At 36.6% G+C, this 107,424-nt stretch overlaps 19 protein-coding genes, 1 long non-coding RNA gene, 5 other non-coding genes and 1 pseudogene across 33 annotated transcripts; 10 read left to right on the top strand and 16 right to left on the bottom strand.

Annotated features, from left to right (window-relative positions):
* The first annotated feature begins 5,961 nt into the window (after positions 1–5,961).
* LOC147279616 (IAA-amino acid hydrolase ILR1-like 4) lies at positions 5,962–9,386 on the top strand. Its single transcript, XM_086249633.1, has 5 exons — positions 5,962–6,520; positions 6,729–6,854; positions 8,031–8,345; positions 8,629–8,757; positions 8,867–9,386. Exons 1-5 carry the CDS (start codon positions 6,161–6,163, stop codon positions 9,266–9,268), a joined length of 1,332 nt encoding a protein of 443 aa, XP_086105759.1. The 5' UTR covers positions 5,962–6,160; the 3' UTR covers positions 9,269–9,386.
* Positions 9,387–9,628: 242 nt separating this feature from the next.
* LOC147279615 (vacuolar protein sorting-associated protein 32 homolog 1-like) lies at positions 9,629–10,800 on the bottom strand. The gene is made up of 4 exons (XM_086252700.1): positions 10,703–10,800; positions 10,486–10,585; positions 10,103–10,188; positions 9,629–9,823 (listed from the first exon to the last, which is right to left on the bottom strand). Exons 1-4 carry the CDS (start codon positions 10,766–10,768, stop codon positions 9,791–9,793), a joined length of 285 nt encoding a protein of 94 aa, XP_086108826.1. The 5' UTR covers positions 10,769–10,800; the 3' UTR covers positions 9,629–9,790.
* Positions 10,801–12,988: 2,188 nt separating this feature from the next.
* LOC147279614 (IAA-amino acid hydrolase ILR1-like 4) lies at positions 12,989–16,621 on the top strand. Its single transcript, XM_086250492.1, has 5 exons — positions 12,989–13,632; positions 13,855–13,980; positions 15,241–15,555; positions 15,841–15,969; positions 16,079–16,621. Exons 1-5 carry the CDS (start codon positions 13,273–13,275, stop codon positions 16,478–16,480), a joined length of 1,332 nt encoding a protein of 443 aa, XP_086106618.1. The 5' UTR covers positions 12,989–13,272; the 3' UTR covers positions 16,481–16,621.
* A 6,718-nt stretch (positions 16,622–23,339) lies between these two features.
* Positions 23,340–26,186, top strand: LOC147279613 (histone-lysine N-methyltransferase). The gene is made up of 7 exons (XM_086251220.1): positions 23,340–23,491; positions 23,593–23,654; positions 23,747–23,830; positions 24,372–24,426; positions 24,853–24,988; positions 25,469–25,519; positions 25,611–26,186. Exons 1-7 carry the CDS (start codon positions 23,386–23,388, stop codon positions 25,708–25,710), a joined length of 594 nt encoding a protein of 197 aa, XP_086107346.1. The 5' UTR covers positions 23,340–23,385; the 3' UTR covers positions 25,711–26,186.
* Positions 26,187–27,723: 1,537 nt separating this feature from the next.
* Positions 27,724–28,707, top strand: LOC147279612 (peroxidase 65-like). Its single transcript, XM_086250955.1, has one exon. It carries the CDS (start codon positions 27,724–27,726, stop codon positions 28,705–28,707), a length of 984 nt encoding a protein of 327 aa, XP_086107081.1.
* A 598-nt stretch (positions 28,708–29,305) lies between these two features.
* LOC147279611 (pre-mRNA-splicing factor ATP-dependent RNA helicase DEAH1 pseudogene) lies at positions 29,306–31,186 on the top strand (annotated as a pseudogene).
* Positions 31,187–33,708: 2,522 nt separating this feature from the next.
* LOC147279610 (large ribosomal subunit protein eL31) lies at positions 33,709–35,461 on the bottom strand. The gene is made up of 3 exons (XM_086251221.1): positions 35,402–35,461; positions 35,094–35,203; positions 33,709–34,172 (listed from the first exon to the last, which is right to left on the bottom strand). The coding sequence occupies exons 2-3, from the start codon at positions 35,174–35,176 to the stop codon at positions 33,893–33,895; spliced, it is 363 nt and encodes a 120-aa protein (XP_086107347.1). The 5' UTR covers positions 35,177–35,203; positions 35,402–35,461; the 3' UTR covers positions 33,709–33,892.
* A 7,750-nt stretch (positions 35,462–43,211) lies between these two features.
* LOC147279609 (Insulinase (Peptidase family M16) protein) lies at positions 43,212–51,612 on the bottom strand. The gene is made up of 21 exons (XM_086250558.1): positions 51,214–51,612; positions 50,406–50,652; positions 50,202–50,327; positions 49,673–49,810; positions 49,406–49,540; positions 49,031–49,288; positions 48,810–48,947; positions 48,649–48,718; positions 48,348–48,561; positions 47,961–48,066; positions 46,966–47,199; positions 46,311–46,475; positions 46,075–46,224; positions 45,878–45,969; positions 45,048–45,129; positions 44,848–44,931; positions 44,648–44,764; positions 44,449–44,559; positions 44,133–44,213; positions 43,649–43,843; positions 43,212–43,566 (listed from the first exon to the last, which is right to left on the bottom strand). Exons 1-21 carry the CDS (start codon positions 51,420–51,422, stop codon positions 43,489–43,491), a joined length of 3,030 nt encoding a protein of 1,009 aa, XP_086106684.1. The 5' UTR covers positions 51,423–51,612; the 3' UTR covers positions 43,212–43,488.
* A 173-nt stretch (positions 51,613–51,785) lies between these two features.
* LOC147279608 (oxidoreductase/transition metal ion-binding protein (DUF3531)) lies at positions 51,786–54,804 on the top strand. Its single transcript, XM_086250559.1, has 7 exons — positions 51,786–52,307; positions 52,534–52,619; positions 53,222–53,300; positions 53,381–53,440; positions 53,611–53,732; positions 53,886–53,957; positions 54,398–54,804. Exons 1-7 carry the CDS (start codon positions 51,936–51,938, stop codon positions 54,498–54,500), a joined length of 894 nt encoding a protein of 297 aa, XP_086106685.1. The 5' UTR covers positions 51,786–51,935; the 3' UTR covers positions 54,501–54,804.
* Positions 54,805–55,286: 482 nt separating this feature from the next.
* HAG2 (histone acetyltransferase of the GNAT family 2) lies at positions 55,287–58,908 on the bottom strand. 2 transcript variants are annotated; one of them, XM_086250942.1, is made up of 11 exons: positions 58,779–58,908; positions 58,609–58,650; positions 57,623–57,732; positions 57,427–57,495; positions 57,277–57,315; positions 57,118–57,194; positions 56,910–57,009; positions 56,701–56,782; positions 56,401–56,561; positions 56,018–56,146; positions 55,287–55,933 (listed from the first exon to the last, which is right to left on the bottom strand). In XM_086250942.1, the coding sequence occupies exons 1-11, from the start codon at positions 58,858–58,860 to the stop codon at positions 55,484–55,486; spliced, it is 1,341 nt and encodes a 446-aa protein (XP_086107068.1). In that variant the 5' UTR covers positions 58,861–58,908; the 3' UTR covers positions 55,287–55,483. The 2 variants fall into 2 exon arrangements, with proteins under 2 accessions (XP_086107068.1, XP_086107067.1); XM_086250941.1 differs by having other exon boundaries at positions 55,287–56,146.
* A 10,956-nt stretch (positions 58,909–69,864) lies between these two features.
* LOC147279606 (uncharacterized) lies at positions 69,865–70,446 on the top strand. The gene is made up of 2 exons (XR_015123628.1): positions 69,865–70,122; positions 70,219–70,446. It is a non-coding gene; the product is annotated as an uncharacterized LOC147279606 (long non-coding RNA).
* A 799-nt stretch (positions 70,447–71,245) lies between these two features.
* LOC147279605 (uncharacterized) lies at positions 71,246–72,463 on the bottom strand. The gene is made up of 3 exons (XM_086252048.1): positions 71,681–72,463; positions 71,515–71,580; positions 71,246–71,428 (listed from the first exon to the last, which is right to left on the bottom strand). Exons 1-3 carry the CDS (start codon positions 72,461–72,463, stop codon positions 71,246–71,248), a joined length of 1,032 nt encoding a protein of 343 aa, XP_086108174.1.
* A 3,610-nt stretch (positions 72,464–76,073) lies between these two features.
* Positions 76,074–79,390, top strand: LOC147279604 (putative caffeoyl-CoA O-methyltransferase At4g26220). 5 transcript variants are annotated; one of them, XM_086251052.1, is made up of 8 exons: positions 76,074–76,233; positions 76,376–76,483; positions 76,984–77,078; positions 77,953–78,062; positions 78,153–78,232; positions 78,388–78,532; positions 78,708–78,839; positions 78,941–79,390. In XM_086251052.1, exons 4-8 carry the CDS (start codon positions 77,988–77,990, stop codon positions 79,229–79,231), a joined length of 723 nt encoding a protein of 240 aa, XP_086107178.1. In that variant the 5' UTR covers positions 76,074–76,233; positions 76,376–76,483; positions 76,984–77,078; positions 77,953–77,987; the 3' UTR covers positions 79,232–79,390. The 5 variants fall into 5 exon arrangements, with proteins under 5 accessions (XP_086107178.1, XP_086107175.1, XP_086107176.1 ...); XM_086251049.1 differs by lacking the exon at positions 76,984–77,078; XM_086251050.1 differs by lacking the exon at positions 76,984–77,078 and having other exon boundaries at positions 77,881–78,062.
* Positions 79,391–80,268: 878 nt separating this feature from the next.
* Positions 80,269–82,530, bottom strand: LOC147279599 (large ribosomal subunit protein eL28z-like). Its single transcript, XM_086250746.1, has 4 exons — positions 82,426–82,530; positions 82,101–82,258; positions 81,829–81,992; positions 80,269–80,629 (listed from the first exon to the last, which is right to left on the bottom strand). The coding sequence occupies exons 2-4, from the start codon at positions 82,246–82,248 to the stop codon at positions 80,489–80,491; spliced, it is 453 nt and encodes a 150-aa protein (XP_086106872.1). The 5' UTR covers positions 82,249–82,258; positions 82,426–82,530; the 3' UTR covers positions 80,269–80,488.
* LOC147279603 (small nucleolar RNA R24) lies at positions 80,768–80,859 on the bottom strand. Its single transcript, XR_015123709.1, has one exon. It is a non-coding gene; the product is annotated as a small nucleolar RNA R24 (small nucleolar RNA).
* LOC147279602 (small nucleolar RNA R24) lies at positions 80,961–81,052 on the bottom strand. Its single transcript, XR_015123711.1, has one exon. It is a non-coding gene; the product is annotated as a small nucleolar RNA R24 (small nucleolar RNA).
* On the bottom strand, positions 81,155–81,246 carry LOC147279601 (small nucleolar RNA R24). Its single transcript, XR_015123713.1, has one exon. It is a non-coding gene; the product is annotated as a small nucleolar RNA R24 (small nucleolar RNA).
* On the bottom strand, positions 81,346–81,437 carry LOC147279600 (small nucleolar RNA R24). The gene has a single exon (XR_015123712.1). It is a non-coding gene; the product is annotated as a small nucleolar RNA R24 (small nucleolar RNA).
* Positions 82,531–82,635: 105 nt separating the features above from the next.
* TRNAP-UGG (transfer RNA proline (anticodon UGG)) lies at positions 82,636–82,707 on the top strand. The gene has a single exon. It is a non-coding gene; the product is annotated as a tRNA-Pro (tRNA).
* Positions 82,708–83,151: 444 nt separating this feature from the next.
* Positions 83,152–85,185, top strand: LOC147279597 (deoxyhypusine synthase-like). Its single transcript, XM_086250905.1, has 6 exons — positions 83,152–83,361; positions 83,436–83,821; positions 83,944–84,030; positions 84,360–84,465; positions 84,550–84,785; positions 84,882–85,185. The coding sequence occupies exons 2-6, from the start codon at positions 83,519–83,521 to the stop codon at positions 85,164–85,166; spliced, it is 1,017 nt and encodes a 338-aa protein (XP_086107031.1). The 5' UTR covers positions 83,152–83,361; positions 83,436–83,518; the 3' UTR covers positions 85,167–85,185.
* Positions 85,186–85,452: 267 nt separating this feature from the next.
* On the bottom strand, positions 85,453–87,123 carry LOC147279596 (S-adenosyl-L-methionine-dependent methyltransferases superfamily protein). 3 transcript variants are annotated; one of them, XM_086249444.1, is made up of 6 exons: positions 87,088–87,123; positions 86,700–86,827; positions 86,528–86,607; positions 86,170–86,314; positions 85,942–86,076; positions 85,453–85,833 (listed from the first exon to the last, which is right to left on the bottom strand). In XM_086249444.1, exons 2-6 carry the CDS (start codon positions 86,769–86,771, stop codon positions 85,543–85,545), a joined length of 723 nt encoding a protein of 240 aa, XP_086105570.1. In that variant the 5' UTR covers positions 86,772–86,827; positions 87,088–87,123; the 3' UTR covers positions 85,453–85,542. The 3 variants fall into 3 exon arrangements, with proteins under 3 accessions (XP_086105570.1, XP_086105571.1, XP_086105572.1); XM_086249445.1 differs by having other exon boundaries at positions 86,700–86,810; XM_086249446.1 differs by lacking the exon at positions 87,088–87,123 and having other exon boundaries at positions 86,170–86,342; positions 86,700–87,074.
* Positions 87,124–88,513: 1,390 nt separating this feature from the next.
* Positions 88,514–90,510, bottom strand: LOC147279595 (putative caffeoyl-CoA O-methyltransferase At4g26220). Of its 2 annotated transcripts, XM_086249503.1 has the most exons (6): positions 90,324–90,510; positions 89,792–89,866; positions 89,621–89,700; positions 89,257–89,401; positions 89,042–89,173; positions 88,519–88,890 (listed from the first exon to the last, which is right to left on the bottom strand). In XM_086249503.1, the coding sequence occupies exons 2-6, from the start codon at positions 89,858–89,860 to the stop codon at positions 88,600–88,602; spliced, it is 717 nt and encodes a 238-aa protein (XP_086105629.1). In that variant the 5' UTR covers positions 89,861–89,866; positions 90,324–90,510; the 3' UTR covers positions 88,519–88,599. The 2 variants fall into 2 exon arrangements, with proteins under 2 accessions (XP_086105630.1, XP_086105629.1); XM_086249504.1 differs by lacking the exon at positions 90,324–90,510 and having other exon boundaries at positions 88,514–88,890.
* A 237-nt stretch (positions 90,511–90,747) lies between these two features.
* LOC147279594 (putative caffeoyl-CoA O-methyltransferase At4g26220) lies at positions 90,748–92,107 on the bottom strand. The gene is made up of 5 exons (XM_086249553.1): positions 91,966–92,107; positions 91,796–91,875; positions 91,496–91,640; positions 91,217–91,348; positions 90,748–91,115 (listed from the first exon to the last, which is right to left on the bottom strand). Exons 1-5 carry the CDS (start codon positions 92,038–92,040, stop codon positions 90,825–90,827), a joined length of 723 nt encoding a protein of 240 aa, XP_086105679.1. The 5' UTR covers positions 92,041–92,107; the 3' UTR covers positions 90,748–90,824.
* A 4,632-nt stretch (positions 92,108–96,739) lies between these two features.
* On the bottom strand, positions 96,740–98,919 carry LOC147279593 (putative caffeoyl-CoA O-methyltransferase At4g26220). Its single transcript, XM_086250818.1, has 6 exons — positions 98,733–98,919; positions 98,201–98,275; positions 98,030–98,109; positions 97,666–97,810; positions 97,451–97,582; positions 96,740–97,325 (listed from the first exon to the last, which is right to left on the bottom strand). Exons 2-6 carry the CDS (start codon positions 98,267–98,269, stop codon positions 97,035–97,037), a joined length of 717 nt encoding a protein of 238 aa, XP_086106944.1. The 5' UTR covers positions 98,270–98,275; positions 98,733–98,919; the 3' UTR covers positions 96,740–97,034.
* A 237-nt stretch (positions 98,920–99,156) lies between these two features.
* On the bottom strand, positions 99,157–100,515 carry LOC147279592 (putative caffeoyl-CoA O-methyltransferase At4g26220). The gene is made up of 5 exons (XM_086250817.1): positions 100,406–100,515; positions 100,236–100,315; positions 99,936–100,080; positions 99,626–99,757; positions 99,157–99,524 (listed from the first exon to the last, which is right to left on the bottom strand). The coding sequence occupies exons 1-5, from the start codon at positions 100,478–100,480 to the stop codon at positions 99,234–99,236; spliced, it is 723 nt and encodes a 240-aa protein (XP_086106943.1). The 5' UTR covers positions 100,481–100,515; the 3' UTR covers positions 99,157–99,233.
* Positions 100,516–101,746: 1,231 nt separating this feature from the next.
* Positions 101,747–107,190, bottom strand: LOC147279591 (uncharacterized). The gene is made up of 7 exons (XM_086250816.1): positions 107,000–107,190; positions 106,658–106,790; positions 106,265–106,368; positions 105,489–105,660; positions 105,207–105,347; positions 104,802–105,060; positions 101,747–104,694 (listed from the first exon to the last, which is right to left on the bottom strand). The coding sequence occupies exons 1-7, from the start codon at positions 107,029–107,031 to the stop codon at positions 102,020–102,022; spliced, it is 3,516 nt and encodes a 1,171-aa protein (XP_086106942.1). The 5' UTR covers positions 107,032–107,190; the 3' UTR covers positions 101,747–102,019.
* Positions 107,191–107,424: the final 234 nt, after the last annotated feature.

Raw genomic sequence — 107,424 nt, 5'->3', positions numbered from 1 at the left:
ATCTTTGAGGGCAAAATGGTCTATTCCATTAAAATCTTACCATTTTTTCCTCTTTCATTTCCCGCTAAATTTTGGTTAATCATCCCTTCATAAACGGAGCTTTGGATGAAAAATGTGTAAATTGACGGAATAACCTCAATTTGCAAAATTGAAAAAGTCAGGGTCTTTAATTTTCCAAATTAGAAGTCTGGGAAGCAAACTGATACATGTGTAATAGTCTAGGGAGAAAAATGGCATTAATCCCTGATTTTTATTGAGAGTTGATATTTGCACACTTTTTTTTGTCTTTTTGCACACCCCTATAATTTAATTTGTGAATTTAACTAATTAACCCAAAGGGAAAAGACATTAAAGGGCAACTCTTACACACACATCAACTAGACAAAAAAAACACACACACCTCTACCCGACCCACACCTTCCTCCCTCCTCATCCTTCATCGGACCACTTTCCTCCCTCCCCCCGTTTCACCCGACCCACACAGCCCCTCTCCCCTTCACTGGACCATCTCTCTCCCTCCATCCCCTTTCTTTCTCTCTCTCCTCCCCGCATGTAGCACCACTTCCCTCCCTCCCCCCATTTCACCCGACCCACCCAGCCCATCCCCTCCTCACCCGACCACCTCCATCTCTCCCGCACCACCCTCTCTCTCTCTCTCTCTTCTCCCCCGCAGCACCACCTCTTTTTCACAGGCCATTTGACAATGGTTCGCCGAAACGATTAGTTTCGTTTGGAAGACAGCCACCAAACAACTAGGAAATGTTCGGTGGATGACTACCGAATCGAAACTAACCATTTCGACCGACCAATGTCGAATGGCCTGTGATGGGGAGGTGGTACTACGAGGGATAAGAGAGAAGGGAGGGTGGTGAGGGGAGGGTGCGGGAGGGAAGAAGGTGGTCGAGTGAAAGGGAGAGGGGCTGGGTGGGTAGGGTGAAATGGGGGGAGGGAGAGAGGGAGAGAGGTGGTGCTGCATGGGGGATGAGAGAGAGGGATGAAGGTGGTGCTACATGCGAGGAGGAGAGAGAGAGAGAGAGGGAGAGAGAGAGATAGAGAGAGAGAGAGAGAGATGAGGGTGGTGTTGCATGCAGGGAGGAGAGAAAGGGAGGAAGGTAGTGCTACAGCATGCCGGGGAGGGAGGGGGTGTTTTTATTTTTTTGGTCTAAAGTTGTCCGATGAAGGAGAGAGAGGGAGCTGGGTGGGTTGGTGAAGGGGTGTGTTTTTTTTTTTTTTTTTGTCTAAGTTCATAGGGTGTGTTGGGTGATGAGTTGTGGTGAGAAATTTTGAGAAAATGGATAAAATATAGATATTATGGTAATTAGGAGGAGTGTGTATATGAGAAACTTTAATTATGGGAAGAGTGTGGGAGTGTGAAATGAGAAAAAGAAAGAAAAAAGTGTGCAAATAGCAACACTCTTTTTATTTTAGGTCATCTCTCTTTCTCTCTTTCTCTCTTTCTCTCTTTCTCTCTTTGTCTATGGAGAAATATCTAACGCTACACATTTATGTCATTACAAATTAAGGAAGGCAAAGCGGGTAAAAAGCTTTCAGGAAGCTAATATTACCCAATGATCTTTTTCGTCATTTCCGGCTTTATAATGTTATCCCTTTTTTTTTCATAGGTTGTTCATTTGTCTTTAAGGATTCAGTTGGCCTGTTTCTTCTAGGGGTGGGCATTTACTACCGAAACCGAATCCGTACCATACCGTACCATGTCAATTTTATACCGAAAAACAATATCGATTACATACCGTACCGATACTTTACCATACCAATTCTAAATTGGTATGGTATATATATGAAACTTTCAATATCGTAATATACCGTACCGTACCAAATTATATTTAATTTAATTATTTAATATTTTTTTAATTAGGTGTTGCCATATTAGTGGCTATTTGGGCAAAGAGAAAGGAAAAATAGTGTAGACTGTTTGGTGATGTTGCAGCCTGCAAGTACTAACTAAGTAGTGTTTATTGTTTGTAATAACTACTATTGTGTATTTGTCTTGGTTGTTTGTAATAAGCCATAAGGCTAAAGTACTAACTACCATTGTGTATTTGTGTTGACTGCTTGTAATAACTAATAAGCCATAAGGCTTAAGTACTATTATTGTTTTTGACTGTTTGTACTTTGTAATAAGCCATAAGGCTTAGCTATTTTGGCTTTGAGGACTGTCAGGTTGGATTTTGTTATATCTTTTGGTTGGGAAAAAATATTTCTTGTTTGTAAGTTGTAACTGAATAACTCAGTGCACACTGCATTCTATTATATGTTGTTATTATTTGTGATTTCTAATTCTATACAACCAAATATTTACAATGTAAAGTTAGACAATTACTAGTAAAGGATTGACAATTAATATGTAATAATAAAAGTGCAAGGGATTGAGAGTATGTCTTTTTGGTCATTAAATGTTGTTTTTTGAAAAAAAAAAAAAAAAAGAAGTTTAAAATATTGGCACATACCAAAAACCATACCGAACCATACCGAATTCATAGAACACTGGTATGATATGGTACCAGTTTTAAAAATGTCAATACCGTACCGAATAAAAATTTCGGTATGGTATCGGTATGGGGCTCATACCGTCTCATACCGTACCGTGCCCACCCCTAATTTCTTTCATCCATCTCCTTGAGCTGGGTTACAAATGGTCAAAACAACACATCACTAACAATAATCAACATTCAAACCTCTCAAAAAAGTCTACAAGTCTGTTGGTCTTAGGTACCAAATTTTAATAATTTTTTAATTTAGATGTCAAAATTTAATAGCATTTTAGATTATGTACTAATTGAAAAGTCAAATATAATAATATAGTAAAGGGTACTATAATTCACAAATATTACATCACATGCCACTACAATAAAAAAAATTGTCAATTACAAATAAATTAATAAAAAAAAATTCGATTTAGCTCCTGGGTTTTGGACAGAGACCTAAACCCTAAGCCATAAGTTCTAAAACTCTAATTCTAAACCATAAACCTCATTTGTATACCTTGCACCTCATTTTTATTCCCTACATCATATTTCTATACCCTAAACTAAATTAAGGGCAACGTTGTAATTTTATACTCACAAGTACAATTAGACTACACTAGCCAATTTCCAAAACAATATAAAAGTCTCAAGGACAAAAATGTCAAATGGAAAAACCCAAAACAAAAGGGTCAACATGTTTGTAACCTAATCTAAAAAATTACATTTAAATTTGATATTCCAATTGAAATATTATATAGTCTTCATGCTATTTTAAAAAATTAAAAAATTATTAAGATTTGGTATTTAACCCTAATTTTCTATAAGTTTACCTACTAAAATCATATAAAATTATAAAGACAAAATTGCAATAAAATCATATATAATTATAAAGACATAATCATCCAATCAAAATATCCACACACACACACACAGTAAGCTCACAGTTCTCAGTTTCAGTATATAAGGCCAACATGACGGTGATAATAAATTCTATGAGTTTCCGTCTAAAGAAAAGGGATTTGAATTTCCTAATTATGGATGATAGAAATGAGCAAGTACAAGACATTGTCAATATTACAAATAGATACCATTGGGCATCGAAGCCGACTGGAAGGGCGAGTGAAAAAAAATAAACTCAAACCCTCCAGACAGGAAAGAATCCAGGATTTCAAAATGGGGTGAGTTAAACTTAACTTATGAGTAAAACTCAACCGTATGAATGAATTTCATTAGCAAAAAAAAAAAGTTATACCTAGTTAGGGGGAACATAATGAGCCTTACCTTAAAAATGCATATCTAAACAAAGAAAAAAAATCGCACAAAAAAAAAAGATAGTAATACAACAATTAAACATGCAATGCAAATACAATATAACACTATCTAAGTTAGGCCCTACATATAGATATATAATACCTTTTAAAATTGCAAAAATTGCAAAAATTTCTAATTTTAATAGATAGTTGAGCAAAAAAAAAAAAGAGTATAGATATTGGGTGCAAATACATATATAATACATTGGCGGCTTGGCACCCCCTGAAGATTGGAGGGCTGAGCTATTTGTGTGGGGTTGGGGAGATGAGTTTTGGAGCTGCAGAGGAAAGAAGTTGGAGCAAGTGGGGATCTATAGGCTGTTTTCGGGGGGGAATGGAAGTAAAAGTAATTTTTTTTCATTAAATAAAGAGACAGTAGCAGCATGTGAGAAGTTGCTCCTCAGTAGAAAAAAAAAATACTTAAATTGTGGGCAGTGGCTACTGGGCTTGGGATGGAAATTGGGTGGGCTAAGCTACCTAAGTAAGCTAAAAAACAAAAAAAGAGCATGGGCTGCAGCCCATGCATCCCACAACGTGCATTTGTCCATGCCTCCAGATGTTAGTTAAAAAAAAAAAAATTAAACCTATTTGTCTAAAATAAAAAATTTAATGTGAAAGAGAGGTATAAAAACATAATTTCTATGATTAATATGAGATTAGTAGAGGATTCGGATTCAAATATATGAAAAGTTTTAACTAATTGTCCCTGCCACTCAACATGATGATGTGGTAGGGCACTCCTCATTGAAGTTTTTCTATAACATACAAATAGTCTCAATGATCAAAAAGTTTCCACTATCCTCCACCCTTTTGGCTAATAGGCTGAGTCTGGGTTGTAAGGGATATTCTCTATGTCTCCTACAACTCCAGAGTTGGTCTTTTACCTAAAGTCTAAAGGGTGGTGAACTTTTCTCGAATTTTTCATACGCCAAATCAATAGCTATCTTCAAAATTGCTTGTGTGTTTCTCTCTTTGAAGAGAGAAGCAGGGAGGGCAAAAGTGGCTGTTGTGGGTTTTAAATGATGTAAAATTTAGTTTTGTATGATTGAAAGGGAGAGGGTCAAAAGTATGATTGAAAGGAAAATGATCATAAAGTATGATCGAAGAGAAAAACTTGTGTGTAACAGTTACATTCTCACAAAGTCAGCTCATATGCTGGTCACGCGACTATTTATTGTGACTGTAAGGGAATTTATCTCCGTTACACACAAATTTTTTTTCATTATCGAAAGGTTTGTTTTGGACTTGGGGTAGGTGTTGGTGAATCAGGGAGTTTGTGCTGAGGGCTGGGCTTATGGGGTGGGAATTAGGAAAGGTTGTGCTGTGGTTAGGGGCTTCTGTGGGCTTTTGAGTAGGGCTGGGCTATAGACTAACCAGATGTACAGGTACAACACGAATGACGAATGTTTTTTCAAAAAGAGAGGGACTATTCAGACCACCCAAAACCACTTAGTTGACCACTCCCTCAATTTTTTGCCCATTTTTTCCTATTTTACCCCTGCATTAAAAAAAAAAACTCATTTTTCCAATTTTGGCCGGCCACCCCTCCCCGCCGCTGGCGCAACCCTACCTCTTCCCCATAGCCGGCGCGACCCCACCCTTTCCCTTCGCCGGTCGACCCCACCCGCCCCATCGCCGGCATAACCCACCCACCCCGATCTCCCTTCTCTCTCTCTTCCCTCTCTCTGCCTCCTTCCCTCTCTCTCCCCTCTCTCTGCCTCCCTCCCTCACTAGACCACCATAGGTGGCCGGCGCGACCCCCGATCTGGAGGTCTATGGGGTCGCGCCGGCCACCTATGGTGGTCCGGTGAGGGAGGGAGGCAGAGAGAAGGAAGAGAGAGAGAAGGGAGATCGGGGTGGGTGGGTCGCACCGGCGATGGGGAAGGGTGGGGTTGCGTCGACGGTGGGGATGGATGGCCGGCCAAAATTGGCAAAATGTGTTTTTTTTTTAATATAGTGGTAAAATTAAAAAAAAATGGGCAAAAAAATAAAGAAATGGTCAACTCAGTGATTTTGGGTAGTCTGAATAGTGCCCTTTCAGAAACGACACGTTGTTTTCATAAGAACCACGTGTGTAAAACAGACGATATGATGTGATGTGCTACCATTGGCGTGGCACAATAGACCAACAAGTCTACGGCTCTACACGCCATCAGAAACTTTTAGTAGCTGAAACCATTGCTTTCTCACCCCGCACATGATGAGGTGACCGACTTAGGATTTTGTTGGTTTTTGTATACCTTTCTGACAGACTCCCATAGTCCCATGCCTCTTCTGCTTTCAGTTCCACCTAACGCAATTACTTAACCCCTCTAAAGGTTTTCCAATTCAACCATCAAGCTCACAACCTCAGTCTTACAATCAATGGCTCTCTGCAAATGGGTCTCTTTGATTCTCATAGTCATGGTGATTATGCCATTTCCCACTTCTTCAAACCATTCTTTGAGCCCGGAAGAGCTGGCTCAGATCCCAGTCAAGTTTCTTGAGTATGCTAAAAAGAAGGAGCTTTTTGATCGTATGGTGGGTATTAGGAGGAAAATACATGAAAACCCAGAACTTGGTTATGAGGAATTTGAGACAAGTAAGCTTATCAGAGTTGAGCTTGACCAGATGGGCATCCCTTACAAATACCCATTGGCTGAAACCGGTGTTGTTGGCTTTGTTGGGACTGGTGGACCACCTTTTGTTGCAATTAGAGCGGATATGGATGCTCTGCCTATGCAGGTTCAGTAGAATTCTCGAGCTTTCAGTAGAATTCTCGGATTGGTGTTTACTTTTGTCATTTGGGTTAATGCTTATTGGGATTATGTGTAGGAGTTTTAGTGGTGGACTTGTGAGTTGTGAGTGTTGCAAATTGACCATTATTGACTATTGTTTTGAATTAAAGCTAGAGGGGAATTGATGACAAGTATTGGCTTTTTGTTCGTTCCAGGAGAGTGTGGAGTGGGAACACAAGAGTAAAGTTCCAGGGAAGATGCATGGATGTGGACATGATGCTCATGTTGCCATGCTTCTTGGTGCTGCAAAGATACTTCAAGATCATCGCCATGAATTAAAGGTTCCCCTCTTCTTATTCTTCTTCTTCTTCTTCTTCTCATATTTTGGATTCCTTATTTTCCTCTCTTTGGGATGACCTTCAAATGAATTTATACATTATCTTAGAACATTAATTTCATGGTAAAGTTGGTTTTAGATTGCTTTGAATATTTTTGTTCTTTCTTTTTACTGGTTAATTTTAGGGGTTGAATTAGTTACTGTTGATATGGACTTTTTGCAATTATACATTCAAAATGTATCTCAGGTAATTACACAAAACATCAGGGATTCAAAAAAAGAAAAAACTATTATACATATAAATGGCCCCTTATGTCTGTTAAATTTCTTGGTTTGAGAGTATATGTTTACACATTAACAGTTTGACTTAGCTGTCTTAAAGTTTACTTATAAAGAAAATGAATGCTTAACCTTAGACCCCTCAATGGTAATTGTCAATATGTCATCAATTTAAAGATCCAGTGACTAGACCACCAAAGTGTATCCTGACTAATTATATCAGTATCTTTAATTAAAGCCAAGCTTTCAAGATGGGGGACATCAACTTCATTAATGAGAGAGAAAAATGAAGGAAATATATGTTTATTTCTATGTTCTGAAGGTTTCAAGTCAGCATCCCTTGTTAATCACCTCACATGGTGATATTATTAGACTTTTGGAGTGCCCTTGCTTGCCGAGGTAGCCAGCCACCAAGTGTTGAGAGTGCATTCTCTAAGTAGGCTTATTGGCATAATAAGTGTGACACTTGGCATCGATGATACATTCACTATAAGTTCTTTTGTCGCTTAATTTTGCCTTTTTCTTTTCTTAGGTGAGATATTTTTCCTTTTTTCTTTACTTCCCTATTGCACTGTTGTACAAGAGTTGCATACTTGAGAGTGAAGTATCAATTATATGAAAAATCTACCTTGAATGTAGCCATTTCTCAGATGTAACTTTTTGCATTATGGATGGAGGAAGTTGTTTGATGATTAATGTTTATACAAAAAGAGCTCTATCTTTCTTTATTTGCAATTCCATAATGCAGGTTATAATTGGAGATTTTATTTATCATGCATAGAGTTGCAGTATGGCCATTGTTTGGGTTACTATTTCTGATTAGCAGTGTCATGGAATATATATATATATTTTTTTTTTCTCCAGAAGAATTTTTTTTAGTTATTTCTTGTGTTTCTTATAGGGAACAGTTGTTCTTATTTTCCAACCAGCTGAGGAAGGAGGTGGAGGAGCAAAGAAAATGTTAGATGCAGGGGCACTGGAGCATGTTAGTGCCATCTTTGGGTTGCACGTCGCTGCTGATCACCCCATTGGTTCAGTGGCCTCTAGGTCTGGCCCAATTTTGGCTGCGAGTGGCTTTTTTGAGGCAGTAATAAATGGGAAGGGGGGTCATGCTGCCATTCCGCAGCACACAATAGACCCAATCTTGGCTGCTTCGAATGTTATTGTTAGTCTGCAACATCTTGTTTCGCGTGAAGCTGATCCCTTGGATTCACAGGTTCTTTCTCTCTGCTTGTGTCAGTTCATATGTTTTAGGTAACCCAATCAAATAAAAAATACCCCAAGTAGTGCTCCTGTGCAAAAGTCAAAATTTATTGTTCATGTAATCTCCTGTTAAGTCTTTTGTGCCCACCAATTACAGTTTGATGTTGATGCCTGTCTTTGTCTAGTGAGTTAAATATTAACCTCTTGGTCATATGCTTGTTAGACTTAGACCCGTTTGCAAAGAATAGTGCCTTAGTCACCGTATCCATTCAGCTACATGAAAACATATTTTGCAGGTTGTTACTGTTGGAAAGTTCCAAGGAGGTGGTGCATTCAATGTTATTCCAGATTCTGTTACAATTGGTGGCACGTTCAGGGCATTTTCAAAGGAAAGCTTCATCCAACTTAAACAAAGAATTAAAGAGGTATGCTTTACTTTAATATCTTAAAATTGAAAATATTTTATGCTGATTTATTACTCTGTTTTACAATGTCCCATCATAAATGTTCATTCTATAAAAATGTGAGTTGCAGGTTATCATTAGACAGGCTAGTGTCCAGAGGTGCAATGCAACTGTCATGTTCAATGAAGATGCTAAGCCCTCTTACCCTGCAACTGTAAATGACAAAGATCTGCATGAGTACTTCCGAAATGTTGCAGGAGATCTGCTTGGCCATCAAAACATATTGGAGATGCAACCATTGATGGGGGCAGAAGATTTCTCATTCTATCAAGAAGTAATTCCGGGATACTTCTGCTTTCTTGGCATGAAATCTCAAGGAAAGTTAGAACCGGGGCATTCACCATACTTCACAGTAAACGAAGAAGTGCTTCCATATGGAGCAGCACTTCATGCATCATTGGCCACAAGGTACATCCTGGAAAATCAACCAAAAACTACTTCGCCAAAAGGGAACTCTCACGATGAATTGTGAAGTGCTAGGACTGATAGTGAGGGCTTTACTCATTTAAACTACTTTGCCGTTTTGAACTGCATGTGGATTTGGCGCTAGACTCTTCCTCTTGTAAAGCTGACTTGGTATATATAGATAATTTCAGCTAACCTGTTGATGTTAAAAGTGATTATGACATGTTATAACTTTAACCCATTTTCACTGAAAAATATCAAAATAGTCTGGTTAACTAAACGTTTTCCCTGAGTTATTAATCGTTAATCATTACAATTCTTTACTAAAGACTGGACCACATATAAATCGACCGAGTCCAATGGCGATGGAAACAAGGCAATATCTTCATAATATAGGGCCAAAGATAATTTAACATTGTTGGTTCGTAATAGAACAAGCTATTGATTAAAGCTTGACAGAACATTGAACAGATGTTCACATTTGAAAGGGGACGGTTTGATTCATATTTGCCACCTTTATATACACTGTTTAATGAAGCCACACAGAAAATGGGGATGCGTGCTTGGAGCAAAATGCTGCATTATAAAATCAGACCACTTCTTTACATAGCCTCGTTTCATCCTGCAGCACAAGAATACAAAATCAACTCTCAATTCCAATACAAAAAAGAACACAGAAAGTGCATATTAGTGAAATTTTGTTGTCAATTCATTCTACAAAAGTCCTCAAGAAGCCTCAAATTTGTAAACCAGCAAACTGCATTTTAATAAATTCATTGACAATAGTATTATACTCATACTACATACAGTACTGACCAATGGATGCGCAAAAATGAAGTTCTTGACAATTTTGAAACACTATCAAAAGCATCAGAAATTTAATCCCAAATTTCAAAGTCACCTGGTCATGGATGCGCAATTGGAAATTTCCAAGCTGCTTTATTGGTTGTTCATATAGCCTCTTCCTCTTCAAACATTGTATGGCCGCTGCAAAAGAGTAGCATAAGTTATTACTCAACCAGACAAAAACTAGAATTTTGAAAATCATGGACTAAACAGCGTTGGTTTTAGATCCAAATCAGCATTAAATGGCAATAATACAACAGAAATACTTGTGTCCACAGAAAAATATTTGATTAACGGATGTGTATATAAGACCTTTCTAAATGAAAAAAAAAAAAAAAAAAAAAAATTTGCTAAAATTCCTTTAAAAAAAGATTCAAGAATTAAATAATCCCCATTCAAATTCTCCATAAGAAAAATGGAAACACTTTGAAACCATACCCCTTTTGTTCTTTGTTCTGGTGAACTCCTTGGTCCTTTCAACTTCTGCAGCAGCCTTCTTTTGTAGTACTTTCTCCTTTTTCTCAAGCATTTCAAGTGTCTGCACGACACAGAATAAGAATTTGATTAAGAAAATAAGAAACTACTAAGGAGTATGGAGGAATAACAATTAATAGGTGTAAACACATCCAAAAACAAAGTTCATCAAGATAATTACCAAGTCTATCAACTTAATAGGTGTTATCATCCGTACTGCGATTAATGGCCTTTGCTTCCCAAACATGCCAAGAAATCAAGTAAAATATTCAATATTTTACTTCATAGTATGAGTCATTTTGCTTCATGAGTTTTATTTTGAGTCATTCACCATCAAATATATATTAAACATCATGGGCGGATCCGTGACATTCTATTTTTGACACAAGTTTTCAATATGACTCACTTTATATAGAATTTCAACGATCTCAATAATCTATTTTTTATATTTCTATTAAAAGATCATTCTTGCAAAAAATTAAGAAAATCGGAAATCATTTACCTACAAAGATTAAATGGTCAACAAAATAAACACTTGAAAATATTGACAATTTAATCTTATATAGTAAATAATTTCTGATTTATCTAATTTTTTGTAAGAATGATCCCTTAATAGAGACCCAAAATATAAACGTTCGGATCATTGAAATCTTATATGAAGTGGACCCCATTGAAAACTTATGTCAAAATTTGTGTCAAAAATATGATATATGGATCCTTCTCCAAACATCATATCTTTTGTTCATAAGCTTTCTTTAAATGGCAACTTATATATTCAAATAATAATATTATTCATTTTCAAGTGAAATATATAAGCAAGTAAACGTGTATCTTTATTAATTCAAAGGACTGGAAGTACAAAAATTGAACTCTTGCAGTTGGTAGGGTCAAAATTTACCATCAAAACTAGAATTCTCCACTCCCATGTACGGGGATGAGAAAGCAACGGCTATGCTAAAAGCTATATATAGTGGAATTGATAAAAAATCCATTACAATGGCATAATCACCATGACTGAGAATCAAAAAGACCCATTTGCAGAGAGCCATTGATGGTAAGACTGAGGTTGTGAACCTGATGATTGAATTGGAGATCTTTATAGGGGTTACTGCCATACTGGTTTTTTAATTAAACAAGATTTTTATTTGTTTACCCATATTTAGCCTTCTGCATGCACTTTATAAAAGGGCTTTTGGGAAGACTCACATATGCTTATTGTCACACAAATATATATATTCTCATCAGTGTTGCACAATAATATAATTTGTTTTAAGTGACACAGAGTTTCTGGTGCAAACATTCGCATGTTGCTGATTGCTCAATAAGAGGTGTCGAACGTTTTGTGTTGTTGTTATCATTTTTTTTTTTCTTCTAATTGTTGATTCTTTCTTATAGCGATTGGCACTACTTCCTCTATCATTGTTGACACCATTTCTGAATAGGTAACCTTATAAGATATAGAATGGTTTATAAAAGCCTAAAATTTCAAAGTTAAACCTAACATAAAAATCAATAAACCAAATGGTAAGTGCTCAGCGACAAGCAAAAATTTTCACATGTGAAGCGGGCTTCTTAAATTACGTCGTACGTATATAGAATTATAGATAGCTAGTGCAACCTTTATTACTTGTCTTCTTTGGTGAGAAGCCTTATTACTTGTTTGTGTTGAGCTTTCATAGATAAGGCAACCCTCAAAAATATGATTTTCTAATGCTAATTTTATTTCTAATGATAACTGTATCGATGTTATTACTATTTTAGAAATAATTAGCTATTGTAGAGTGCAATTAAGCATAAAATAATGGCTACTTTAGTTCATTTGCGTATTTAGGGACACTCTTCATATTGGATAACAAAAAATAAAGGGTCTTTTTCAATTTTAGTATCTAAACTTTGAGTTTTGTCCTAACTAAGTACTTAAATTATTATTTATCCTAATTTCATACCTAAACTTTTATTTTGTCCCAATTTAGTATATAAGGTGACTTTTTTCAAATAATACATCAAAATTAGGGGCATTTTACTCAGCCTAGGATTGTGAATAGGCTAAATTGATCCTAGGTATAAGATATGTGTAACACACATGACCAAATTTTGTTAGTATTTTTTAATAAAGTTACATTGTATACTAATTTGGGATAAAATAAAAGTTTAGATATAAAATTTAGACAAATAATAGTTTAAGTACCTAATTGAAACAACGCTCAAAGTCGAGATACCAACATTGAAAAAAACCAAAAAATAAAAGACCTCGAAGGAGCGGTGGAAATTGAATTTGAAAATATGTTTTCTTTCCGAAAAATTTGAAAAGGGCAAGAAAATTGGCATGCCGGGGGCGGCTGCTGGCACTTGCTGAGATATTATGAGCCAGACAAAATGACAAATAGGGATTAGGCGTTGTCACAAACTCACAATAACCAACCATACGCATTGCCATCACCAGCCTTAGGCCACAGCAGTACAGCACAACACAGCACAGCAGCACCACCCCTCTCCCCTCTCTCTCTCTCCCTCTCCCCTCCAGATACATTAATTTAATGGCAGATAATAGCACAGCGTAGAATTATAGCCATAGCACTATTGCAATAAATATCATATCCACAACAGGAGGTAACAGTAATTGCGTGAGTTGGAACTGAAAGGAGAGAGGCGTGGGACTCTTCTGCTTTCAGTTCCACCTCACGCAATTACTTAACCCCTATAAAGATCTCCAATTCAATCATCAGGTTCACAATCTCAGTCTTACAATCAATGGCTCTCTGCAAATGGGTCTCTTTGATTCTCATAGTCATGGTGATTATGCCACTCCCCACTTCTTCAAACCATTCTTTGATCCCGGAAGAGCTGGCTCAAATCCCAGTCAAGTTTCTTGAGTATGCTAAAAAGAAGGAGCTTTTTGATCATATGGTAGGTATTAGGAGGAAAATACATGAAAACCCAGAACTTGGTTATGAGGAATTTGAGACAAGTAAGCTTATCAGAGCCGAGCTTGACCAGATAGGCATCCCTTACAAATACCCATTGGCTGAAACCGGTGTTGTTGGCTTTGTTGGGACTGGTGGACCGCCTTTTGTTGCAATTAGAGCAGATATGGATGCTCTGCCTATGCAGGTTCAGTAAAATTCTCAAGCTATAAATATCTATAGTTTTTGTTTCCTATTTTATTGGTGTTTGCTTTTGTCATTTGGGTCAATGCTTTAATGGGATTATGTGTACAGTTTTAGTGGTGGACTTGTGAGTTGTGGGTGTTGGAAATTGGCCATTATTGACTATTATTTTGAATTAAAGCTAGAGGGGAATTGATGACAAGTATTGGCTTTTTGTTTGTTACAGGAGAGTGTGGAGTGGGAACACAAGAGTAAAGTTCCAGGGAAGATGCATGCATGTGGACATGATGCTCATGTTGCCATGCTTCTTGGTGCTGCAAAGATACTTCAAGATCATCGCCATGAATTAAAGGTTCCCCTCTCTTCTTGGTTCTCATATATTGGATTCCTGATTTTCCTCTCTTTGGGATGACCTTCAAATGAATTTATACATTATCTTAGAACATTAATTTCATGGTAAAAGTTGGTTTTAGATTGGTTTGAATATTTTTGTTCTTTCTTTTTACTGGTTAATTTTAGGGGTTGAATTAGTTACTGTTGATATGGACTTTTTGCAATTATACATTCAAAATGTATCCCAGGTAATTAAACAAAACATCAGGGATTCAAAAAAAGAAAAAACTATTATACATATAAATGGCCCCTTATGTCTGTTAAATTTCTTGGTTTGAGAGTATATGTTTACACATTAACAGGTTGACTTAGGTGTCTTAAAGTTTACTTATAAAGAAAATGAATGCTCATTCTTAGTATATCCTGACTAATTATATCAGTATCTTTAATTAAAGCCAAGCTTTGAAGAAAATGAATACTCAACGGTAATTGCCAATTTGTCATCAATTTAAAGATCAGTGACTAGACTACCAAAGTATATCCTGACTAATTATATCAGTATCTTTAATTAAAGCCAGCTTTGAAGATGGGAACATCAACTTCATTAATGAGAGAGAAAATTGAAGGAAATCTATGTTTATTTCTATGTTCTGAAGGTTTAAAGTCAGCATCCCTTGTTAATCACCTCACATGGTGATATTATTAGACTTTTGGAGTGCCCTTTAGAACTGCATGCTAAGGTAGCCAGTCACCAAGTGTTGAGAGTGCATTCTCTAAGTAGGCTTATTGGCATAATAAGTGTGACACTTGGCATCGATGATACATTCACTATAAGTTCTTTTGTCGCTTAATTTTTCCTTTTTCATTTCTTTCTTTGGTTAGGTATTTTTCCTATTTTCTTTACTTCCCTATTGCATTGTAGTACAAGAGTTGCATACTTGAGAGTGAAGTGTCAACTATATGAAAAATCTACTTTGAATGTAGCCATTTCTCAGATGTAACTTTTTGCATTATGCATGGAGGAAGTTGCTTGATGATTAATGTTTATAGGAAAAGAGCTCTATCTTTAACAGGTTGCTTGATGATTAATGTTGATGATTATAGAAATTTCTTTATTTGAAATTCCATAATGCAGGTTATAATTGGAGATTTTATTTATCTTACATCGAGTTGCATTATGGCCATTGTTTGGGTTACTCTTTTTGATTAGCAGTGTCATGGAATATATTTTTTATCTCCAGAACAAAGTTTTTTTAGTTATTTCTTATGTTTCTTATAGGGGACAGTTGTTCTTGTTTTCCAACCAGCTGAGGAAGGAGGTGGAGGAGCAAAGAAAATGTTAGATGCAGGGGCACTGGACCATGTTAGTGCCATCTTTGGGTTGCATGTTGCTTTTGATCGCCCCATTGGTTCAGTGGCCTCCAGGTCTGGCCCTATTATGGCTGCGAGTGGCTTTTTTGAGGCAGTAATAAATGGGAAGGGGGGTCATGCTGCCATTCCGCAGCACACAATAGACCCAATCTTGGCTACTTCGACTGTTATTGTTAGTCTGCAACATCTTGTTTCGCGTGAAGCTGATCCCTTGGATTCACAGGTTCTTTCTCTCTGCTTGTGTCAGTTCATATGTTTTAGGTAACCCAATCAAATAAAAAATATCCCAAGCAGTGCTGCTGTGCAAAAGTCAAAACTTATTGTTCTTGTAATCTCCTGTTAAGTCTTTTGTGCCCACCAATTACAGTTTGATGTTGATGCCTGTCTCTGTCTAGTGAGTTAAATATTATCCTCTTGGTCATATGCTTGTTAGACTTAGGCCCGTTTGCAAGGAATAGCGCCGTAGTCACTCCGTATCCATTCAGTTACATGAAAGCATATTTTGCAGGTTGTTACTGTTGGAAAGTTCCAAGGAGGTGGTGCATTCAATGTTATTCCAGATTCTGTTACAATTGGTGGCACGTTCAGGGCATTTTCAAAGGAAAGCTTCATCCAACTTAAACAAAGAATTAAAGAGGTATGCTTTATTTAACATTCTTAAGATTGAAAATATTCTATGCTGATTTATTACTTTGTTTTACAGTGTCCCATCATAAATGTTAATTCTATAAAAATGCGAGTTGCAGGTTATCATTAGACAAGCTAGTGTTCAGAGGTGCAATGCAACTGTCATGTTCCAAGAAGATGCTAAGCCCTCTTGCCCTGCAACTGTAAATGACAAAGATCTGCATGAGTACTTCCGAAATGTTGCAGGAGATCTGCTTGGCCATCGAAACATTTTGGAGATGCAACCAGTGATGGGGTCAGAAGATTTCTCATTCTATCAAGAAGTAATTCCAGGATACTTCTTCTTTCTTGGCATGAAATCTCAAGGAAATTTAGAACCGTGGCATTCACCATACTTCACAGTAAACGAAGAAGTGCTTCCATATGGAGCAGCATTTCATGCATCATTAGCCACAAGGTACCTCCTGGAAAATCAACCCAAAACTACTTCGCCAAAAGGGAACTCTCAGGATGAATTGTGAAGTGCTAGGAGTAATAGTGAGGGCTATACTCATGTAAATGACTTTGCTGTTTTGAAGTGCATGTGGATTTGGCGCTAGACTCTTCCTCATGTAAAGCTGATTTGCTAATAAATAATTTCAGCTAACCTGTTGATGTTAAAAGTGATTATGACATGTTCATAGGTTCAAATGGAATGACCCCTTTTAGGCGAAAATACAAAAATGATTAGTTTACCTTTCTATCAAAATTTATAACTTTAACCCATTTTCACTGAAAAATATCAAAATAGTCTGGTTAACTAAACATTTTCCCTGAGTTATTAATCGTTACTCATTACAATTCCTTACAAATTACTGCCAATGTAGTATCTTTTTTGTTTTTTAAATATAGGGGATGGGTATTTGAACTTGAATTGTGGATGGCCAAGGGCCCAGAAAACCTAATGGGAGCCAACCACCTCCAATCATAGTAGGCTACACGTCATTAGCTAATGTTTCCTAATTAAAAACATTAATATTTATCTCTTGAAGAATGAATGTCCTTCACAAAATAAATATTCTCTCCTTCACTTTCCTTGTTTGTGGTTATAGCATTTCATATGAAGCTCTTAAGAATTTGTCAGAAACACAAAATGGAAACAAAATCACATCATATCGAATTATCAATCAATCTAAATAAGGGTCTCATCCAGCCCATGAATCAAAGAAGTTGTTTCCAAATTAAGTCAATTGCAAATAACCAAAACTAGCTCTTCCCTCTCCATGTTAATTTAAAAGTCCCTCCCCAATCAGCGTAGCAGATTAGAGAAGGTGATCAATTAATTGATTCAGTTGTGATTTTGTACCAGTTTTAGGAACTCTCTGAGAAGTCCAGATTAGTAAATAGACAAATCCATAATGGAAAAGAAAAAAACTACAGCCATAATTACCATAAGGTTTGTGCCTGCTGTACCTTGCATATATATAAACCTCTCAGTTGGGTTCTCTGCCTTCATTGAAAAGTTGAAACACTGAGAGGGTAAAATTAACATTCCTCTTCTTGATAGAGAAAGAGATGCAGTGTTTTTACCACAATGGAGGCTGTAGGGTTGGAGTATGATAGTAAAAGTGATTGCTGGGTTTTGGATCCGAGTGTAGCCTTCAAACGAAAAGCCTCTAATCCAACCTCTAATCACAGATCCTCCAGGGCCTCCATTGACACTGTTTCATCACCATTGGCAGTGATACCCTCACCAAATTGCTGTTCTTCATTACCACCACCTCTTTCACTTTCAAAACCAAACAGCTGCTTGCCTTCTCCCACTTACCACAATGTCAATGAGTTAAAAAGAAAGCGTAATCATGGAAGGTTTTTGAAGTTCTTGACTTGCTGGTGGACATGCTTCAAGCCAAGAGATCATTCAAGGCCTGCAAAAAAGGAGAAACAAAGGAGGGGCCCTTGTGGTGATGCCTCAACCATGCAGTCCCCACAGCCACAACATTCTGACTATTATTCTGCAATGGATACTGAGGAACGCGACGAACATCTAAAAGCGGTTATCATCTACTGCAGAAAGTCTACAGATATGGTAAGAACATATTGCAACTTCATAGCTCTTGTTAATTGTGTTTTCCTAGTTGACATACAGAAAATGTGATATATCATATATGTTATTGATCTGATATTCTTTGTATTTTTGGCAGAAGGTGGAAGAAGATTATGTATAAACCTAATGGCAGGAGTACATTGGATTTTTTTTAGTGAATAATTGATCTGCATGAGTCTGATTAAAGGTTGCTTATGTCAAACACATAAATTATGAATAAGCTTTGTAGATTTTGAGTCTTGTTATTATATATCTGGATTCTACATATCAAGGGGCAGTGCAAAGGAGATCTGTTTTTCTTCATTTTGTCTAATTAGAATGAATAATGAATGTCAACCCCATCAAGATTTCAGTATGATTGCTATAAGTTATCATTGTGATCAATTGCCACATCTATTGATAATTGTTAATCTTTTATTCCCTGATGAATGCTTTGCCGCATCCTTAAGAAAGATTAACCATATTTGCTAAATTTTTTATTATATCTTTAACTAGTGGACAATTTAGCTTTCAAAGATCAGTAATAAGAGTACTGTGATAAAGTGTCCTCCAAATTACTATCCTATCATGCTTTGTTTTTTCTGCTGTCATTGAAGACTCCACACAAACTATCAGTTACTGGTTTCTGTTTTGAATGTCAATTGAATCCCAATCTGTGCAAGACCTACTTTTGCAGACACCAGATGGCATTCCTTTCCCTTGAATTTAAGAGCCTCTATTGATATGTATATTTGGACCACTCCCCAAACAGGAGAAAAAAACCACCCTCAGACAACTTTTCTTTTCACTCTACATTTCTGCAAGTCTTTTGTGGTCCAATATCAAACAGTGGAATTGCTAATGCAAAGTTTACATTGTACTTGTAACCAATCATCCATGCATAGAAGCTTAGACTTTAAGGTTCATAAACTGCAACTTAATTGATTGCATTGATACAGTTACAGCTCATTGGTAACAAATCACCTATGCCAATATGCTTTAGACTGTACGACATCTAATTAGCGAAGTTGCATTAGTGTCATTATCAAGATGCAATTGGTTTTGTCATGGTACCCTCTCTGCTTTGTCCTTTTATGTAGGCATCACTGATAAATTGATCACTTTTGTCATTTAATTTCATAATGGTCAAATGTAACAATATTTGTCTTATTCGTGAGGGCCTTTTTGAATGGAACAGAGATACAAGAATGTTAGGCTCAATAATTTCTGTAGATGATTTTAATAAAGCATTAGAGAAATTTCGCGTTGATCATTTTTTAGTTAAAGGCTTACTTTGGGAATTGTTTGATGCATAAGATTGGATGTAATAGTGCTTTGACACAAAAATGCTCGGCCACATGGAGGGCCGAGCGTTTAGTCAAAACACGCCTTGCTGTGAGTGATGAGAGGTTTCCGACCTTTGGTGTGAATGCAAGCGTGCTACTATTTGGCTTGGAATAGGCGATTAGAAAAAAATAATATTTAGTGCGAAAATAAGAATAAAATTTAATGCGCCAAATTAAATATCTAATTTCTAACCAATGATTGTGTGATAGAAAAGAAACGAGAAAAGCATATTTAGATTATTTTCTTCCTTAGATCAAGTAGGACTTTGAACAACCAAAATGTAAATAAAAGAACAACATGAATTTAAAATAAAGCTTAAGGGAAAATAACACTAAAATAAATTCAAAGAAGCAAAATGCGTTCTTGAAAAATCCAAAATACAAGTAAATTGCATAAGCATAAGGAAATACAATTAAAATGACCTTAAAAAGCTTTGCAAATGAAAATAAAGAGAGGTTTGAGAAACAAAAGTCACTGGGCTGAATTGAGAGCAAAAAGCTTCCTGGGAAATTCACATTGTTGTGAGTTTTTTGGATTGTGTGTGTTGGAGAGAAATTGATCCTTTTTTTATCCTTGTAACTCTCTTTTATAATAAATCATTTACTTAGTTCTCAAGTTTTGTAGCCACGTATGTGGTTTAGAATAATTTGCTTTTGGAGTAAATAAACAGTTGTAGATGAACTATTGAGTGATAGACAACTATAAATAAGTTGAGACTGAGATAAGAACGATGAGTCACTCTTGGGTTACTTTATGACCAGCCGAGAGACATCAAAACATGCCCAGCCTAGAGGCTTTGGTCGAGCAAACGTTACTACTGTGTTGAGAACTTCATCACCCATTCCCATTTTTTGTCTTTTTCTCCTACTAAAATCCCTTTTTAAGGGACCCAAAAATGATGATGTATAAGCCCACCAAAAGAAAAGTAAAAGGTGCTATCTTCCAATATATATATTTCGACCTTAGGACCTCAATCCCATTAGCAACGCCTCACCCACCAAGCCAACAAGTTCTTGTAATCATAATCTTCCAATGCATATACATTTTAGAAAATAAAATTAATATTAACCTAGAAATATTTTATATCCTAAAATATATTTTATATAACCCTAAACCCTATAGTCTATTATTATTTATTAATTACTCTATAATGTTATATATACTTAACATTGTTTATGTATATATAGTTATATATAAACCTATATAAAGTTATAAACTAGTTAGTAGTTATATAAAGTGATAAGCTTTAATGGTTAATACCCTAATCCTACCAAACCCCAATTGCCCAAAGGCCTCAAACCTCAATCACCTAAATCCCAATCAAACCTAAACCATTTTTTTATTTTTTTTATTCTTTCCAATTGCCTAAAGGATCCAAACCCCAATCGCCCAAACCCCAATAAACCTTTTGAATTTATTTTTTTCCAATTGCCCAAAGGCCTTAAACCCCAATCAACTATAAACTTTTTTTTTTTTCTTTCCATTGCCCTAGGGGTCGGCAATGGGTCGGGCCGGGTTCGGGCTTGAATTAGAGGAGCCTAATAGGGCTTTTGCTCCGGGCCGGGCTGGGCTTGGGCTTTAATACACAAGCCCAAGGCCTGTCCATCGGGCTTAGGGCTTGCAGGCTTGGAGGGCCGGGCCGAGCTAGGCTCGAACGGGCGGCCCATAATGGGCCCAAAGCCTGTTTACACACATATATATTTTCAATAAAATAATATAGGATTTTAGATATGTTGTGATTTGAACATGAGACCTCACATAACAAGCTTCAACTCTCAACCAACTGAGCTGACTAGTTTGTGAATCATAACATATTTAATAACTCTTTCGTTTGTTTACTTCAATAAATTATTAATATGCTTATTAAGTTATTATATAATACTATTATGTTAGTGTAGTACCATAAATAATAAACTTTTAAAATTATATATAACATTACAACTATAATAATACATAAATGTGCATGTGTATATACAACTATAATTAAAGTTATTAAACCATGATCGTTCATTAATTCGACCACAGTTATCTCACTTTTACATCTCTGATTGAGTTAATTTTTTTCATGGATTATCTTTGAGTGAGAAATTAAAACATGAACGGTTCGGATCGTTAAAAACACGATTGAGATGTGAGCTTTTACATATAAATACACTTGAAAAGTATAATTCTAATAACTTTCCCGTTGAAACCTTGTCGTTTCCATAATTGTGAAGACCACAACGTAATTTCAACAATCTAAGCCATTCATTTTCTATGTTTATAGTGAAAGATCATCCTTACAAAAAATCGGTCAAATCAGAATTCATTTACCCGTTCGATTATCATTAGAAAAATCATGATCGTTCATAAGTTGGACCACCGTTACTTAACTTTTACATCTCTGATTGAGCTAATTTTTTGCAGGGATAATATTTGAGTGGAGAACTAAAAAATGAACGGTTCAGATCGTTGAAAATACAATTGCATCGTATGTTTATAAAACATATGTAATAAAAACTATAAACCCCAAATAATCCATTTAAATATTTAATACAAAACTTGAGATTCCTTATATATTAAATTATTAATACATTATATTAATTATATAAAACCTAATTTATTGGAGTAAACAAACGAAAAACCTATTAAATATGTTATGTTTCACAAACTAGACAAATAAACTAGTTGGTTGAGAGTTGAAGCTAATTCTGTGAAGTCTCATGTTTGAATCAAAACATAGTCAAAATCTTATAACTTTTTTTATTGAAGATATATTTGTGTGTAAACGGGCTTTGAGCCAAGCTTTGAACTAGGCTTCGGGCAGGCCTAATCGGGCCGAGCTTCAGGTAGGCCATGGGCTTCAAGGAGATGGCCCAGCCCAAGGGACTTTCGGGCCAGGCAGGCTTCGGGCCTTAGGCTTTTTGGTGAGGCCTACATTGCCCAAAGGCCCCAAAGACCAATCAATCCTAAACTCTTTTTTTTTTCTTTCCAAATTCCAAATTTTCAATTGCCCAAAGGCCCAAAGGCCCCAAACCCCAATCAACCATAAACCCTTTTTTCTCTTTTTTTTTTTTTTGTTCTTTTTTTTCTTTCCTTCCTTTTTCCCCTAGGGACTCTCTCTTCCCTCTCATTTCTCACTTTCTCTTTCTCTCTCCCAGAACTCTTCTCTCAATTCTCAATTCTTTCTCCTCCCTCCCGCGACACCATCCTCCTCCTCAATCTAGCGTGATGTCGGTGAGACACCAGCAATCGCCTCCTCCTCCTCTTCCTCATTTCTCTCCTTCTAGTCTCTACCTCCCCGATCGCCTCTTTCTCCCTTCTCTCATTTCTCTCTTTTCTCTCATCCCTCCCTAATCTATCTCTCTTTGATCTGCTACCTTCTGGCAACAATTGGCAACAATTGGCAACAAGGCCAAGCTCATCCTCCTCCCCTTTCTTCCTTTGGTCTCCGTCTTGCCAAATCGAGCTCAAATTGGAAACCCAGTAGCGAGCCTCTTTGTCTCACCGCCTCTTTATCCCGCCGCCTCACTTGCGAGCTCACTTGAAAACCGGAAAAGAAAACCGAACTGGATCGAAACCCTATAAGTCTTGTTTGGTTTGGTTTTCTTCCATTTTTTTTTGGTGTTCAGAATTGAACCAAATCGGTGAGCCACGTTCAGCGTAGCGCACGATTCCGGGGGAGAACCGGGCCAAACCGAACGTGCCCCTACAATTCATCTACTTAAAATACATGGCTAATATTTATTAAATTTGTCTTTGAATTATTAAAATATATAACAAAAAAAAGTAATGAATTTGATAATTTAATAAACAAAAATACTAACTTCTCAATTTGTCATTGAATCAATTGGTAAAGTATAAAACTAAAATCAAAACAATTACAATTATAGAGACGAAAGTGAAATTTGGCCCAAACTATAAGGACCAAGAATGAAATTTGACCAATTTTTCTTCTCTTTCCCTTTCACTTTCTCGGAGGCCAAACAGAGAAGCAGAGGAAAGAAAAAAACTCACTGAGAGAAATTTTTACCGATGAAGACGCTGACGAGAAAATTGAGAAAGTCACAGGACGACGAGTTCTCTCTCCCAACACGGGAAGACCCCGCTCTCAACGATTCTCGTCCCATGGACATCCAAGGTCTCTCTCAGTTCCATCTACGATTGGCTACTTGCATATGATACCCAGATAAAGTTTTGAATTTCATTCCATTTTTGTTTAATGGGTTGTCTTATTTACAGAACAAGAGGAGTTAATTCGTTCATTTGAAAGGAGCCAAGCTCAACAGAGTCATTTTTGGAGGGTATACTTGGTTCTCTCCAACTAAACAATTTCACTTGATTTTTGTTATCTCACAACTATGAACTAATTTCTTGCTGATTTTTCTTTTTGTAGGTTCTGTTTGCATCACTTCTCTTTTGTTTCGCTGCGTTTCTTTTGTACTCAATCTTTCAGCAGGTTTTGTCTCCATGGGAACTGGTATGTATAATTTTACTTCTTATTTAAGCCAGCTCAAGCATTTTGCTTTCTCTTAGCGGTCAGTAAATTACCATTTTTCAGATTGCATTTCCTTAATTGCTTTGAAACTTATTGGGTTCAAGTTGGGATGGCTATTTATTATGAACAATGTGATTGGATACTAGTAGTGAATATGTAATATCTTCAATTACTAAGTTGAACATATACTGTAAGGATGTCCCTTTTGAGACTAAGTTGGAAAATTCCTACGGTAGAACTCATTATAAATTGGTGAAAAAGTTAGAAATAAGTTGTGGGTTGAGTGCATTTTTGTTGTTTATGGAATTTCAGACATTTGGGACGAGTAGAATTTTCTTGACTTTCGTAGAGGATGAGTCTTTTTTCTTAATTTTTTGTCGCTCTAACATTGATTATGGAATTGTTTCACCGCCATGAAGGTCAGATGGGCAACTACTTGTTATAGGTTGGATTTCATGGCTTTGTTTTTCTGAAACATATATATTAGCTCAATGAACTGTCATATTTTGTTCTTGATCAACAGCGATATCATGCTTACTTCATGGAGGAGGTGAACTCATGGATGATCATATCTGCAGGTGCTTTCTCACTACTTATCATCAATTGATAGCAAGTCATGTGTCTTCGCTTATAAGATAGTCGTAGCATTAGATTTAAGACTATTAAAAAAGAAAGCATTAAAATTTAAGTGTTCAACCAGCTTATAGCAATATATTGCCAATCGTTGGCCCCTTTGGTATTCTTCATGTGGTACCTTCACTTGTCTGATTTTAAACTGTATTCTGTCAGAGACGTACCTGTTTGTACTAGATTCATGTGGGAACAGGCAGTTACAGTATATGTATGCCACTCAATGTATATTATGTTAGTTTTTAAACCTATTCTGTAATTACTCACGGTTGAGGGAAGTAAGCTTAGCATGATGTTTCTATGTATATTGTTTAGATGGTCTCTCTTGTTACATTATTTTGAGATGAGATAATTAACTATTAAAACATTAACAGATTGGCTAGCTATTGTAGCATGCTCATCAGCAATCATAGGATTACTCCATGATTCAAGGAATCACAGGCGATGGATTTGGTACTCATTCTTTACTGGCATTATACTCGCACTTTTCTGGTTGTATTACATGTTGAGGTATGTTTACTTCTCAAACACAGTCACACCCAAATGTGAATTAATTTTTTATATTTTTTATATTCAGTATTCTAGATTATTTTCTTAATCACAATAACCAGTCTTTTATACCAATCAACACAACTTAGAAAAACTTTAACAATAAAATATGATAATTTCACTGGGAGGTTGCTAATTGGAAAGAAAGAGAAATAATGTATTAAAATAAAATTTCATTTTGTCATTTGTCGTTCATTCGTTTCATGAACCTGTGGCCCTTCTTTCATTTGTCTTCTCTAAAAGCTGAACATAATGTGCAATTCAACTTTCAGACCTGGATCCGTTTGTGTAGTAACATGGGTACACAGGCAGTCTTATCTTCTGATTTGCGTATTCATTTTTTTTGCCGTCTTGCTTTGCTCTTTGGTTTCCCTGCCCTTGTTTAGTGTGCTGCATATTTAAGGCACCAGGTAGTTCTAAACACATACGATACTTTTGTAGATTGCCAAGGTTCCGCTGGGATGTAATCTGGCTTCCATTTGGACCACTAAGGTATGTTAAAATGATGTGATTTGTATCCACAAGTTGTCCATGTAACTTTTAAATTTATTCACGGATGCATATGTATAAATTGGAATTGTAGCGGCGCTGGACTCAGTCTGTACGTGGATCATCTGCTAATTCAGTCATCAGAAGAGATAAGAAAACTTCGAGGCTATATGTATGCTTACAAAGCTAGCTGAACCTTAGTTTTCATTTATCATTGACGTTGATCCGAGATAGATAGTACATGGAGTAGACTTCAAGTTTGACTCTGGTGCTGGAACTAGAAGCAAATATGGATGTGCTATCATTAGGGAGGAAATGGTCACCCTCAAAATAACCTCCTACATTGCTCTGCACCCAGCATGCATGTACAAGAGAGGAACGCACCATTTAAATGGTTTATCTGCTCATGCTTACACCATTTACATATGGATGTGCTATCACTATCTCCTGTTAAATGGTTTACCTTGTCAAGTGCATGTACGTAAAAAATAGAGGAAACAACGATTTAAATGGTTTCTCAGTGTCCTTGTGAAACGACTATCTTGGCAGGGCATTCCCCCATTACTTGATTTGTTAATTCAGTTATAGTTTCAGAAACATCCCCTGCATGCCTGGCACAATGCAAAGCACTGTATGTAATAAATCCCAATTCTGTTGAGTACTTTTTCTTGGGTTCTAAACTTCTATTAAGGTTCCTAATTCCGGCCAAAAAAAAAAAGGTAGTTTCCCAATTTTAAAACACACCTGACAATTAAAAAAATTATGCCCGTTGGGTTCTATGTACTTTCCTAATTTGGTTTAGGAATCCTAGTTCCTAACTGATGAAATACTGCTGCGAGAGTTCTTTGATGAACCAGATTTGGCAAGCTACAGTGTGTTAATACTTGTAGGGTTTTGTAGGATATAATATTAATAACATCTATTCATATCATAACACGTAAATAAGTTAAATCACATGACAATATATCAGTAATATAGTATAATTTCTCGGTGGACGGGGCCCATGAGAGAATGCTCTCAATGATCATGATCATGGTATTCTATTTGGGTTACCGAAGGAGATTGTGCGACTTAGAATAGATCTTAAACTGCTAAACATCTCAAACTCAATTGGTAATGCTTATAAGTTCAGTCATTATTTTGATAATGCCACAATTTACGGGCAAGTGAATACAAGAGGTGGTAAATTTTGATACGACACGATAATACGACTCGAATTCGACACGAAGTTAGCGGGTTTGGGTTGGTCATTTCTTGATACAAACATGAATATGACACGACCTGTTAAACACGAATAATAAATTAGTCAGGTTAGTATTAAACAGTGTAACACGATTGTGATTCGTTAAATACGTTTAACTAGTATTATATGAAGAGAATGAATAATTTTTCTCATTCTTTTAATATATATGAGCTATTATATAGTTATGACTTATTTATATATGGTTTAATACTAAGATTTTTTTTTCCAAAGTAATGCATAAGTAACTATTTTAGTTTAAAAATAAAAAAAATTATATTTAGTTTTTGTTCACCAGATATATAATTGAACTTGAATACGACACGATTTTTTTGGTCGAAATTAACATCATTATATTAAAGGAGCCCGGCCCAAAGGCAAAAATACAAACAAAGATGGTCCAAAAGCCAACCAAACAAAAGACAACAGCAAAGCTCAAACAAACAAAGCCCAAAATACTATTTCAAATTCCCCAAATGTTTTTTACAAAATTAAACCCTAAACAAAATCCCAAACAATCAACTTTTTGCCTAAACCACATTGCAACCGATCTAACGGATTAAGTTAGAGTTGAGTCATTCGATATGATTAATTAAATAGGTCATAACGAGTTGTTCCACTAATATTTAACGTGAACGAACAAGAAATTATACACTAGAGGAACTCAACACGACCCATCCGTTGCCAACCTTATGCAAAGTTAAGGCAAGTGCAAGGTCAGCCTGCAGCCTGTCAAAGAACCAAGCCATAGAAAGGGCAGTTCTGACAGCTAGATCAGTTAGGAGTCCAGCTCACGGCTGTTATATATTCAGTTGTACAAATGATATAGAGCAGTTTTACTTTTATATATAAATTCACAGGTTGATGTATCATTATTGATTCATTTGGTAATTAAAAGAAAAGTTTCTGATCGATCTCAGTTGCATGTTTAGAATTCTGATCGAGGAAGATCATCTGAGAGGAAACCATGGGTGGTCCTATAGTACTTGTCCTTATCTTCTTCCTCTCCATTCCCTTGATTGAATCGAAGCTCACTGTGGACTACTACAAGCAAACATGCCCGGACTTTGCGAAAATTGTGAGGGATACGGTGACCCTAAAGCAAGTCAGCCAACCCACCACCGCCGCCGGCACTCTCCGCCTCTTCTTCCACGACTGCATGGTGGACGGCTGTGATGCATCCGTACTCATCTCCTCCAACCATGTCAACGTGGCAGAGCGCGAGGCGGATATAAACCAGTCCCTCGCCGGCGATGCTTTTGATGTGGTGATCCGTGCCAAGACAGCCCTTGAGCTCACCTGCCCTGGCATTGTCTCATGTGCTGACATTCTTGCAGAAGCCACACGCGACCTTGTGACCATGGTGGGTGGTCCATTTTACAAAGTACGCTTGGGACGCAAAGATGGGTATGTTTCTAAAGCTTCAATGGTGGAGGGGAATCTACCCCGAGCGAACCAAACTATGGATGACGTCATCAAACTCTTTGCTGCTAAAGGTTTTACAGTCGATGAAATGGTGGCTTTGACTGGTGGCCACACAATCGGCTTCTCTCACTGCAAGGAATTCGCCGACCGGCTTTTCCATTACAGCAAAACTTCACCAACCGACCCAGAAATGCACCCCAAATTCGTACAAGGGTTGAAGAAGACTTGTGCCAATTACACACGTGACACGGCCATGTCCGCATTCAATGATGTGATGACACCTGGCAAGTTTGATAACATGTACTATCAGAATCTTAAGAGGGGGTTGGGGCTCTTGGCTTCAGACCATGCACTCGTTAAGGACCCAAGAACATGGCCTTTGGTGGAGTTGTACTCTACGGACCAGACTGCCTTTTTCAAAGCTTTTGCTCATGCCATGGAGAAGCTTAGCCATGTTGGAATCAAGACTGGGCGTAAGGGAGAGGTCAGGCGCAGGTGCGATCTCTTTAACTCCATTAAGGCTTAGGAAAGGAACAAGAAGAAGAAGAAGAAGAAGAAGAAGAAGAAGAAGATCGTTATGTTGTTCATGACAAGAGCACACAAAAGATATATTTTTTATTTTCGATCATTTTTAGTCATCATTTTATAATTGCTTCAATATATCAAAATGATGGTGATATATTCATAATTATATAATATTTGAGTGTGTATATATATATATATATAATGTAAAACACAAGCCATCACCATCTCCTGTTAATTATAATAAAAACACAAGCCACCTATATATCATCCATTTCACAAGTGTTAAAGCCATTGCAGAGAGTAAATTTTGTTTCATTTTTTTAATAAATTTATCTGAGCCATATCAAGCAAACCAAATAGTATGGGAATATATGCCTTAATTTCCCGAAGCCCAATATTTCAAGATATTAAAATTTGACATTCCCATCAATATTTGGCCAATCAAATGAAGCATGTTAACTTGCAATTTTATGAGCGAACCATCTGTATCAAAATTCAATCATTTTTTGAAGAGCGAAAAATATCAGATTGGTCAGCATTACTTGATTTGTTATTCAAAACAGTTTTAGTTTCAGAAATATCCCCTGCATGCCTGGGCCATGGGCCGTAATTCATCTACAGGCTCGTCTGAAAGGCCCAATGCAAAGCACAATTCTGTTCATTACTTTCCTAATTGGTTATTTAATAAAGGGCTATTTACAAAACAATCAATAAAATATTTCAAAATTATAAATAGATTAATAAATATTTTCTAAATCTCAAAATAGTCATCATTAACTAAAATAAATAAAATAAAATTATGCATTATACAAAAGAAGACATAATAAATAAACTACAATCACTGCCATTATTATGAAAATTTAAAAAATAAAGACTATTGATCAAAACGTAATTACTAAAATAAAAACAATGGACTGAGACAAAAGGGTAAAACGAACTCAAAGAAAAATCGGTAATGCACCGGGCCCATTGAGCTATTGATCAAAATGTAATTTATGAAATGATATGATTGACTAAAATGAGATAGAAAATTTGATATTGACATTTTTGTAATTTTAAAATATTTTATTAATTTATTTGTAATTATCTATTTAATAAAATAAGTAAATTGACGAATTTTTGTTTTCCTTTTTTTTTTTGTCGTTTCATTTATTTGATTAAATGTAATCATCAGCTGGTCTGGTGGACAAGCTTGTAGAATTTGGGTTGTCCTTGTCAATTGAAACGGGTGCTTTTGCTGAAGATATATTCGCAAGAGTGCCTCGCAAGGCATCTGATTTGAACCCATATCAGAAACAAGAGATGGAAGCTGCAATGTTGGTGAAGAAGTTGAACAAAACGTATGCTCTATTGGATGTTGCAGAGGATGATGATGGTAGTGATGGATGTTCTGTCCAGGTTGTTCCTGAGTCGGTGAAAGGAGATTCCCATAAGAAACGGTAGAAGATGATGATGATGATGATGAGGCTATTACACACGAGGAAGATCGAGAGAGACGGGCTAATGTAGAGGGCAGGGAGATCTGGTCGAACGGGCCCTGGTAAGTGCTTTCGGTTATATAATTACCATGTCTTGGATGATAACACAGTGCCAGAAATACAGCGGACTAACCTTGCAAATGTTGTTCTTACACTTAAGAGCCTTGGTATTAATGACTTGGTACATTTTGATTTTATGGATCCTCCTGCGGAGGAAGCATTAGTAAAAGCTTTGGAACTGTTATTTGCACTAGGTGCGTTGAATAAATTGGGTAAACTGACTAAAATTGGTAGACAGATGGCTGAGTTTCCTCTCGATCCTATGCTATCTAAGTTGATCATTGCTTCTGCCAAGTACAAGTGCTCGGAAGAGATTATCTCCATTGCTGCCATGCTTTCAGTTGGAAATTCAATCTTTCATCATCCCAAGGGCAAACAGGTCGATGCAGACAATGCACGAATGAATTTCTACACGGGGAATGTGGGAGATCACATTGCATTGCTTTATGTGTTCAATGCAGCGAAAGAGACTAATTACTCACCAGAATGGTGTTACCAAAACTATGTGCAGGTTAGGAGTATAAAGAAAGCTAGAGATATCAGGGATCAACTTGAAAGGCTCTTGATGAGGGTTGAGATTGAACCAACCTCAAATCTTCTTGATTTGGACTCTATAAAGAAGGCCATTGCATCTGGGTTCTTCCCTCATTTTGCAAGATTTCAGAAGGATGGATCTTATGGAAGAGTCAAACATCCAATGACTGCCTATATACACCCCACAGCTCAGGACTATTCCAGGTGTTTCCAAGATGGGTTTTGTACCATGAGTTGGTACTAACAAGCAAAGAATATATGAGATATGTAACAGAGGTAAAGCCAGAGTGGTTGCTAGAAATAGCACCACATTACTACAAGCTCAAGGATGTTGAGGATTTGGCTTCAAAGAAAATGCCTCGCACGTGTGGAAGGGCCTATGCCAAAGAATTTACAACTCTTTTGTAGCAAAGAAGCCTATGCATGCATTTCTGTATACTCAAACTGCTTTGTTCTCAAATTTGTAAGCATAACACTGTCTTTTGCAAGAGAATGCTGTGCGTTTTCTTATTTTCTAGGTTAGAGTTTAGTTCATGCATAGATCAGAATATCTGATACTTAATATGTCCCGGTTTTTTTTGTTTCTATATATGTTCAGAATATATAGACACAAAAAAGGTAACAAAAGTTCTCATTAACCTTTTACATATCTTTTGTGAAGGCCTACAAATGAGAGCATATATGTTGGTTGAGCCAGCGAGGCATAGTGGATAAGATGATTGGCAATTTTATCTTTGGGGCTTCAATTCATGAGGGGCATACCTCTGAAGTTTTTAAGTTTTTGTTTTTATGATCAGCACAAATTTTGAGACTTCAAAGCTGCTGAAGTATCAAAATTCCCAAATATATATGGCCTAACGGGTTTCTTCTTCAATACATTTTTCTTCTTAAAGCCCAATGTGTTGTAACACACTTACACAGAATCAATGAACAGAGGTGAATCCTTGAAGCTGTACTGGAACACTATCGATCCCAATGATGAATTCTATGTCTACAAGCATTTTTCTCGTGCATGTAGACATAGAATTCATCATTGGGATTAGCAGTTTTCCAGTACAGCTCCAAGGGTTCACTTGTGTTATTGGTTGTTGCAGCTGTCTTGATTACTTCATATGGAACTCCATATATGTTCTCATATGAAGTAATTGGTAAAGATGTGCTTACCATGATCCCAAGAATGAGACATGTATCCGGACCAGATAGGGTCATACATGTCTTCTTCATATCGACCTGCACCCCTAGTTGTTCCTTTGCTATTATTTTGTGGAGTGCAAGGGTGGCAGACCTTCCATACTCAGTATTGCAGATTGAGTTGTTAAGAGGTCTCAATTCCAATACTGAGATAAAAGGAGTTCCCAAACCTTTGTTTTGAAGGTTTATGACATATATCAGATTGTAAGTTGATCACATCAACAACTGGGAGATCAAATTCTGGTGAATTGTTCTCTTTTGCTTAATTATTACTTTTGCTAACTGCTTCTTCATCCTAGCTCATTTCTCAGCTAATTAAGGTGCATATAGGTGTTCCTGACATGATTGAAATTATCGGGGGTCTTTTTATTTACAGGATACTGCTTTTACTTTGTGAGCTCCACCAATCTGTAGTACTGCTGCTGCCTGTTAGTGAAAGATGCTCAGATATCACATATCAAAGACCAATAGTCCATGAAAAAGGAAGGCCAGCCTTGTCCAGCTAAACCTAATCAGAGTCAAACTACTAGTCAGTAATTAGTTAGTAGCTAAACTACAGCTGTTAGGTTGTTAATATGTTGCTCTGTGTTCTGTTAGAAGTTTAGCTAATCTAACTATGTAATATATAAACAGTGTAAGTGTTATTGTTTAATTAATGAGAATCAGATTTTCCAGTCCAAGAAACAATATTAGTGCAGCACAGCACTCTCATTTTGAGTACAAAGACCCTTGCCATCTGAAGGCTTTTAAGTCAAGTCAATGTAATCTAGTCTCCCTAACTCCAATTGCAGTTAAAAGCTATTTAAGGAGTCCAAGAATATGTTGATTACACTTGTCAGTATTCAGTCAAGTGTTAACTGCTAAACTGGGTTAGCTGTGATTAAGCTTCTTTGGCAAGCTTCTGTAATATATAAACCTACTGTAAGCTTACTGTTGAAGTTAATGAGGTTAGACATTTTGTTGTTGCAGAATGAAGTGGAAGCACAACTTTTGTATTCTGAATATGTTTGTCCTCGATGAATTTATTAAAATGCAGTTTGTTGGTTTGCAAAGTTGTGGCTTCCTTTATCATTTGAATGGAATGATTGAAGTTGATAATTACAAATGGAATGCTTTTATAGATTTGACATTCTCCCTTGGGTTTGGTGAAATAATTATGCATCGAATGCTTTTATAAATTTGACAGTCACCTCGGCATCTAATTTTGTTTGGGTTGCTCATGGCATGGCATGGGGTCTTTATTTGGAACAATTTGTTTACTGTGATTATATGGGAGTTGGCTTGTTAATTAGGACCTTTTGAGCCTAGCCTCCTGTATTAAGGTTTAATTGTTTTGCTGATTGCGGTATGGTCTTCTCTTTCTGAATCATTTATCCATTTACCCAAAAGCAGAATAAAAAAATTAGACCTTGCGCCTACCATGGTGAGCAGGAGTACCGCTTTGTCAACCTCACCAAGAATTCGCTCTCTTTGATGATTTATGCATGATATATCATATATGTATACAAAAACATTAAACATTACACGCCAAGCAGGAAAAGGGTAGACAAAGCCCAGACTAACCAACTGAATTAAGGAGCGGTATATAGACAATCAATTAAAGGGGCAGTCAGTCCTGCATGTACCAGATTATTATCCTTTATTCAATGAATTAGAAAACCATTGAATTTCCTGATCCTCTCTATCATTGTGGGGGAAAGATAGAGTAGAGTAGAGGAGAGAGAGAGAGAGATTAGAAATAACCAGAAAAAACACATCACATAAAACCAAAAAAGTACATCACTGATGGTGAATATTTAGACAAACAAAATACACCAAACTACTGAAACAAGTCTTTTGTCTCGCAACACTCTGAAAGTTTTCCAAAAAGCTTATATAACTCTTTTTCTGCCTATCAATGGTAGCTTAACAGACATTAATAAACTAATCATCCTCTTCAATGAGCTTGGTGCCCAACCCCCTCAGTCCCTCAGCTGGGATCTCTGCAACAGTAACAAGAGAGTAGAGCTCTTCCTTTGCATCTTCATCATCATTCCTCTTGCGAGCAATACGAACCCTGATCCTTCTTGGGACGCTCCTAATCCCTCTGCTCCAGATGTGCTTGTTCAGCTTCACATCCACTCTTACGTCATTTGTCCCCATGGCCTTCTGAGCGAACTTCCTGATCTCCTTTATGGCGTTAGGAGCCTTCTTCTTGAATGTGCTGTTATTTAGAATGGCAATATAGAAAAAATTACTTGCAATCCATATAATAGTTCACGATCACGGATGAAACTAAATGCTGTGAAAATTTTACAAACTCCAAAACAAACATAAAAACACTGCTCAAATCTGCACAAACATGTTACTATGTTACTAGGCGCAAAGACAGCAGTAACATTGAAGATCTTCTGTGGTAACCTATATCTGGTTTAATTACCATGGCACAGGCTAGTTCACAATGCAGCCTTCACAAATGAAAGCAAAAACACATAGGTTAGAATAACTTTCTGTCTGCCCAGAATTTCAATAGCCATCCAGGTCTGAGACAGTGAGACCCCTATGCCCACAATTCCATGCCCAACTCACCATGTCCAATCCCTCCCTGTTCAATCAGCACCTCTGCAACATCTCCACGCCACAACCCCATAACTTATACTAGCTCCACAGTACAGTCCCAAAAACCATACTTTTAACACACCCTGTCCACCTACTTTTAACACACCCTGAACTAAGATCACTATTATATCATTCTTTTAAATTATATCTTCATAGTTGAATAACTAAATAGAATGGAAATTACATACATGGGTACCTATAAGAAATGCTTCAAAAATTTAAAACAGATAAACACCATTTAGGTGTAATTACTGGTTACTATTTTTTTAATTTAAAAATAAAAGGTGTTCTCTAGCAATCCACCCTCCCCTCGTATAAAAAACAGATAAACACATGAAGCTAAAATCCCAAATAAACCTCAGGAATAGAGCAATATGAAGGTAGACAAACAATATGATAAATAAAGCAATCATTTGTAATTCAATATTTTAAAAACAACTATTAGGTGCAACTGATAAACCAAAAATGAGCAAAATGCATAATATAACAAAACATGAAAAAAGAAAAAGAAGAAGTAATATATTACCAGCCATGGAGGCGCTTGTGGAGGTTGATGGTGTACTCTCTGGTCACCACCTCCTCCTTCCTTCCCTTTGTCTTCTCCACCATTTTCACACTCTCCCTCTTCAACTGTACCTGCAGTTCACTCACCCTCCCATCATATTAAAATATCCACAACTTAAAAATGCAATATTAAAAAAAAAACAAAAACAAAAACAAAAAACGAAAATATCCTAGCTATGAAGATTAGGGCACCAAAAAAAAAAAAGCATAAATCCAATTGGAAAGGTAAACGGAGAGAACCACTTAAGCGAGAGAGAGAGAGAGAGAGACCTTAGGGTTTGAAGTGATGCAGAAAGAGTGGAAGAGAGAAGAGAGAGGCGCTGGGAGATCAACTAATAGAAGCACAAAACCCTAGCTGAGTACGTGTCATAGTCCTTGGGCCTATTGTTGTGCCCCATTCTTGATATTGGGCCTAACTTTCGGCCCAATCGAGTTACTATAATATTTAAGGCTGTAAATGGGCCGGCCCGAAGTTTAAGTAGTTGGTCTGGAAGCCTTACTATAGAAACCCTATTCCAATTCAGCATCATGTATTCATGTTAGTCTGTTGAAAGATTGACAATGAATGGCTTGTTAAAGAAAGTCACCTAGCAATCACATTAATTTAGGGCAAACAACTATTTTGGTCTCTACAGTTTGGTGGTTGTTTCAATTTCATTCCTATTATTTTAATATATTTAATCAAGTCCTCGTACTTTTTAAATTATTTCAAGAGTTAAATGCATCATTGGTCCACAAACTATATCATTTTTCCCAAATTGATCCACTAATTAATTTTCGTATCACATTGACCCATTAATTTTATTTCGCAGCCCAACTTGGTCCATTCCGTCACATTTAACCCATTTGGCCGTTAAAATCCATCAGGTGCGTCCCATGTGCGCTTTTGTGAGGACAAATTAGTATTTTCATCCCCCAAGACAAGCCTTTCCTTTTGTCCTAAATGAAAATCTTGAAAAGAAATACAAACAATTATCTCTTCAAATAAATTAATATTAAAAATATATATATTAATATCAAATTAAAATTTGTGCAAAAAAAATCAAATAAAAATTATTATATATTTTTTAAAATTTATATTGAACTTTAAATCAATAAAAAATAAAAAACCATCTCCTTAGTCCTTCCTCCCTCCCCTCCTTCACCGGTGCACCCCTACCCCAGCAAACCACCACCACCATCTCCTTCCTCCCTTTCCCCCATCACCCCACCCCACCAAGGGGTGACCTCCGGCGACTTTCCCAGCCACCGACTTCCCCAACCTTCAGTTGCTAGCTACATTCCCAAAATCTCATCTCTTTCTTCCCTCCCACCCCCACCTCAAACCACCGCCACCATCTCCTTCCTCCCTCCATTTCTCCCACCCCAGTCGCCGCCGACTTTGCCCACCCCAATCGCTACTATCTCCTTCCTCCTTTTCCCCCACCTACTGCCGCTGACTTCGCCAACCCGCGTCGCAGCCGATTTCGGCCACCCCAGTTTCTGCTGACTTCGCCCACTCAAGTCGCCACCGACTTCTCCACCTGAAAATTTGAATGGGTTGGTGGGTTTGATTGTGAAGAACAAGAGAAAGAAAGAGGGATGGAGGAGAGGCAGTGAGAAAGAAAGGCAAAGAGAGAGTAGATAGGAAGTGAGAGAAAGAGAGGGAGAAGGGTTGCCGGTGATGAGAAGGGATGCCGGCATGTTGAAGATGGGAAGGGGGAAGGGTGTTCCATTTGTCCTCACAAAAATCCCAATTTTTTTTTTCACTTTTATTTTAATTTATTTTTTAAATACCAATCCTCACAAAAATCCCACGTGTGAGTCACATGGCCAGAATTAACGGAAGTTGGCACAAAATAGACGGAATGGACCAAGTTGGGCCGCAAAATAAAATTAATGGGTCAATGTGATACAGAAATTAATTAGTGGACTAATTTGGAAAAAATGATATAGTTCGTGGACCATTTGTGCATTTTTCTTTTATTTCAATTAAGTTCAAAATTATCTTTTCATTATGTTTTAAGATGTTGAATCATTAAGGGCAAATTACACAAAAGTACCTCAACTAACCACCCTATATCAACTGAGTACCCCAATTACAAAAAGTTGCTCTCAGGTACCTCAATTACTGATTTTGTACGCCCAGGTACCTCCGTCAGTTTTTCCGTCTGGGAGCCGTTAATTGCCTACGTGGACTCTGACCTGGGCCACGCGGGACGCAAACCTGGCACTGACGCGGCGACCCCAGATTGGTTCCCGCCCAAATTAGCCCAGTCAGCATCTTCCCTCCAAAATCTGAGCTGCCACGTCACTTAAAATAATAATAAAATAATAAAACAATTAAAAACAAAACTTTAAAAATCAAATAACATATAAACAAAACAAATAAACGTTTCAGATTTCAGAAATTAACAGAGTCTTATCCCTGACCTTCGATCTCCCACCAGGCCACCACCATTGTTGTCCTCCTGAGATCAGAACACCAGAAAAGCGAGATCGAAACACCAGAAAAGCCATACCCTCCCGACACTAGAACAAGACATTGAAGAAAAGCGATGGGTTGGAAGTTTCGCCCGCACGATGTGTTGGAAATGCCCATCTATGGTAAGTTGCTCATTTGAATCTCTTGAATTCCTAGTTTTTCCGTCTTTAAGGCTTTATATTTCTTTGTTTAGGCCTTTATATAAGCTATAGGCGCGTAGATTCTTTGTCTTGCTTTTAGGGTTTTCGGTGGGTACGGTGGGTTTGGACTTTGTGTAGATTCTTCTCTGGGCATGTGGGAATTGTCGCGTGCTTTGTCTGGTAGTGTGTTATTTTATAGGGAAGTGCTTTGTTGAGTCATAAAGCAAGTAGTGTTATTTGTCCTCTGTTGCTTTACTGGTAGGTGGTCCAAATGAATAAAGCAAGTAGTGTTATTTTAACAATTGACTGGTAGGTGGTCTAAATGAATAACAGTTGCATTCGACTGTGGTATTTGTCCTCTGTTGCTTTACTTTATGCATTTAAATAGTGACTTAAAAATTCAGAATGCATTCGTCAGTCAATTGTTGATTGCATATTGCCTTTTTCTTTTGCACAGACAATCCTGCAAAGTTCTCCATTCGACTGCACCATGGTGGGGAATTCACACACGCAGAGTATAAGGGTGGCAAAATACAATGGGTTGATAACTGCAATAAACAATACATGTGCTTCAAATATATAGATAAAATGGCAGAAAAGTTGGGTTATGGAAAAAGTTTCATCTTCTACTACTACAAGTTCCCTGAATGGGAATATGATGAGGGTTTGCTGTTGTTGGAGTCCGAAGATGATGTGAGATACATGGTTAGTGTAGTGCCAGAGGATCTGCCAATATTAGACATGTATTTTGAGCATCTCACACCAGAAGAAGCTTACAAGAGGCACAAGGAGTATGTAGATGACATATACACTATGCCATCTACAGTGGTTATTGAAGATCCCGAGGAGGAAAATGATGATGAACCTGAACATGTTGGTGATGATGATGAACCTGAAGAAACCCTGAATGGTAATGATGTACCAATGAGGGATCAAAGTGATGAAGAAAATAGAGATCCAGCTGGTGAGGGAGTTCATATTACTGAGGGGCAATCTGATGAGTTTATGGATCCTGACTTCCCACCTGATGATGATCAGACTAGGTTTACAAGGTTTGTGGAGGAAGAATGTGAGATGGAAGGCAATCCTTCTCAACCTACAGAGCCACAACCTACAGAGCCACAACCTAATGCTGCTCCAGGATCCACAGATCATGCTTCCACCAGTCAGGCTCCTTCAAGTTCAGTACCAAATTTAGATTTGGATGTAGGAGAGATTGATGATCCTGAGGAGGGATACAGGACAGAGGAGCTAGAGAGTATCCATGGTAGTGATGATGAGGATGCACCAACCAGAAGGTATCCTGCATTCAATCCTGACACTGACCTAGCTGACCCTCAGTTCATTTGTGGCCAAACCTATAGAGATGCTGTGTTGTTTAGGGCAGCCATCAAGCAATATTCAATCAAGAATGGTTTTGGCAAAATTCACTTCACTCGAAATTCAACATTGAAGCTTAATGTCAGGTGTGCAAAAGGTTGTCCTTGGAAGATCCATGTGGGGAAGATGTACAAACAGCCTACTTTGCAAATCAAGAAGATCTACAAGCATCATGAGTGCCAGAGGATCCATGAGAACAGGAATATTCTTGCTGAATGGATATGTGACAAGTACTTAGATAGGATCAGGAACACCCCAGAATGGTCCACTGACTCATTCCAGCAGACTGTTTCATCTGAGTGGAATGTCAAGGTGACAAGAATGCTAGCTTACAGGGCATTGAGGAGGGCAAAAAATATCATTGAAGGCACACATGCTGAGCAGTACAGGAGACTATGGGATTACTGTGCAGAGGTTAGGAGGACAAACCCTGGGACCACTACACAGGTTGAAATGGATGAAGGGAGGTTTCTGAGATGTTATATGTGCTTAGGTGCATGTAAGGAGGGTTTTAAGAAAGCTTGCAGACCAATAGTGGGGCTTGATGGTTGCCACTTAAAAGGTCCATATGGAGGGCAACTGCTTGTGGCTGTTGGTGTGGATGCTAATGAAGAAACCTGGGTCATAGCTTACGCAGCTGTGGAAATAGAGAACAAGGACAGCTGGTCTTGGTTTGTTGAGTTACTTGCTAATGATCTAGACATTGTCAACTCCCACCACTGGACTTTTATCACTGACCAGCAAAAGGGTTTGTTGCCAGCCATACAGGACATATTACCCAATAGTCAACAAAGATTTTGTGTTAGGCACTTGTACACAAATTTCAACAAAGAGCATAAGGGTCAGGCCCTGAAGGATGCTTTGTGGAAAAGTGCCAGGGCCACTTGCATTCCACATTTCGAGACTGCTATGGATGAAGTAAGACAACTTTCTCATGCTGCATATGTCTGGTTAAAGCAAAGGCCTGCTGAGCACTGGAGCAGATCACACTTTCAATGTGGGCCACACTGTGATATGCTGCTTAACAACATATGTGAGTCTTTCAATTCTGTGATATTGAAAGCAAGAGGGAAGCCAATCCTCACCATGTTCGAGATGGTAAGAACTATGCTAATGAAGAGGATCCAAGTTAGGAGGGACAAAATGCTCCGATGGCACAAACCTATTTGTCCCAAGGTTGTGAAAAAAGTGGAGGACAACAAGGATGCATGCAGGGGATGTGTGATAACATGGAATGGAGATAGGAGCTACCAAGTGGATGCTGGGAGGGGTCAGATCTTTGTTGTGAATTTGGAAGATCGGACATGTGCATGTAGAAAATTCCAACTGACTGGGATCCCTTGTTTGCATGCAGTGGCAGTCATGAATCATATGCATTTGAATCATTATGACTATGTGGCCTCATGCTACAGCAAGGAGAAATACTTGGAGGCTTACACATGCCTCATCAATCCAGTCAATGGTATGAGTTTGTGGGAGCGAACAAGGAAGACTCCACCAGAACCTCCCCAATACAATAGACAACCTGGAAGACCAAAAATGAAGAGGAAGAGGGGTGCAAATGAGCCACTGCAGCCTCTGGCTGACATGACTGCACTAGGCAGGGAAGAGCAAATCACAGTCAAATGCTCCATTTGCCATCAAACTGGCCATAATGCCAGGACTTGTCACAGGCATTTGCCAAGGAGAAGAGGTGCAGCACCAACCACTGTTAGAGGAGGGCGCTCTCAAGCTAGACAAAATGGAGGGGCAAGTACATCTACAACGAGCCAGAGGAGAGGAGGAAGAGCACATGTAATATTCAAAATGATCATGGTGTGAATTTTATAGAACATTTGCATACCTATAGACTGATTTGTTTTGTACTTTGCAGACCAACAGAGGTGCTAGGGGAAGAAGAGGTTCTCATGCTGCTCAACTATCTCAGTCATCTCAGTCCAACACTCAAGGAGCACCCCCAGCCTCCCAAAACACTCAGTGAAGCAGGTTGCCTTTATGGCAAGAATGAACAATGGGTTGTATTGACATTTTGCTTTCTTTTTTTGTGGAAAATATGGTTTGTTTTGTGTTTTGGAATTACAGATGAAGCTAGGCTATTTAAGTGATTTTGTAATACATGTGAAGTTAGGGACTTTGGAGCCTTTCAACAGATTTTGTGCAGGTGGGAATATCTTTTTTGGACATAATGGTGAACAAGTAGACAAGGTTATTGAAGTTAGTATTGCACAGATTGACACATGCAGGGTTTTTTGTGTAACAAGTAGACAAGGTTTTTTGTATTGCACAGTGAACAAGTAGACAAGGTTTTTGTGTAATTGACATTATCTAAGCGAATGCAGGGTTTTTTGTGGTATTCCTTATGAGCCTCTTTTTGTTTTTTGCCATGACTTGTGAGCCTTATTTACATTTTAAAGTCCAATTTTACATGGTATTATCAAACCATACACCCACCCTGGGAGAAGGCGTGAGAATTCTAATAGGGGATTTTTGAAACCATGTTATGTATAATAGTGTGTTTGCCATCACCACAATGAAGCTATAAAAGGAACCTCAAAATAAACCATTTAAATTGCAATTGCATTGCATTGCATTAAAGCCATAAACCATTTCATAAAAGGCATAAACCATTTCAAAATAAACCATTTGCATTGCATAAAGGCAGAAACAAGTCCAAAAAAACCACAAAATATCTGGCCATGGTTAACCTACAAACCTAAACACCCACCCTAAACCCTTAACTGCTGGCATATACCCACAACATCATAACGCCTGAAGCCAACAACAAAGTGAAAAACAGCTTGTTCTTCCTTCCCAGTATCTTTAGGCATAAACGAGTCCAAAAAAACCACAAAATTTCTGGCCATGGTTAACTCAAAAAACCTAAACACCCACCCTAACCCATAACATCAAAACACCTGAAGCCAACAGCAAAGTGAAAAGCAATTTGTTCTTCCTTCTCACTATCTTAAGCTCGTCCTCAGCCATCGTCGCCTTCCTAAGCAACCCTGGTATAATCACCCTCGAGCGTTCACACATCGGGGGGTCCACCCATTCCCAGAATTGGCAGCCTCCTCGCTGTACATTGCAAAAAATTGTCAAGTTTCAAAAAACAAAATTACCTATTATCTTTATTCAAGAACAAGACAGGCATACCCCATAACTGGCACACCGGACAAATCTCCTCCCAGGGTTTAGATCAGTCCAAGAAGTGAAGAGTACAGCTCTTCGCCCACAATTGCAAGATACCGAATCCATTGGAGAGAAGGGTGAACTGGAACAGAGCATACCCAGAGAAGATTCCTCGGATCTAGAAGATGAAGCCCAATAATGCAAGGTTTTTCTCTTCAATAGTTCTCTCCAATAACCCTAAGTCCTAAATAATCTTCGCGTTTTTCCAAGAACTGATCAGGAACAACTGAAGAAGAGAAAATCAGACAATACCGGTTTAATTGTTTTGTTTTTAATTGTTTTATTATTTTATTATTATTTTAAGTGACGTGGCAGCTCAGATTTTGGAGGGAAGATGCTGACTGGGCTAATTTGGGCGGGAACCAATCTGGGGTCGCCGCGTCAGTGCCAGGTTTGCGTCCCGCGTGGCCCAGGTCAGAGTCCACGTAGGCAATTAACGGCTCCCAGACGGAAAAACTGACGGAGGTACCTGGGCGTACAAAATCAGTAATTGAGGTACCTGAGAGCAACTTTTTGTAATTGGGGTACTCAGTTGATATAGGGTGGTTAGTTGAGGTACTTTTGTGTAATTTGCCCAATCATTAAAGTATAAGTATAATTGTTAAAGAACAAAAAGATTATTACCATCGGCTTTTGATTGAGACAATTATACGCTTACTTTAACGGTTTTACCATTTAAAAACTTGACAAAAATTTAGTTTTGAAATTTGATTGAAACAATTTTGAAACTACGAGAAATTGATTGAAAAAATTTAAAAAATAGGACAAAATTAAAACAATTACCAAACTACAAGAACCAAAATCGTCGTTTGCACTTGATTTATTATGCAATATCAAAAATGAATATTTTGTGTCATTTTAAACTTGTCTACAAAAAAAGGGTTTTTTCATTGACTTTTAAGTCATATTGCAATAGGATAAAATTGTCATTAAAAAATTAAAAAGTAATGGTGCTCAGACTACATGCCTGCAATGGGGCCAAATAAATTTGTGTTTGATTCCATCTTACCCTCCTGTATTAATTCTGGTTCTACAAATTCAGCTATTATTGAGCTTATAAAATTGATTCCATCTTACCCTCCTGTACCTCTCATAAAATTGAGCTGAAAAAAAATTTCATCCTAATTTGTAACAGGAACCTTCACACTTCCCATGTATCTAGAGCTCTGCTATGTAAATGTCACCTAGGATTTTGGGGTTCTTCTTGAATTTCTCCACAAGCTAAGAGCCAAAACTGAGAGACCAGCAAGACCAGCTAAAATCTGCAATAACCAGCAAAACCAATTCTAAACTTAGATATGATTTGAGATAATTAATTCAAGAACAAGCTTGACTAGAACTCACCTTAGCATGTCTTCCATAACTGGTCTGAGTAGATCGAAATAATGATTTTAGTGACTTAAAGTGTGATGTACTGGGCATTAAAATCACAACAGTGTACTGTTTCTTGCAAGGGAAAGGTAGTATCCTTTGTAACGCTGACTGTGCGGTTAATGGGGTCAGAGATAACCTAACTTTGGACCGACCTTCATCTTGAATCTGCAACAGAGATAATGGCAGTTTAATAATCATTTTGAAACATTTGAATATACTTCCTCAGACTTTTTCTGTCAATAAATAGCGTCACTAAAATGGATGCTCGGAAATGCTTCTGTTTCAGTTAACAGAAGACAAGTACCAGATAGAACATGAAGTCAATATGAGTGCATCAGACTCCCAATCAAGCTGGAACCATAACCCATTCACCAGGAATTTGACCAATTTAGAGACAAATCTAAGCTTAACAACAACACAGGGGTAGTAGACAAGCATATTTACAGCAACCAACCTCAAAAGAAGTGCCAACATCACCAGAGTAGACCCTTGACTGGTAGCTGTGTAAAATCCTGTCCAGCCAGTAATAATTCTCCTGAAAGAGCATAGGGAAATCAGCAACAGAAATGGAGTGCTTCATAATTATATCCATTTCATTCATCTCTCACATCCTGGAAAACTTATGCACTAGGTGACTGTCATGAAAAATTGAGTTGAAAATTTGGTGTCCTACAATTTTGGGTTAAATGGTGTTTTACAGACCAAATGGACCCTTTTTGTTTAGAAAATAAACAAGACCAAATGGACCCTATTGTAACAAGAAATCTTACTTGAAGCCCATTTTCATGGGCTCTTTGCTCAATTTCAAGGATGGTTGAGACATCCTCATCCGAAGGCCCTTCCTCTTGAAGACGTAATATTTCATCCAAAGTAAGATCGACCTGTTATATGGTATTGAACAGCTAGTTAGCAGACCATTCAATTAATAGAGCAAAAGATAGGAACATGTAAAGCTATAAAAGCACCAACCAGCTTTGAGGAGATTTCTGGATCACAAGAAAAATTTATGCTTATATCACCGCGAACATTTGCAGTTCTGGAAGGCTTATTACCACCAAGAAATACAGAAACACCTACAGTGTAGATCTACAGCATAGAGCTAATTAAAAAAGAATTGAACCAAAGATGAAGATGATTATAGCAATAAAAAAATTATGACATATACATACCTGTCCATGCTTAAATCGGAGAACCTGCATGATTTTTGTTTCAAGAAGTTTGCTCAAGAATCCAACAATGTGAATATCTTCTACCTGCCATTTAATCATTTTTCCCCAGCTATAAATCATCAGTAAAATTGAACTCGTGAAAGGCCACATCGTGATCCATCACATGCTTTATAATGATATAGAAAAAGAGAGCCACACACCATGGTTCCATTTTTCAGTTCCACAGGGAAGCACAGCTGGACCGAACATTGTGCTTCCACCATAGGGCTGCGAACCACTTCTCTACAAACACATCCAGTCCATTGTGTTAGAAGGGATTGGATCCAAGAAAGGAAGTAGGTGCTCAGACATGCACTAACATGTCGAAGTGATACTGTGAGAAAATTCAATGACATCTTAAACTTTTTTTTTTTTTAGAAGAAACGAGAACTTTTATTAAAAAGACAAAGTAAAATAAAAAACACAGAGTGGATCAGGAATCCACAAACTTATAAGAAGAATAAAAGTAAAAAACAAAACTGATCTTAGATAAGAAAAACCCATAACATCGCCCCAGAACTAGTCTCACTGCACAACAGCTAACACGTTCAGCATAATAGAGGATATAGAGTGTGCCCAAAAATCAGCCGTAACTGATGCCCATAAAGCAGCCCAAAATTTCGCTCGCTCCCAAAGAACTTCCACTTCAACCCCCTTATAATCATCGAAAATTCTTCTATTGCTCCCAAGGAACTTCCACTTTAAGATGAATGACATCTTAAACTTTAGGCAAGGATAGAAATCAACAATACTCAAACAGCCAACATAGGGAATTGGGTGGCCGATGCAATGGATGTTGGTTAACTGAACCACTATTAAATAATGGTTGTTTTCTTTAAGGGAGAAAAAAGGTCCAGGTTGAACAGCTGGTACAACTGAAACCACCCAACCCTTCCTCTAATACACTGATAATGTTTCATATTTGAAACACCTCCTACTACTAACATAAATACAATATGTTAAAGCTGTATAGGTGAGTGCTCTATTCTACCTTGTTATTTTTCTAGGCAAAGTGAATGGCAGTCCCTTAAGGTCATCACGGTTATGTTGCATGAGAGGTTCAGGAGGCTTTGGTATTCCACCCTGCACGGAAAATTACAATTATGTGAACACACACACACACACATACATATATATATATGTATATAATTATTCCAGGTGTAGGTAGACTAAGACATTTTTACTTACCAAATACTGCAATATTAGAGGAAGTGCTATCGAGGGATCAATATTCCCAACAATCACAATGGAGAAAGTTGATGGATCCTTGAAACATTTGTTGAAATATTCACAAGCTTTCAATGGATCAACTTTCCGAAGATCACTTATTCTAATAGGCTGCAAAATATATGATTAAGCCAAAGTTATAACCAGAGAAAACCACATTAATGAAAGCTACAACGAACTTAGAATGGGTATCATACCCTAAAGAAATAGGAGTTTCCATAGTTGAGCTCCTTCACACGGTTTGCAAATGCTGTGTAAGGATCCCTGTCTTGAGCACGGACCACTTCTTCTGCCATTTGCATTACTATTTTGACATCTTCTTCTCCTGGTGTTACATTTGTCGTAAATAGTTGATAGACAAGCTGCCAGAAAAAATATTGCAAAACCTTTGCAGCTTGAGACAACCTTGCAAAAAATAACAAAATAAAGAGAACATAGACTCCAGGACTAAAGAAAAACTCTCATCCATGAACATAGATCCTACATCAGCAAGGCTGATATATGTTTCAGAAAAGGAGAAAGAGAAATGTAATGCTCCCTCCTGCCCCCACCCCCTTTTTTCTAGGTATATTAATTCTCAACCTTAGTACAGAAGAGTTATCTGCCCCAGATGACACAGATAAGTCATTAGCTTAAAGACTAGTAAAAACATTAACATTCAAATTTCTCTTTTTGACCATGAATAACATTCCAATTTCTTTTTTGGCCAGATTAACATTCCAATTTCAATTATACAGAAACATACATATAGGCTGAAAACGAGTTATAATGGAATATTGCTGCACAATGCACCATAGCTGAAACCCTTAAAAGAAATCAGGAAAAAAGAAAAGAGAGAAAAATGAAGCATACCTGCAAGGCAGTTTCCAAGTCTGAGGGTGAACAATCACCAGCAAAGGTTCTCATGTATGCTCCAAGCTTTGTGCTGACTTCAGCTCTCTTACCAGCAAGCATATCCATAAGAACTGAAGGTCTATAACCATATACACCAATTTCTCCTGCAATAGTTGTCCCCATTGAGCAAGAAAAGTACTCACTTTCAGGAAGTTCGGATAAACCCCCATATGAGAACCCTGTAAAGATAACCTATCAAAACAAAGTGTTGATAAGATATAAGCCTACACGCATGGTGTTCCCATACATGAGAACAGAATGCCATTATCAGATGGAACTTTCTATTCAAATGTTGGAAACGAGAATATTAGATATAATAGCTCTTTTAATCTAACTCATACCAAGCTCATTATTGAACTGCCATATGGATAATCATAAAATTTGTCTATAGTGGAACTGGCATAAATTGCAAAATCACATTAAACTTTGAAAAACGAATTTTGTGACAGATTTATATCAAGTTAAGGGCCAACAAATCTAAAGGTTGAGAAACGATTTGTGTTTGCTAGCTCACTCTTCCCCATACAATTCGTATCATTTTATAATCAACCAGGTTAAGTCCCACTAATACTCCTAATCCATATCAAATTTATTTAAGAGTTAAAACAACTAGAGCATACCATTTGTTTCATCCACCTCATCAATGAAAAATATTCATCAATTACCTCTAGAATCAACCTGTTCATTTCATGCATTGTAAATAGAATTTTTTTTTTTTCCCTTTCCCTAGCTGTACAGACTATAGACCAATTAGACTGATGAGCGTTGTCTTATGTTTGTAACTTCAACTACAAAAAAAAAAAAAAAAAAAAAAAAAAAAAAAAAAAAAAAAAAAACATATAAGTGACAAATCAACAGCGTTTTAGAGCTAAACTACAATAATGAGATTCACACAGTATTTTGTTAAATAGATCTTGAACTACAGATATTGCATCGCTTTCACAGAGTTGCACCTGGTCATCAAGAAAGTTTGTACGCTTATAGCAAACTCTCATGCCATTTGATAGAATTAGCTCAGTAGCTCCAATATTTGAAAATTCAAACTGCTGCACAATAGTCCTGAAACAAATAATTTGAAGAGGCTAAGAATACTGAGATCTCGAAGAGCTCACAGAGCTGATAATGAGTGTAGAATATAAAAGAATCTAAACTCTGAACGGACAATTTAATAAATTATTTCCTTATAAAACACTCAAGAAGCAGGCAACCAAACGCACAAATTTAAACAGAGAAGTGAGTCTCATGAAAACTTGAAAAGGATGAACACACAAGAAGGAAAAAAGCAGAAATAAAACAGATAAGATGGTGTGCAGTTCTGAGAAGTTAAGGTCCACCATTACCCTGGATTAGGTTTTGTATTAACAATTTCTTCTGGAATCTGTTCGTCATCCCAAGGAGCAATGATTATGTCTTCCTCAAGAGAATTGATCTTTGATACAACATTTTTTAGATCATCTACTGCTGCAGAAGCTCGTGGCTCGATTGTCTTAATGACACAGCTGCATGATGTTCGTAACTTCACTGCATACTTGGATATCTCTGCTGCAGTTATATCTACAGGTATAAAAGCCATGATGAGTGCACCTATACATTTGTTACTTGATATGTGAAATCATTACATTTGGATATGCAATGACTCACGAGGTAGAAGAGTCTTCTGGAGTTGAGCCTCATACTCAATACCAATAACAGGTTCATTGCGGAGAAAATGCTGCCCAAAGAAACATAAACGCAAACCAAATAAATACAAAACGTCATATTAAATATTGGAAGATTACAAGAAAACTACAATTTCGAAATACTTGTAAGTATTCATCTCGCAAGCTAGTTGACTGCATTTGGTCGCGCTCCAAATAGGCAGATTCAATCTCTGACATCAGCAAAGCTCGAACAATAGACACTTCCCGTTCTGAAAACCCATGTAGTCGTACCCTTGCAACCTGAATCATAAGGTGTTATTAAAATTAGTTCAAAAATTAAAAACAAAATCAAGTAGGGTTCTTGTATTGGATGAAAAACTTGCCTCAATCAGCATTGATTTTAGGGCCTCAATAGTCCCCTTTTCTTTACAAGATGAAGTCATTATATAAGCCTTCAATGGATGAACCAGAACATCTGCACTAGCTGAGCATGAGAAATAGGGTGGATCCTTTCTCCGAGATATTTTAAAGAACCTCTGGTTTAGAGCATAAAGGAACATGGATTCTGCCAGTAGATCCCTATAGTCCCTCACTGTTTTCAGCTCACCAGCTGGCATCTTATAGCTAATTATCACTGCAGACTGTTACAATTTCAATATTACAACTGACAAGTCCCATGTAATCAATATTATTTGTATGTTTTGTGAAAGTGCAGATCAAATGGTACAGACAAGACTGAGATTTATTTCTGTACTAACCCCAGTAGCTTCAGATTCAATAAAACACGAAAAACGTGGATCTTCATGAGATGGAACTGGATATACTGGTATAACCGGAGGCTCAGATGCTGACCTTTTATGTCTGAATTGATTCTTTATCAACTCAACTACACTCTGTGAGAGAGAAAGGGAGAGAGAGAGAGAGAGAGAGAGAGAGAGAGAGAGAGTGAGATTGTTAAGACATCTTGAATATGAAACTACTCTTATAATTCCAATACAAAAATTAACATGTCAACAAAATCAAACCTGTGTATCAGAAAAATCTCCAACAGCTATCACTGCCATATTGCTTAAATGGTACCACTTCTGATAGAATTGCTTCACAGTCTCAGGAGAAACATTTCGAATCACCTTCTCTAATCCAATCGGTAAACGCTCAGCATACTGCAATCAAAAGAGGGTTCTAAGAACAACATACAATTGATAGAAATTGTCAAAACTAGGACTAAAAAGTTCACCTAAACTCTTAGGCTTCAGCTCACATAACAGAGAAAAAGTAAACTTCACTCAGCTATTATCAGCTTAGCAACATACTTCTACTTTATATAAAATTCAAAAACTGGTGTCAAAACTAGTTCCAAGTTCCAAACTTCTGTCACTATATGTGTGCATGGAACAATGTGCCATCACATACTAAGGTACATGATGCAAAATCTTATACTTAATTGTATAGTCAGAATGTGGTAGGAGGCACATAAAAACATTACAAGTGATGGCTTATCATAGATTAACAAATCAAGGTAGTTGGGGATCAGAAGTTTCATAGTAGCAGCACCTTTGAACCTTCCATCATCAAGACCCAGTGTGCATCCTGCATCCTTCCTGTAGCATTCCGATTCCCCCTGTGCTCTTCCACAACAGCACCCCTTTCTCTTTCTAAATCATCTTTGGAGACACGAACCTGCATGTTACAGGTAATTAAACCAGAGAAAGTAAACAAATGTTGAGGATTACTGAACAAGGTGAAATTTGTTGATACCTCAGAACTGAATTCGGCCAAGACTGAAATGGCCTGAGATAACAGTTCAAGCTTATCAACAGGAACAAACAACTCATAAACAGTGTCATCAGCAGATGTCGCTGCATTCTGACAAGCGCCAAATTCGGCTCCAATACTTTCAAGAAATCTGACTATATCATGATTTGTGTATTTCTTAGTAGCACTGAAAGCAAGATGCTCAACTATGTGAGCAACTCCTCGTTCGTCCTCCTCTTCCAAAACTGATCTGCCATAAATCCAATAATCTAACCAGTCCTTTTCTAAATTCAGGCATATATACATATATAAAAGGTTTGAACATGTTTAACTAGTTAGTGAGGTATTTTTCTAACTCAACCAATGATACACCTTCAATTTTCAAACTCATGCAAATAACCTGCTGTGGGTAAACGCCATTAGTTTTGTTATTTGAGGCGTGTCATTATGTTTACTTCAACCCCATGTTATTTGATTTCAGTCTTATTTTCTTATCCTAAAAGGGGAGAGAAAAATCTTCCTCTTTCTTTACTCAATACATTGCTCAGTTTTAGCATGTATAATTGAAATCTCAATTAACTGTCTTGTGGCTAAATCACATTATCCACAATTCCAACAGTATAATAGAAAATGACAGTTGACCACATACCCATTAGGCCATTACCATGCAAATTCAAATAACCACCAAATTGACCAAATCCCAAAGTAAAAAAACCACTAAATTAAGCACACAAACACAACAGAGAAAGCAAATAAAAAAAAAAACCCAATTAAAAATATAAAGAAAAAAGTAATAGGGAAAGCAAAGTACCCCACTTTGACAGCAAGAGCGAGGGCTGCTCTCATTCTGGGCTTAGAATTGCAACGAACATAGTAGCACAGACCATTGTCGAGCCTGCCATAGTCGACTCCAACAGGTTGGTCTCCAAGAACTTGGTCCATGTCGACGGTCACAAGCTTCAGTGACCTGAAGCCATGTTTCTTCACCAGTTTTGAGTTCTCAGCCGGAAGCAAATCCATCTCTGAGTGTCTCCGAGGGAGCTAAAATTGGGAATTGGGACTCTCACTGTATGTTTCAGATTTCAGTTATTTGTCGGCATTTCGCAAAAGAATCCAAATAGTTCCAATATTTTTTTTTTTTGGCCAGGAAAATAGTTCCAATATTAATTTGTCGAAAACTCAAAAGCTACGAACTCGTACTTCTACGTCCTCTTGCAACTTGAGCTATCAGTTTTGACTGAGATGCCATAAGAGCTTGCACCACCCACCCTGATCTTGCCACGTCAGCGTTCATGTCTTGGGCCTATGCCCCACTAATGGCGAACTTAGGCCCTTTTTTATTGGGCCCAAACCCGGTAAACCAGCGATGCACCGTCACTCTCAGTCTTTCACTCTTCAGCTCCGTTCAACTGTTCAAGACAGAAGCAAATCGAACACTAATTCCACTCTTTCATCACCGCAGAGGCGCACGTTAAGGTCCTCAACACTCAAGAGAGACCATTTTTACTAAAACACGCTGGTATTTCCGAAACCATGACTATCCTACACACCTGCGCACCTTTCCTTCAAAGTCCCAACATTCCCTTATCCATATTTTCGCGCCACACGAACTGCATCCCGCCAGTTTGGACCGTTAGGCTTCCATTTCAGAGCTTTTATGGTCACCCCAAGGCATCTATATTTGTTGCTAAAGCGAGTCGAGGCCTAAAGCTGAAGACTGAGAAAATGAGTGATGGAGAAGAAGATGGCTTTGATGATATAGAAGTTGAAGCTGAAGCTGAAGATAGATTCCCGGGTCGTGGTGGGTTCACAGGGAGAGGTGAAGAAAAGGACTATGATCGAGACCCTGAGTTTGCTGAAATTATGGGTGCTTGTCTTGATGACCCACAAAAGGCTAGGTCCAAGGTAAGCTCTTTTGCAGTCTGGGTTTTATGATTAATGGGTGATTAGTTATGTGGGTGTTATTATAATTTGGTGCTTGTGTTGTTGAATATTGTCGATAAATGGTTAAGAGTGCTTGTGTTGTTGAATATTGTCGATGAATGGTTAAGGGGTATTTTTTTTTCCCCTTTGTTTTTGGAGTCTTGAGGAGTTTTTATGTGTGAGTTGAAAGGGGTTTAACCAATTGCAGATGGAAGAGAGGTTGAGGAAGAAAAGGAACAGGATATTGCACACAAAGTCTGGTTCAGGGGTACCGATGAATGTGACATTCAACAAGTAAGTTCAGATGATGTAGGAACACAAAGCAATTTGTTAGTGTTATTTTTAATCCATTTTCTAGCTTGTGCTTACTGTGATGCTTAACAAAAACAAATGATTTTATGCTAAATTTTTGCAGAGGTTGTATGCATATTGTGAACTCACATAATGGCTTGCCATTTTTTGAATTGTTGTTTAGTATAATTGTGAATTTATGCATAAAAGATAACTGTCTTATTGGAAGTTTACTCGATGAAATGTGATCTTTATCTTTTGTTAATGTGTGTGTTCTCTGTATCTTTTGGTATGGCTTGTGTAGCTTTTCAAAATGACTGCTCTTAGGTTGAGGAGCTCAGGGCTCAAAAAACCTAATTGCTTTCACTGTCCTTATGCAATATGTGTCTTCCATGCTTAACAAGGATACCCTATTCTCATTCCTAGAACAAACCTCTACTAGCAGCTTTTGACTGGTCAGGCTATATGCGTTAGGTCTGGTCACTACTTCTTTGTCATTTATTATTTGTTAAGCTATTTACTCTTGTTTGTTCAATCTATGCCATAACAATGTATCATCAGTACATCTTTTTTATTAACTTGCTCTTGGATCCTGGCACTTCCAGATTTAGTTTCTCAAACTCATATATATGGTTTGAATTCTACAACACTCCATTGGAACAAGATATTACCTTAATCTCTGATGTAAGTAACTTATCTTACTTTGATAATGCATCTCTTTGTAAATAACATGAAGTAACTTAGTTGTTCTGGCTTGTTTACAGACCATTCGATCATGGCACATCCTTGGACGCATGGGTGGATGCAATTCCATGAATATGCAAGTAAATTTTCAATTACTCTTTAAACTTCAGTTCAGAACTTCTCATTTTAGCTGATGGCTCATAGAAATATCATACATTCATACATGACTTTATAGCAAGTTATTGCTTGCAAAATAAAATGCGAGTTTATGGGCTATATGTGGTCACCCACTTTCATCTCATTCATGCAGTTGTCACAGTCTCCTATGGATAAAAGACCAAGTTATGATGCCATTCAGGGAGCAAATGTGACACCAACTACATTTTACAATATTGGTGATCTTGAGGTTCAAGACAACTTGGCACGTGTCTGGTATGGAGCTCAACTTGAACCTCTAGAAATGTTATGATTCTTTTATGATTTCAGGCTTTATGGAGATGCTTAGTTAAATGTTGATGCTTTTATGCAATTGGGAATGAAACTATAGATGGTTCTTGCTCACCAATCTGATAAAACTTTTGACAGGGTGGATATTGGCACCAGTGAACCATTGCTACTGGATGTTCTAATAAATGCATTGACTCAGATAAGCTCCGAGTATGCCCCTCAAATCCCTATATCTTCTATATATCTTTGTTCACTTATTTTTACCGGCAATTAAAATCTATTTGAGCTTAAGTGAATATTTCCATGCACGACCTTTCGAAACTACAAATATAGTCATTTTGTATCTTCAATGGGGCATTTCCAGAGACTAATAGTTGCAGATTGCTGATTCCTTGGCATAATTAAACTGTGTATGGGACAAGTAGGAATGTAGTGAGATATAGACATAAGCAGTGACATATGGGATTTGTTTTCTTCTATCCTGCTTTCAGCTAACTGTTTTCTTTTCTTTTCTATTCTTTTTTTCCCTTTTACTTTTTGTTTCTGGTGTTTCTTGTTTTTGATGCCTTGCCCTAAACTGAAATGCTTTTGAAGCTTCTTGTTTTGTATATTTATTCAAACTTCTACCCCTTCATTTTTTGTTAAAACAGCTTTGTTGGAATCAAGCAAGTGGTGTTTGGTGGGTCTGAATTTGAAAACTGGAAGGAGAACTTGACATCAGAGGATGCAGGTTACGATATTCGCAAGATTTAGCCAATTTTCTGTGCATCCAAGATTTCTTTATAGTGCCATTCGATGCTTTATATGCTTAACATCTGAGGATTGAAGATCTGAGACTGGGTACGAAAAACAGTCTCGAATGCAGATGCTGGAGTAAAGCCAAATTGATGTTAATTTAGGGTTGTGTACATCATTTTGATTGTCAGAGATGTATATGGACTATTGCTCAAGAGGAAATGTTAGGGAACTAAAACGGGATGCCATTTTCAATCAAGTAAATTAGCATGTAAAGGATCTTTTTTTGGCATTAATAATATTGTGCAAGTTTATGTTCTGACTTCTAAGACATCACCTTTTCGTCCATTTCCAGCCTAGCAGGTCCAGGGTAGTACCTGGTACATACTCGCGTTTCCTATATTCAAGCCCTTGCACCGTCCTGTTTTTTTCTTCTAAACAGATGTTGCCTAATGCAGAGGATTGAGATTTATAAAGAGGAAGAGAATAAAAAGTAGGTGATTTGTTTTTTTCAAAGGGTCCTTCGAAGTAGAGTTAAAATTGGTGATAATCTCCATAGGGAAGTGCAAAACTGCAAATCCTGGCTACTGTGGCACTTTCACACATTTTTCACTCATCCAATATCTGAACTGTGAGTGGTAAGCCATCACTTACAAGTTACAATGAACTTTGATGTCTGCAATCACCCATTTCACGGAAAGATAATCAACCGGATGAAACCAACACTAGGTATTATAACATTAATTTTAGGAAAAAAAAAAAAAAAAGCTTGAAAAAATATAGAGAAAGAAAACAATACTACCATGTTAAAAGCGTTAGCTGCTCAATTTCATTTTAGTAATAGGGTTCTCCAAATATTCAAATAACATAAGCTAGAAGTGCAATCATAGAGCTCAGTCATTTACAGATACGCCTCTCATATCCCAACCTACCAACCACTTATCACCTTACAAATTGCATCAGTTGGTAAAATGCAAGGGCATCACAAGAATCAGAGTCCATTATGATGCCTCAGCAGTGCTTGAGTGATGCAAAGATACTTTCTCTGCTATTAATTTTATCTCTTTCACTCTCTCATCAACTAACTGTTGGAGTTGCTCTTCTTGATTTGGTTGATTTTCATCTATCTGAACACTACTAGTAGCTTCACCAGCCTGTGACCTGAACATGACAAATGACATCTCTGGATCAAAATCAGTTGGAACTTCAATTACTTGCTTCCCACCACTCCCAGAATCTTTTCCTATGAGATCTTCCTTCATGCGATTAGAAATAATTCCCACAAAATCCTCCATATACTTGTCCACAGGATCAAGGCCAAGATAGATGAAAACCTCCCAACACTGAAGAAACTGTTTCTTGTTAATTTTCAAACTTTTCCGTACATCCTCAATGACTCTTGTATCAGGCATGAGACGAGGGGTGTGTGTCTTCTTCGACAACTTTCCTTGCTTCAGATGTGACACAGCTGAGTTAACTACATGCTGGATTGAATCGAAATTCTGAAGGCGTAGTATGTCAATACAAGTGCGTACATGTTGGAAGTAGTCCAGTGGTTCTTCAACTGTGAGGTCGTAGACGTTTTCAGATACTGCAACATCATTGACAACCTCAAGAAGGTATCGCCCATAACCCTTATGCTGATAAGGAGGCAATACCAGTATCTGCCATAAACAAGAAGTCTCATGAAAATTTGACAGAACCCATATTTCAGAAACAATGAAATTTATTTAAACCACTGTGGAAGCACCAAACAGGTTCTCTAAAGCCTTGCAGTTAGCCCAAGTGGTGAGGGAGGGTGGGGAAATGGTTTCGGTTTAGGATAGGTCAATGGTGCAATCCTTCCAATGTAACCAAAGAAAAAGGCTGGTACTCTAGAGCATGCATAACTAGTAACTGATATTGACGAGGAACAAACCTGACCGAGCCGCAAACGAGAACTGTCAGGATAATGGTAAAAACGATACAGAGCTGTAAAACCAAGCAATATATTGTAGATGTCCCCCCGGTGATCTGTTTTCCTCTGGATCAGGAGATACAACTCCCATTTTGGATCCACAACATCAATCGGACTGCTACCTAATTCAGAAAATAGCACTTGATGTTACATTCTTACACTGCAGCAAACCACCCCCCACCCCCAAAAAAAAAAAAAACTAAAAGAAAACAGCAGACTTTTCTTGAATCTTGAATACAGCAAGGTATGAGAAAAAATTACCATCAACAAGAAGAAGAACAAGAGGAATCAAGTGACTGTAAAGGTGTCCAGCAGCTGTCTTGCCCACAACCATACGAACAACCTGAACTTATATGCCCATTAAATTTTTTGCATAATAACAACTTTTATTATAATACGAACTGGATGACAAACTTCTAACAACTTTTTTATATAATACAAAAAAACAAAGCTTAGCACGTCAAAAGCACCTCTACATCAGAAGTGGTTGTTTCTACATGACCATTAGAATCACTTATTTGTCTGCCAGAGACCTTGTGCTGCAACACCTCCCCATTTGAGACAATGGATCTGCACATTTTAAAGGTAGAATTCATGGACTTACAACATAAATCCAAAAATCATGGACATAAACTAATTTTAATATTTGATCTGCAAAAGGAATCCACGAATCATTACCTAATAAAATTACTCTGTGTTGAAAATTTTTGAAGGAACTCCTCTTCACTCTCAACAAGGGTCTCAGCAAAAATTTTCTGGCGAGCACTACTATCTAATCAGCAGAACTAACAACATACTAAACTGAAGCAAAGGTTTGAAATTGGAATCAATCCATACCTGAAGAGAGGATTTCAAATCTGTGATCCCTTTGCCTCCCTTGTAACATTTAATAATTGCAATCAGTAAGATATGCTTGATAGACAAATCTAGGAGCATAAAAACAAATCAATGCACAGAGAGAGAGAGCAACAGAATGTCAGTACTTACATCAGCTGTGCTCTCATATGCAATATCAGCATATGCATGAAATGATATACTGCTAATCCATATGGTAATCTGCATACGATGAAAGTTTATAAAGAAGCCATTCTAAATCATTCCATTCAAACTATTAAAATAAGTTTTAACATTATTTGCACATGTGATATGGAAGTAAACTTCGATTGAAATGTATAAAGATTACCTTCAATCCTTTGTAACCATATATCTTCCCATCTTCATCAAAAAAGCTATTCAAGTCAACAGGATCTATACAAAAGCTGTTTGAAGCACCCACTTCCTCTTTGCTAGAAACTAAGAGAATAGCAATTGAATAAGCATGCATGTAAAAATAAAGATTAAGGTATTGCAAAGAAAAATGGACAAAATTTAAAGCAGAGAAAATTCAATGTAACAAAAACAACTATCAGATACAAAGCCATAAACACCAAAAATTTACATGTTTACTTTTTAAGAACCATACCCAAGTGCAAAATCACGTTTCTTTCTAAAGCAAGCATGAACCATCCAAGGGTGACCCAGTTTGGCTCCAAAGCATATAACATGGGATTAACACAATTAGATGAGTAACAAGGCAACTGTATGCACGTACCCACACTCACACTCATAAACAAACACACAGATGCAAAAACAGACACGGATAAAGTCACATTCATTGATTGGCTGCCATCCCTTTGAAACCGGAAAAGCAATTTTGTGAATTTCCAATTGACAAGAATAGAAATACCATTAAAACTTAAGTTCACTATCACATTCAGCAATTAAGTTTTCCAACCAATCTGAAAATCTATAAAGCAAACAACTGCATCTATTCTGACAATCCTCCATCAAAATTATTAAGCTTTCAAGGAATCTCAACTTAGAGATGTAATTACACAATTTCCACTCAGCCGAAATCATCACTGTTTTGGTTGCTGACAGAATGCCAACCTCAAGTACAATATAATCAAACGAACAACCAAGACCACCAATTTTCCTTCTCCACATTTTCACATTAAGCAAACAGCTCATATGGGTGAGTTCACCACAACAAGTACCAAACAGCTCATTAAGTTACTGTTCGGGTAGAATACGCATATATCAGTAAGCGAAAACCTAAATGTTAGCATGAACAAAATTAAACACATCAACCCGATATTCTCAGTAAATACGCATATAAACTCATCATACCCAGGTAAATCTTAATGCAATCTTTGGCCTCTACTCCAGCATCTGCTCCCAAATCCACAGAAACAAAGAAGTTAGCTCCGAAACAAAACAAAAAACACGATAAAAACAAATGGAAGTACTTTTAGAAGAAACGGAATCATAACTCGGAGATTGAAGTTGAGACGACTCACCGACGTTGGAGAAGCCGACGCGACGTCGTTTCTTAGGTTCGGTGGCGACAGGATCGGCGGTGGGTGCTTTCTTCTGGCCCATTTTTCTGGTTAGGGTTTTGGGAGCAGAAAATGAGAAGGAGAGGCGGGAAAATTACACTGTTAGAAATGGAGGCAATCGGGAATATTCGCATTTATAGGGAAGTTGGTAAAGGATAACTATCACGTGCATCGTACGTGATATCTACTCCAAATTAATTGATTTAAGGGAGACTTTATATAGTTTAGTTCATTTGATGAGTTTTTCTTAAAACTAAGACCGGTAGTAATTTAGAATTTTTAATTAAATTTTTTTATTTTTACAGTTTTATGTTAGAGTCTTTGGAGTTAAAACCTAATATGCAGCATCTGCAAAGGCTCACTCTACATCTTAAAAAAAGAAATACTCTTCAAATAGAGATAAATACACTTCAAATCGGAGAAGAATTTTATTATAAATTAAAAAGATTTTCTTATAAATTTTAAAATATTTGCAGTCTCCATATAAAAACTATTTTTCTAAAAACTTTAAGTCTAATTATCTTTGATTTAATTTTAAATGTAACTGTCTATTAATTTGGGCCATCACATTCACAGGCCTATTTGTGTTAGATACTTAGATCAGATGGGTAATTCTATGCATACCCACAAAAGCCTTGAAACAAAATTTTGTCCTTTCAGTAAAATATATATATATATATATATATACAAGAATGCTCTAAAACTAACTAGTTAGTAAGTTAATACAAAACTAACCACCCTGTTGGGCCCACTGCACAATGTAATTTCAAAATCCAAACCGTTTATTTTGTAGGCCATACTTTAAAGATCATTCATGTAAAAAATCTTCAACATCGGAAGTCATTTAGCCATTTGATTATAATAACAACTATTTCTATGCTTTTATCGAAAATACTGATCGTCTATTTATTTGATCTCAATTAGATGACTACATGATTTTCGATTTAGTTGATTTTTTACAATGATGATCTTTGAAGTATGGCCTAAATAATTGATGGTTCGGATTATGAAATTACTGATGTGGTGGGCCCAAAAGCATGGTTAGCTTCGTATTAACTTGTTAACTGGTTAGCTTTAGAGCACTCCTCTATATATATATATATATATATATATATAAAACTTAAAAATAAAGAACATGAATTTTTGGGTAATCTCTCTCCTCCCTCACTCTGCCGTCGAGCCGACCGGTGACTGCCCTCCCGGTCGAGATCAATCCTAACGTTCCTCCCTTCTTTATCATCCTACCATGAGTCTTTTTTTATCATGAGATTGTCTTCATGACGTAAGAGACACACACTAAATATATATATTTTTGTGGTACGCACATGACACCTCTAATCCAAAAATAAACCCTATTAACATCAATAAGCCAAATTACGTCTATATCACATGTAATATCGTTTAACTCGTAAAGTGATGGACTCAAACAATTGAGTTTGACATCCCCTTTTACCAAATTAGGTGAAAATACTTGAATAAAATAGCAACCATCAACCATCAAACATTCAACCTTTCTAGTAGACAAGCAGGCTTAAGATCTTGTACGAAATATCTTTCAAACTATTTGTATATACCAAACTGACAAGTGATCTTCAGAAAACATAAAGAAAAACCAATAAATTGAAGAATGTATTGGAGCGTTTTATTCTTGGACAATTTTATAAAATAACCCTTTTTTATGACAGAATTACTTTTTTAACCTTGGCAAGAAAAATGTAATATTTCATAACTATTTGGCTATTTTTGGACAAAAAAACAAGCTCATGATCAACAGAAAAGTGTTCCAGCATCATCTAATGTGGCTACAACCAGATCATCTTTTGATAAACAAACTCAGATATGTCGTAAGAACAAAAAAAAGACTAGATATGCAACACATCATTTTCTTTGAAATTGATTTAACTTTCAAATAAAATTTAAAAAAATTAATGTTAATAGTCAAGTTTCAATAAAAAATCTAACTTTTATTACTTCAATGAGTGTAAATTACATTAACCCAAATTATAAATCAATTCAATACAAGCAAGTTCTACAAAAAAAAAAAAAAAAAAAATTCTACCACATTTGCATATAAAACCTGGAAAGTAAAAAAAGGGCAGATAAGATGAACAAAACATCACTGTTTTTTTCATTGATCTGGATTCTAGTGTTGACCCACCTCAACACTTGATTAATACATTTGTAATCCTATTTACAATAATTACAAAAGTAAGAAAAAGGAAAAAACATTGCAAATCATATGACTATGGCTATCCATGTAATCCAATTAAGAATGTGGCAAATCTGCAAGAACATGATGCACAACAATAGACCCACCACCACTAATCTATGAACACAGCGAAAGACCTACCATCTCCACTTTGAGATCGACACCGTCAAAGAGAGCTCATCAAACACAGCAAAAGACCCACCATCTCCGCTAAACCCAACAACTCATATCTTCACTGAAGCTCGTCAAAGAGAGCTCGCCAATCTATACATCTTCCTCCTTGGCACCATCTTTTCATCTTCCTCTTTGGACCTTATATGTGCAGCGATTTGTAGTCTCTAATGTCGGTGTGGGCATCAGTTTCGGTGTGTCGGTTTGGGACCCAAACCATCGGCCGCCCCAAGGGCCTCCATTAGCGGTGTCGCCAGCCCGTAACCGACATGTTTCTTTTCGGTCAGCTCGGTTTGGATTGTTGTCGGGTTATGCGGGTCGGTGTCGGTTTGAAATTTCTTGTGAGGTTGCGATGGTGGCAAGCGGAGATCGGAGATGAGGAATGGAGATTGGCTTGAGGAGACAGTGACGGCGGCGTCTCGCGTAAAGTGAGTGAGAGACATAAAGAATATGAGATGGGTTTAGTGGGAGGAAAGAGAAGAGATGGTGATAGCCGAGATGGTGAGAGAGGAGATGGTGACGATGGAAGGAGATTGTGATTGGTGAGAGAAGAAGATGATGATGGAAGAAGATGAGCAGCATATGAGAAAACACAGGAGGGAGGAGAGGCTGTGAGTGTTACCGGGTTAGGTTAGAAAAAAATTAGGAATTTAGGAAAAAAAATTAGTATATATTAATATTATTATAATTAAAATATAAATTCAATTTAGACACATAACTATATATGTCATTTCAACGGAGTCCACGAACTTTAAAATATTTCAAATATACACCCGATCTACTATCTAAATTAAAAAATGGACTTCCGTCCATTGATTCGTTGAGAGATCAGTTAAATGCCAACTTGACTTTTGCTGACCGGGATTACTTGGCGACGTGGCGCCATCTCAGCAAACCTTTCCCTCCAAATGAGCGACACGGCGACACATGTCCACCTCACCCCTAACACGGGCCCACAAACTCATCATCTCTTTCTCACTCGTCGAACACAGGTAAGGAATTTAAATTTGAATTTGGGAGAAAACGTGATGTTTTTGGGAGACTAAATAGTCAGGAAAGCGTTCGACGAACGGGAAATAGGTGATGGGTGTATGGGCCCGTGTCAGGTGGACATGTATCACTCATTTGGTGGGAAAGGTATGTTGAGTTGGCGCCACATCGTCAATTAATCCCCATCAACAAAAGCCAAGCTCGCATTTAACTGATCTCTCAACAAATCAATAGACGGAAGTCCATTTTTCAATTTAGATAGTAAATCGGTTGTATATTTGAAATATTTTAGAGTTTGTGGACCTCGTTGAAATGATATATATAGTTATGTGTCTAAATTGAATTTATGCTTATAATTAATAAATATAATCGAGCGAGCCGGTTTGGTATTGGGCGATAGAAAGCCTAAACTGAAACCTACTCAATAATTGTCGGGCCCAACAGAAATAATGGGCCGGTTTCTTTCATGCTAATGTGGGCCCGAGCCAAACCTACCCGCAATGGTTTGGGCCGCCAATTTTGCGGGCCAGTCGGTTTTGTGCCCAAGCCTATCTGATGACATCATTGCAAAAATTGTAAGAGCACAAAAGTAGGAGGGTGTGTTTCCATGTTCTTAGGTTGATGTTCTTAAATCTGGAACTAAGATCTATAACTCAACTCTGATGTAAGGTGGGAGAGAGAGAGAGAGAGTTGGGGTGGGAGTAGGGCTGCCCATCGGTCGGATCGAATCGGTAAATGGCCTTGCCGATTCGATTACCGAAAATTTCGGTAATTCAATTTTGATGCCGATTTCCGAATTGATTTTTTCGGTATTCGGTATTTTTCGGATCCTTCAATTTTCGGCATTTTTCGGTATTTTCGGTATTCATCACAAAATACAATCAGTCCTACAGTGCCAAATCTACACAAGTAGATAACAGAAAAACCATTAATCAAAACAAAATTTACCTGCAATTCCAGATTGGCAACCGAGTTGGGTGAGGACTGTGAGGTAGATCGAGAGTTAGAGAGATGAGAGATGGAAGAGTGAGACTCTGAGAGAGGCAGAGAGAGAGAAAGAGAGAAGGAGCCTCCGACATCTCTAGCTTCGATCCGCCGCCGTGGTTGATCGATGGAGAATCCGAGTACACCATCGTGCTCAGGACGTCGAGAGGAAGAAGTCTTGGGTGGTGGGAAGCCTCGACACCGCTTGGAAGGGAAGTCAACGCCGGCAACAGTGCCGGACTATGGGTTCGGGTTCTGGGTTTTCGGCTGGATTCTGGGCAATCAACGCTCATGCGAAGAGAGAGAAGGGAGAGAGGAAGCTTTTGGGACTGGTCTTGTCGCCATAGACTGCTGAACGAGAGAGTTCTCGTCGGAGAAGGTGATCGGCGCAAGAAGAGGGAAGAGAGAGAAGAAAAAAATTAAAAGAAAAACTGAGAAAGTGAGGAAGAGAGAGTCACGGGGGGGGGGGAATAGGGGTGGGTGGGCGCAAAAAAAAAAGAAAGGAAAGAAAAAAATGAAAAAAAAGAAAGGAAAGAAGAAAAAAGATTGGGGTTTGGGCAATTGGGGTTTCGATTGGGATTTTGTTTGAGGTTTTTTAGTTGTTTTAATTTATGTAATACATTTCTATATAAATAAATAATTAAAAATATCCTAAACCCTAATATAAACTATAGGATAAGACTATAATACCATAATACTAAACCCTAATATAAGACTATAATACTATATGTTACAGGCTCCTTCTATTCAGGTATACATTAACTTATTTATGTTGAGGTATACCCTATTGAGGCCTACACGAGTTGTTTTGTGTCGATCCGAACCATTCAATTTTTACATCTCCATTGATAGATCATCCTTGCAAAAAATTAGCTAAATCGGAAATCATTTGCCTATCTAACTTTGATCAAATAAATGGACGAACAAAATATTTTCGATAAAACCGTTCATTTGTTTGATCAAAGTTAGATAGGCAAATGATTTCCAATTTGGTTAATTTTTTGCAAGGATGATCTATCAATGAAGATGATCCTTGCGAACGGTTCGGATCGACACAAACGACTCGTGTAGGCCCCAACAAGGTCATACCTCAACATAATTAAGTTGAGGTATACCTCAATAGAAGGAGCCTGCTATCTGTTATATGTTATATATGTTAGATATATAAATTATAGTATTATAAACTACAGGATCCTTCTATTAAGGTATACCTCAACTTATTTATGTTGAGGTATACCCTGTTGGGGCCCACACGAGTCGTTATGTGTCGATCCAAACCGTTTATTTTTTACATCTCTATAGATAGATCATCCTTGCAAAAAATTAGCCAAATCGAAAATCATTTGCCTATCTAAGTTTGATCAAATAAATGGACGAACCAAATATTTTCGATGAAACCGTCCATTTGTTTTATCAAAGTTAGATAGACAAATGATTTCCGATTTGGCTAATTTTTTACAAGGATGATCTATCAATGAAGATGATCTTTGCGAACAGTTCGGATCGACACAAACGACTCGTGTGGGTCCCAACAAGGTCATACCTCAACATAAATAAGTTGAGGTATACCTCAATAGAAGGAGCATATTATAAACTATGTAGTATATACTATCAAATATATAAACTATAGTTTTATAGTATTATAAACTATATACTATAAATTATATAAACTATATATATACTATCAAATATATAAACTATAGTCTTATAGTATTATAAACTATATACTATAAATTATATAAAGGGTAAATTACAATTTAATATCTCAACTTTACCTCGGATTTCAAGTTAGTACCTCAAGTTCAAAAAGTTGCAATTTCATGCCTCAACTTTCATTTTGTTTCAAGTTAATACCTCTGTTAGTCTTGCTGTCAAAAAGGCCGTTATCTGATGACGTGGTACATCACTAAAAGACTTTATTTCAATTTAGTACCTCAACTTTATCATATTTTTCAAGTTCATACCTCAAGTTCAAAAACTTGCAAATAAATAAATATTTTCTAGTTTTTATCTCAACTTTACCCCAGTTTTTTACCCATCAAATCTCTACCAAAATTATCAATCTTATATTCATTTTGAAGCTATGAATCTCCTCTTTACAACCATATAAAAATCATGAAAAAAGAAGTTATAAAACCCAAGATAATTGGTCATAAAGTAGGCTACCCGAAAGTGCCAAATTTTCCAAACAAATTGACAATTTCGGGTAGCCTAATTTGTGACTACTTCTTTCGCGTTTCATAGCTCCTTTTTGAATTATTTCTATATGGTTATGAAGAGGAGATTCATAGCTTCAAAATGAGTATAAAATTGTTGATTTTGGTGAAGATTTGATGGGTCAAAAGTTTAGGTGAAGTTGAGATAAAAACTGGAAAAAATTTATTTATTTGCAAGTTTTTTAACTAGAGGTATGAACTTGAAAAATATGGTAAAGTTGAGGTACTAAATTGAAGTAAAGCATTTTAGTAGGGGTGGGCGCGGTGCGGTTCGACTCACTTTTCCCCCGGAACCGTGCACCGCGCCAGACATTAATAAACGGCGCGATTCGGTGCTTAAAACCGTGAAAGAAATAAAAAAAACCAAACCAAACCAAACTAAATCATTCAAGATGCGGTGCTGTGCGGTTCTCCACCGCGGTTCTGGGCCTAATGGGCTATTATTCAGATTGACACTTTTGGGCCTCACACTTGTTTTTTTAAACCTAAGCCCAATTATTTAATGATGCAAACTCATCCTAATTAACAAGTTTTGGCAACAAAAAAACAAATTTACAAGTTAATTTAATGAACTTAACCAAAAAGACTCACACATTATATATCTAGAAAATAGATCATAGGGTTATATAAAATATATTTTAGGGTCTAAACCCTAAAATATAGTTAGGTTAATATTAATTTTAATATTTTATTAAGGTTTAGGGTTTAAGGTCTAAAGTGTATAAAAATGTGTACAAAAAATGTATAAAAAGTATATAAATATGGTATAAATATATATAAAAAAATATATAAAATGGTGTATATGTGTATAAAAATATAAAAAAAAAAATATTTTTTGCAAGTATGCGGTGCGGTTAAATAAAGTGTAGAACCGGAATCGAAACCGGAGAGAAGCGGTGCGGTTCGGTTTTTTTGGCGGTGTTGACTTTTTTTGGTCAACGCGGTTTTTTGGCGGTGCGGTTCGGCCGGTTTTGGCGGTCCGCGGTTAAAATGCCCACCCCTACATTTTAGTGTGTGCCACGTCATCAGATAACGGCCTTTTTGATGACAAGACTAATAGAGGTATTAACTTGAAACAAAATGAAAGTTGAGGCATGAAATTGCAACTTTTTGAACTTGAAATACTAACTAAAAATCCGAGGTAAAGTTGAGGTATTAAATTGTAATTTACCCTTATATAAACTATATACTATCAAATATATAAATTATAGTCTTACAGTATTATAAACTATATACTATATTATATACTATTAATTATATAAACTTTAGTCTTATAGTATTCTAAACTATATACTATCAAATTATACTAACTACTAAGTACTAAATAGTTTATTACTTTATATATAACTATATATTATATACATAAACAATGTTAGGTATATATAAGATTATAGAGTAATTAATAAATAATAATAGACTTAGTGTATAGAGTTTAGTGTTTAGAAATTAAAATTGTATGCTTAATTGGGTTTTAAGTTTTAACTTTTAACTTTTAATTATAGTGTATAGGATATTAATAGAGTTTAGTGTATTTAACTTTTAAGTTTTCAGTTTAGGATATAAGATAAAGTGTATAGTCTGTATAGACTATAGAGAATATATAATATATAAGGTAAAATATCTAAAACTATAAGTTATAACTAAAAGTCTAAAACTATATACTAATTAGTAATTTTATTATATAGGGTATAAGTATAACTAAAATTATATATTAGAACATTATTATATAAGTAGTTTATACTTTGTACTATATACTATATAGAGTTATAAATTATATATTATATAAAGTTAGTAAAGTTATAAACTATATCTATATATATAAAGCAAACACCTCCACTAGGTGAAATTTTTCGGAATTCCAAAGATACCCTTTATCAACTAAAATAGTTAAATACAACAATTTAGTATATTGAGGGTAAAAAAGTATAAGAAACCCAAAATAAATAACAAATAAAGAGGAAAAAGAAAACGAACGTGGGATAAATCAATGAAAGGAGTCCAACTTAGAAAGAGCGTCTTTTCAACTGTCTTTTACTCCTCCTAAGCTACCACTACACAGAATTGTAGTTACCCATAAATTTCCATTGTTTGAGATTACACAAACAGAAAATACATATTATTTCCAAAAAGAAGACTCCCAGTGCAAAAAGGTAAAAGAATGCAGTATCAGTAGCAGTGACTTTGCAGAACCACCAAAAGCATCAAAGTGCGAAGTTCAGTTGTGTCGAGCATCAGTTTGCCTCTTTTCTCTATCTCTGCATTTCACTTTTGTAACCATCTTATTTTTCAGTTTAATTGCTTTCTACATCTCTGATTACCACTCCTATAAATATATGCTGATTAAATTTCTTTTTTATGTTTCTTTTTTCTATTCTGCTACAGGACTTTGTAGAAGACTAAGAGAACACCTCCATTTGAGGCTTGAGCATTGGTGTTACGAGTTCTTACTTTTTTTCTTTTGAGTTTTTGTGAATTGGATGTTCACTTTGTTTTATTTGGGCAATTTCAGGGGTTTTTTTTTTCCTGCAAATTTTTTCATTGTGATTTTTTTTTTTGTGTTTAATTGGATTTTTGTTTTAATTTCAGGTTCCTACACTTTCTTGAATTTGAAGATCCTTTTTTTTTTTTTTGAGCTAAGGTATGTTTTTTTTTCTTGGTTATAGCTTTGGTTTGTTTTTGTTCATCTTAATCCATTCTTAACACCACGTTCAAAGCAGTTTAGCAACGTCATGATTCTTCCTCTTCCTTGCAAATGTTTTAAACCCATATTTCTTCACTTTTTGTTTTCTTTCCATTATATGAACTTCTTTGTTTCCGATTATCAAATTGTGTGTCTATTGAATTGTGTTTGTTGCATAGAAAAATTGTGTTCATGTGACCAAAGGCAGGTGTGTTTCCACTGCAAATCTATATTTGATGTTTTACTCTATTTTTCTTAATCAAGTTTATATTTGGCTTTGGCGATTGTATTAGGAGAGAACATCAGGTTGTAGACATGAATTCACTTTTACTTTGATTTAGATGCAGTATGTTTGAATTTCAGTTTACAGATTTTGTCAATTTTGGAATGTTAACTAATAACTATACCTGATTTTGATGTTGTAGGTCTAAGGTAACAATGATATATTGGTTTTGAATCTATATATTTGAATGAAAATACGATAATTTAATACAAAGTATGAAGAAAATTTGGTCAAAAGGGAAAAGCCTCTTGCGTGTATTACCTGAGATGAACCCGATACTAGACTCATAACAACAATTGCTGTAACAAATTAACGATGTACGAGAAAAAGTTTAAGGTTAATCTTAAAAAGAATTAAAGAGTCTCACACTAGAAACAAAGAAACATTAAATGTGCACAATAATAAATGAAATGTATGTCCAAAAATTAAAGTATGTGTAATAAAAAAAACCAATTTGAATTCGCAAGCGCACTAGCGCATGCAGAGAGGCTAGTATTTATATAAACTATATGGTATTATAAACTATATACTATATAAAATATAAACTATAAACTATATACTAAGCATATTAATGTAATAATAATACATATAAATATATATAATCATATAATAACAATATTAAATTATTAATGTAATAATATTACATATAAATATATATAACTAAATTTCGGTAATTGTTTCGGATTTTTCGCTATATATTTCGGTTTTTTCGGTAATAATTGATTCAGTTGCTTTCGGTCATAATTTTCGGTAATCGGTCGGTTTACCAACTTTTTTCGATTTTTACCAAAACCAAACCAACTTTTTCGGTAATTTTTTTGTTTCAGATTTTCGATTTTCGACTTGTTAAAATCGATTTACCAAACCAAAAAATTTCGATCGGTAGTCGGTCGGTTTGGTAAATACTTAACCAATGAGCAGCCCTACCCATTACCCTATATAATAAAATTAGTATATTCTTTATATTATATATAAAAAAAATTAGTGTATTATTTATAATTTAATTATACTCTATATACTAAAATTTTTAATTGTTTATAATTCTAGGGTATAATATATACTTATATACTATATAAGTGTATAGGGTATATGCCATATAAGGTAATAAGGTATAGGATTTAAAATTTATGGTATAAAGTTTAGGATATAGTATAGGTCCTATAGGATATTAGGGTTTATGGTATAAGAATTTAAAACTTATGGTATAGGGTTTGGTTGCAACTCATCTCTCATTCTCTAAACCATAAACCATAAAGTTTAAAATTTTATATATTCTATATAGGGAAAAATTTTCAAAAAAGACACGTACTTTGGGGTCAATCTTAGTTTAGGACACCAGTTTGGGTTTGTGTTAGTTTAGGACATATATTTTGGGTTTGTATCAGTTTGAGCTTTTCCGTCACCTCTGTCAAATCTTCCGTTAAAAACAGACCACGTGACTTGCACCTGACTTATTTTAAAGGGCAAAATTGTCACTCCCTTGCTTTTAAGACAGATCCAACTGCAAGCATCTACCCCGTTCGTCTTCCCGCCACAGAACATTGAATCCCTCCAATTTTCTGGGATTTCCCCCTAAAATCTGACCTTAAGTCTCGATAAAAACACAAAATTCTGCTCATTTGAGAATAAAATAGAGGTTTTGGGTTTTGAATAACATACTTGCGATGATGGAACCGGTGGGTCGGAGGTACTGCTATTGTGGTTTTCCAGCTGCAAGGGTCACGGCTTGGACTGATGCAAACCCTGGTAGAAGGTTCGATGGCTGTTCCAGGGTAGGGTGTATAAAAGCTCTGTGTTTGTTTGATTTTCGTTACACATGTAGATTAATATGGGTTGTTTAGGTAAGTAATTTATGTTTTTATTTGCAGAAACCCAGGGGAGGATGTGATTTTTTCAGATGGGTTGATCCTCCCATGTGTGCAAGGTCAAGGCAAGTGATACCTGGATTGCTAAGGAAACAAAGTTTGCTGGAGACACAGGTTGATCGAGGTCAAGCAAGGGTGAAGAAGCTCTGGTTTTGTTTGATATTGTCTTGGTTGTTTTTTGTGTTTTCCTGGATGAATGACAAAAGCAATGGACCATAAATGTTGAATGGAGTATTTTCGGGTTTTTGTATTTTCGGGTTGTTAATATTCTGGGGTTGAATAGAATAGATCAAGGCTATCCGTTTTGGGTTGATAGCTTAGATTAAGGCTATCTTCTTTTGTGTTGTGTATGGCCAGACATTTCAGATTGCCTTATATTGTAATGGCAATGTTTAAGTTTAAATGAAAGGATATTTTGGCAATTTGCTGGTCTTGGTACCTTTTTTTTGTTGGATTGTATCAAATTGGATTGAAGATAAACACATAAACCTCTTAAAGGGAAGAATTGACCATTTATTTTGCAACACCAAAAATAAGTTGATTTCATTCGAAATGCAAATGAGCCTTCTATTTTCAATCCAAGACAAGTCATATGGACAAAAATCAAATTAGACCTGTTATATATGCATTCAAAGGAAAGCATTCCAAACTACTTGAAGCCAAAAATGGTTCCATACATTGTGATCCCATTAAGTACAATATATAGCTAATCATGACAATGTAAAATGTTTAACCAAAAGTAAGATGTTTAACCAACTTCACACAAACAGAATTCCAACCCAAAACTAAAATGTTTAACCCAAAAGCAGAAGTACAACTCAAAAAAACCTTGTGGTCATATTCCTAAAACCTGCACAAAAAAAACCTTGTGATCATCCTAACTTCAAACTACATTTCAGAAATTTCAGAATACAACATATCAGTATTGTCTTCATGGGATCCTCGACCTTAATGATTTCTTCTTGACAGGTGATTTGAACCTTTTTTTGGGGAGCACAGAGGCAGTCACATTTAAAGGACAAGGTTGTGATTAACTTTGTGGCAAAATGAATGTTGGTTGGGATTGTGGTCTCACAGAGGATGATGGTTGAGATGACACTTCTCTGGTTTGGGAGTTGGATGAACCTGCAGATGGTGGTCTTAGTGAAGCCTTTTTTGATCGCTGCATTGCATGCCTAGACCTTAGTCTTCGAATTTGGGGTTTCTTTCTTACCTGCAAGCAAACTCAAGTCCATAAATAATGTGTTCTGACTGCAATTAAAAAGAGAACAAAATAACAAGGCTCTTGACTTAGATCACCTTCTTGGCTTGCTGGTCTTGGTCCTGGCCTTGCTCTTGTCCATCACCTTCAACCTTCCTCTTTCCCTGCATACAGAAAGCAAAGCACACACCAAAAAGAGTCATCAGTTATTTTCAAATCTAGTCAATGAATATGTCAGTTAAGCACACACAGTCAGTTTGGTACCTTCTTTTGTACATCATTTTCTCTCCCACAGGTCCTTGAATTGTGACCCTCCTTACCACATTTCTTGCAGGTAATGGTGACATCAAACCTTATCAATTTTGTTGTATTTGGTGGCTTCTTTGGTTCATTTGAATCTCTGGCCCTTACTTTCTTGGGTCTTCCTGCTTGCTTCTTATAGCATGGAGGCTTGAGTGGTGGCTTTCCTGTTCTAATCCACTGGTCTTTCCCAGGCATAGGGTTAATCATTGGTGCATATGTTGCCTGGTAAGCAGTAACATGATACTTTTCATATGTGAATTCTTCAATTGTAAGATCCCTGCCATGCTTCCAAATAGATGATATTGCATGGCAACAAGGTATACCACTTACATCCCACTGCCTGCAAGAGCATGTTTTGAGATCCAAATCAACTGCATACTGATGCTCATCTGTGATTACTTGATATTTTTTTCCACCACACCAAAAAGCCCTACACATACAACAGTCCTTCTTTCGTTTGTCAATTATGCCTCTAATCCTTGGCCCTAGTTGATATTTCCACTTCTGAGCTTGCTCTCTTCTTCTTGCAAAAAGCAACATTACATACATTCTCAGCCTCTCAAGCAAGGTAAGTATTGGCTGGTCCCTTGCTTTTAAGATTGCTGCATTGAATGACTCGCATAGGTTGTTTAGAATCAAATCACACTTTGCTTCTGTTTTGAAGAATGCCTTGCTCCAATTGTGTGGAGGCTTATCATCAAACCACTTGTATGCCTCACCATCTATTTCCTTCATCTTGTTCATCTCTGACCTCCACTTTGCCTCATAAGTTGACTTTGCTGCACTCTGAAAAATCTCTTTCAATAAGAGGCTCGGAAACTTCTTTCTGAAGTTCTCCCCCAAATGCTTGACACAATGCCTGTGTTCTGCATTGGGAAGCAAGTCCTTCACTGCATCAATTAAACCCTTTTGTTTGTCACTCAGTATCACATAATGGTGTGAATTCTCCAAGTTCAAATCCATAATCAAGTGCTGCATAAACCACCCCTAACTGTCTCTGTTTTTCGATTTCCACAACTGCATATGCCAATGGAACCATTCCATTGTTAGCATCCACCCCTATGGCAGCCAAAAGCTGCCCCTTGTGAGGTCCCTTAAGGAAGCACCCATCCATACCTATCACAGGTCTACATCCATCAATGAAGGCCCTCTTGCATGCACCAAAGCATATATACATTCTCTGGAACTGTGGTTGATCCCCAGGAAGAAGGTTACTTTGAATCTTGACAGTTGTGTTTTCATTCGTCCTTTGTAACTCCTCAGCATAATCCCACAGCATGCCAAATTGCTCCTCAATCTGTCCCTGAATGTTCTTGAAGGCAAGCCTTCTAGCTGTGTAGCACACTGTCCTAGTAACCTTTACATTGAATTGCTTCAAGATTTGCTCTTGGAAAGCCCCAACATCCCATTTAGGATTGGTCCTAAAATCATCCCCATATCTTTTAGCCAACCATTTTGCATTGATATGACAGTTATATCTAGGACCTGTGCAAGTATGCTCATCAAGGAACTGTCTCACAATCACATTGTCACTCTTGTTATCCTTGACATCATGGATATGCTAAGGACAGTTTGGTGCACACCCTACTCTACACCACTTTGCATGGTTCTTCTTAAAACTCAGCTCTCTATCATTCAATATGGAGTATTCCTTGATAGCTTCTTTGAATACCTCCATAGATGCAAAACACTGACCCAATGTAAATTTAGGATCTTTCATATCCACATCTTTTCTAAAAACAGTAAGCCTTGGTGGCTTTACCCTAGGTCTCTTCCTTGGAACATCATCTTCTTCAAAGTCATCTGATGAACTTTGTACACTTCCCATGTTGTCAGAATCAGCCATGTCCTCAGAGTCAAACTCACCAAAACCCCCACCATCATCATCACTATGAACCTCAGGATCCACATCATCATCCCAATTTGTTTCATCTTCACTATGCTCATAGTCACTATCCACATAATCAAAATCATCCTCATGTTTCATCCTCATCGTTTTCATCCTCACTTGCAGAGTTTCTTCCTTCACCACCTTCCTCCTCAAGCACCTCGGCATTCTCATCTTCATAACCTCCAACATGTACCTCTCCTTGTTGGTTGACTGATGGCTCTGCATCAAACTCTCCAAATGCCTCATTCTCACATGGTCCCTCATCAGCATTAACCTCTGGTTCAGAGCCATCAGACAATTGTATTGGCTTTGGTTCATGCACTACCTGTTGTGCACCAGTATTTAGGTTCCCTGGATGACAGAAATACACCACAGCCACTCTCTGAGGTATTTGAAAACCACACAGTCTCAATATACAAGCATCAGTTATAGCAGCTACCCACCCCCTGTCTTCTGGATGTCCTGGTTCCTTGTAATAATATACAATGTTTTCATTGTACCCTAATAACTTAGCTAGACCATCCATCTCCAGTAAAGACATATAGTCAATGTTGGCATAATCCCCCCAAGTGATCATGCCACCAACATATCTCTTTTCACTACCATCAACATTTAAGTTCACTAGCCTACCACCATGGTGAAATTCTAAAGTGAAATGGTCTGGATTACCTGCCAGAAATAAAGCCATGTCATGCTTATTAACAGTGTTCAAAGTCACATGCACTAATGTAGAACATGCAAAAATAAAGACATTATTCTAAGTAGTAAACCCTAAAGTAAAACAAAATCAGAGTCTAAACTACAATAAATACATTATTCTAATTAGTAAACCCTACGACATTCTTCTAATCCCCTTTACATTATTCTAATCCAGTAGCAATCCCAACATGACTCAAATGTTACACCATACCAAACCAGGAGTCTCATTTATACTACACCTATCAATATTTTACTCTACGCCCACCATAGCAGACCATGTGGGATTCCCATTACTTTCAATTATTTATTCAACATCTCTGGTCTCATCTCCCATAAAGACAATAATGAAGCAGAAAAGGTCAAAAATGTTTGAACATATGGCGTGCATGGCCTAGCAATTCCAATAAACAAATGGGTCACAATTGAAAAAAAACAGTCAATACACAACACAACATCACACAGACCCAGCCAAAAAAAAATTCTTTATCGATTCACCAATATACACCATCAAACCCCACAAAGAGAATCTTCAAACAGTCATTTAAGGGGACAACTTACTGTATTCGGGTGGATCTCCATCTGTCCTCAGGAACTCCATTTCGAATCTCCACAGAGAATATCACTTTTTGTTGCAGCGGATATCACTTTCGCAGTGATTAGAAAGCCAAAATCCCCTTTACCCCTTTAATCGAAGAAGAAAGCGTCCAAAACCCTAACCAGCGAACACTTTTGCGCGACCAGATTGAATTCTAAATCATTAAACTGAATTCCCTTTTGTTTAAAGTTAATCTTGCAGTTGGATCTGTCTTAGGGTTTAGGGAGTGACAATTTTGCCCTTTAAAATAAGTCAGGTGCAAGTCACGTGGTCTGTTTTTAACGGAGGATTTGACAGAGGTGACGGAAAAGCCCAAACTGATACAAACCCAAAATATATGTCCTAAACTAACACAAACTCAAACTGGTGTCCTAAACTAAGATTGACCCCAAAGTACGTGTCCTTTTTGAAAATTTTTCCCATTCTATATACTCTATATAGTCTAGTTACATAAAATAGTTTGCCCAACCAAACCCCAAAGTCTCAAACCCCAAAACAAACCCAATTGCTCAAACCCCAAAACATATGTTTTATATAAATTATAAAACATTAAAAAATTTAAAACATATGTAAATGTAATAAAAATACCAAACCCCAAACGAAACCCCAATATGGCCAAACCCCAAAAAATATGTTTTATATAAATTATAAAACATTAAAAAATTTAAAACATATGTAAATGTAATAAAAAGACTAAACCCCAAAAAATATGTTTTATATAAATTATAAAACATTAAAAAATTTAAAACATATGTAAATGTAATAAAAAGACTAAACCCAAAAAAATATGTTTTATATAAATTATAAAACATTAAAACAATAAAACATATATAAATGTAATAAAAGACCAAACCTCAAACGAAACCTCAATCTTACCAAACCCCAAAATATATGTTTTATAATTTTTATAAAACATTTGTAAATGTAATAAAAAAATGAAACCCCAATCTTGCCAAACCCCAAAACATATGTTTTATAATTTTTATAAATTATTAAAATATATATAAATGTAATTTTTTTTAGTAAAAAAAAAAATATAAATGTAATAAAAAAATGAAACCAATCTAAAGTTCTAAACCCCAAAAATAAAAAACTTAATTCACTACAACAACAGTAAAACACAAACTTAAAGGCTAAAACATAAACCAAACCCCTCTCTCTCACAGTCTCACTCATCTCTCTCAGTCTGACTCTGAGCTCTCGGTCACCGACTCACTCAGATCTCTCGCGCTGGCCTCTCTCTCTCTCTCTCTCTCTCACTCTCTCGCCATCTCTGTCGAAGACTAGAAGGTCACACCGTCGCAGGCTTCGCAAATCGCAACTGAACAGGTATGTCTCATTGTCTCTCACTCTCAAGTCTCAATGTCTCATCTCTCTTTCTCTCGTCTCTCAGACTTTACCCTCTCATCTCTGTCTCTGATCTGTCACTAGGGTTTCGAATTCTAATTTGGGGATTTTTGTGTAATTTCAGCTCTCAGTCATCTCTCTCACTCTCTCGCCTCTCGCCTCTCATCTCTGTCGAAGACTCAAAGGTTGCAGGGTCACAGGGTCGCAGGCTCGCAGCTTCTAATCTGAACACGTATTTATGTCATCTCTCTCACTATGAAGTCTTGTCTCTCATCTCTGTGTCTCACTCTAAAACAGTGAAACTAGGGTTTCGAATTCAAAGAATCAAATTTGGGGATTTTTGTGTAATTGTTGCAAGTTTCGAAATTCAATCAATTAGGGATTTTTGTGTAATTGCTAAAAGAAAGTGACTTAGGAACTGAATTGATTTGTTACAAGATAGTGAATTTAATCAATTAGCACTGTAGATTACACTAATTTGCTAAAAGAAAGTGACTTAGGAACTGAATTGATTTGTTTTAAGGAACTGAATTGATTTGTTTATATGTTGTGCACCTTTCAGATTTGTTTATATGTTGTACTCGTGCATCTCTCAGATTTGTTTATATATTGTGCATCATTCAGATTTGTTTATATATTGTGCATTTGTGCATCATTTAGATTTGTTTATATATTGTGCATTTGTGCATCATTTAGATTTGTTCATTGCCTTCTCTTATTTACTGCATTTAGGGTTTAGGAGGGATGGACCCCCAACATCAGAAGCAAGACGAGTGAATAATAGCTCATTAGGCCCAGAACCGTGGTGGAGAACCGCACCTTGAATGGTCTGGTTTGGTTTAGTTTTTTTATTTCTTTCACGGTTTTAAGCACCGAACCGCACCGTGTATTAATGTCCGGCGCGGCGCACGGTTCCGGGGGAAAAGTGAGTCAAACCGCACCGCGCCCACCCCTAACCAAGGGTGAGGACTGAGGGTGGCCTTTAACTAACCAAGTGATTATAATAATAATAATAATAATAAATTAACCAAAGCAGAAAGTTTGTGAGACCAAACCCACTTGCTAGAGTTTAGTTTCACAGTCTCTTTTACTGTATATATTTACAACTTCAATCCCTTTGTTTCAAGCCAGAAAATATTTTGGGTACATCTCTCTATCTATCATAGTAAGCATGATACCAATTTGCAACCATGTGAACATTATTTTTGTGGTTTTCAATTTTTTTTAATATGATAAATCTCATGCTTGGCTTGCGTACTATTACATTGTTTTTACCATTTTATGTTATGATTTGTCGACACCATATATATCACTGATACACTCGTAGCTCTATATAGAATATGGAATATTGGAATTTGTTAGCTGAAAACGAATGGAATTTGTAACCGTTTATTTAATACTACAAATTTATTCTTGCAACATTTTTTGGAGTTATGGTTTTTAATTTTCAGATTTAATAGGAGGAGGTTACATGGGGTTTGGGTTGCCTATAAAATTGGTCACCCTACTTCACAATTGATATACTAGTATAATTCTTTCTCTACCTCTCTTATATCTTTCAGCTTTGTTATTTTTCACCTTGGAGACTAAAAATATTGTTTTACTTGATAAATATTTATTGGATTCCAGTGATTGCCTGCCTTGGCTTGAAGTTAAAGTGTACCTGAAAGTTTGAATTCTAAAGCTAGCTTCATTCTCTAGGAAAATTTTCAGAATTCTTGTGCACCAGAGAAGCAATGGAAGACACTACAAAGCAAGTGATTACGAATAACCCGAACCCAACTGTGTTGAAGAGCAAGGAGTTATATGAGGTATTGTCCATAGCTAGTCTGCTTAATTGGAATATATTTGTCTATATGCACAAATTTACATTTAAACTGGTCTTCCCATTGATGTGACAGTATATATTGAACACTAGTGTGTACCCAAGAGAATCAAATCTTCTAAAGGAACTGAAGATTGCTTCTACAAACCACCCTATGTAAGTCTCCAAATTTCTAACTACTATGCCAAAATGATGGTGCAGTCAGATTACAGAAGTTAAAGTTTGCATGTGACGAGAGAGATTGACACACAAAGTGTGTACACTGCGATGACAACCGAACTAAATTGTGGTCTATCCATTTTATTGTGTAGGGCTTTCATGGGTACAGCACCTGATGCAGGTCAGTTAATGGCCATGATCTTGAAACTAGTGAATCCCAGAAAAGCAATTGAAATTGGAGTTTTTACTGGATACTCTCTTCTCCTCACAGCTCTTACGACTCCTGATGATAGCAAGGTTGGTAACTTGGTGTGTGTATATACGAGACAGTCTAGCAAGATAAGATACTTTTCCAAATTCACAGTCTAACAGCATAAAATCTTATGTTATATAAATATATATTATATACATATCAAGTAATATAGATGTCTACCTACCAAAGTTATGCTTTATAATGCATATATCAATGCAGATTACAGCCATAGACATTGATCGAAAAGCATACGAAATAGGGTTGCCAGTTATCAAAAAAGCTGGTGTGGAACACAAGATCAACTTCATTGAGTCCCCAGCTCTGCCTATCCTAGATAAACTCTTACAAGAGGTAAGGAGAGAAGAGTGGTACTTTGTATTTGGATGCATTTCTTAAATTCCAAGTATTTGAAAATTGTTGCTGCTTCAATCTTCATGCATGTTTTGCTGCAGCCAGAGCAGGAAGGGAGTTTTGACTTTGCTTTTGTTGATGCGGACAAGAACAACTATTGGAATTACCATGAAAGGCTAATGAAGCTGATTAAGGTTGGTGGGATAGTTATCTATGATAACACACTCTGGGGAGGAACAGTTGCTTTGCCCGAAGAGGCTGTTCCAGAGGCCAGAAGGGAATGGAGGCAGTGTGCAATTGAGTTTAATAAATTGGTTTCCACTGACACTCGCGTCGAGATATCCCAAGTTCCAGTGGGTGATGGGATCACTATCTGCAGGAGAATTCACTGAATAAAAAAGTGAAGCACATTATTATCCTTTCGTTCCATCAACTAATCTTAGTCTTGAATCCCGTTGGGGAGGGGAGATTGATAAATATTTTTATGTATTCTTCTAATTTCTATGTGTATTAAGCTACTCCAGTATCATATATTTTATTACTTTACTTTATATTTTACTCTTTTATTTTCTTTTAAAAAATTTCCTATTATTAATATATTGTATTGAATTAAATATATAGGAGACTTGAAATGAAAGTCTCCTTCTTGCATCCATTCTCCATCACATTGTTGTAACAAAAATATCGTATGTATCAATATGGATGGAAATTTTTAGGACATGAAATAGCGATATATATCTCAAAAAAAGATTATAGAAAAAATAATCTTGTACCTCAAACTTCTTGTAACAGCCTTATATACCTCGGTTGAGATGAATAAAAAGTGTGGGAGAGAACCCCAATGACTGATTTTAGGCTAAGAAAATAGTATTTATATCAAGAGAATAACTTGTATGTCTCTATCATAGGGACATAGGAACAGACCGGTGTCACAAGAGAGAAGAAGGAGAGAAGAGAGAGAGTTTTGGGGTGGGAGAGAGCCCCAATGACTGATTTTAGGCTAACAAAATAGTATTTATATCAAAGGATATTATAAACATTGTAAGCGAAAAAAGAGTCATAAATGTTATAAATCTCCCGTCAGGAGTCAGGACTAAGAGCGTAAAACTGGCAAAAAACTTGTTCAACAGTTCCCAATCAGGTTAATATAGCATTAAGTGTATCAGTGTACATTCACCATACTACCATAGCCTAAGAAATTAAGAATGCTGTAAATTATGGAAAGTCTCCACATCTTGTGATGGACAAAAGTCACAAAAATGTTGACTCTGTTTTTAAGGACTAACCCAAGAATCCTTGAACAACTTCAGCAGCCATTCTTCTGTACCACTATTTTTATTTAGTCTGTGCACCCACAATTCTACGATTTAAAATATTATTCATCAACCACATCTCATCTTGCAGGTCTTGAAAAAGCAACACGCACCCAGAAAACTACATAGTAGATCATAGCAATACCAAATTAATCTTCAGCAAAATTTGGGGAGCTAAGCAAACTAGGATCTTCCCTTTTTAGTAAAAGGGCTAAAGTTCTCACATTCCTCGAGAGATAAAACATAAAATGGGAATACACGTCTCTTTGAATCTGAAAAATGACAACTACAAACACAAAATGAACATAGCATGACAGACAATTATTCCCCAATATCTCACTTCCTACCAGGGGTCCTAACCGCCTGCCTATTCCTCTTCTTGGCACCGGACTTCCCAACCTTGAGACTCCTGTGAACAGCACCGAGCCTGGCAAGGGCTGCTTTCTTCAAATCAGGTCTATAAAAATTGTCAGACACCTGGGAACCATTGACAAATAACAATTCAGTAAGCGCTGATGTCAAAACAAAAAGAAAGTTATTGCAACAGTGTGATAAGAATAAACATCTCAATAAAACTGAAAAAGAAAAAAGAGTGCAATGCATTTTAGCTAAAAGAGTGCTCAGAAGCCAAGCGTAACAAGTGAATTTCATAGAAGAACCCACTAAAAGTGGGATTTTCTTACATGTTAGCTGCTCATCACAGCTAATAAGTGACAAAGTAGTTGATATTGCAACAATGTGATAATCATAACAATATGAATAAAACTGAAAAAAAAAAAAAAAAAAGCACAATGTATTTTAGCTAAAGAGTGCTCAGAAGCCAAGCGTAACAAGTGAATTTCATTGAAGATCCCACACAAAGTGGAATTTTCTTACATGTTAGCTGCTCATCACAGCTAATAAGTGACATAGTAGTTGATATTGCAACAGTGTGATAATCATAACAATATGAATAAAACTGAAAAAAAAAAAACAAAAAAGCACAATGTATTTTAGCCAAAGAGTGCTCAGAAGCCAAGCGTAACAAGTGAATTTCACTGAAGATCCCACACAAAGTGGAATTTTCTTACATGTTAGCTGCTCATCACAGCTAATAAGTGACAAAGAGGTTAATTAAGATATTACACCAGTGTGATAGGCAAAACCATTTGAATAAAACAAGAAAACAAACGCAATGTATTTTTGGCTAAAAGAGTGCTCAGAAGCCAAGCGTAACAAGTGAATTTCACTGAAGATCCCACACAAAGTGGGATTTTCTTACATGTTATCTGCTCATCACAGCTAATAAGTAACATGGTAGTTGGATAAGAAATTAACAAATGACAACTGTTGTTAAAGTAACCTATTCATAATTCATGAAATATGAAAGGCAAGCAGACCCTTTTAACATTAGAACAGCAATACTTTATAGCTCTTAAGTGGGTACTCCTAAGAACATCCAAATGTCAAGTAGCCATTAAATGACATATTGTTGTTAATCCATTTCATAATTCTTGTTGTTTCCCAAATGACATATTGCCAAAATTTAGTTTCTCACACAGATTCAAACATGAACAACAGTTGAAGAAGCGTACAAGTATGATTGAAATTCAGCATACTGACAATTGCACACAATCAGAAAAGGCTAATACAAAACCATATGTTAAAGTATGATTCTGAAATCAACTCTTTGGTACCTGATTGGTAACAGCCTTGGCCATGCGGGGAAACTCCTTCCTCATCACAGACTTGTGAAGCAAGCCGGCGGGCTTGTTCTGCTTCTTGGTCTTAGTGGTCGCAAGCACCACAGACTGGTCTTTGCCTCCAGCCTGAATAGTCACCGTCTTACGGTTCGCCAAACCTAATTAAAAAAAAATTAAAATAAATCCCAAATGAAATATAACGATTCATCTTCCTAGGGTTTATTCATTTTCTCGGGAAACAAACAAAGGGAAAGGCAGTGAAATACCAGAATGCTTGTAGGAGTTGAGGTTGTAGAGGTTGTTAGGCTCCTTGCTGAAGCGGACGCCGGCGGTGCCTCGGCCGAACTCCTTCACCAAAAAGGAGTTGTTCTTCTTCACGATCTCCCAGATCAACTGTCCCGGAACGGTCGCCATTGAAACCTAGCTGCATCACAAGAATCACAAAAAACCAACGGCTCAGATTCAATCAAGACTAGAATGAGAGTTTGATCTGAATCAATTGCTAGAGAAATTGAATCGGCACATGAGAGAGAGAGAGAGAGAGAGAGAGAGAGAGAGAGAGAGAGAGAGAGAGAGAGAGAAAAGACTTACTTTTTGCAGAGAGTTTTGGGTGTGAGAGAGAAAGAGAGAAGGGTGGAGGCTCCGGGGGTTTATGAATGAAGGTTGAGAGTTGATTATATAGTTCGTTTACAAAACCCTAGACAGTAAACAAGAGACTGAGACTGACCAAAAAAAAAAATAAAACGAAAAAGAAATTATTATTTGTTTTTATAAAGTAAATGACGTTGCTTTATCAAAGGCGGGCGTTTGGTCTAGTGGTATGATTCTCGCTTTGGGTGCGAGAGGTCCCGAGTTCGATTCTCGGAACGCCCCTTTTAATAATAAAAGTCTTGATTTTTTATTTTTTTTTATTCCTGACCGGCGAAGCAGCTTCCATCACCGTCGCGTGGAGCTCCCTCTTCCTCTCTCACTCTCTTGGGCGGTATGTTTGTCATTCCTCCTGATTCCATTTCAAAATATATGAACTTTACTTGATGCATTGCTAGGATTAAAGGTTAAGGCTCAAGTTTACTCTTTTTTTGGGCGTTTGGGAGTGTACAGAACACAATTTTACATGTTTATTTCATGTTGGTGCATTGCTTAAAGACATTTGTACTTAAATGAACAAAATTTCATCCAACTTAACCTGAATTTCTTTTAGAAGAGAAAAAAAAAAAGACAACAAAAACTTAACCTGAATTTGGAATGGAGTAATGGACTGCCTTGGGTTTCAGATTGCTCAAAACGCTAATAGACAAAGAGTGGTAGTGGCAAACACCATATTGGTTAGTGATGGAAGACAATCAGATTGCAAGCTTACACTCCATAGTGTTCAAAGAGTCAGAGAGTTTGGAAGGCAAATGCATCAAAATTGAAGGGTACAATTTCAATCAAGGAGTAGACTACCCTCGCCTTCTCAGCTCCATGCTCTCCACTGACTTCCAAGCCTCCAATCTTGGTGATGCCATCCAAGTTGTCAACCAAATGGTAAATTTCTCTTCCCAAAAATGCGAGCACCATGTTTTAATTTTTAACCAGCTATCTTTTTAATTGGACTGAAGCTAGATTGGAGGCTAGCGGATGAGGCCATAGCTGAAGATTGCAGTGAGGATGAGAGGGATTTGAAATACATAGAGTCAGTGAAATGCAAAGTTTTTTTGGGTTTTACTTCGAATTTGGTTCGTCTGGGATTAGGGATACCATTTGGTACTTGGTTGAGCACCATATGGTGGATGTTGTGGCTACAACTGCTGGTGGTATAGAGGAAGATCTTATAAAATGCCTTGCACCCACTTATAAAGGTGATTTCTCTCTACCGGGAGCGCATTTGCGGTCCAAAGGCTTGAATCGTATCGGTAATTTGCTTGTTCCTAATGATAACTATGGCAAATTTGAGAATTGGATCATACCCATTTTTGACCAGATGTTGAAGGAACAAACTGAACAGGTATGTTTTTTTTTCTTTTTTTTAAAGATACTTTCTTTTATTATTTTGGTTTTATATTTGTGGGTATTTGTGGTTGTCAAGCTATGATTGATATAGTTTTTTGTTAATTAATTTCTTACCAGAATGTATTGTGGACGCCGTCTAAACTGATTGCACGCTTGGGCATGGAAATAAATGATCAAAGTTCATATCTGTATTGGGCATACAAGGCAAGAAATCAACCAAAGCCAAGCACTTTATCTTTAGTTCTTAAGCTTATATGTTTGTACTAATTGCTCGTTTTACAGTCTAAATTTGGTTGGATAAACATGCATAGACACAGAATTTTTTGAAATTGTGTTGTAGACTGAATAGTAATGGTTATCTGTGGCCTCTGGGTCTGTTTTTAGGATCTATATATTTTACTGTGTTATAATACTGGGGTTGTGTTTCAAGATTATGCAAGGGTATTTGGAAGGGGCATTCTACTTTTTTCTGTGATATTAGTAGCAGTAATCGTTGCAGTAGCATTTAATGTTTCTTTGTTGATGTTTTCCAGAACAATATCCCAGTTTTTTGTCCAGGCTTAACAGATGGCTCATTGGGAGACATGTTGTACTTTCATTCTTTCCGCAGCCCAGGTCTGATCATTGACGTAGTGCAAGGTATGTTTCTTGTTACATTGTCATTGCAGCTGATAGTTAGCAGCTTGAGAAATAAGATCATAAGATAGTATGCCCTTTGAACAGATATTAGGGCTATGAATGGTGAAGCTGTCCATGCAAGTCCAAGGAAGACTGGAATGATCATCCTCGGAGGGGGTGTGCCCAAACATCACATTTGCAATGCCAATATGAAGCGTAATGGCGCGGATTATGCTGTCTTCATCAATACTGCACAAGAGTTTGATGGGAGTGATTCTGGAGCTCATCCCGACGAGGCTGTATCATGGGGAAAATACGGGGGTTCTGCTAAAACTGTTAAGGTATACTTGAGAGACAAACCAAAAGAATCCTGTCGTCTTCATTTCAGTTATAATATTATTCTGATTATTTTCCCTCGTTTTGCTTTGTTGTGTCAGGTGCATTGCGATGCAACAATTGCTTTCCCTCTGCTGGTTGCTGAAACATTTCCCAAGAAATCTATCAAGACTACAAACTTATTACAGCCTTTGGTCATGAAAATTCATTTGCAATATGTTGTTTTGATTAATTGTGATAAAGCTATTAACTGGCTGATGGGGCTCCAGAAACATGATAATTTCCACAAATCTCATCCGAGGGAGATTGTATGCTGTTCATTGTTACTGAGAGCCCATAAACACATATGCACAATGATGGTTTGCAAGATGCTAATTAAGGGTTAGAATACAAAAGGCATTCTGATTATTTAAATTGACTCATATCCCCCTTATGTTAGATTAGCTTTATTTATTTTTTTTTCATCTATACTTGAAGGTGATGACATACTGGGGGAGTTTACTTGTTATTTGTGATCATTTTGTTCAATTTCATTCCTATATGAATAAAAAGTCCATCTACTTGGGTGTATGTTTTCTGTTCCAAAATATATAATATTAACTTGGGACAAAATTCAACACTCAGATACAGCAGAGATCACAACAGCAATAGATTATTCCATTAAAGCTTCACTTAAAATTAGAATTCAAATATCATTGAAGGTAGCATGCCAAATGTTATAGAGCAATTTATACATGTAAGATTTCAGTTTACAATCAAGAATCAGGAGATTCGCCTACAAACTGTGATCCCATCACCCAAAGAAGCATGCGAAATTTGGACACGAGGATCAGCTGCAAGTTTCTTGTTCAGCTCAATAGTAGCATGCTTGCCTTGTTTCATGGGTTCAGGAATCAACTCATCAGGCATTACAACTGTTCCTCCCCAGAGTGTATTATCATAGACAGCTACACCGCCCACCTTCAGCAGCTTCATCAGCCTCTCATGGTAATTCCAATAGTTAACCTTGTCGGCATCAATGAACGCAAAGTCAAAACTGCCTTCATTTTCATGCTGCAATAATCCCCAACTCATGAGAAAGCATAAAAGTTGTGAACTATGGCTTTTTCAGTTTAACTGGTCCGGTTTTTACAACTATGGTTTGAGATGCACAAAACTTACAGATTCTAATAGCTTATCAAGCACTGGTAGGGCCTCAGATTCAATGAAGTCGATTTTGTGCTCAACACCAGCTTTCTTTATGATTGGCAGCCCGATTTGATCATATGCCTCACGATTTACATCTATGGCTACAATCTGCAAAAAGGTATTCAGAACCATAAATAGTTTCAAATTCATGAAAGGTCATCATTGACAGGAAAGCAAATTCAGAAATGGGTAGTAAAAGACCTTGCCATCCTCAGGAATTGTAAGAGCAGTGAGGAGAAGAGAGTATCCTGTGAAAACTCCAACTTCAATTGTCTTCTTTGCATCTACTAGCTTCAACAGCATGGTCATTAATTGACCTGCATCTGGTGCAGTAGCCATCCCAGCCCTGAAAAATAACAAGCTAATAATCCTCCCTGTACACAATTTGATCAAGAAATGCCTCAGAGTTTTCACTCACTCACTCACTTAAAAGGCATCTCAAGTTCTTGCTTGGTAATCAAGAAACTTAATGAAATTTAAGATGCAGGCCACCTAGGATATCATTTAGTCAAAATAATAAAAGTATTTGTATCACATTTATTGACTACATTACTATTACCTGGGGTGGCTGGCAGTGGCATCCCTTAGCTCCTTGAGAGGCTCTGGTTCACGCGGATACACACTAGTCTCCAAAACATACTGCATGCCACATTGTTGAACAACAATGTTAACAATTTAAACAACAAAAGCATAGCAAAAGTTAAAAGAATGGGTTTTTTATAGGCTGCTACCTGATATAACTCATCACTCTGCAGTAGACCCTTTTTTGAAGGATCCCATACCTCTTTCACCTTGTCCTCCATTTCTCAACAAATAAAACTTCACAACAGAACTCTGAAAATCTGCAAAGAGGAACCAGCTAATCCAAGCAATTCTAAAATGAATCAGACAGTTAAAAAGGCAGAGCATCATTGCAACTCAAATTCAGGGTCAAATGGTCAAGTAAATCTTTACTACTATCCCCATATGCCCATTTCTCTACTGCTCATCAATCTCAAACTTACCATCTAAGCTACAAGTATTCTGGGTATTTTTCCATTTCTTCCTCATCAAATATTCTGCACTTTATTCAATGAAAAAACAAAGGCATAAAGATGGTGGTCGAGAGAAAGAGAGTACCGCAATCAGTGTGAGTGTGACTGGGTGCTGATTAAAAAACTTTATGGTTGTTTTTTTCCTTAAAAAAAAGTTCTTTGACCACTGACACGTCAGATAATTAAAAAAAAAAAAAAGCCATGTCAGACAATAATAAAATGCCAAAATTGTCCTTACAGGATAAGAAATTAGTTTTCACTTCCATTTTAACTGATCCTTAGTTTATGATTGTTCTCTATTTCTGAAAAAAAAAAAAAAATTGCGACTCTTCCAATTTATGTTTCTGTTTGTTGTGAAATCATCATCTCCAACAACAATATTTGTTTTTTTGTAATTATAACATAAAGATTCTACGTTTATATTCTTGCTTCTTGGTTAATTGTAGTTGTACATTTACAAGATTAACACCACTTTTGTTTCCTGATGTGCAGTTCGCAATGGTACCATTGTACAAGCACCTCCCAACCACATCACCCTCCATTGCAAACTGCACGTCATGAAACAAAAATAGTGCTAATCTTGAAAATGTACTAACAATGTACCAACCACAGTTGACCCAAAAGCAAGAATATAAATGTAGAATCTTTAAGTTATACTTACAAACAAACAAATATGGTTGTTAGAGATTGTGATTTCACAGCAAACAGAAATATAAATTAGAAGAATCGCAAATGTTTTATCCTACACGTAAATACCACCAAAGTCGAATAATATAATGTTACACGTTAATTAAGGAGATTATGATATCACATGAAAAACTGATTTCTTGTCCTGTAAAGACAATTTTGAAATTTTTTTTAATTGTCTCAAGTGGCTTTTTTTTTTATCTGACGTGTCAATGATCAAAGGGCTTTTTTTAAGGAAAAAAAAAAACCATAATGTTTTATTCTAAAGAGAGTATATTTTAAGAATTAAACTCTAATTTTACAGGGGGCCAAAAAAAAAAACTCTAATTTTCCCAAATAAATAACATGCACCAAAAACAAATCTAGAATTTAAACTCTAAGTAATACTCTTACACGTTAGATTGGTTATACCACATGTCTGAGTATCGGTTACACTCAATAATTTTTCCTAACTCTAACAAGGCTGTAAATATAAATGGACTTGGATGCATACTCCAATAACCCACACTTTCAGTCCCATACTCCATTGCACTATTTTGGCCATCATATGAAACTATGAAAGAAAACAATCTGGATTTGGCTTGGGAAATTGAGAGTAGTTGAGACATTAAGATCATGCAATTTGAATGCACTAAACTCATCTTGCTACATCTGAGTTCTGGATCAATTCACTTATTCAACATTGAGTTTCAATCAAAAACAAGTATACATTTGAAAATGACACGAGACATACAATGAAACAGCAAAACAATGAGCAATATTTCAAACTCTCGCCATTGTTGTAGAGTAAGTGGTTTACCACTAGCGCTATAAACCTCCAAAACAGTAAGCAATATTTAATTATTCACTCAACGATTAAGTAGAAGGTCTTGCATGCTAATGGAACCTGATAGACCCCAGCAGAAGAAACTTAGCAAATGCGCCTGCAGATGATGATCCCATCCCCTACAGAAGCATGAGAAATTTGGACTCGAGGGTCAGCTGCCACTGATTTGGTAAACTCAATTGTACTCTGCCTCCCATACCTTTTGCTCTCTGGAACAGCCTCTTCAGGCAAAGCCACTGCTCCTCCCCAGAGTGTGTTATCATATACAACAATCCCACCTATCTTTATCAGTTTCATCAGCCTCTCATGATAGTTCCAATAATTATTTTTGTCAGCATCAACAAAGGCAAAGTCGAAATCCCCCTCGTTCTTTGGCTGCCACAGAACCCCATATTAACACAACAATATATTTACTAAAAAATACTAATAGAAACAAAATGAAAATAGGCTTCAAAGAAATTGTTTTAGGATGTTGTTTGAAATGGTACATGAAGAGCAGCAGTAAACATTGACTATAAATGCTTACATCTCCCACGAGGTTATCAAGAATAGGCAGAGCTGGAGATTCAATGTAGTCGATTTTGTGTTCTACTCCGGCTTTTTTGATAATTGGCAGGCCTATCTCATATGTTTTTCGATCACTATCCACAGCCAAAATCTGCATTATTGTATCAACAACCATTTCTAGTTTGTTAATGAGATTATTAGACACAGACAGCTGATGAATGAAGAAAAACAAACCTTGCCATCATCAGGAATAGTGAGAGCAGTGAGGAGAAGAGAGTATCCAGTAAAAACTCCAACCTCAATTGTCTTTTTGGCATTCACAATTTTCAAGAGCATGGCCATTAACTGACCTGCATCTGGTGCAGTACCAAAGAAAGCACTTCACAATATATAAAATGGTTAGGACATAGTTTTGTTAGGTGGCATAACAGTGACTACAGTCAGCATGCCTCATAGCTTCACATCAGAAGCCATACAAATGTTAGAGATTCTAAAGTAAAGAGATCAAACACATGCTTAGCAGAAAAACTAATAGAACAAGAGACAAAAAATTATATATATATGATTAAATAAGTAAAAATTAGAGCAGATATATTACTTGGGGAGTTTTGCAGTAGCAGCCCTCAGCTCCCTGAGTGGCTCTGGTTCTCGTGGGTACACGCTTGTTTCTAGTATATACTGCAATAAGAGTTGAAAATTTGGTATCCTGGACTCAAATTATAACAGCATCAAGTCTATAATATAATCCAGAAGAAAAGGGGATCAGAACCTTGTGTAATTCCTCACTTTGCAACAAGATTGGATTAGGCAGAAATTTTCTCCCTGCTGTGTGCTCCATATTGTCCTTTTGGCACCAGAAACAAGAAAGCCCCACACAATCCTTTTATTATACAGAGGCTATCACAACCAAACTGTTGCTATTTCATAAAAGAGGATATCATATGATTCAAAACAGTCTATGTATAACCCTTTTCTTTGTCTATTTAACTGAATTTTTTAGTACCATGCCAAAATATGGTAATCACTAGCTAACCCCTTAGCAGTAGATAGGTATGATTTCTGGATATTTATTGTTAATATGTTTTATTGGCTTCCCCAGTAGAACTGAAATTGTCATCATGAAGATGCATCTATCACTTGGAAATATAAAGTTATTCTATCACAACGTACATCTTTAGCAATAATCACCCTCTAAAATAAAGAAGAAGAAACCTGAAAATCACTCTGGTTTTAGGAAACATTCCTAGTATATTGGCAAAAATTATATATTAAAGAAAGCGAAGAAATGATGAAAGACATACCAACAGTTATTCTTTATCGGAGTAATTGAGAGTTGTGAGTCTTGAACTTGTCCACCACCTCTGGAAACCTTTGTGTTGGCACTTGCTTCTCTGTGTGATCACTCAAGATCTATACCACTTCCTGCTTTCCTTCTGTCTCAAAGTTCATTAACTACCTTTCTTACCCTTGCTTATTTTTTAATTTAATAATTTTCATATTATTTTAATTGTCATGAATGAGTGCTTGGTTGAATAAAATATAACTCAAAGAAGCTTCCATTCTTAATCTGCAACTGCTTATCTTGATTTGACAGTTGAACCAATCACCAACCAGTCAAATTTCTGTTATCAAGCTTGCACAACTTAATGGGAGAAAAGGATTTGAAATTGTAATTTTTTGAACTGAATGGTTTTTATTCATCTCAACCGAGGTATATAAGGCTGTTACAAGAAGTTTGAGGTACAAGATTATTTTTTCTATAATCTTTTTTTGGAAATATAATAATGTGCTTCACTTTTTATTCAGTGAATCCTCCTGCAGATTGTGATCCCATCACCCACTGGAACTTGGGATATCTCAACGCGAGTGTCAGCGGAAACCAATTTATTAAACTCAATTGCACACTGCCTCCATTCCCTTTTGGCCTCTGGAACAGCCTCTTCGGGCAAAGCAACTGTTCCTCCCCAGAGTGTGTTATCATAGATAACTATCCCACCAACCTTAATCAGCTTCATTAGCCTTTCATGGTAATTCCAATAGTTGTTCTTGTCCGCATCAACAAAAGCAAAGTCAAAACTCCCTTCCTGCTCTGGCTGCAGCAAAACATGCATGGAGATTGAAGCAGCAACAATTTTCAAATACTTGGAATTTAAGAAATGAATCCAAATACAAAGTACCACTCTTCTCTCCTTACCTCTTGTAAGAGTTTATCAAGGATAGGCAGAGCTGGGGACTCAATGAAGTTGATCTTGTGTTCCACACCAGCTTTTTTGATAACTGGCAACCCTATTTCGTATGCTTTTCGATCAATGTCTATGGCTGTAATCTGCATTGATGCATTATAAAGCATAACTTTGTTGGTAGGTAGACATCTATATTACTTGATATGTATATAATATATATTTATACAACATAAGATGTTTATGTTGTCAGAGATAGACTGTCTCGTATATACACACACCAAGTTACCAACCTTGCTATCATCAGGAGTCGTAAGAGCTGTGAGGAGAAGAGAGTATCCAGTAAAAACTCCAATTTCAATTGCTTTTCTGGGATTCACTAGTTTCAAGATCATGGCCATTAACTGACCTGCATCAGATGCTGCACCCATGAAAGCCCTACACAATAAAATGGATAGACCACAATTTAGTTCGGTTGTCATCGCAGTGTACACACTTTGTGTGTCGATCTCTCTCGTCACATGCAAACTTTAACATCTGTAATCTGACTGCACCATCATTTTGGCATAGTAGTTAGAAGTTTGGAGACTTACATAGGGTGGTTGGTAGAAGCAATCTTCAGTTCCTTTAGAAGATTTGATTCTCTTGGGTACACACTAGTGTTCAATATATACTGTCACATCAATGGGAAGACCAGTTTAAATGTAAATTTGTGCATATAGACAAATATATTCCAATTAAGCAGACTAGCTATGGACAGTACCTCATATAACTCCTTGCTCTGCAACACAGTTGGGTTCGGGTTATTCGTAATCACTTGCTTTGTAGCGTCTTCCATTGCTTCTCTGGTGCACAAGAATTCTGAAAATCCTCCTAGAGAATGAAGCTAGTTTTAGAATTCAAACTTTCAGGTACACTTTAACTTCAAGCCAAGGCAGGCAATCACTGAAATCCAATAAATATTTTTCAAGTAAAACAATATTGTAGTCTCCAAGGTGAAAAATAACAAAGTTGAAAGATATAAGAGAGGTAGAGAAAGAATTATACTAGTATATCAATTGTGAAGTAGGGTGACCAATTTTATAGGCAACCCAAACCCCATGTAACCTCCTCCTATTAAATCTGAAAATTAAAAACCATAACTCCAAAAAACGTTGGGAGAATAAATTTGTAGTATTAAATAAACGGTTACAAATTCCATTCGTTTTCAGCTAACAAATTCCAATATTCCATATTCTATATAGAGCTACGAGTGTATCAGTGATATATATGGTGTCGAGAAATCATAACATAAAATGGTAAAAACAATGTAATAGTACGCAAGGCAAGCATGAGATTTATCATATTTAAAAAAATTGAAAACCATATGGCCAAAAAAAAAAAAAAAATTGAAAACCACAAAAATAATGTTCACATGGTTGCAAATTGGTGTCATGCTTACTATGATAGATAGAAAGATGTACCCAAAATATTTTCTGGCTTGAAACAAAGGGATTGAAGTTGTAAATATATACACTAAAAGAGACTGAAAGCATGCACTAAACTCTAGCAAGTGGGTTTGGTCTCACAAACTTTGTGCTTTGATTAATTTATTATTATTATTATTATTATTATTATTATTATTATTATAATCACTTGGTTAGGTAAAGGCCACCCCCAGTCCTCACCCTTGGCACCTCACACTTTTTAATTTCCTCCTAAATTGAGTCCCCTAAAAAGGTTAATAATAATAAATAAACGTACAAACAACCAAATCATGTGACTAAGGCCCCGTTTGGGATTGCGGTGGAGGACCCAAAAGCTGCTGTGGATGACAATTCTCAATCACCTACAGCAGTTTTGGTGTTTGGTAAAAAAATTAAAAAACTGCTTTCCCTCACAATTCTCAACTCCCCACAGCAAAAACAGAAAGCAGGTTTCAGTGAATCACAACAACAATGAATATTTTATTTTACCCATACTACCCTTATTGATTTCTATAATTTAGATTTGTTTATTTTAAATTAAAAAATATGTCCATTGTTAGTTATATTTTATATTGTGATAATTAATTATAATATTTTATTTGTACGATTAAAATTATAATATACTTAAAAAATAATAGAAATACTTATTTAATAATGTTGTTCTTAAAAAAATTAATGCTAACAAAAATTTGTAGCCACAAATTTAAAAAATAAGTAAAAAAACATTTTAGTTTTACTAAACAAATAAGTAAAATACACTTTCAGCATCATGTCCATTTTAGTAATTATACACAGTCACAACACTTTTATATTAACATTTACCAAACACTTTGATATTATTTTTTGCACTCACAGCACTTTTGAAAACATAGTTTACCAAACACTCAACTACTTTACTTTACAGCTGACTTTACTTCACAGCTGTTTTACTTCACAGTTGTTTTTTCTCACAGCAATACCAAACTGGCCCTAATTCCGTGAAGTTAATATTTGTACTATTTTTGTACAATTTAGAAAATTCGTGGATCAAATTAATACTTTTTATAATTAGTTGATCAAATTAAAAATTAGAGGACCATTTTTGTATTTAACCCATAATAATAAGTTTAACAACCAAATCAGCTGGTATCTCTTCGACAAATGTGATAATTTGACCATATTAGTGTCCATTGATCACATTTCTTACTTTGTGTTTGATATGTGATCCTTGTAGGCTTGTGACGTTACTTTGGGTATAATAAGTCTCCTCACTCAGAGTCTCATCCAAATTATGTTTGGTCAGACAATCAGACAGTACTGTAGAGTAGACTAATGGAAACCATTTACAACGGAAATCACAGCTCAACAAGTTATTTTATTTAACTCTAGTCACAAACCTCAACACATTCGAAAAAGAAAAAAATACTTTACAATCTATTACACAACTCTTTAACAAATGTAACCTCATATTTCCAATAAAAGGGTGCAAAAAAGTAAGGGACTCAATTTCAACAGGAGTGACGTGTAGCCATCAACAATTACTTAACAATCATAAAAAATTTAAGGGGGGTGTACTCAATCAAGACTTTTAAAGATTTTTGTTAAATTAAAAAGTCAGGAGGTACTCAATCAAGACTTTTATATATTTTTAAAAAGTCTATGAAAATCAGGGGGTACTCAATCAAGACTTTTTAAAAATCTATGAAAATCATACGGTACTCAAAATGTCAATGACTTTAACAGATTTCTTAAATCCATAGACTTTGAAAGACTTTTGGCATTAAAGTATACATACCAAATCTTCTTATTTCTCTTCCATTCCCCCTCAAGACTTTGAAAGACTTTTGAGAAAAGGCTTCCCCTTTTCTCACTCTGCCTCCTTTAGCATTGCATGCGCACGTGTATGTCCCTTCCAACATTGATACACATATTCCTTATATTGTCCCATCACTATGCCATTACATATAAATAGACCTGTCATATACGGTTTTAGGAGGGTGTACTCAATCCAGATTTTTAAAGACTCTTTTTAAGTGACAAACTTTCAGAATTATAATAGACTTTCAAAGAGTTTTATAGAGTTTTATAGACTTTCATAAAGTTTTATTAAAAAACTTTCATAGACATTGATAGATTTTCAATGACTTTTTGATACAAATATCATTGTGAAATATTGTAAAATAATAGCATCCGTATATCACAAAGGGCAATGAAAACGCAATGAAATCAAACAGAAGGGCAATGAAAAAGTAGTGAAATCAAACAAAAAATGACAAGTTGATGAAAGAATAATCTCCAAGAAATCAAGATTGTTAAGAAACCTACTAATATATTGAATGATCTAAAACTGGTCTTCAATATTTGTCAAAACTTACTATTCAATGTTACATGGATAACGTTAAAACGTTGACGAAAACGAGCTTCCAAATGTGAAGACAATTAAATTAAAAAATAAAATAATACATAATGAGAAATGCATATAAGTTTTAAAATTTGAAAGAAATAATGTTGTATTACTACTTAACATATAAGTCAAAAATTTAAATAATGTTGAACTATTCTCTTTATTATTGTATCTAACAGATAAATCTAACTCAAGTCATCCTTGAAACTCTCAACGTAAACATACAAAAAATAAAAGGGTGGAACAATATATTATAATTGACATGTTGTAAATCCATAAAACTAACTTCTGGAGCACTGAAGTCTGAAGTTAAAACCGTATATGACAGGTCTATTTATATGTAATGGCATAGTGATGGGACAATATAAGGAATAGGTGTATCAATGTTGGAAGGGACATACACGCGCGCATGCAATGCTAAAGGAGGCGGAGTGAGAAAAGGGGAAGCCTTTTCTCAAAAGTCTTTCAAAGTCTTGAGGGGGAATGGAAGAGAAATAAGAAGATTTGGTATGTATACTTTAATGCCAAAAGTCTTTCAAAGTCTATGGATTTAAGAAATCTGTGAAAGTCATTGACATTTTGAGTACCGTATAACTTTCATAGACTTTTAAAAAGTTTTGATTGAGTACCCCCTGACTTTCATAGACTTTTTAAAAATATATAAAAGTCTTGATTGAGTACCTTCTGACTTTTTAATTTAACAAAAGTCTTTAAAAGTCTTGATTGAGTACACCCCCCTTAACTTCAGACTTCAGTGCTCCAGAAGTTAGTTTTATGGGTTTACAACATGTCAATTATAATATATTGTTCCACCCTTTTATTTTTTGTATGTTTACGTTGAGAGTTTTAAGGATGACTTGAGTTAGATTTATCTGTTAGATACAATAATAAAGAGAATAGTTCAACATTATTTAAATTTTTGACTTATATGTTAAGTAGTAATACAACATTATTTCTTTCAAATTTTAAAACTTATATGCATTTCTCATTATGTATTATTTTATTTTTTAATTTAATTGTCTTCACATTTGGAAGCTCGTTTTCGTCAACGTTACCTGAATTTAACGTTATCCATGTAACATTGAATAGTAAGTTTTGACAAATATTGAAGACCAGTTTTAGATCATTCAATATATTAGTAGGTTTCTTAGCAATCTTGATTTCTTGGAGATTATTCTTTCATCAACTTGTCATTTTTTGTTTGATTTCACTACTTTTTCATTGTCCTTCTGTTTGATTTCATTACGTTTTCATTGTCCTTTGTTATATACGGATGCTATTATTTTACAATATTTCACAATGATATTTGTATCAAAAAGTCATTGAAAATCTATCAATGTCTATGAAAGTTTTTTAATAAAACTTTATGAAAGTCTATAAAACTTTATAAAACTCTTTGAAAGTCTATTATAATTCTGAAAGTCTGTCACTTAAAAAGAGTCTTTAAAAATCTGGATTGAGTACACCCTCCTAAGTATGTCAAAGAATAACAAACCGTGGTAATCACATAGATATGTATCCTATATTGGTATGTGCAAAGGACTAAAGTTATTCTCGACTCTTCCGGAGGGCCATAAACTTGGCAATTATGTCATCAGAGTCAGGAAGCTTAGGGTGGACATATGAAACTATGAAAGAAAACAATCTGGATTTGGCTTGGGAAATTGAGAGTAGTTGAGACATTAAGATCATGAAATTTGAATGCACTAAACTCATCTTGTTACATCTGAGTTCTAGATCAATTCACTTATTCAACATTGAGTTTCAATAAAAAACAAGTAAACATTTGAAAATGACACGAGACATACAATGAAAGAGCAAAACAATAAGCAATATTTCAAACTCTCGCCATTGTTGTAGAGTAAGTGCTTTACCACTAGAGCTATAAACCTCCAAAATAGTAAGCAATATTTATTCACTCAACGATTAAGTACAAGGTCTTGCATGCTAATGGAACCTGATAGACCGCCCAGCAGGAGAAACTTAGCAAATGCGCCTGCAGATGATGATCCCATCCCCTACAGAAGCATGAGAAATTTCGACTCGAGGGTCAGCTGCCACTGATTTGGTAAACTCAATTGTACTCTGCCTCCCATACCTTTTGCTCTCTGGAACAGCCTCTTCAGGCAAAGCCACTGCTCCTCCCCAGAGTGTGTTATCATATACAACAATCCCACCTATCTTTATCAGTTTCATCAGCCTCTCATGATAGTTCCAATAATTTTGTTTGTCAGCATCAACAAAGGCAAAGTCGAAATCCCCCTCATTCTTTGGCTGCCACAGAACCCCATATTAACACAACAATTTACTAAGAAAATAGGCTTCAAAGAAATTGTTTTAGGATGTTGTTTGAAATGGTACATGAAGAGTAGCAGTAAACATGGACTATTAATGCTTACATCTCCCACGAGGTTATCAAGAATAGGCAGAGCTGGAGATTCAATGTAGTCGATTTTGTGTTCTACTCCGGCTTTTTTGATAATTGGCAGGCCTATCTCATATGTTTTTCGATCACTATCCACAGCCAAAATCTGCATTATTGTATCAACAACCATTTCTAGTTTGTTAATGAGATTATTAGACACAGACAGCTGATGAATGAAGAAAAACAAACCTTGCCATCATCAGGAATAGTGAGAGCAGTGAGGAGAAGAGAGTATCCAGTAAAAACTCCAACCTCAATTGTCTTTTTGGCATTCACAATTTTCAAGAGCATGGCCATTAACTGACCTGCATCTGGTGCAGTACCAAAGAAAGCACTTCACAATATATAAAATGGTTAGGACATAGTTTTGTTAGGTGGCATAACAGTGACTACAGTCAGCATGCCTCATAGCTTCACATCAGAAGCCATACAAATGTTAGAGATTCTAAAGTAAAGAGATCAAACACATGCTTAGCAGAAAAACTAATAGAACAAGAGACAAAAAATTATATATATATGATTAAATAAGTAAAAATTAGAGCAGATATATTACTTGGGGAGTTTTGCAGTAGCAGCCCTCAGCTCCCTGAGTGGCTCTGGTTCTCGTGGGTACACGCTTGTTTCTAGTATATACTGCAATAAGAGTTGAAAATTTGGTATCCTGGACTCAAATTATAACAGCATCAAGTCTATAATATAATCCAGAAGAAAAGGGGATCAGAACCTTGTGTAATTCCTCACTTTGCAACAAGATTGGATTAGGCAGAAATTTTCTCCCTGCTGTGTGCTCCATATTGTCCTTTTGGCACCAGAAACAAGAAAGCCCCACACAATCCTTTTATTATACAGAGGCTATCACAACCAAACTGTTGCTATTTCATAAAAGAGGATATCATATGATTCAAAACAGTCTATGTATAACCCTTTTCTTTGTCTATTTAACTGAATTTTTTAGTACCATGCCAAAATATGGTAATCACTAGCTAACCCCTTAGCAGTAGATAGGTATGATTTCTGGATATTTATTGTTAATATGTTTTATTGGCTTCCCCAGTAGAACTGAAATTGTCATCATGAAGATGCATCTATCACTTGGAAATATAAAGTTATTCTATCACAACGTACATCTTTAGCAATAATCACCCTCTAAAATAAAGAAGAAGAAACCTGAAAATCACTCTGGTTTTAGGAAACATTCCTAGTATATTGGCAAAAATTATATATTAAAGAAAGCGAAGAAATGATGAAAGACATACCAACAGTTATTCTTTATCGGAGTAATTGAGAGTTGTGAGTCTTGAACTTGTCCACCACCTCTGGAAACCTTTGTGTTGGCACTTGCTTCTCTGTGTGATCACTCAAGATCTATACCACTTCCTGCTTTCCTTCTGTCTCAAAGTTCATTAACTACCTTTCTTACCCTTGCTTATTTTTTAATTTAATAATTTTCATATTATTTTAATTGTCATGAATGAGTGCTTGGTTGAATAAAATATAACTCAAAGAAGCTTCCATTCTTAATCTGCAACTGCTTATCTTGATTTGACAGTTGAACCAATCACCAACCAGTCAAATTTCTGTTATCAAGCTTGCACAACTTAATGGGAGAAAAGGATTTGAAATTGTAATTTTTTGAACTGAATGGTTTTTATTCATCTCAACCGAGGTATATAAGGCTGTTACAAGAAGTTTGAGGTACAAGATTATTTTTTCTATAATCTTTTTTTGGAAATATAATAATGTGCTTCACTTTTTATTCAGTGAATCCTCCTGCAGATTGTGATCCCATCACCCACTGGAACTTGGGATATCTCAACGCGAGTGTCAGCGGAAACCAATTTATTAAACTCAATTGCACACTGCCTCCATTCCCTTTTGGCCTCTGGAACAGCCTCTTCGGGCAAAGCAACTGTTCCTCCCCAGAGTGTGTTATCATAGATAACTATCCCACCAACCTTAATCAGCTTCATTAGCCTTTCATGGTAATTCCAATAGTTGTTCTTGTCCGCATCAACAAAAGCAAAGTCAAAACTCCCTTCCTGCTCTGGCTGCAGCAAAACATGCATGGAGATTGAAGCAGCAACAATTTTCAAATACTTGGAATTTAAGAAATGAATCCAAATACAAAGTACCACTCTTCTCTCCTTACCTCTTGTAAGAGTTTATCTAGTATAGGCAGAGCTGGGGACTCAATGAAGTTGATCTTGTGTTCCACACCAGCTTTTTTGATAACTGGCAACCCTATTTCGTATGCTTTTCGATCAATGTCTATGGCTGTAATCTGCATTGATGCATTATAAAGCATAACTTTGTTGGTAGGTAGACATCTATATTACTTGATATGTATATATATAATATATATTTATATAACATAAGATTTTATGTTGTTAGACTGTGAATTTGGAAAAGTATCTTATCTTGCTAGACTGTCTCTTATATACACACACCAAGTTACCAACCTTGCTATCATCAGGAGTCATAAGAGCTGTGAGGAGAAGAGAGTATCCAGTAAAAACTCCAATTTCAATTGCTTTTCTGGGATTCACTAGTTTCAAGATCATGGCCATTAACTGACCTGCATCAGATGCTGCACCCATGAAAGCCCTACACAATAAAATGGATAGACCACAATTTAGTTCGGTTGTCATCGCAGTGTACACACTTTGTGTGTCGATCTCTCTCGTCACATGCAAACTTTAACATCTGTAATCTGACTGCACCATCATTTTGGCATAGTAGTTAGAAATTTGGAGACTTACATAGGGTGGTTTGTAGAAGCAATCTTCAGTTCCTTTAGAAGATTTGATTCTCTTGGGTACACACTAGTGTTCAATATATACTGTCACATCAATGGGAAGACCAGTTTAAATGTAAATTTGTGCATATAGACAAATATATTCCAATTAAGCAGACTAGCTATGGACAGTACCTCATATAACTCCTTGCTCTGCAACACAGTTGGGTTCGGGTTATTCGTAATCACTTGCTTTGTAGCGTCTTCCATTGCTTCTCTGGTGCACAAGAATTCTGAAAATCCTCCTAGAGAATGAAGCTAGTTTTAGAATTCAAACTTTCAGGTACACTTTAACTTCAAGCCAAGGCAGGCAATCACTGAAATCCAATAAATATTTTTCAAGTAAAACAATATTGTAGTCTCCAAGGTGAAAAATAACAAAGTTGAAAGATATAAGAGAGGTAGAGAAAGAATTATACTAGTATATCAATTGTGAAGTAGGGTGACCAATTTTATAGGCAACCCAAACCCCATGTAACCTCCTCCTATTAAATCTGAAAATTAAAAACCATAACTCCAAAAAACATTGCGAGAATAAATTTGTAGTATTAAATAAACGGTTACAAATTCTATTCTTTTTCAGCTAACAAATTCCAATGTTCCATATTCTATATAGAGCTACGAGCCTACGAGTGTATCAGTGATATATATGGTGTCGAGAAATCATAACATAAAATGGTAAAAACAATGTAATAGTACGGAAGGCAAGCATGAGATTTATCATATTTAAAAAAATTGAAAACCACAAAAATAATGTTCACATGGTTGCAAATTGGTATCATGCTTACTATGATAGATAGAGAGATGTACCCAAAATATTTTCTGGCTTGAAACAAAGGGATTGAAGTTGTAAATATATACACTAAAAGAGACTGTGAAAGCATGCACTAAACTCTAGCAACTGGGTTTGGTCTCACAAACTTTGTGCTTTGATTAATTTATTATTATTATTATTATTATTATTATAATCACTTGGTTAGGTAAAGGCCACCCCCAGTCCTCACCCTTGGCACCTCACACGCTTTGATTTCCTCCTAAATTGAGTCCCCTAAAAAGGTTAATAATAATAAATAAACGTACAAACAACCAAATCATGTGACTAATTCCGTGAAGTTAATATTTATACTGTTTTGGTACAACTTAGAAAATTCGTGGATCAAATTAATACTTTTTATAATTAATAGACCAAATTAAAAATTAGTATAAAATTAGAGAACCATTTTTGTATTTAACCCCTCATAATAAGTTTAACAACCAAATCAGCTGGTATTCTTCGACAAATGTGATAATTTGACCATATTAGTGTCCATTGATCACATTTCTTACTTTGTGTTTGATATGTGATCCTTGTAGGCTTGTGACGTTACTTTGGGTATAATAAGTCTCCTCACTCAGAGTCTCATCCAAATTATGTTTGGTCAGACAATCAGACAGTACTGTAGAGTCTAGACTAATGCAAACCAATTACAACGGAAATCACAGCTCAACAAGATATTTTATTTAACTCTAGTCACAAACCTCAACACATTCGAAAAAGAAAAAAATACTTTACAATCTATTACACAACTCTTTAACAAATGTAACCTCATATTTCCAATAAAAGGGTGCAAAAAAGTAAGGGACTCAATTTCAACAGGAGTGACGTGTAGCCATCAACAATTACTTAACAATCATAAAAAATTTATGAATAACAAACCGTGGTAATCACATAGATATGTATCCTATATTGGTATGTGCAAAGGACTAAATTTATTCTCGACTCTTCCGGAGGGCCATAAACTTGGCAATTATGTCATCAGAGTCAGGAAGCTTAGGGTGGACATGAGAAGCCCTCTCCTTAGGGGCAGTCTCCACTGTAGAACCCGAGGACTTTGAAGCTTCAGTGCTCCCTGATGATTGCCCCCGTATAATCTTTGGACGATCAGATGATTGCTCCCTTTCAAATGACTTTGAAGTCTCTACACGAGAGGACTTCTTGGATTCTGGTAATGGTTTAGGAGTTGCTTGTTGTACAGGTCTATGCCACTCCTGACTTCCTGAGCGCTCTGAGCTCTTGGTCTGCGACTGGGACGAGGGCTTTGGTAGAGTTTCAGTGGCATAGGAACTTCTTGAAGAAGATTGTCCATAGTCTGAAGTCCCTGATGCTTCAGAAAGAACTGATGTCTTGGCAGTCTCCACTGTAGAACCCGAGGACTTTGAAGCTTCAGTGCTCCCTGATGATTGCTCCCGTACAATCTTTGCAGGATTGGAAGTCCCTGATGCTTCAGAAACAACTGATGTCTTTGAGCCAGAGCTTCTAACAGATTTTAAAGAAGAGGGTGGCGTCCTTCTAGAAAACTTACTGCTCGGAAGAAAGTTGCTGGTGGAAATATTTTTGGGAAGATCTTTCTCAGCCTCGCTATCCTCTGAATCAAATGAAGTAAACGGGGATCTTGAGCTTGCCTTTACTTCAGAGCCCGACTTTCGATTGTATGGGTCTTGACGACTTCTGCTAAGTGTTTCATGTAGGAGTTCGTCCTCTGAAGAATCATCATCAGGAGCAACATATGTGACTGGGGTTCTTGTGCTTCGTTCCTTATTTAGTTTTGTGCTCCCTTTCCCGGTATATGGCTCTTCATCAGAAGTACGAGAAACAATGGAAGTCCTGACTGTTGGAGAATAGGAAGATTGATCAATCTTAGTATCTACAGTAACTTGTTTGCCCGACAAAGAATTGCCAGATGGGGTTCTTGTGCTTCGTTCCTTATTTAGTTTTGTGCTCCCTTTCTGGTTATATGGCTCTTCATCAGAAGTAAGAGAAACAATGGACGTCCCGACTGTTGGAGAATAGGAAGATTGATCAATCTTAGTATCTACAGTAACTTGTTTTCCCGACAAAGAATTGCCAGATGGTTTCCTAGCATATGGTGGATGCTTATAACCCTTATTCCGAAGGCCACCTGTCAAGACCCCAAAGTTCAACCCATTGTCACTTACACAACTACATTCATTTGAAACCTCATTATCTTTCAGAGTTTGAGGTAATTCTGGCGTTTGAAAATCGTCCTTAACATTTGTATCTAATCCATATTTCACCATCCTTGGAGACGGCTGACCAGTAGGCAATTCATCATAATCAAACTTTTTCTTCGAGACAGCACTGTATTCGACTCCTTGGGTTCTCTCAGGATGTACCTCTGCATAGGATGAAGATCCTAACGACCTATGACTTTTACTCTGGCTCTGTCCCAAATTTGTGGATTGAACATTCTTCTCATGAGAAAATTTAGAATCTGTGCTCCAGACAAGTTTAGACGTATCTACCTCCTCGTCACTGTCTGAACTTGGGCCATCTGAAGCATCAAAAGCGACAGCCAATAAGTCAGTTGGTTTTGAAGAGACCATAGAACCCGTCGAACTTTCAGAAAAAACAGAATGGGAGTGCTGCACTGATGAAGAACTAAATTGTATTTCATCAGTCTTTTGCTCATCGCTCCAAGCATTTAAACTAGCTGAAGGGATTGAAAATGAGTTTCTTCTGGGAGAAGAAAAAAATAAACTAGATTCTTGCCCCTTGTAGTCGTCAACATCAAATTTAATGTTATCATCATCCGAACCAGAGTCATCAAAAACCAGAGCAGCACTTTCATAAGAATTCATTCCCTTTGTGCTTTCATGGATGTTGACATCACTAACAAAAGAATCGTCACCAGGGCCATTTGAGACATTTCTGTGATCATTACTAAAATTTCTAGAATGAGAAGGCGAGTAAGACCTGATAGATTGTTTTTCAGTCCCCATATCTGCAAAATAATTAATATGCTCGCTCCCTCTCAAAACATTTTCTTGATCATCACTACCAAAGCTTGAATTAGATCGAGAAGAAGACCTGCTAGATTTCTTTTCAGATCTTACATCTCCAAAAGAAGAAACATTCTCAGGTTTGATACCAGCTTGCTTCTCACTCGCTTGCATCACCTCAGATTTACCAGACTGTCCCTTCATACTCACTTCACTTGAAAAATCATGCTTCTCAGGTTTGATACCAGCTTGCATCTCACTCGCTTGCATCACCTCAGATTTACCAGACTGTCTCTTCATACTCACTTGACTTGAAAAATCATGCTTCTCAGGTTCAGTTGACTTATTTGGAGGATATTGATCTGCCATTTGGAGACTATTCACCGAAGGGGGATTATTAATGGAAGTCGTACTAGTTTCTAAGGGAGCTGACTGGCTAAATTTATTGCGTGATTCTGCAGAATATTGCCTTGAAAGTTCTGCAGCTGCTCTGGCAGCCATGCTTGCTTGTTCTGCTGATTCAGCAGCTGCCTGTGCTGCAGAGGCAGCATCCTTAAATTGCATGTTCCAATTCTGCCTACCCGAAGAAAAAGCATTTCCATCCCTAGGAAATGGATGCATCTGTACCCTATCCGTTCCGGTTCCTGTATGCAAATGTCCAATCAAGTATCAGACAAAAGAGAAATTCGCAATACCACCCGTAAATATTAAAAATCAATAAATCACCATCTCTCATTCACTCTTGATGTACCTGAAGATCTCACTTCGGGATGAAATGTGCCAGATGTGGTTGCTTTGTTGGAAGAAATATTTGTAGATGCAGAATCCTGGAAGCTAGGTAATGGTCTAGAATTCTGCCCATTGAAGTTCGTGGATACATCATGATTTTCATAATTTTTGGGTGGAAGTTGAACATTCGGAGGTTCCTTGTCATCACGATTAGGTGGAGGTGGGCCTCGAGGAGGTTCCACAGGAATTTTACTGGCCATCCCATATGTATTTGGTCCATTCTGCTCAAATGTTTTTATATTAGTCAACAGACATGTCTTCAGCCATGCAATGTAATATAACCAAGTTGAAATAATCATTTTATGTTACCCATGCAAATATCAAGCAATGAAAGAACAACCTAGGGCTAGAACTGAACCAATCTTACCAGCAGGTCCTCGGGAGGCTTGGACTCATTCTCTTCAGATGAATCAGGAACCCATTTGACCTTGTATTCCTCAGCTATTGCAGTCAAAATTTTCATCTTGGTGGGTCCATCAGGTGATTTGGTAGATAATTTCTCCACTAACTGAAAGGGCAACATAAAAAATAATCAATAAAACTAATCTGCTGACTTTTGACAGAGTCCACCCTGCAATCTCCAATTGGCCCCATTTCAGTTTCCATATTAACATTATCCAAGGAAATTACACAAGGTATACAAACATACCATGCGACTTACGCCACAATCCGGGCGCAGTTCAACAGCTGCAGAGATAAACTCTTTTCCATATTTAGCTGCAAAATGCTTGCGAACATCCATGAGTTCTGGTATGTCTGCACATCTTGGGGATGCAAATATTACACTTGAAATTGCTTCCTTCAGATCGGTGGGGCAGTTTCTGTAAAAATATTAACCAAGTCAACACAATGCAAAATCTTTTAAAGAAAGAACAGAGAATGCAATACTGAAATAGCAACACAAATATCACTTATTCTATGACAATAGCAAACACAGACAAGAAAAGCCTCTAAACCCCAAATCCTTAGTTGCAGAATTCAGTAATACTTATACTGATAGCTCTATGCATCAGCTATGCACCTAACAAGGAAAAATAATGTTAAAGTAAGCACTCCAACAATGAAGCACTTAACTGTAGTCTCAAATAGAAAAACTGAAGCTACATTCATTGGTGCCATTGATCAGACTGCAAAGCCACAAAAGCATGCAAGATTGTTGTTGATGTGGCATCAGACCTGTACCACATACTCCAAAATTAAAGTTCTACCTTCCTCTATCTGTTCTCAAATTGACAAAATATTCCCACATTGCCATATGTCACTAACTGAACAAAGAACTTCATAGGCCGAACAAGCTATTTAAAATATAAAAAACTCTAGAACATATGCAGAGATGCATAGCAAAATATTGCTAAATTTGAACATAAAAGTGCATACATGACCAGGAAATGCCAAGAATATTCAAGATTTAGCGGATTTACATACTTTTGTGACTCAATGATAGGCAAGCGTGCTGCAATAAGTTCACAATATATCTCAACAAGTTCATATGCTGCCCTTGTCTTCTCTTCCCTGACCACATGTTCGACCTGAAATGCAGGAAGTGTAAATAAGTCATCAAGAAACGTTCATGTTATCACACTGGAAATCTCAACAGTCAACAAGTACATTCTACTAATAAGATCAGACGTCAAAAACAAAGAACTAAGGGAAGCAAGTTCCATTTGTTAATTCACTTCTTGGCCTTTCATGAGTGATCACTGTTGAGATTGACCACAACAGTGAATTTAAAATCTAAAAAAAAATTAAAATTAAAATTAAAAGAAAACAAGGAAACCAAAAGTTATTGCAATTGGACTTGAAGGATCAAAGACAAACCCGAATTCTAGCAGTCCGGTCCTGACCATTCTCAAGCAATTGGGCCAATTCCGCCTTTATCTGCTTCACCTGCGCGTCTTTCTTGTTCTTCAAAAGCTTTATTCGCGACACCGCAAGCTTCAATGCCGTCTTGCTGCATCCAAACCAATCAAACCCCCAAAATTCATCAATAAAACAGTAAATTTCAATTACATACATAGTTTGTGCTGATTAAAGCTTGGAATTTACACAAGTAGAAAAAAAAAAAAAATCTTTTTTTTTTTTCAATTCTCTTCTCTTTTCCAAAGATTTTTTCGAAAACCAGACAGGCCGTGAATTTGAAAGAAAAAAGAGTAAAATTACCATTTGGCGGGCTTGAAGCTCCTGTGAAGCATTGCAAATCAGAAGTGGAAATTGAGATTCTTGGACAGGAGAGCTTTGAATTTGCAGAAACTATGAATTTCTCTGAGAACCAAGAAACTGAGATGCGGTATTGATTCAATTAAAGCGCGTTAAGCAAAGATGAAGCCACCAACAAAGATGAATAGAAATCCAACGCACTTTCGCGGAAATATTATTCATGAGAAGCCGAAGACTTTTTCTCAATCATTACGGCAATGAGTGATTTGATTCCGGTGTGACAAGGTGCACCAAACAATCAATGCTCACCTTGTACTCGTGGCCTTACTTTGACTAAATTACCCTTTTTCAATTTAATTAAATAATCCGTCTTGTTGTGACAATGTTGTCTTGTTCCTTTTACTTTTTTCGTCATAAACCTGCTTAGT

The sequence above is a fragment of the Dryas octopetala genome, chromosome 7, assembly GCF_963921425.1.
Source record: "Dryas octopetala chromosome 7, drDryOcto1.1, whole genome shotgun sequence".
Lineage (NCBI taxonomy): Eukaryota > Viridiplantae > Streptophyta > Magnoliopsida > Rosales > Rosaceae > Dryas > Dryas octopetala.
The sequence above is the reverse complement of the archived record's forward strand: the minus strand, read 5'-3'. Positions and strand labels throughout refer to the sequence as shown.

Bases quoted from the DNA above. Each gene is read 5' to 3' on its own strand.
- LOC147279616 (XM_086249633.1), top strand. From the start codon at position 6,161: ATGGCTCTCTGCAAATGGGTCTCTTTGATTCTCATAGTCATGGTGATT. The intron at 6,855-8,030 runs GTTCCCCTCTTC...TGTTTCTTATAG, and splicing joins ATCATCGCCATGAATTAAAG to GGAACAGTTGTTCTTATTTT. The intron at 8,346-8,628 runs GTTCTTTCTCTC...CATATTTTGCAG, and splicing joins CTGATCCCTTGGATTCACAG to GTTGTTACTGTTGGAAAGTT.
- LOC147279615 (XM_086252700.1), bottom strand. From the start codon at position 10,768: ATGTTTGGGAAGCAAAGGCCATTAATCGCAGTACGGATGATAACACCT. The intron at 10,189-10,485 runs GTATGGTTTCAA...ACTCTTTTGCAG, and splicing joins CAGAACAAAGAACAAAAGGG to CGGCCATACAATGTTTGAAG. The intron at 9,824-10,102 runs GTGACTTTGAAA...CTTGTGCTGCAG, and splicing joins AATTGCGCATCCATGACCAG to GATGAAACGAGGCTATGTAA.
- LOC147279614 (XM_086250492.1), top strand. From the start codon at position 13,273: ATGGCTCTCTGCAAATGGGTCTCTTTGATTCTCATAGTCATGGTGATT. The intron at 13,981-15,240 runs GTTCCCCTCTCT...TGTTTCTTATAG, and splicing joins ATCATCGCCATGAATTAAAG to GGGACAGTTGTTCTTGTTTT. The intron at 15,970-16,078 runs GTATGCTTTATT...TGCGAGTTGCAG, and splicing joins TTAAACAAAGAATTAAAGAG to GTTATCATTAGACAAGCTAG.
- LOC147279613 (XM_086251220.1), top strand. From the start codon at position 23,386: ATGAAGACGCTGACGAGAAAATTGAGAAAGTCACAGGACGACGAGTTC. The intron at 24,427-24,852 runs GTGCTTTCTCAC...AAACATTAACAG, and splicing joins ATGGATGATCATATCTGCAG to ATTGGCTAGCTATTGTAGCA. The intron at 25,520-25,610 runs GTATGTTAAAAT...TTGGAATTGTAG, and splicing joins CTTCCATTTGGACCACTAAG to CGGCGCTGGACTCAGTCTGT.
- LOC147279612 (XM_086250955.1), top strand. From the start codon at position 27,724: ATGGGTGGTCCTATAGTACTTGTCCTTATCTTCTTCCTCTCCATTCCC.
- LOC147279610 (XM_086251221.1), bottom strand. From the start codon at position 35,176: ATGGTGGAGAAGACAAAGGGAAGGAAGGAGGAGGTGGTGACCAGAGAG. The intron at 34,173-35,093 runs GTAATATATTAC...TCTAAATAACAG, and splicing joins CACAAGCGCCTCCATGGCTG to CACATTCAAGAAGAAGGCTC.
- LOC147279609 (XM_086250558.1), bottom strand. From the start codon at position 51,422: ATGGATTTGCTTCCGGCTGAGAACTCAAAACTGGTGAAGAAACATGGC. The intron at 48,719-48,809 runs GTATTTCGAAAT...TTCTTTGGGCAG, and splicing joins TGCGAGATGAATACTTACAA to CATTTTCTCCGCAATGAACC. The intron at 48,562-48,648 runs GTGAGTCATTGC...TTATACCTGTAG, and splicing joins CCAGAAGACTCTTCTACCTC to ATATAACTGCAGCAGAGATA.
- LOC147279608 (XM_086250559.1), top strand. From the start codon at position 51,936: ATGACTATCCTACACACCTGCGCACCTTTCCTTCAAAGTCCCAACATT. The intron at 52,308-52,533 runs GTAAGCTCTTTT...AACCAATTGCAG, and splicing joins CACAAAAGGCTAGGTCCAAG to ATGGAAGAGAGGTTGAGGAA. The intron at 53,441-53,610 runs GTAAATTTTCAA...TCATTCATGCAG, and splicing joins GCAATTCCATGAATATGCAA to TTGTCACAGTCTCCTATGGA.
- HAG2 (XM_086250941.1), bottom strand. From the start codon at position 58,860: ATGGGCCAGAAGAAAGCACCCACCGCCGATCCTGTCGCCACCGAACCT. The intron at 57,010-57,117 runs GTAATGATTCGT...TAAAATGTGCAG, and splicing joins ACACAGAGTAATTTTATTAG to ATCCATTGTCTCAAATGGGG. The intron at 56,562-56,700 runs GTAATTTTTTCT...TTTCTGAATTAG, and splicing joins TGTTCTTCTTCTTGTTGATG to GTAGCAGTCCGATTGATGTT.
- LOC147279605 (XM_086252048.1), bottom strand. From the start codon at position 72,463: ATGAACAAGATGAAGGAAATAGATGGTGAGGCATACAAGTGGTTTGAT. The intron at 71,581-71,680 runs GTACCAAACTGA...TTCTGTATGCAG, and splicing joins AAAATGATGTACAAAAGAAG to GGAAAGAGGAAGGTTGAAGG. The intron at 71,429-71,514 runs GTGATCTAAGTC...GTTTGCTTGCAG, and splicing joins AAGACCAGCAAGCCAAGAAG to GTAAGAAAGAAACCCCAAAT.
- LOC147279604 (XM_086251049.1), top strand. From the start codon at position 77,988: ATGGAAGACACTACAAAGCAAGTGATTACGAATAACCCGAACCCAACT. The intron at 78,063-78,152 runs GTATTGTCCATA...TTGATGTGACAG, and splicing joins AGAGCAAGGAGTTATATGAG to TATATATTGAACACTAGTGT. The intron at 78,533-78,707 runs GTTGGTAACTTG...ATATCAATGCAG, and splicing joins CGACTCCTGATGATAGCAAG to ATTACAGCCATAGACATTGA.
- LOC147279599 (XM_086250746.1), bottom strand. From the start codon at position 82,248: ATGGCGACCGTTCCGGGACAGTTGATCTGGGAGATCGTGAAGAAGAAC. The intron at 81,993-82,100 runs GTATTTCACTGC...TTTTTTAATTAG, and splicing joins CAACTCCTACAAGCATTCTG to GTTTGGCGAACCGTAAGACG. The intron at 80,630-81,828 runs GTACCAAAGAGT...AATGGTTCCCAG, and splicing joins CCAAGGCTGTTACCAATCAG to GTGTCTGACAATTTTTATAG.
- LOC147279597 (XM_086250905.1), top strand. From the start codon at position 83,519: ATGCAAAGTTTTTTTGGGTTTTACTTCGAATTTGGTTCGTCTGGGATT. The intron at 83,822-83,943 runs GTATGTTTTTTT...ATTTCTTACCAG, and splicing joins TGAAGGAACAAACTGAACAG to AATGTATTGTGGACGCCGTC. The intron at 84,786-84,881 runs GTATACTTGAGA...TTGTTGTGTCAG, and splicing joins GTTCTGCTAAAACTGTTAAG to GTGCATTGCGATGCAACAAT.
- LOC147279596 (XM_086249444.1), bottom strand. From the start codon at position 86,771: ATGGAGGACAAGGTGAAAGAGGTATGGGATCCTTCAAAAAAGGGTCTA. The intron at 86,315-86,527 runs GTAATAGTAATG...GTTATTTTTCAG, and splicing joins GCCACTGCCAGCCACCCCAG to GGCTGGGATGGCTACTGCAC. The intron at 85,834-85,941 runs GTAAGTTTTGTG...GGATTATTGCAG, and splicing joins TTGATAAGCTATTAGAATCT to CATGAAAATGAAGGCAGTTT.
- LOC147279595 (XM_086249503.1), bottom strand. From the start codon at position 89,860: ATGGAGCACACAGCAGGGAGAAAATTTCTGCCTAATCCAATCTTGTTG. The intron at 89,701-89,791 runs GTTCTGATCCCC...CTCTTATTGCAG, and splicing joins AAAGTGAGGAATTACACAAG to TATATACTAGAAACAAGCGT. The intron at 89,402-89,620 runs GTAATATATCTG...TATATTGTGAAG, and splicing joins GCTACTGCAAAACTCCCCAA to TGCTTTCTTTGGTACTGCAC.
- LOC147279594 (XM_086249553.1), bottom strand. From the start codon at position 92,040: ATGGAAGACGCTACAAAGCAAGTGATTACGAATAACCCGAACCCAACT. The intron at 91,349-91,495 runs GTTGGTAACTTG...GCATCAATGCAG, and splicing joins CGACTCCTGATGATAGCAAG to ATTACAGCCATAGACATTGA. The intron at 91,116-91,216 runs GTAAGGAGAGAA...GTTTTGCTGCAG, and splicing joins TTGATAAACTCTTACAAGAG to CCAGAGCAGGAAGGGAGTTT.
- LOC147279593 (XM_086250818.1), bottom strand. From the start codon at position 98,269: ATGGAGCACACAGCAGGGAGAAAATTTCTGCCTAATCCAATCTTGTTG. The intron at 98,110-98,200 runs GTTCTGATCCCC...CTCTTATTGCAG, and splicing joins AAAGTGAGGAATTACACAAG to TATATACTAGAAACAAGCGT. The intron at 97,811-98,029 runs GTAATATATCTG...TATATTGTGAAG, and splicing joins GCTACTGCAAAACTCCCCAA to TGCTTTCTTTGGTACTGCAC.
- LOC147279592 (XM_086250817.1), bottom strand. From the start codon at position 100,480: ATGGAAGACGCTACAAAGCAAGTGATTACGAATAACCCGAACCCAACT. The intron at 100,081-100,235 runs GTAAGTCTCCAA...TTTATTGTGTAG, and splicing joins GCTTCTACAAACCACCCTAT to GGCTTTCATGGGTGCAGCAT. The intron at 99,525-99,625 runs GTAAGGAGAGAA...GTTTTGCTGCAG, and splicing joins TAGATAAACTCTTACAAGAG to CCAGAGCAGGAAGGGAGTTT.
- LOC147279591 (XM_086250816.1), bottom strand. From the start codon at position 107,031: ATGCTTCACAGGAGCTTCAAGCCCGCCAAATG. The intron at 106,791-106,999 runs GTAATTTTACTC...GTTTGGATGCAG, and splicing joins AGCTTCAAGCCCGCCAAATG to CAAGACGGCATTGAAGCTTG. The intron at 105,661-106,264 runs GTATGTAAATCC...ATATTTTTACAG, and splicing joins CCTATCATTGAGTCACAAAA to AAACTGCCCCACCGATCTGA.